At 33.8% G+C, this 142,323-nt stretch overlaps 15 protein-coding genes, 3 long non-coding RNA genes, 7 other non-coding genes and 1 pseudogene across 28 annotated transcripts; 15 read left to right on the top strand and 11 right to left on the bottom strand.

The window, feature by feature from the left end:
- The first annotated feature begins 4,909 nt into the window (after positions 1–4,909).
- Positions 4,910–7,820, top strand: LOC18608648 (uncharacterized). Its single transcript, XM_018115719.2, is given in 4 exon segments — positions 4,910–5,880; positions 6,743–6,820; positions 7,006–7,575; positions 7,578–7,820. Coding segments are annotated over 4 exon segments (1,539 nt in total). The 5' UTR covers positions 4,910–5,085; the 3' UTR covers positions 7,674–7,820.
- A 917-nt stretch (positions 7,821–8,737) lies between these two features.
- On the bottom strand, positions 8,738–13,334 carry ULT2 (Developmental regulator, ULTRAPETALA). The gene is made up of 3 exons (XM_007043445.3): positions 12,676–13,334; positions 10,924–11,248; positions 8,738–9,124 (listed from the first exon to the last, which is right to left on the bottom strand). Exons 1-3 carry the CDS (start codon positions 12,884–12,886, stop codon positions 8,950–8,952), a joined length of 711 nt encoding a protein of 236 aa, XP_007043507.1. The 5' UTR covers positions 12,887–13,334; the 3' UTR covers positions 8,738–8,949.
- Positions 13,335–17,743: 4,409 nt separating this feature from the next.
- LOC108660802 (uncharacterized) lies at positions 17,744–18,406 on the top strand. The gene is made up of 2 exons (XR_001926494.2): positions 17,744–18,031; positions 18,123–18,406. It is a non-coding gene; the product is annotated as an uncharacterized LOC108660802 (long non-coding RNA).
- Positions 18,407–34,947: 16,541 nt separating this feature from the next.
- LOC18608645 (beta-glucuronosyltransferase GlcAT14A-like) lies at positions 34,948–39,989 on the top strand. The gene is made up of 4 exons (XM_007043442.3): positions 34,948–36,599; positions 37,394–37,469; positions 37,566–37,681; positions 39,284–39,989. Exons 1-4 carry the CDS (start codon positions 35,948–35,950, stop codon positions 39,790–39,792), a joined length of 1,353 nt encoding a protein of 450 aa, XP_007043504.1. The 5' UTR covers positions 34,948–35,947; the 3' UTR covers positions 39,793–39,989.
- Positions 39,990–40,051: 62 nt separating this feature from the next.
- Positions 40,052–42,014, bottom strand: LOC18608644 (formiminotransferase cyclodeaminase-like protein). The gene is made up of 3 exons (XM_018115947.2): positions 41,838–42,014; positions 40,839–41,247; positions 40,052–40,668 (listed from the first exon to the last, which is right to left on the bottom strand). Exons 1-3 carry the CDS (start codon positions 41,886–41,888, stop codon positions 40,151–40,153), a joined length of 978 nt encoding a protein of 325 aa, XP_017971436.2. The 5' UTR covers positions 41,889–42,014; the 3' UTR covers positions 40,052–40,150.
- Positions 42,015–44,288: 2,274 nt separating this feature from the next.
- On the bottom strand, positions 44,289–46,309 carry LOC18608642 (formiminotransferase cyclodeaminase-like protein). The gene is made up of 3 exons (XM_018116546.2): positions 45,916–46,309; positions 44,722–45,256; positions 44,289–44,577 (listed from the first exon to the last, which is right to left on the bottom strand). The coding sequence occupies exons 1-2, from the start codon at positions 46,307–46,309 to the stop codon at positions 44,748–44,750; spliced, it is 903 nt and encodes a 300-aa protein (XP_017972035.2). The 3' UTR covers positions 44,289–44,577; positions 44,722–44,747.
- Positions 46,310–46,878: 569 nt separating this feature from the next.
- LOC148764024 (uncharacterized) lies at positions 46,879–47,372 on the bottom strand. Its single transcript, XM_088803232.1, has one exon. It carries the CDS (start codon positions 47,290–47,292, stop codon positions 46,879–46,881), a length of 414 nt encoding a protein of 137 aa, XP_088659358.1. The 5' UTR covers positions 47,293–47,372.
- An 8,805-nt stretch (positions 47,373–56,177) lies between these two features.
- Positions 56,178–61,732, top strand: LOC18608641 (uncharacterized). The gene is made up of 2 exons (XM_007043437.3): positions 56,178–56,372; positions 59,950–61,732. Exons 1-2 carry the CDS (start codon positions 56,181–56,183, stop codon positions 61,513–61,515), a joined length of 1,758 nt encoding a protein of 585 aa, XP_007043499.3. The 5' UTR covers positions 56,178–56,180; the 3' UTR covers positions 61,516–61,732.
- Positions 61,733–62,390: 658 nt separating this feature from the next.
- LOC18608639 (syntaxin-124 pseudogene) lies at positions 62,391–66,493 on the bottom strand (annotated as a pseudogene).
- LOC18608640 (uncharacterized) lies at positions 62,713–64,515 on the bottom strand. The gene is made up of 4 exons (XM_018114601.2): positions 64,301–64,515; positions 64,036–64,106; positions 63,581–63,667; positions 62,713–63,022 (listed from the first exon to the last, which is right to left on the bottom strand). The coding sequence occupies exons 1-4, from the start codon at positions 64,410–64,412 to the stop codon at positions 62,999–63,001; spliced, it is 294 nt and encodes a 97-aa protein (XP_017970090.2). The 5' UTR covers positions 64,413–64,515; the 3' UTR covers positions 62,713–62,998.
- A 1,106-nt stretch (positions 66,494–67,599) lies between the features above and the next one.
- On the bottom strand, positions 67,600–70,724 carry QWRF3 (QWRF motif protein (DUF566)). Its single transcript, XM_007043433.3, has 6 exons — positions 69,480–70,724; positions 68,618–68,737; positions 68,393–68,509; positions 68,219–68,308; positions 68,038–68,145; positions 67,600–67,698 (listed from the first exon to the last, which is right to left on the bottom strand). Exons 1-6 carry the CDS (start codon positions 70,722–70,724, stop codon positions 67,600–67,602), a joined length of 1,779 nt encoding a protein of 592 aa, XP_007043495.3.
- A 505-nt stretch (positions 70,725–71,229) lies between these two features.
- Positions 71,230–71,301, bottom strand: TRNAD-GUC (transfer RNA aspartic acid (anticodon GUC)). Its single transcript has one exon. It is a non-coding gene; the product is annotated as a tRNA-Asp (tRNA).
- Positions 71,302–72,261: 960 nt separating this feature from the next.
- On the bottom strand, positions 72,262–76,900 carry GAUT10 (galacturonosyltransferase 10). Its single transcript, XM_007043432.3, has 2 exons — positions 76,344–76,900; positions 72,262–74,004 (listed from the first exon to the last, which is right to left on the bottom strand). Exons 1-2 carry the CDS (start codon positions 76,491–76,493, stop codon positions 72,553–72,555), a joined length of 1,602 nt encoding a protein of 533 aa, XP_007043494.2. The 5' UTR covers positions 76,494–76,900; the 3' UTR covers positions 72,262–72,552.
- A 7,131-nt stretch (positions 76,901–84,031) lies between these two features.
- Positions 84,032–87,357, bottom strand: TIC20-IV (translocon at the inner envelope membrane of chloroplasts 20-IV). The gene is given in 3 exon segments (XM_088803860.1): positions 84,032–84,924; positions 86,122–86,262; positions 87,177–87,357. Coding segments are annotated over 3 exon segments (903 nt in total). The 5' UTR covers positions 87,280–87,357; the 3' UTR covers positions 84,032–84,265.
- A 600-nt stretch (positions 87,358–87,957) lies between these two features.
- EMB1923 (embryo defective 1923) lies at positions 87,958–90,095 on the top strand. Its single transcript, XM_007043430.3, has 2 exons — positions 87,958–88,442; positions 89,263–90,095. Exons 1-2 carry the CDS (start codon positions 88,082–88,084, stop codon positions 89,958–89,960), a joined length of 1,059 nt encoding a protein of 352 aa, XP_007043492.3. The 5' UTR covers positions 87,958–88,081; the 3' UTR covers positions 89,961–90,095.
- Positions 90,096–90,442: 347 nt separating this feature from the next.
- Positions 90,443–92,178, top strand: LOC18608634 (uncharacterized). Its single transcript, XR_016024789.1, has 2 exons — positions 90,443–90,676; positions 91,445–92,178. It is a non-coding gene; the product is annotated as an uncharacterized LOC18608634 (long non-coding RNA).
- LOC148764023 (small nucleolar RNA snoR134) lies at positions 90,775–90,921 on the top strand. Its single transcript, XR_016024948.1, has one exon. It is a non-coding gene; the product is annotated as a small nucleolar RNA snoR134 (small nucleolar RNA).
- Positions 91,135–91,229, top strand: LOC148764022 (small nucleolar RNA U36a). Its single transcript, XR_016024979.1, has one exon. It is a non-coding gene; the product is annotated as a small nucleolar RNA U36a (small nucleolar RNA).
- Positions 91,301–91,392, top strand: LOC148764021 (small nucleolar RNA Z223). Its single transcript, XR_016024981.1, has one exon. It is a non-coding gene; the product is annotated as a small nucleolar RNA Z223 (small nucleolar RNA).
- Positions 91,444–91,558, top strand: LOC148764020 (small nucleolar RNA Z278). The gene has a single exon (XR_016024935.1). It is a non-coding gene; the product is annotated as a small nucleolar RNA Z278 (small nucleolar RNA).
- Positions 91,609–91,726, top strand: LOC148764019 (small nucleolar RNA Z278). Its single transcript, XR_016024934.1, has one exon. It is a non-coding gene; the product is annotated as a small nucleolar RNA Z278 (small nucleolar RNA).
- Positions 91,814–91,921, top strand: LOC148764018 (small nucleolar RNA snoR97). The gene has a single exon (XR_016024977.1). It is a non-coding gene; the product is annotated as a small nucleolar RNA snoR97 (small nucleolar RNA).
- Positions 92,179–97,025: 4,847 nt separating the features above from the next.
- Positions 97,026–97,350, top strand: LOC148764017 (uncharacterized). The gene is made up of 2 exons (XR_016024836.1): positions 97,026–97,131; positions 97,238–97,350. It is a non-coding gene; the product is annotated as an uncharacterized LOC148764017 (long non-coding RNA).
- Positions 97,351–108,570: 11,220 nt separating this feature from the next.
- Positions 108,571–115,573, top strand: LOC18608632 (external alternative NAD(P)H-ubiquinone oxidoreductase B1, mitochondrial-like). The gene is made up of 10 exons (XM_007043425.3): positions 108,571–108,805; positions 109,939–110,215; positions 110,660–110,866; positions 111,071–111,321; positions 111,637–111,856; positions 112,071–112,175; positions 113,943–114,206; positions 114,313–114,434; positions 115,134–115,253; positions 115,358–115,573. The coding sequence occupies exons 1-10, from the start codon at positions 108,717–108,719 to the stop codon at positions 115,443–115,445; spliced, it is 1,743 nt and encodes a 580-aa protein (XP_007043487.3). The 5' UTR covers positions 108,571–108,716; the 3' UTR covers positions 115,446–115,573.
- Positions 115,574–126,000: 10,427 nt separating this feature from the next.
- Positions 126,001–129,332, top strand: LOC18608629 (external alternative NAD(P)H-ubiquinone oxidoreductase B4, mitochondrial-like). Of its 3 annotated transcripts, none has more exons than XM_018115162.2 (10): positions 126,001–126,089; positions 126,498–126,777; positions 126,891–127,097; positions 127,279–127,529; positions 127,718–127,937; positions 128,052–128,156; positions 128,419–128,670; positions 128,757–128,878; positions 129,056–129,175; positions 129,245–129,332. In XM_018115162.2, the coding sequence occupies exons 1-10, from the start codon at positions 126,001–126,003 to the stop codon at positions 129,330–129,332; spliced, it is 1,734 nt and encodes a 577-aa protein (XP_017970651.2). The 3 variants fall into 3 exon arrangements, with proteins under 3 accessions (XP_017970651.2, XP_017970650.2, XP_088659953.1); XM_018115161.2 differs by having other exon boundaries at positions 128,757–128,883; positions 128,965–129,175; XM_088803827.1 differs by having other exon boundaries at positions 126,001–126,098.
- Positions 129,333–130,708: 1,376 nt separating this feature from the next.
- On the bottom strand, positions 130,709–133,165 carry LOC18608628 (Tetratricopeptide repeat (TPR)-like superfamily protein). Of its 2 annotated transcripts, none has more exons than XM_007043419.3 (3): positions 132,825–133,165; positions 131,398–132,577; positions 130,709–131,143 (listed from the first exon to the last, which is right to left on the bottom strand). In XM_007043419.3, the coding sequence occupies exons 1-2, from the start codon at positions 132,933–132,935 to the stop codon at positions 131,525–131,527; spliced, it is 1,164 nt and encodes a 387-aa protein (XP_007043481.3). In that variant the 5' UTR covers positions 132,936–133,165; the 3' UTR covers positions 130,709–131,143; positions 131,398–131,524. The 2 variants fall into 2 exon arrangements, with proteins under 2 accessions (XP_007043481.3, XP_088659347.1); XM_088803221.1 differs by having other exon boundaries at positions 131,398–132,478.
- Between the last annotated feature and the right edge of the window lie 9,158 nt (positions 133,166–142,323).

Genomic DNA, 142,323 nt, shown 5'->3' with positions numbered 1-142,323 from the left:
ATGTCATAATTAATTCATCATAAATAGTTAAAGCTGCACGAGAGAATGTTGAATCATCTTCACACAAGAGAGGGAAGTGTTGGTTCGAGAGCATTTGGATTTTGGGTGCTAACGCTATGGATTACTTGCCCTGTCTACATGCAAAGCACTTATATTGATAGGTCCGCTCTTCATGTGGAACCAGCGGCTATTCTTTTGTTCATGATCTTGGCTACACTTCGCGCTGTTGGAAAGTGACTCTTTGCAAGTTGTATGGACCCAAGTTTGATTGATTTTGGTGCTCTTATTTCCATGTTTTCTCATTGTTGGAAGGAATCAAGGGCTGTGGGCAATGGTTTAGCTCATAACTTAATTCATGTGGGGTACGGCTACCATAGTGTAGGTGAAAATTCAAGTTTATCAGACCTCCCTCTTTACCAGGGGAAAAAAGAAAAGAAACAGAGAAAACAGCTAATCTTGATCGATCTTATCTTATGTGATTTTTTATTTAGTATGCCCATCCCATTTGACCCACGAGAAAGTCAGCTTCTGTTTTTCTAATTGGGTGTTGCAACTTAGGTAAGGAAAAAAGTCAACTCCACAATTTTTTAAATGCAAAGTTGCGGAGGGCAGCAGCTGACTAGGGGCATACTTCTGACTTCCAAAGGCAACGCAGGTGAAGAGTGTAAACATATTGTTGTTCAATGAGAGGAGTTGACTGCAACAAACTGCGGCAATTACTGTTTATCTGTTCACAAACTCTTTGACTTTTCAAAGGCATGTGCTCTCTCTTCTCTTCCTTTCCCCGTGAATAATTAAATATCCGCGTCCGCCCGTGCGCGTTCTTTCCTCCATGCATGCTACCACACTTTTTAATTACTACGCATTCATTCTGGTCGGCGAACGTCAACTGAGTCACATCCCCCAAATGAACCCTTTTAAAGGGGGAAATGAGTTGGCGCACAAAGATGTTAGCTTTTTGTTGGTGATGGCGAGAAAGCTTGGTAAGATTTGAGTTGTGGGATTGTTGCCTTGTAGTTTGCCTGCTCCCGATGTATTCAGGCGAGAGAGATCGTTGTATGGACAACTTAAAAAAAAGGTCATGCATTTATAATTAATGTGTTTTTTTAATTTAATAAAAATAATATTTTAATTATCCTTAATCAATACTTATAAATATCGCCTTTAACCAGATCCTTTATTATTATTTCAAAAAGGAAACATTCAAAAATTCATTATTATTTATTATCTCTACAGCTTGTGAATGTAAGTGTGTTCGCCCGACTCGAATCTATAAACTCTGAGGTTTGAGCTCGACTGAACTTGAAAATAATATTATATTTTTTTATTTTTATTTATTTTTACTTTTAAAATAGTAATATATAAAAAATAAGATTAAATTTTTGATTTGAGATCAAAATCTTTGAATTTTTATCAATTTAGAGTTAAATTTTTAATTGTAATAATCAAGGGTAAAATATTTTCGATTTTTTACTATTAAAGGTTAAAGTGAAAAGTGTTTGAAGTGTGTTAGATACACGTATGATGTGAACATTCACTTGTTGTATAAAATACGGAAAGATAGTTTTGTAAAAAAAATATTTTCTATCAAATTAAAACGGTTTAAATTATGACGTGATGCGTAACGACTTCTACCTCTTGCAAATCAGGCTTCCACCTCTAACGCTTCTTTCTTATTTCTAACTCTTTTGCTCGTCTTCTACGCTTTTTAGGGGTCTTTTTCTCCTTCTTCTTCTTGTGGGACGCATTCGATGAACTTTTCAGTTAGTATCTCGATCAGTCGTTATCCAAATTTCCTTTACTATTTCTCTTTGTAATTTATCTCAGGTATGCATTTGATATATTTTCCCCCTCTGAATCCGCTTTCTTGATCACTTCTTAGGCTAAAGTTTTTGCCGCTTTTCTACAATTTTCTACGCTTCCTTTGATTTTCAGTGTGTTTCCATAATCTGATCTGTGCTTGAAGTTGGTTGCTTCATGATGGAATTTGTTATTCTTTAATCATTTTTTCCTTTAAAAGAAGTTGGTATATTTTGATGGGAAGGATGTGGGATTTGAAAAGAAAATGAAAAAGTTAGATTTTTAATTTTTTTAAAAAAAAAACAACATTTTTTCCATAAAATGTGGCAGCAACATTTTCTAACACACCATGTCAACAGCTCACATGATTTTTTGTTGTGTGTGATACACGTTTCATTTACCCGTCAACTTAACCTTTAATTATAAAGAATGAAAAACGTTTAGTTCTTTATTGTTATAAATGAAACGTTTGATTTTTAATTGAAAAAAATGCTCAAACATTTAATCATAATTTAAACATTAAATTAAAAAATAATTATTTTAATGATCAATATAAAATAGATGGAAGATGGAGCTCCAATTCGAGCTTAGATTTTCAATGTATCAAGTTACCTTGACTATGAACATCTCTAATTGTAAATAGCTAGATAGTAGAATTTTCAAAAATGCCCTGGAATGAATGTTAAGAAGTAAGACGAAATGTTCTTGTGATTGGACTTAAGAGTGGAATGGAAGTAAGAGGCAAAGCTCAGGTAAGTTGCATGTTGCCGTGGCAAGTTTTTATTATTATTATTATTAATTAATATTATTAAATTGAAATCATATTGAAATTAGATTTAAGTAACACATTTTTGGTTGACTTATAAGTGGATATTATTAAATAAAAAGTTCACGTAGATTCACCCAAATTTTAGTTAAGAAATGTATGCAATATCAAGACTAACTCAATTATACAAATAAAAATCATAGATGTTTAGTTTAAATATTAATTTTATTATTCTCATGACATTAATCATAAATGATAGGTTCACATCATTTAAATTCTGAATTATAAGTTAATTAATATACTTATTAAAATATTTATTCAACCGAACTTTGTTAATACAATTCACACTTTACACTTAATTGTTAATTAAAAAAAATTAAAGAAGTGAAAAACTACACATAAAGTAATCAATTCAATAATGATGGTAAAAGTGTTAAGTTTAACTGAATTAATAAATTTATCGTTGAAATTAATGATCATTTCTTGTTACTAATAATTGTAATTAGGAAAACTATATTCGTTAACGAATTAGGTGAAAAGGCTAAATTAATAAAGAGGTTAGAAATAATGACTGTTTGTTATCCAAATTTATTCAATTAATTAGTTTATTTTTTATTCTTTCCCTCTTTTCTAATGTAATTACATAAAAATCTGAAATTAAATAGATAAAACAATGGGTTAGGAAATATCCCAATTGTTATTGGGTTTGATCCAAATCTGTTAGGCGGAAAGCTTGTTAGTGGTTGGGCTAAGGCGGAGTCGACCCACCTCTTCTTTTCTATTTAGTTTTTTCTCTTCCCATCTACCAAAACCATGTAAATTTGATGATCTTATAAAAACTACACCTAACCCGAATCATAAATTTTTATGTGTTTTGTTCACTTTTGCTTTCCTCTTAGTGCACTAGCATATGAGTTGATTTAGTATTGTTCTCAAGTGAGATGTTTTCACCCAATAATTTGGTCTTCAAAATTTGAGCAAGACCACTCAACGACATTAGGTAGTTTATATGTTGGGTGGTGGAAAAACGATTCATCAAGGTGAGAAAGACGGAAGGGAAAGAAAGGGAAGGATGGAAGGGGGAGAGAGAGAGAAATAGGGGCGGGCTGTTAATGATGATTGTGCACTGCATGTGTTTGTGATGTTTGGTAGGAGGAAATCGCAATTCCATTCCTTTCTAAGTCTTGAGTGCTCCCTTCCATTTTTATTTGTATTTGGTTCACGGAACGATCATTTCATGAAATTATCATTTTTAGAGAGATCCGAATGACTATTATTGACCCCCTCGGTAATAGTTTTTCTATGAATCAAGGAATAAGCTGAAAAATTTTAGAAAATACCCTTGATAATTTTGTGAAATTGCTATCCCAAATATGTTAAAACCTAACCCTAACTTATAAAAGCCTCCATTTTCCTCGTTTTCATTCCCATCCCACCTCATCGGCCTCTCTCTTGCCCTCTCTAAAATATTAATAAAATAAAAGAATTATATTAGAGTTTAAATTATAAGTTATAAATAGTTTAGTATGAAAATAGAGAATAAAATAAATAATCATATTAAAATTTTAATATTTCACAAAGTGAAAATAGAGAAAAATAAAATAAAATTAAATAATCATATTCAAATTTTAATAAAATTTTTATTCACTTATCAAAAAAATTAAATATTTTAAATTAAAATTTATAAATTATAATAAAAGATGTTTTTATCTTTGTATTACTCTAAAATTATTTTCACCAATCAAATATTAAAAATAATATAGAAAGACAATTTAATTCTCTTATCTTATTTTATTCCAGAAAAATAATTTTTTTCATTTTCCTTCCATTTTATTGTATAAATCAAACCATCCATGAGTGTCTCATCATTTGTTTACCGTGGGTGTTTGCATTTTAAGTAAGTGAATTAACTGGCTTTGCTTGATTGTTTCAAATTTGGAATGCTTTTGCAACAAATTTAAACCAATTTACTTATGTTCTTTGAGGATTGTTGCATCCTTTTACCATTATCAACAACGGAAATTTTAATTTTGCTTTTCAAAATAATAAAAAAAAAGGACAAAAAATGGTTCTGGGATTGAAGTTGAGAAGCTCATTGAATGGAACCCAAACATTCTGGCTTTTCATTTAGTTGTGAGTTTTTCACTTTTTTCTATGAACAGAAAATATGGACATTAAAGTCAGGGAAATGAGAAATTTTGATGGTTCGTGAACCAAATAAAGAGTACTTTTCAATTTTAAATAAATAATATAGCAGTTTTATGGAATGATTGGTAATACAAGAATTGAAATTGCACAGCAATACACAGGGACTTATAGGTACTTTACTCCTAAGAATCCTCATATTTTCTACTTGTACCTCAAAACCCTAATCATACTCGACCGCTTGCTGCCTTAGGGTTTATGAGAACCCTCACCCAAGCAACGCCCCGTTTTTCATACAGCTATGACATTTTACTTCTTTCTCTCTTCCACTCCTCCTCCATTCTCCACAACCTTACATAATTTTACCTCTGGAGATGGTAGGCTTTGTCCCCGAACCTTCCACTGAAGAGGGCCCAAATCAAGTTTCAAAACTCAAAATCTACAAAGACCCTATTGACTTTCTTGACCCCAAAATCCACGATTTATCCTTTGCCGATTCCTTTCTTGATTTTGACTCTATAAAAGAGTGGTTTGAAGATAACCCAAATTTAGATAGGACTGGTTCAGAAGAGATTAACTTTGGGGATATTGAGAAGAGGATGGAGATTGTTAAAGAAGACAACTTTGGGAAATCCCATGTTAGTGGGTCTGGGCCTAATGTTGATGGGTTAAAGCCAATTGTTTGTGGGTCTGAGCTGGTTGGAGGTGAGTCTGGTTGTACAGTGAAGGTGGAAGAAGAGGAGTCAAAACCAGAAGGGAAGTTGAGTTCTTCTATTGAGGAAGAGATGGGGAAGGTTAGTTTGGTTGGTAAATTAGAGAGTGGGAGTAGTAGTAGTTCACAGGAGTCTGAGAGTGAAAGTTCATCGTCGTCATCATCTTCTAGTAGCAGCAGTAATGATGATGATGAGGAGGAGAAGAATAAAGAAAATTTGGAGGTGGAGATCAAAAGAGAGGTGGATGGGGTAGGTGAGCTTGAAGAAGGTGAGATAGGAGGTATTGATCGAGAAATGGCTGTTGGTGGAACTGATAATCTTGATGATGATGAAGAGGAGGAGGAGGAAACAGAGGAAATCCTCAGTGGGTTTGGTATTGAATTTGATGAGGTAGATGATGAGGATGCTGATGCTGGTGCTATGAGAGGACCTATCAGGTCAAAGAATGAACTTGAGGTAACAAATTGTGGCTTTGATGATATTTTTTTCAGAAGTACTTTTTGTTTTTCTACCATATTCTTTAATGTTTCAGGAAAGCAAATTTCTAGGTTTTGCATCTCAGTAACATGTTAATCTAGGTTTTGCTGGCGGCATTTCTTCCCTGTTTGTTCTGTTTTATGTTTTTTTTTTTTTGAAAGGCTGTTCTGTTTTATGTTTGTTAGCTGCAAATCATGCATTTGTCTTCGTTGTCTTTTGGAGTAATCTATAATGAGATATAAATTATTCTGTAGTCTCATTTTCTTTTCAGATCATTTCCTTTTATATTTTCCTGATTGATCTTTTTGTGGTTCAAAGATCTTGTGGCATGCTTTGGCTGAAAGTAATTGTTTTTTTGCACTGCTAAGGAAGCAGATTAAGTTCAACATACAAAACCATGTCATATCACTTCAAATTTATCGAGTTTAGCAATTAGCAACTCTTTGCACTCATTCATTTTCATGTGGTAATTTTACATTTGGCCTTGTTTAACACTGGGGCCTTATGTTGATAACTTTGGTTGTAATCTTTAACTCATTAAAACTGAACGAAATAGTTTTCCTGTGGTATCACCATGGAATGTATTCTGTTTGATTAGGAAGGTAATGAAGTATGGCATTCTGATCCTTGCATGACAGAGATCAGGTATTTCAACATCATACTCTAGTCCTTGCTTGTTGACTATTCAGAAGTCTAGATGAGACATCTCTTGCATGCTTTCTGTAGTCCTGTAAAACGCGACTAAAATTTTTATCACTGGAGTTAAATTTCCTGTGTGGTTTAATGCTGGAGTTATTGTTGTTGTATATTAATTCTGAATAAACTCTGTTAAATTTGGCAGGTTCTCCCTCCAGTTCCACCACTGGAGGTCACACTGCAACCCCATCACAAGATGCTGCCTGTTGGAGTTGTTTTGTCGGTAAGCTCATAGAAAGCTCAAGTCAGAACCTCTATTGCAAAATACAAAGGCCATGCCTTAAAGTTTTGCTCAAATTTCGTTAAACACTCATAAATCCCTGTTTTCGGAGCTCTGGTCTAGATTGACTTACAGTTGCAAATAATACTAGTTAGGTCAGTCTAATGATGTTACTTACACTATTGCAGATTATTGGTACCAAAGTTATTGTTGAAGGAAGAGAGCAGCACAACCCTCTGAATGAAGGTTCTATTCTTTGGATAACCATAAACAGGTCACCACTGGGGTTGGTGGATGAAATCTTTGGACCTGTAATAAACCCCTTCTATGTTGTACGATATAATTTGGAAAGTGAAGTCCCTGCTGGGATCCATGAAGGCACTTTGATCTCTTTTGTCCCAGAATTTGCTAATCATGTTCTCAATGACAAGAATCTTCACAAGAAAGGGTATGATGCATCTGGTGAGAATGATGAAGAGTTGTCAGATGATACTGAGTTTTCAGATGATGAAAGAGAGGCTGAGTACAAGAGGATGCAGAAAATGACAAAGAGAGGCATGAATGACCGGAGAGTGGGAAACCGGAAATGCAATAAAAAGAAAGTTAAAAGTAGGGATGGAGCTTGGAAAAATGGTAGAAATTCAGCCCAGCAGACACCAACACTTGTGGGTCAGCTTCCACCTAATCAGAGCCAACATAAATTTTCCTCAATTTCAGCATCTTTGGATAATCATAATTGTTCATCCTCTGTCATAGAAAAACAAAATTTTGTTGGTGGATCTGGCTTTGTTTCACCATTTTCAGTCATGTCACAGTCTTGTGGTTTTATTACACCTTCAAATGGAGTTTGGACTAATGGGATGCTGGGCCATCAGCCACAAAATGCTATTTTTCCCAACAGGTTTCCTGCAGAAGGTATGCCTTTACTCTCACAGAATTATCAACAGCAGCCTAATCCTTTGCCAACCTCAGGAATGCCTATGCCACCCATGATGCCATATCAGCAGCAGCAGTTTGATCCTAGTATGAGTACACTTCCAAATGTGGTCTTACCTGGTGGCCAGGCAAATTTATTTGCTGGACCAGCCTGTGCACCTTGGTTGGGGATTGCAGGTCAACATGGCTTTAGCCAAATCACATTTGGGGTTGGCATGCAGGGCCAGCAACTCCTAAGTGCAGTACAAGGTATGTTGGCAAAAGGACCAACGGCAGATGGGGACCGTAATTTACAACAATTTGTCGCAGGGAGCTTTGAAACATCCCAGGATTTTAACATGGGTGCATCATCTAGTCGTGGGAAAAAACCATATCATAGAGGTCGTGGTCGTTTTACTGGCGGAAGAGATCGTTAATGAGATTGAGTGGGAGACGCTGGCCTTAGAGATTTGCTTGAATTTTGGTGTATTTGTTGTTGAATGTTTGCTATTTAAGTTGAGGCAATATAGGCGATGTAAGTTAGCAACGAGCATTGCATGTTTGTGATGATTAATGATCAGGCTCTTTCAAGTTTCAACGTAAGGCGGAAAATGCTGTTACCCCAAAAGAGAAAACATTGGACCTTGGGCTTGGAAGTTACTGCGTCTACGTATCACGTGCAATCACCAGGGCACCCGGGGGAATGGGATCTGAGGCCAAATTGCCAGGCTTTAAAGTTTTAAGATGCATCATCCATCATCGCAGTCGATAAGACAGAAAATCAAACTGCCAGGCGCTCCTTAACTAAGCATCTGTCATTTCGACAAAATAGGCGGATGCAATACTCTACCTTTCTGTTTTCTTTTTCTTTTCCAACAAACAAAAGAAAGAAAAAATCTCTGAAATGTCGGCTTACGGTCCAGAGTTTATATTGAATCTGTGTCGAGTTACTATATTTTAATACTGTGATGAAAGAAACGCAGTAGCAGAACATAAAAATGGGAATACTGACCAAACATCATTTTGGTGATCAAATTTTAATTAATTTTAAGTTTTTAAACCAGTCAAATGAGCACCATGAATGCTGAACTCAGGGACTGGCGGTAATTTAAGTCTAACATGAAAGTGAATTGTCTCCCAAGGCTTCTTCCGTCGGGGATGGGCTCAACTAAAGCAACAAATAAAGAAACCCACCCCACAAGCACTGCACTGAAGACTCAAGCTTTCGCGTTCCTAGTGAAGTCAATGCAAGTTTGGCAACTGCAATCAGAGAACCGACAGATTTCACACCCAAAGCACACACAGGAGGTACAACCCTTGCATGTTGGAGACCGGGTGCAGCCCCTGTATACCCTGCGACTTGCTCGCTCTTCATCATCATCACATGTTATTCTGAAATAGAGAAAACAATATAATTATGAGCTAAAGAGTATGTTGCCAACTTGCCATACATAGAGCAGATTATGAAGATATTCTACATTTGCAAGCAAGCAAAGCGTGCATATCATCACTTATAACTACTTAAAAGAATCATTTAGACTTAAATTTCTGTGCTAAACGTTTAACACATTCATATCAAATCCTGATTTAACAACATCAAGAAAGTCCTCTCTCAGCATTTGCTTTCATACCATATAACTAACAATAGCATTTCTAGCCATTCACTTTCATACCATAACTATTAAAAGCAATTCTACAAATCTGCACATCATGGAATTAAAATGAACAACTGTATACACTGTCAGAACTCTGTACCCCTCCCCACTCAAATCCAAAAAAGAAAAGATGAACACAGCTCAAAACAGAGCTGGAACATTTCAACTTCATCAGCCAATTCATAGCAAAGACTGCTTATTCTGGTAGATTATAATTTTCATTAACTTGCCAACTAAAAGCATTTTTGGCACAAAAAGTTCAGAGTAAGCAAAGCACCAACAATCAAACAGACAGGAAAGCAAGAACGGTAGGACTTAACAGCATGCAAGGAAAACATAGCTAATTCTTATAGACCAATTGCTTCTACTCACACAGGTGAGTAAAACATCTTTTGGAGCCAAAAGTTTAGGCAAGATACCCAAGTGAGAAACCTGGCAGCTTTTTTAAGATACTAGTACCACTGAAGAAAGTCTTAAATATCAGGAAAAGTTTGGAACTGCTCAAACATCGGACATCTAGAACCCTTCTTTGAGCAAGACCTATCTATCTCACAATCCAACTATTATGAACTTCGAAAAATAACCTGTCACCTTTTCACATGATGGAGTAATGCCCCAAATAGTCAAGTGTTTGACCATAATCTGAAGGGCAGTCAATCAAGTCCAATTCATTTCTTGTAAACTCCTTATCTGGTGGTTCTAATACAAGCGTATAGACATAAATTAACGGTTTCCAATAGATGAAACAGTAAGATATGATACATCTCATTATGGCATCCAGCTTTACACAAAGCCAGGGGATTAAATGAAGCATAGTTGTCAAATTACCTAGAAGATGAATAATCAGGAAACACTGCAGTTTGGCCAAGACTATATTTCATGTGCAGTACCAGGTTCTTCACCAAAAATTACTCGTTATGTTTCTCAGCATTCAGTCAACAGATTTTAAGTGAATATCAACTGGGTATTGGTACTTACTACATTGCAAAGAATATTGATAAGTTTCAGAAGCTGTAATCATACAGATATTTATGCACTGTTAAAGATGCTATCCATTTCAACTAAATGCTATTAAGCAGAAGAAAGAAACAACTCCATATGAACGGGCCAAAATGATACAGATACACAAGAAATAGGTTCAGTGAATAGAAGTTCAAAAGTTAATATGAAAAGAATGAATTTGATCATTAGTTTCCTCTAGCCTCTAGCCATATATGGAGCTATAGCCCATGAAAAGGTTTCATGATAAAGAAGTAACCGGAACAACAGATCATGGAGGATTATTTTCAAATTTAAAAAGTTATATTTCAATATATATCAGAGTTGGAGATCAAGAAGTGCTTTTCTACCTCATGCATTATCTGCAAATTACATTTTAATTTTTAAGAAATGGATTTTTAAGGGGAAAAAAAAGAATTAAGTCCGAAAGCATGTTCTACAATGACTAATACCTTAATATGTAATAGGCAACGGTCTTGGACATGACAAACCCAAAATTTAACCAATAAGAACATAATCAATATTGGGGAGACAAACCTGTCATATTGAAGATCAGAACATTTCCAGTTCACATCTGCTAACGCATCATGGTGAATCCGACATTCCTCTTTCGTCCGCAATCGAAATCTTCGCTCCTTGTTACACCTGCTACAGCGAACAAACTCATCACGATGACAAACTCGTCCACTATGGGATCTATGAGCACCATTGGCATTTTTGGATGCTTGGTTGTAGTATTTCAGCAATGCTGTCTTTGATAATGAAACCTTCTCCCCATTAACTATCACCCAAACATTATTTTTCCATTTTCTAGCTGTCTCTCTTCCGGAATGCTTCTCAAATGCAGCAGGAGTCAACTTGTCTAGTCATTGAAATTACCATCACACGATTAGAAAATTAGAAAACGGAATAAGAAAGAAAGCTTTGACATTTGTTAGGAAAATAAAGAGGAACCAGGTCGATCGGAACAAGGGAAAATGAGATTATTCTGTGCACCTGACACTGAAAGGCTCCAGTAAACAGTAAAGGCAGATTTAAGAGTACAGACAGCTTAAGTCAGTTTAAGTTATATTTAGTTGTAAGACCCTGACTATATAGACCCGCCACCAAAATGGGGCGTTCTTTTCACAAGCCCCAAAATGACCAACGGCATAAAGAAAATATTCACCTGACTTTCGGCTCAAAGTTGGGGTGGATTCACAAGATGATGGTTTACCTTCAAGGTTTGAAGTGTATGACCATTTTTTCTTTTCATTTGACATGGGTATTCTTTCTTATGAACAAAACACAGCCTCCTTACAGGCATAAGATTCCTTCACATGCAAACATATTGGTATGCAATGCAATGCAATCTACTCCCAACTAAACATCCTTTGGATGAGAAATATATGTAACATTTAATCAATGATCAAACAGCAAAAGTTAACAAATGTTAAAGCTTTCTGCCAAACTTGATTTCCTCAATATCACTATTTCAATGATAAATAAAATTTGACGCAGTATTTCCACTTCGTAGGTATGTGCTAAAGTATTAAAATAATAGAATACCAGCTCGTAGATGTACTGTTTAAGCCATATTCGTACTACTTTCTCATAGTAGCATTGTACACAAAAACACATGCACACGAAAAGAAGACGTTCATCTCCTGGAAACATAGCTGTCCTCATAACACCAAGCATCAATATGCTCAAAAGCATCCCTCACCAGCCAAACTTTACAATGACATGCCATCAGAACAGAAAGAACTAGAAACATAAGCAGAACCCACAAGGCTAAAATGTTTCTTCAAAAAGAATTACTCTGTCCAGCGACAAGAAACAGAACTGAAGCTTTGAAAACCCAGATTCTGAAAAGACTCAATCGAAGACCTTAGAATCACAACCATAAAAGATAATGCAGGTGTTATTCTGAAGATACAAACTAAGAGATAAGATCTTTAACCAACAAAGAGACTCATGGAGCGTCCCAAAAAATAAATGAACATCACCTTGTTGTGCTACAACCAAAGAAAGCCAAGTCACTGAGACAAAACAACATACACATAAACTGTGTGAAAAGAAAACCAAAACGAAGGCATCACAAGCTTCCCCATCATCCACTTCTCACACCATCCAAAACTAGATTAAATAAGAGAAAGCGACACCCATCAACGTCAAATGCACCATAACTTGAATAAAGCACGCATTAAACATGCACAAAAATCAAAACCCCAACAGCATCAAAAGAAAAAGAAAAGGATGGAGAAAAAAAGAACCAAAGGATGAAAAAAGGACTAAAAAGAGAGAGACCTTCATTGCAACCAGGGGTGCATTCACAGGTGATTTCAAGGTCACCATTACAGAAAACCCTAAGTTTACCAACAGCATCACCATATCTATGGCTGGTACACCCACATGTCACTTCTATAAAATCTCCTCCTTCCTTCAATCCGCTTACCTCTCTCAACTCCTCTTCGCTAAACATCATCGGCCCACTTTCTCTCTCTACCCCGTTCTCCATTTCTCTCTCTAACAAACACCCCAGACGCCCACACACTCTCTCTCCGCCTTATTAGGTTTCCTCTAAAAAGAGAACCCAGAAACCCCCAGGAAGAGAAAAATCGAATCAAGGAGAGAAAAGGAGCATATGGGTAATGTTGAAAAGAGATGGTTGTTGCCTGAGGAGATTTTATAAGAGGTCTAGACCAAAGAGAGGGCTGAAAAAGCACGCATCTTTATGGGGGTTACTCCCGGAGATCTGGTGGAGAAAACGTTGTGAGAGAAGAGAGAGAAAGAGAGAGAGAGGGGTTGGTGTTGGCGTTGGCGTTGTGTGTTTTTGGGGATGTTAATGAGCTGGCGAAGAGAAACAAATGTCGTGGGGTGAGGGGGAGTGAGAGGGGTTAAAAGCTTAGGTGCTACTTGCATGACATGACATGAGAGAGAGACTCCTTGGCTTTGGGGTCAGGGCCTTTTGGTTTATGGGAAAATCCCTCTCATGGGAAGGAGACGAGGTTTATTGAAATTAGTGATGGGGACTTAATATTTATTTGCTTTTCTTTCTCTTTTTTTTCTCCAATGCAATGCTCTCTACCCATTTGGCTATTTAGGTGGTTCGATGCACTATTTTTCATTCAGAGAACTTTTACAATGTCACTGTGCTCGCAGTGAATTTCAGCATTGTGTCATACTAACTTACCATCCAGTCTAGCAGTATACTAGCAAAAGGGTCAAACACATCTGTATCCAGAACCCTAGGTGCAACGGGAGTGGCAAACTCAGCTTAGGTCCTGCTTCTAAACAGGAAGTCTAGGGTGTTTGATTCCTTTTTCTCTTTGCTACCTCTATCCCGTCCTTTATGTGCTTAGATTCATGAGTAAATAAATATGTAAAGCATGTGGTAGGCAAGGCAAAGCAATATTAATTGGTAGGGGTCATAAGGAGATTGAACTTTATTCTTTAAAAGAAAGATGTATATATATACTACCATTAAATCAAATACCCCAATGCATAGTAAATAAAATTATTGTATACAAATTTGACTTAATGATGATGATGATAATAAGATGGATAATTTGATTTCAAACACAAATGCGTGCATCTCACTAATAAAGTTGTGTTCAAAACCTCTCTTCTCAAAGAAAAATGAGATTAAGTATAGTCTTAATTCTTTGTTATTATCATTTCTCTACTTGTACCTGCATGGTAAAATGAAAGGATACCAACAAGTATAACGTGATGAAGAAAATGAAAGACTACCGTTAGAAAAATGAGACAAACTGGGAGAGATTTTTAGCAGGATTAATCATAACAACACTGGCGAGCTGCGCAGAGTAAATTGTTATTGGGATGGTGTACTGCTGATGAAAGCATGGTGGGGTGGTATGTGAAGCGGGTAGTTGTGTTGTTTTCAAAGCCTCAGGATCCAGTAATTAAGGGATACAAGAAGGTTGTTGAACTCATTTATATGAAGCTTTACAACAATTATTAAAATTATCTCTTTATTAATATTATAGTTCTGACACCTATGAGGACTACAGGTAGTATAAAAAAAGACACCAAAATCTACACCCTACCGCAAGCTTTGGATCATTCCCTCAAATTTTATTCAGGTTGTTGATCATAAAGTTGAGGGCTTGAGGTGTTATTATTAGAGATATAGCTAAACTAACGAACAATGTAATAAAGCAGGTAATGCATCATCTTGCTCTACCTTTTGAGCTTTACCACATAATTTTCTATCTATTTTTGTAACTTTGTTGGCATAGTTTGGATCGCAGAAAGCTTAAAAGTAAGACCGGTTAATACACCGATTCTATTAATTCTATAAGAGCACTCAAAGTTGTTTACTAGATATATGTGGAGGATATTATTTAAAACCTTTGAGGCTACATTTAAATTAAAAGCTGTTGCTTTATGTTAAAGTAGGGCTATTAATGATAGTTGTTATTAGGACAGACAACAATTATTTTGGTTTGGTCTGACAACAGACAATAATCTAATGATCATTACACTGTACTTGATTAAAATTAATTTTGTTCCACAGTTAATTAATCTCTTGGCTTAAAGGCTCATATTTTGATTTTCACTGTAGTATGTGGTTGGACATTCCAAATGACAACCTTGGAGCCACCATGAAAGAACTATTTCCTATGAGAATTTAACAAAAGCTGTCCAACATTCAGTCATGGATATCATTCCATGTCTCCGAGAGAAAAAAATCAATAAAAAAAACAAAGAAAAGGAAAGCAAAGCAAAGGGGCATAATTTTCTCTTTTCCTTTTGCGCGTATGTCGCTTTTACTATCAAAGCATCCATATTTTTGTGCTTTGTCTCCGAGGATAGATTTGAACATTCTTGAACATTCTCAAATGGATAAGTTATGTACTGTCCATATTCAGTACTACCCTGGCCTATAGGTAGAAAAATATTTCAAGCTCAAATTGGTTAATAATATTGCTCCTGACATGAATCTTAATTTAAAATAATTACAATGTTTAGCATGTGCCATTACCTTAAAGATACTGAGGTTCAAACCAGCTACTAGCTCTGCAGTCAGCGATTAGAGTGGGAACCTCCTTTTTGGTCTCTAGGTATAAACTTCTTTCTGATTGTTTATTCGCCCAAGGTTTGCCAAGTCGGCACGTCGACATTCTTCACTGTATTATCAAATATCAACTGGATGATCATTACGATGTCTAGCGCGCATGAAAGTTATCCTCATGCTATATCTTCACGTTGCAGTTGCGGTGCTCAAGGTTTGCTTCCTAAAAGAACATTCTCGTTTGTAACTTGTCAACAAGCATGAACATTTGCATGTGGCTTAAATTATTGCCAGCAGTGAAGATAATCTTCATTGCTGAAGCTCAAGTCCTGATGAGAGCAGAAGTAGATTCATTAAAATTCAATGGAGAATCGTATCTTATGCTTGAGTTTTGCGAATCTGGACGCTAGCTCTACAGTGATAAGATATAGTAAATTCATTAATATCCCATTTGGCTATGAATGCAGCGATGGCCCGAAAAGCAATCCATCAGATTATCTCTGCTTGTTGTGCTTTTCTGAGTCAAAACAAAATTTAAGGGCATTATTGATTGGTCAGCTAGGATTTTGGGCCAACTGTGTATGCAGTCATCATACTACATTTTGCACAGAATTTTGGTAAGAAATTGTGCACTTGACGGAATGACAGCATGTCAACTGTTTGCTGTCACCTTAATTCGTGTTTTGGCTCCCACTTTATCCATTAATACCTTGAATTATGCCTTGGATTGATTCGGTTAGACTAAGAGGAATCCAAGTTGGTACATATTCTGCATTTAGCATTATATATATATATATATATATATATATATCTCCCTCTAGGTGGCATATCAGTTGGGATTTGCTTCAGCTTTAGTACTGATTTTGATTCCATATTTCTGCTTGAAATATCCAATAAGATTTTCTGTTCGTAGAAGTTATGTGTTCCTTTGCATAATTTGCGGCACTTGAAAATCCCCACATTTCTTGTGGCTCTGCAGTTGCCTAAGGTAAGTGTAGGGGCAGATATTCTAATATATGCTGGCTAACTTGTTGCTTTTCTTCTATTACTTGATTTCATGTCGAAAAAGTTAGGTTGATTACAAATAACTAAACAGAAAATGTAAAATTGTCAAATATGACTGATGAAAACAACGGATTAAGTCTAAACGGTCTGCGTCCATTGAACCGATGCTGCATAATGGGACTTGTAAACAAATCCTTGGTATTAGCATGGACAATGCAGCCGTCCTGATAAGATTGATATGCCATCATAATTTGAACGAAAAGTAGAAGACATGACTCAATTGTCCTACCTTCTAGCGTACATGATGAACTAGAGTCGCGATTTCATTCATGATTTGCTACCATGTACAGATCAAAGTGGCCTAATATTCTCACAAAGGAGGAGGTTCCTCTGCACTAGTGAAAAGGTTTTTGCCCAGTCAACCACTAATTACTCCAACAAGTGCAACGCACAATTATTGGTGCGTCTAAAACAATGCTGATCATCAAACATTTAAATTAGGTTCATATCACTTTACAAATTTAATGCATCCTGTTACTGATTTCAATGATTGCTACCTTTTTTTTATTGTTTTTTTTAGAGCAACCAAGGCACAGGAAATCGGCGCCACTGGGAAAACATATATATTTTTCAAAGCTTTAGCAAAATTTGGCAATGACTTTTGGCACATGGAGAGATGCCGCGGGTGCCTGGTGGTCGACCCAGCTACAGCAATTGCTTGCAGACGTTGAAGGAGCTAGCTAGCTTTGGCTTGACGTTGGAATCTGACTGTGGAGGACCACTTGAATTTTATCTTCCATAGTTGGCCTACCATTTTGAAATAATACCCACACTGATTTAGCTCTCTAGTGCCATATTCTTTGACATTTCATTGGTACTTTGGCGAATGTTTGGTGGCCACACCAATTTAAGCTTTGTCTTACAGTGAGCTTCCGCTTTCATGGAATCCAACGAGAAGTTTGAAGGCGCCTGCCTGAAGCAGCACAAATCACAGGGTCAGGAGTCCCGATGATGCCAACCTGCTGATGAGTTGCTAAAGAACTAGATTAATATTGTTAAAAGACCTCAACTTGTGTCTGAACCACTAATACACCATGGAATGCACCCTCCTCCCCTTCCTAATCATTTCGGGAGGAGAAGCCTAATAGTCCAAAACCCAAAATTTTCCCAGATCTTCTTGGTCACCAATGTGATAAGTTAGGACGCTTTGAATAATTTGATGATTGGTACATTTTATTGTCGTCACCCATTTGGTCTATGGGCAGCCCAAAAACAAGATAAATAAAATCTCCACCCAAAAGACGACAGCTAGAGCCTTGAGGGTGAGTTGGCAAAAGTCGGAATTCTGGTGGGTTTTCTTTGTTTTCTCTCATCCTTTAATTGTTTTGGTTGGTGGAACTGGAAGGGGGATCAAAAAAACAAAAAAGTTAAGAACCAGAACCAGATGAAATCAATCAAGTTATCAAGGGATGGATCAGTTGGATACCAAAAAGATTATGACCAGTTTTAGTGTTCTGTGCGCAAAATGGTGGGCACTTTTGTACCGTGCTGAGGGACAGGCTGCAAAAGCTCTGATAACTCTGCAAAAGTCGAAAGATTTTATGCGAATCTGAACGTAAGGTACAGTATCCTCAGCTTTTTGGTAATGTTTGAAGCATCGCCATGCTTTTATCTTCAGATTTGCTATGATGCTAATTCGTTGTACTACCAGGACCCTGGTGCAGCAATGGGGGGCCAAAAAAGATCAATCTGCCCATCCATCCCAAAGGGAAAAAAAAAAAAAAAGAAAGAAATTTTTTGTTTTTTTTACCACCGAATAAGTAAACCAAATATCTGATGTAATCGAAATATCTTTGTGGGGATGGCACTCGGAGCGAGATTTTTTCTTTGTTATTATATGAGCATTATAAAAGATAAAATTACTATGACAAATTATGTTCATAATACATACATATATATATATATATAGCTGTAAAGATAAAATTATTATGTTGATGTCCAAGTTTTCTTAGAAATCTTTTGCTTGTTTTGTAATTTTTTTACAATCTGAAAAGCAGAAATCGAAAGAGAAGAAACCTCCATTGTCATGGTTTTGTTAGTGTATATCGTTGACGATCGTATAACCTTAAACCACCAATAGTTGCTTTGCCCAAAGACCATATATCTCACCTAACGAATAGGATATATGCATGGTGTGGTGACAAGTCTGTACAAATGCCATCTCTCCATCTTATCTTATTATGATATTTTTGACCTTGTTTCTATGAAGAAAAGAGAAAGCAAAGACAGAGTAGTAGCTATTACTAGCACTACTTGTCATTGATCCTTGATGGGGCCAAAAACGTTCATCAACAACACGGGAAGTGGCTGAGGATTGGACTCTCCTATCATGTTTCCCCAATAAGATTCACACTCCAATAAAATTCACTTAATTTCCAATGAATTTTTTAATACTTAGATTCCATTTTAAATATGCTCATTATCCACTGAAAATATTTGATAATAACTTTTAAGATGATAACACTCATCCTTTGATAAGCTCTAATTTTAATTTGTCCATGATAATTTAATTATTATTAATGTAAATTTTGTTGATAATAATTCTTATTATTTTCTAAGATTAATTTATTATAACTATTTCTAAGCAATTCTTAAGTAGATAACTAAACGAAACCATATTATTTCAACAAAAATTTCAATGATAATAATTCATATTCCATCGGTATTTATCATTTTGATTTTTTTTTATCATGTTCTTACATTTGCCTTTTCGTTAATTACATAAAAATTAAAAAATTACTCTGAGTGGAGAATATAATTCTACATTCCGTTGATAAAAAATAGTAACATTACACATTGTATTTTACATCATAAGGCATAAAAGGTGCTTAAAATGGCTTAAAATGCCTTAGTAAATTGAGTCTGAATGCATGATAACACTTTTTACAGCTTCATCCATGTGTACAGATGAGTAAGTTTAAGGCAGAATTAATTTTTTGCACTTTTAAGGGCATATGATATTAGATTATTTTGTTGAGTTTTCTAAGCCATTGCTACACCAAAACCCCTAACTCCTACATAAATTAAATTGATTTTTTTTTAAAAAAAAAAAAAAAAACACTGCTAACAAATGGATAGAGATCATTTTGCCAAATTGGGAGATATATATGTGAACTATGAGGACTAGACAATCAGCAGTAGCAATAAGATACACATGAAGATGCATATAGCAGTTAAAATTTTAACATATTGCTCTTGCTTTTAACCAGTATTCAGTATTCACTTTTTTTATCCTTCTTAATTTCAAGCATCATTTTGCCTAAACTGGTTTTGGAGACCAAAACAAATGGAAGAGAAATGCTTCTTCTTTTTTCATATAAAAAAATTTCAAAGTCTCTTTCTTTAGAATCCACCTTTTGCAGATTGCAGGGGTTTCCACACATAGTTTTATCTACAGTAGTGCAACTGATGTTAATCTAAACTTAATCTGCAGTCAAACCTCAGATACTATCATCAAAATTCGTACATATAAACAGATTAGCCACTTGGTCCGGGAAACAAAAGACCTTTGCATACATCAGATCACTTTGAAGTATGAAAGAGGGTCATGATGTAGTAAGCACCGATAAGCTTTTGTCATATTCCTTCCAAATTAGAGCTAACATGCATGACAAAAGCAAACTCCTACACATCTCATAATTTCAATATATACGCTTTAAAGTAAATCTGCAAACAGGTCATCTATGAAAGATTTCTCAAAGAACACTAAATAAAATTTCAGATTCAAGAGAGCTAAATGAAGAACAAAACAGAACCATATTTGGAGAGAAAAATTGATTATTATATTTCAGAGAATTGTTCATACATACAACGGTTACAAAAGAAAGTTATATGCCCATCATCAAAATCACCTCCAAAGATTTAAGCATAAGGAAAACGAAAGCAACAAAGTTTGACAGCAAAGCACAAAAAACGAGACATGGTTTTCTGTGCAATAACGGCTACAAAATATAAGAGAAAGAAGGCCATTGGCCTATACGGCTATACAGACAAAGGAGTAAAAACAGTGCTCAAGTTGAGCGTTTGAAGGAAGGAAATAAACACTTAAACAAACGACACTACAAGTTGTCGTATGCTTCTATGACTAAAACGACAGCCAATACTCCGTTTAAACAATTCCGACGAACTAAGCATCAAACCATATAAAACTCCCGTTTCACAAACTCATGACAATGAAGATCTATCTAGCATCGTTTTTGTACAGCTTCTTTAACCTTCAAACTTTCTGTTTTTACCCGCCATTCATCAGTAGCTAAATTTCCAGGTTAAAGGTCATTGTTTCAATACTCCCCCATGACCTGTAATTTGGCTAACACCAAGACAAGTCTTGAGAGTTTCAAATCTTTCTCTTGATAAGCCTTTTGTGAGTATATCAGCTAGTTGAACCTCTATGTTACAGTACCTGAGTTCGATTTCTTGCTCATTTACAGTCTTTCTAAGAGCATGATATTTCACCTTAACATGCTTAGTTTGCCCATGATGAACTGGATTTTTGGCTATCGCAATAGCTAATTGGTTGTCAACAAAAATCATAGTACCCTTTTCTTGTTTGAAACCAAGATCAGCTACTACCTTTCTTAGCCACTTCACCTGATTTGCTGTTGCTGTTGTTGTAATATAAGCTTTTATAATAGACTGAGCCACAACACTTTGCTTTTTTGAATTCCATGAAAACACGGCACTATTGAATGAAAAACAAAAACTAGTTGTACGTTTTGAATCATCAAGTAACCCAGCCTAGTCATTGTCACTATATCCAACTAGTTCTCCACCGTCATGCTTTATATACTTCAAACCAAAAGTCAGTAGTACCTTTGACATACTTGAGGATTCTCTTAGCTGCTGTAAGATGTAGCATAGGGTGCTTACATAAACCTGGACTGTAGACATGTTGCATACATCAAATTAAGTCTTGTAGCTGTTAGATATGTTTCATTCTTTTGTAAGTGAGACCATTTGCTTTAGTAGAACCATCTTCACTGCTAAATCTGTCTCTTGATGCCAGTGGAGTACTCACTGCCTTGCAAGAGAACATATTAAATTTCTTTAATATATCCTTTGCATACTTAGTTTGATGCAAACAAACTCCTTCAACGGTTTGAAGAACTTCTATTCCCAAAAAACAAGTGATCAATCCCAAGTCTGTCATCTCAAACACATTCATCATCTGACTTTTGAATTCTTGCAACACATTATCATCGGGACCAATTATCAATAAATCATCGACATACAAAGCAACAATTAATGCATCAACATCACTAGACAACTTCACATATAAAGTCTATTCATTCACACTTTTTTGAAAACCCTGACTTGTGAAATAAGGATATACTTTGTCATACTTGGCCCTAGATGCCTGCTTAAGACCATACAATGCCTTTACCAATTTGTTGACCTTGTTCTTTGACCCTAGTTTTTTATACCTTCAAATTGTTCAACAAAAATGTTTTCTATCAAATAAGCATTCAAAAAAGCTGACTTTACGTCTAAATGGTATATCTTCCATCCTTCTCTTGCAAATAAAGTTGCTAACATTCTAATAGTATTGTGTCTTGTAATAGCAGCAAAAATCTTCTAGGTAGTCAACTCCATAAACTTGTGCATAACCTTTAACCATCAATCTGGCTTTATACTTGTTTATAGAACCATGAGGGTTTAACTTAGTTCTAAATATTCATTTGACTCCCATTACATTGTGATCTGAAGGTCTATCCATAAGCAACCAAGTATCATTCTTCTTGATCATGGATATTTTTGCATCCATGGCCCTTTTCCAATTCTCATCAACTATTACTTTCACATAATTTGTAAGATTAGTAATAATTAAGTTGCGTCGATTATATATGTCCACCAAGGTCTTGGTCCCTCTCATAGCTTTACTCTTATCTTCAATATAAGAAGAATTATCACTTTCAAGTTGCAACTGATCATTATTAGTGCCAGGTATAGTATGTAGACTCTCAACTAACTTCCTTTCCCAATTTTACCATTGATTCTCATCAAATTTCACATCTCTACTAATAATAACTTTGTTTGATTCTAGGTCATATAATCTATAACCTTTTGATTGTTCACTATATCTAATATGTAAAGCAATAAGAGCTTTTGAATCAAATTTAGTTCTTTTTCCTTCTAGAATTCAAGCATAGCACACACAACCAAAAACTTTGAAATAGGAGATAGAAGGTTTATGATCATACCACATTTCAAATAGAGTTTTGAGTGTCAGTGCATTTGTAAATATTCTATTTTGGATGTAATTTGCAGTATTGACTGTTTTAGCATAGAATTTCTTAGGTAAATTACTCTAAAACAGCAAACATTTAGCCATATCACCAATTGTTCTATTCTTTCTTTCAACTTTACCATTCTGTTGAGGGCTATAGGTAATAGTTAGCTGATGATGTATCCTAAATATTGCCCAAGAAATTCTTAAATTCACTAGCAGTGTATTCTGATCCATTATTAGTCGTTAGGGTCTTAATGTTTAAGTTGGTAAAGTTCTCAACCTGTGCCTTGTACTTAGAAAAACTTCTCCATGCCTCTGACTTGTGCTTCAAAAAATAAATCCAGTAATAATGTGAGAAATCATCAATGAACAGGATGTAATACCTATTACCACTCAATGAAGGAGTCATCGTAAGACCACTTATGTTAGTATGAATTAATTCTAACTTCTATGTAGCCTCCCACTTGCATTCTTTTGGAAAAGGTTTCCTGGTTTGTTTGCCATATTAGCAAGCCTTGCACAACTTCTCAAGTTTCGTAATACCAAGAAGACTAATTACCATCTCATTTTAAGACATTGTTGACAGCGAGGTGTAATTCACATGTCTAACCCTTTTATGCTAGAGTTATGAGGCATCACAATCACTGTAGAGAGCCCGATGTTTAGTTTCCAACAGATTCATTGGATAACACTTGTTTCTCATTTTAACTATTAGCAACTCAATAATATGCAAAAAAAAAAAAAAATCTGTTAGCAACTCAACACCAGTAGGGTCAAATATAGTGCATTATTTATTCTTAAACAACAAGGCATAACCATTATCATCCAATTGCCCTACACCAAACAGATTCTGAATTACTTTAGGCACATAATGCACTTCATGAATAAACTTAATACTAGATGCCATTTCAACTCTTACAATGTCTATTCCAAGTACTTTCATGTAAAGACCATTTCCAATTTTCACACGAGCCTTAAATTTTTTATCAAGCTCAATGAAAAGATTTGTATTACTTGTCAAGTGGTTTGAGTGGCCACCATCAATAGGTCAGGTGCTCTTATCTACTAAACCATCATCTAATTTAGCCATAAACAATGCCTTTTCTAACTCATTAACCTCTTTAGCTACAGTAGCTTTACCCTCAACTTCTTACTTCTAAGCTGTACTGTAACACCCCGTACCCTCAATATAGAAGCCAATACGACGTTATCGATAAGACGAAGGTCAATTGAAGCTAAATTAAGTGTGAAAGAGTGAAGACAGGTAAAAGAAATATTTTGAAATAAAATATTCCATACACGAGAAAATAATAATAAAATAAAAATATTTTATCAGTGATGAGATAACGGAGTTAAAAGGTGATTGGAAAGTGAACCGGGGCAAAGTGAGACACTTTATTAATAAAATAATATTAAAATATTAATATTTTATTTGTTATTGAAATTAGTCATGAATGAGGATTATATGGCTAATCTAGTTGGGGGAGAAGAAGTAAGGAAGAATTTTGAAGGAAAAACAACGTTAGTGGAGCCCGCGTGCCTGCATTGAATAAAGCAAGAAATAGTAAGTATATATTTAAATATTATAGAGACGTGTTGGTGAAGTATAAATTTGATATTTTATTTGTACAAGTGTAAAAGAAGAAAAATAGAAGAAAAATGAAATTAAAAGAATGATGGGAGGAATTAATTAAAAAGGATGAGAACTTTGGAGGGTTAAATGGCAGTTTTACCATTTAACTTGGTCAAAACTTTCAAAGGAAGCTTTGACTCTTCTTTCTTTTCTCCATGGCCAACCATCATTCCCCATAAAAAGACATCATTTTCTTCTTCTTCTTCTCCGTCCATACGCCACCTTTCTCTTTACCATAAAAATAAATTTTTTTCTTTCTTCTTTTTCTTCCTTTATTTTCATTTCCTTTTTTTTTTCTTACTTCTTAATTCTCCTACCTCCTTATTCACCAAACCCACACTTTTCAACCTCATTCTTCATGACAACCGAACCCTAGGAGAAAGAAAAGAAAATCTTTTTTTCTTTTCTTCATTTTCCATTTATACTCCACCTTCATCAACACTTAAGCTTTTATCTTCAAATCTTCATTTTTAAAGTTAATAGGTATACATTTTCAACTCTTGAATTTTAGAATTTATGGGCTTATATTTTCAGACTTTATTTTCTAATTTTCTTTAAATTTTCTTTTCCTTGAAATTATTAGGTTTTGTTGATCTTTATATCCCAAGCTCACCAAGGTAAAGCAACTTTAAATTTGAATAGTTAGTTTAATAGGTTTGTGAATTAGACTAGAATTCTAGGTTAAATGTTAGGTTAGAATGTAGTTTATCTAGTGTATGTTTATTAGAGTTATTGAGTTCAAATTTATGATGTATTTGAAGCTATTATTGTTTATTGGTAAATATAGGTTTTAATAGTACTTCAAGACTAAACTTGGATTAAGGTCTTATTGGTGCTAGTTTTGTAAGATGGCATTACCAAGGTGAGTGAACTTGCATTAAAAATGTTTTGAACAAATGCATATGTGTTTGAATGAAATACTCGAATATTCTTGGTTGACTCTTTTAAAAATGCATGGAAACAAGCCTTTCACAAATAATATCTCTATGTTGTTAAACATATAATGTGATGAATCACGTGCTGAAATGTTATGTTGAATTGCCAATTGAATTGTGGTGTGTGATGCATTGGAAATCTTGAGATGTTTTAAACTAGTGGCATAATGATTAATATTGTTTCCCTTGAATGTTGGATTGTGCAACCATGTATATGATCAATAAATAATAAACTATATGGAATGTATTATTATGCAAAGATTCTTGTTACATGTTGTTATGTGTGTTATGCCTTGAAAGGTAAAATTGAATGATAACTATAACTGTGTGAGTGCGGTGTGGGAGTGCACATGACAGTAATGGTGGTGTACGGTATGGGAGCTCGGGATGATGATATTTACCATGTACGGTGGGGGAGTGCACATGTTGATATTAGCTATGTGAGGTGGGAGTGCATATGATGATATTTGCTATGTGCAGTGTGGGAGTGCACATGAGGGTTTAACTATGTGCGGTGTGGGAGTGCACATAAGTTGAGTTGAGGTCGGTGGTTGTATGCGCTGAACCATGTTGACTAGTTTGGGAATGACCTTGATGTATTTGATGTGTGTTTGAAAATATCTATATATATATATATATATATATATATATATGTATACATAATATATATATATATATACATGAATTCTTATACGCATGTGTACATGCCCTATAGAGTAAAGATGTTTGGGAAATGAAATGTGATTGCATTGAATATTGAAAGTTGAAATTTCTAAATGTTTCCAAAATGAGTTAAAAGACAACATAGCATCAGGTTTGGTTTTCAAAGAATAAATTGCATTGTTTTTACATAAGTGCATCTTGTTTCCTAAAACCTTCCATATTGTTGCTTGTTCCCTTCCTATGTTCACTCATTGGGTTTATACTTATTCTTTTCAACTTCATGTTTTAAGTTTTCAGATTCGGAGGTAATTGGACCCTAGGTCTAAGTGCTCCCGCATACCCATCTTTCGGTAGGTTTACCATAACACTCAATAATAGTACGTATGCTCAGAGTCACTTCGCTGGTAGTAAAAGGTCTGTTGTATGTATATATGGTTGTTTAAATGTAAAATGTGAGATTTGTTGTAAACCCTGTATGTTGGTTTGATTAATAATGTTGTCTAGGGTTGACAAATAATAACTCTATTTTGAGAATGGTATATGCTTAGTTGCCATAATTTATTCTCGAAGGAATTATTATCAAAAATTATGAATTATGAACCGTAGAGGAAAATGGGGGACAAATGGACTAATAAACAAGGTTTTATAGAAAGGCTTGCTAGGGCCTAATGGGCTATGCCTATTAGGCCCATGCGTCGGTCATGGCCTGGGATTGGGCTGTGACATTTACATATTTTCTCCACGTGTCCAAGTTGATTACAGGCTCGACACTTCACATTTGATTTGTACCAACAATATTTTGAGGTATGGTTAGTTTTCTTACAATGTGTGCAAAGAGGAAATTTGTCTTGGTTCGTTCTTTGTTTCACTGCACCCGATTTGGTACCTTTGCTATCGTTTTTCTTTGAATCCTCAGCCTTGACCCTTAAGCCCTTGGTTTTAGCAGCCAAGGTATTTTTAACAGGATCTTCATGTTTAAAAGTTTTCCTCTGCTCAAAGGTTAGCAAGGTAGAAACCAACTTTCATAAAGATTTTTGTCAAATCTTTAAAATCCTCCAGAAAAAAGCCTTTTGACTCAAACTCATTGGGAATACTAACCAAAATCTTGTTGACAATTCTTTGATTTATAGCCTTTTGTCCCAACATTTTGAGTTGATTGACTAGTTTCAACAATTTGTCTATATACTCATAAATATTCTCTTTTACTTTCATCTTCATAAGTTCAAATTGTCTAGCGAAATTCATTACCTGTATAACTTTGGTTTGATCATTTCCTTGGTAATCTTCTTTCAAACTGTCCCAGACAAGCTAAGGATCCTCCATATTCATGATATTCCCAAATATGGTGTTTGACACAACTAATTGTAGGCAAATCAAGGCTTTATAACGCTTTGCAACCTTCTTTGAATGTTGTTTGATATGAGCTATAGTCAGGTTAGCATGCTTTTGAACAGGTAGTTCACCAGTCTCTATGACCTCCCACAAATCAAAAACCTTAAAGTATGAACGCATTTTCATTGCCCAGATAGGGTAGTTTACTATAATACCTCAACCCAAATTATAAGTACATTAGTATATTTATAAAATAGTAAATTTGACAAATAAGTCCCTTATTCAAATTACTTATAAAATATTGGGTTTATATTGGAATAGTTTTGTGATAGGGATCTTTTTGTAAATATAGTAATTTTGTTAGTGTCATTTTAAATTATCACATGTTTAAAGAAAAACCGTTTACATTATCACGTTTAAGAGAGGATGTTAAAAGCAATTTCATATTATCATGTTTAAGAAGAAGTTTAAGTCAGTTTTAAAATGAAAAGCAATAAGGCACGTTTAAAAAAAAAACAATCAAAATAAGAAAGCCATTTTGGAGTAACTAATCCTAAAAAAGAAGAATAAGGCTGAAAAAGAAAGAATTTATCCAAGAAAGCAGTGATTAAGGTACGATTAGGCTTTAACTTATAAAAATTGTATTTTTGCATTGTTCGAAATAAAAATCCCGAAGATAATTTATGTTTCTTTAACTTCCTTTCAAATCCGATATTGTTTCGGTGACTTTTTGGTGGCATGATGGGTACCAATGGAAAGGTCTTGAAAAGACTTTTCAAATGGATTTTGTAGTATCATATTTAGTTTTGTGGTTAGAGAGATATGAATTTTTGAAGTTGGTTGCGAAATTCATTTTTAACAGTTATGACAACCTAACTTTAAGTCATTGAAACTCCACTTAAAGTTTTTCTCAAGCTTACATCTGGTAAGACCTTAGCTCTAAATGATGTTTTACATGTTCCCAATATAAGGGCAAACCTGGCTTTTGTGCCTTTAATGGGTAAGGTTATGGTGAAAGTGTCATTCGAATTTGATAAGATCGTAATGACAAAAAATAATGTGTTTATGGGTAAGGGATATTGCAATCAGGTACTTTTTGTACTTAACATTGTAAATGTTTCAAATGAAAATGTTAGTTTCTGCTTGCATGATTGACTCTATTGATTTATAGTATGGTAGATTAGGACATGTTAGCGTTCCGTATATTAAGAAAATGCAATCACTAGGTTTAATATTTAGTATTAAAAATGGATGTTTTAGTAAATGTGAAATATGTGCTGAAATAAAATCAACTAAGAAAACTTGTATTTTAGTAAATAAAGAATACAAATTATCAAGTTTAATTCATACCGACTTAGGAGATTTGAAATAAACTATGACTAGAGGTGGTAAATAATATTATATTACATTTATTGACAACTATTCTAGATTTACTAAAGTTTATTTACATAGGCATAAATATGAAGCTTTTGACATGTTTCTTAAGTATAAAGCTAAGGTAGAAAATCAATTGAATAAAAAAATAAAATGAATTAGATCAGATAAAGAGGGTGGATATGTACCGATTAATGATATTTGTGAAAATGAATGAAAAATTCATAAAAAAAACTCCTCCATATTCCCTTAAATCAAATGGTGTAGTTGAAAAGAAAAGTAGAACATTAAAAGAAATAATGAGCTCTATACTCGCTAGTTCTCATGCATATGAAAATTTGTGAGGTGAAGCTTTATTATCTACATGTCATATTTAAAATAGAATACCTTATAAGAAAATTGGTAAGACACCTTATGAATTATGGAAAGACTATTCTCCTAATTTAAAATATTTGAAAGTGTGGGGGTATTTTGCGAAGGTAATGTTCCTAATTTTAAGAAGAGTAAAATTAGCTCTAAAATATCTGATTGCATGTTTGTTTGTTATATTGAACATAATACTACATATATATTTCTTGTATTAAAAGTGATGTTCTTGATAATAATACTATTTTTGAAACAAAAAGTGTTGAATTTTTTAGAATATTTTTCCATTGAGAACTGATACAATTTCTTATGCACCTTTTAATAAAAATAATTTTAAAGTACCAAATGATGATTTGAGAAAGAGCAAAAGACTAAGGAAAGAAATTTCTTTTAGTAATGATTTTTACATTTATCTTGTAGATAATGATATTTTAACTTATGCTGAGGTAATTTCTTCTAAAGAAAGTACATTTTAGAAAGAAGTTATAAAAAATGAGATTCATTTGATTTTACAAATCAAACTTGTGAATTAGTTGATTTACTACATGGAGCTTAACTAATTGGTTGCAAATGAATTTTTAAAATAAAATTTAATCCTAATGGTTCTATTGATAAATACAAAGCTAGATTAGTTGTAATGTGTTTTACTTAAAAACAAAATATTGACTATTTTGATACTTTAGCTCCAATATCAAGAATTTCATCTATTCATAATTTGTTTGCCTTAAATTCGATTTACAAACTTCTTGTTCATCAAATGGATGCTAAAGTCACTTTTCTAAATGGTGATTTAGTAGAAGAAATTTATATGAGACAACCCGAGGAATGTATTCTTCTTTGTCAAGAAAACAAAGTTTGTAAATTGATTAAATCTTTGTATGGCTTGAAACAAGCACCAAAACGAGAGCATGAGAAATTTGAACATGGTCTTGTTAGTAATAGATTTTCTATTGTTGGAGTTGTTAAATGTGTATACACAAAAATTGTTGATAATAAATGTGTGATTATTAGCTTATATTTAGTTTTCTACTTGCATTGATGTGGTCAATAAAACAAAAATGTTTTTTGGCTTATAAATTTGCTATGAAAGATCTGGGAGAAGCTAATATTATTTTCGGTCATAAAATTATGAGATTTGATCATGGTTTAATGCTAACACAAAAGTATTATAGTGAGAAGCTACTTAAAAAGTTTAGACATTTTAATGTCATACTTGTGAGTACTCCTTATAATGATAATATCCAAATAAAGAAAAATAAAGGTAATAGTGTGTCTTAATATGAGAATGCTCAGATTATTGGGAGTCCGATGCATTTGATGAACTATACTTGACCCGATATAGCTTATACTATATGTAGACTGAACAGATATATACAAAGTCCCAATCAAGATCATTGGATTGCCTTGAGCAAAATAATAAAATATTTGAGAGGTACCATAAACTATAATATTTTATATAATGGATTTTCTCGTTGTATTAGAAGAATACAGTGATGCTAACTGGATCTCAGATTTAAATAAGAAAAAATCCACAAGTGGATTTGCATTCACCTTTGGTGGGGGTACTATAACTTGAAAATCAGCCAAACAAATAATAATTGCTAAATCTACAATGGAGATAGAATTTGTAGCTTTAGAGTTGACTAGTAATGAGGCTGAATGGTTAAGAAACGTTTTAGTTGATATTCTGTTGGGAATGAAATTAACACCTTCTGTGTCTATGCAATGTGATTGCTAAGAAATAATAACCATTGTAAAGAATCAAACTTTTAATGGTAAGCATAGACACATTCTTTTGAGATATGACGTAGTAAAGCAGTTGCTTAAAGGTGAAATTATGCCCATTAATTATTTAAAATCAGAGTTGAATTTGGATGATCCTTTAACTAACCACTAGGAAGAAATTGATTAATGATACATTTAGGGGAATGAGACTTAAGCCAATTAAAAAAATCAACAAATAATGGTAGCCCAACCTATGTGATTGAATATCTCATGAATTAGGTTCATATGGGTAATAACAAGTTATTTGTTGATAAATTGATGCACTATTAAAAATCATTGACATTCCTATGGTGTGTAAATAGTGCAAGATTGCAATGAATGAGAGGTTGAGTTAAATTATTAATGAGTTTTATATCCCTTATGGATAGTGTATTAAACTGCAATATACATTTGATGAAATCACTTATAAAAGTGTGGAGCATGATCGCTCTTATGAGAATTATGGCAAGTTCAGTAAAACACTTATGAATAACTAGACACGCACATGACTTATTCACAGAAAATCGTGTTAAACAGCAGAAATTGTGAAAGTGTAATGTGATTGATGGAAATCATATCTCACATAGAATTTTTTGGTTCATAAAAGTTACAAACTTCACAAAAATTCTGTAATTTATGTTTCATTCTATTTAGGGCTAGTTCATAATTTAAAAAGCACAAATCACAATGCATTATACTCAAATGAAATTTGATCCAGTAAAAATCTTCTTATGAGACCTTATGAAATATGTGGGGATTGTTGGAGAAATAATATATTTTGTAAGGTCTCAACGTCACACATTATCAAGGTACAAGAGAGGTGAGTGCCTTATATATGAAAACCCACAATGAGCTTGTTGCAAGGAAAAAAAATTGAACCCGTGCACACACGAGATCAGGCTAAGCCTTAAGAAAATGCAAATTCTCCCTTCTCTACGTAGGAGTATACACATGGGTTAGGTAAAGTATAATTTTGTACTTTGGTATATAATTTTATTTTTCTTTAGCCTTTAGTAGTTGAAACAGTCTTAATAACTGAGTTTGTTAACTTTATCTGACTTAGTGCATGTTTGGCTAAGCAGAATTTTTGAGAAGCTCTTAAAACAAAAGTAATTTTTTTAAAAAAAATAATTTTTTTAAAAGATAGGATTAAAGAAAAGTTCCAAAAAGAAGCTTTTTCTTCTCTTTTCAAAAAATATGTCAGCTTTTCAGAAAATACATGTCCCTCTCCTCTCCCTCTCTTTACAAATCATCATTCTCCAACGCAAAATCAGGATCTCCCTCTCATCTACCTCTTTCTACAAAGACTACTAAAATAAGAAAAAAAAAAAAACAAAAGGCCCAACAATAGAATAACAAAATATAGGTTTTTTTTTGTTTTTACAAAGATTAAGAGAAAAGAAAATTCAAAATTCAAAATTACATTTAAGTACTATTTAAAGATTTTTTCTCTTCTTCACAAAAAAATCTAATACTACAAAGATTACTAAAAAAAGAAAAAAAAACCAGTAACAGAATAACAAAATTTGAGATTTTTCTGTTCTTGTAAAAATTAAGAGAAAAGAAAGCCTAAAATTTAAAATTACATTTAGGTACTATTTAAAGATTTTTTCTCTTATTCACAAAAAAATCTAATGCTATTACTGCTATATAAGTTCGAGAGTTGTTTTGTTTTTTTATAAATTTTTTATTTTAATATATGAAATTGTATATAAACTTAAAGTAGATTTGTTCCGCTTTGGTTTTTTAGATGATTGAAAATGGGATGAATGCTCTTTATGGTAATTTGAATCAAAATTAAAACTTATATAATTTATCATGTCAAACAGCTTTAACTTAATTTTAAAAGCTATTATTTTTCATAAGAATTTTATAATAGCTTTAAGCTAAAAAAAATTAAGCCATAATTTTTCTTGATTTTCCCTGATTTTTCACTAATTTTATGATGATGTTTTGTAACGTTAACTTTCTGCTCGAACTTATAAATACAACCTCTCTACCTCAATTACAATACACTAACAATTTTTTTATTTTTTTAAAACTTTCTCTGCATATTTTTTCTATTTTCTTTGCTTTCTTGTTGGGTTTTTTTTTTTCTCTAAAAAAGTCTTTTTGTTATTACTATTATCCAAAGAATAGTATCTTTGAGTATAATCGCTACAATTCTTTTTCATCGAATTTCATATTTCGAAAAGAAAAGATGAAAATTATTCTTAAAACCACTAAAATCATGCCTTAGATTTTTTTTATTTTTACTTTATTAATTTTTTATTTATTTCTCATATTTTTCTATACAATCTAACCCCAAAATGCACAACTGAACAGCACAAAACGCTAGGAAAACGAGGACCAAATTATAACACTTGAAAGTTTGAATGCCTCAGAACGTGAGGGATTCGAGAGAGATGGGAAGAGAGAGGAGAGAATGCGAGGCAGTTGAGAGAAGGAGGGGCTCGGGCTGGAAAGAGAAAGAAAGAGGAAAGAGAACCGTCGGTAGCTCCCGAATAACAAAGGGAAGGTTGTGTTTTCTTGAGAGAGGGTAATTTGACTGTGGAAAAGTTACTGCAAAAAATAATAGTTCCATTACATCATTGTTCGTCGTCAATATTCCATTGGCAGTGACGTTAAAATCCATAACATTTATTTGAGATAATAATACTACTGGGGATTTATTTGTGACAAATTTTCCATCGGAATTGTCTAATGCAAATTCAGACACAGACTGTCAAAAAACGAAGCCAGGAGAGGGAGGGTGTGACTGTGGGCCACCACGTGGTTGCTCAAAGTGCTACCAACAATGACGCCATGGTCTCCTCTTAAAGGCAAAACTTGGGAACGCTCCCTCATTTTCATCAGCTCATCACGTCATTCACTTTTTGTTTTTTCACCTATGAAAAAGTTGAACGTGATTTAAAAAGAGAGTCAAACCCTATTCCTCTTCGCTTCCAACTTCTTACCCAATCAAAAAACCATTCAACCCACATTTGTTCAATTGATTTTGCTAACTATTAAATGCTAATATAATGAAAAGAACAAGAAGGAAAAAGGGATAAATAATACTAACTAGTATGCATAAACGAGTACAAATCATCTGCATGCTCAAAACTGAATAAAGAAAAAGACTTTTTCTTTTTCTTTTTTTATAATAGTAGTAGGTATATATATATGACAAATTCTTTAAAAATTATCGGAATTATATATGAATCAAACTTTTACTGTAATAAGCATTGTTCATACAAGTTTCAATGGTTTAGTTTTCCCGGTGGGCGTAACTGATTTGTAGGGCCGTCACCATCACCATCTAAAGTTTTCAACCAAACTATACATACGACCATAAAAGCTTTTCAAGGTAATTGTTTAATAAACGTTAGGTCTTGAGAGGCACGTTGTCCCTACCCTACACACTTTGCTTACCGTTGGTTTCTGTTGAATTTTATTAATGGTGAAAATTAACTCAGAAAACAAGCAGTAATTCCCAAGATGGTCAGATTGGTCGGAACTTTTTTGCTACTACATTCAATCAATTACTATTATTCAACCGTAGCTGATTGATTGCATATAATAAAAACGGAATATTGCTACCATCTCCATAATCAATTATCTAACATGTCTGAATATTCCTTACTATCTCCACGGCTTACATGGAGATTCTAGAGACTTTCCACAGTAAATGTATTGATGTACGTGAAAAATAATACTAGGAATCAAGAAAAATAAATTCTTCTTCAAGGCGGAATTTTCGCTTGTTTGGGTGTATAATGGATGTAATTATATTTGTTTTATTCTTTTCCCTATTACATAAATAGAAAAGAAAAAATCCAGCGTCGGCTCTGCCTTCCTTCAAATCTGATGGTCCACAAACCCCCTGCACAACCTGATTTGTATTATGATGTGATCACATCGCCACGTGTGCAGAATCTGAAGGTTGGTGTAGCTGTGAAGGCAAGCTTTTCTCCGTGGGGCTCACATCAATTTAATGCCCCAACGCCGCGCAACAGAGACAACACTGTTCAGAGTTCAAAACCGCCTCGAAAAATTTTAAGCGAAATTTGCCCGCACTTGACGGTGTTTTGTGTAAGAAGATCTTCTTAGGTTGTTTATAATCCCCACTCGCAAAGGGCAGCGTTCTGTGGTGATTAGGTCGAGAGTTGTTGAGAAGTGCAATTCACGCTTATTAAAAGAGCGTACAACAGTGGTAACCACACGGATTACTTTACGTGAATAATCTTCACTCCAGCAAATAACTAAAGCATTAAATCCATGTTTTTGCCATCAATGAAAGCAAAGCAGCAAATCAAAGCTGAAATCTCGATCAACTCTCTGTCTCTCTCTCTCTCTGTCTCTCTCTCTCTCTGTATCCCTAGTTTCTCTGTTTCATTCTCAATCTCAAAGCTCAGAAGCTGTTGAAGTAAAAGCTTCAACCTTTTTTCTTCTTCTGTCTCATAATTATTCTCTATTGAGTAAGCACTTATATTTCCGTATCACTTTCTTCATATCCTTTTCTGGGTCATTTTTGTTTCAAAGTAAGCTGCTCTACCTCTCCCTTTTGAACTCTCGTGTATTTGAAGTATCTGAAAACTTAGACTCTAAGTATATTTTCTTTTCTGTTTCTTAATTCTCGATTTTCTGGGATTGATTCGTAATTAGATCTGGGGGCAGTTTAGGAGCAAAAAGCTGCTTTCTATTTACTGCATGCTAATTCTAACTGTTACACTTTTTTCTTGAATTCTTGTTGTGTCGGTTACTGCTTCATGCTGTATTAGCCTGTAAATATCTTTCCCCATTTGCATTTGGTGTGTTATTTTTGAGTTGATTAACCAACGTTGAGCTTCTACCTCAAACTTTTCTTGAATATCCTTCTCTTTAAACCCATCCTCTGATTATTTATATCTTCATATGGAATTTGGGTTTTTTTTTTTTTGTATTGATACTTCTCTACTTCATATCAATGAAATGATCTTTTTGCTTGAGACCCATGTTTTCTTCTGAAGAAAACTAGGCCTCAGATTAAATGTTTTTCTTACACTTAAGAAGGCGGTTTTGGTTCTCTTTCCGGACCTCCCTGCTTCTTTTTGGTCCTATTTCTTAGTAACGTTGGTGGGTTTGTGCTTGATTCTTCACGTATCTTGGGTTCGTGACCTAACCTGGAGGCCTGAAGATTTTGGGTTTTATTACCCAAAATGAGAAAGCTCTACAGGAAACTGGTGTTGATGAGAAACCCATTGACAAGTGTGAGGAAAAATGTCAATTCTCATTCGGGAAGGGTGTTTAGTGATAGAAAATGGATTATTCCATTTCTTGCAAGCTTACTTGTATCGATTACTTTGTTTTTATCTGCCATTTTTGGGTTGTTCAATGCTCCTTATGGTGGAGACCAGTTGCCATTTGACATTATTTCCTTTGCAAGAGCGGAGGACTCAAGTGGGTATTTTGTAGAATCAGATTTAAAGAAATCGTTTAACACAAGTGGCTATTCAAATGTGGAAGCACCTAGACTAGCATATCTTATTTCAGGGACAAAGGGAGATAGTCATAGGATGATGAGGACCTTGCAGGCAGTGTACCATCCGAGAAATCAGTATGTTTTGCATTTGGATCTTGAGGCTCCTCCCCGTGAAAGGTTGGAATTGACAAATATGGTGAAGGGTGATCCAACTTTTCGTGAAGTGGAGAATGTGCGCGTAATGGCACAATCTAACTTGGTAACATACAAAGGTCCTACAATGATTGCTTGCACCCTTCAAGCAATTGCAATACTGTTGAAGGAGAGCCTGGAGTGGGATTGGTTTCTAAACCTTAGTGCCTCAGATTATCCCCTTGTGACTCAAGATGGTTAGTGCTTAAGACTTTTTCTCTTTATCTATTCATTGTCAAGGCTGTTGCTCTTGTTGTTATCTTGTCTGTTTGTCATTATGAGGGCTTTTTCCATAGGTTTAATGTATTTAGGAACATTACTATGCATATAGCATGACATTTAGCTCTAAATTGGTCTGAAAACTTTTCTTGCTACCACCTTTTTTTTTTTCTCACAATGTACGTGAATTCTTTACAGCAATTATAATATAAATAAACTTGGTTATGCACATATATGGCCTTTTAAGCTACTTTCCTGATTCTATGGGAAGTTTTAAGTTAAGGTCTAGACTTTGAAATAGAATTTTAAAGAGTATGGAAATTTTTAACTTAAGTTCTACTGAAAATTATTTTATGAGGGGGCTCAATCAATTGTCTAATGAGTTTTAGATTTCACTTGACCCTAGAGACTTTTCGAATGAGCTGACTTATACAATGGAGCTTCTGCAGTTCTGCTTAATCAACATAATTGTGTGAGATTTTTTTATGCATCTTTGACTGTGTTTTTAGACATTAGGTTGCCCCTTTTGTGAATTTCTGCTACCTGGCCTTTGCATAGGCCTATTTGAGAGACATCTGAGTGCTTGAATGATTTCCACGTACTATAATGTTAGTTTCATTTATGGGTTTCAATGTCTGAAAGAGTTCCGTCAATATGTCTCTTTTTATCATTATGACATGCATTTGTTATTGAGTTTTGGAGTGTTTTCAGAAACTTAGAGTTCTGTTGTTTGTTTGCTGAAGAATATCTGATATGTGTTCTGATTGTGCAGATTTGCTACATGTTTTCTCCAATTTGTCAAGAAATCTCAATTTCATTGAACATATGCAGATTACTGGTTGGAAGCTGTAAGATTAATGCCTAGTATATTCACTACTCTCGAATATTCCTCTTCTTATTCCCTAATGTCATCAGTTTAAATGCGTAGTTCTGTGCTTTTGCAGGAACCAGAGAGCAAAACCAATCATTGTTGATCCAGGTCTTTACTTGTCCAAAAAGTCTGACATTGCTTGGACCACACAACGCCGATCACTGCCCACATCTTTCAAGTTGTATACAGGTTGGTTATCATTTCTACTTTATTGTTTATTTTGAGCACACCATACCCAAGACTTTCTCTAATCTTAGGTAGATTGTTTGCCATCCACCTTTTGTTATATTAAAGGTCATAATTCATTTATGTTAATTGTGTTATCTGAAATCCCAAATAGTAGTTTTTGTCTTAAGCCTGATCTGGTATCAGCTGAAGTTAATGTTCCAAAAAAGGATCTTGTATACTAGTTCCATCTTTCGAGCTTAAGACTTAAGTTGCATTTGCTTTGCTAGTAGTAAATGCTGGAATGGAAGGCTCTTGCTGAGTGTTGTGGGTTGGCCCAACCCACGTGTTATTGCTTGGAGTAAGAAACTTCTTTTTGCATTTTAGAATCAAGTCTTCTATGTTAGAATTCCTTCCCTATCCTAATTTTGTTGTAGGGAACTGAAAAGCTTCAATTAGCTGTTGATTTTGAAAGTAAAAACTATTAATCAAAGCAATATTTTTGCCTGGGGCCAGAGCCTACAATTAGGCTTAGGTACTTATAGTTGCAAACTTGAGGGTGTACTCCATCATTCTTCTTATGTGTCACTTTCTGATTTCTATTGCCAGAGACTATAGGAAAGGTTGAAAGATCATCTAAAACGTGCTATTGCTTGAAGTTTGGCTAAGCCAACCTACTTGAGCCTTAACCTAACTCCTAACACTCAATGATTGCTTGCTGCTTTGACATCAGCTTGAACAAGCTGCATGGGAAATTTCCAAGCAGCTAGCTCTCTCACTGCAGCCTCAAATCCTATTTAACTAAACGCTTGATGTTCCACATGGACCAGTGAGAGAAAGGAGAGTAGATCTTAGTTGGGTGAGACCAGCGATGGAGGACACTTTTTTTGTCATATGCTCTTTTATAGTGACTGCTTATAAGTGCCATAGCTAACTCATCGCAAACAAACTTGGTGAAGAACTGCAGTCCTTCCAGTTTCTGTTCAGCAGTGCTAGAGGTCAAGATGTCATCGTTATTTATCCTAAATGTTTTATACAGTTAATTGAACTGGCATTTAATTATTTTGAACTATAGGTATTATTTAGCTGTAACTTAATCCACTGCATCTCTAAAAGAAATTGATGAAACTTCCTTCTCTCGCTGGGAAAAACAAATAGGAGAATCTCTCTTACCAGTTTGCTCCCCTGGGTCTTGACTTCTTTCAGTTTCAGCCTATTGAGAAAGTTTAAATACCATAAAGAAATCATTCACTTTGAATCCTGCCCATAAATTGGTTAAGATAGTACATCTGAAAGCATCTACGGACTACTCAGATCTTCAAGAATCATTATGTACTTTTCTATCGCCCACAATTCTTCTCTAGGGTTGAAAGCTGATCTGAATAACCAAATCTTGTGAACGGTTCCCATGAGCTTCCTAGTAAAGTCTCTTGGGGATTTTAAATGCAGAGTTTGGATTGTTTTATTTTTCTGATTTTGCTGGCCTCCTTGTATGAGGTTTTTTTGTCTTTTCAATATGCATATTAACAAGATACAATTGTGTTTTATATTCATTTAAATCCGGAACTAGATGACTCAATGTATGAAAAAAATTTTAAATGCTTGTTTTGCCTTTGTTGTGTCCAGGTTCTGCGTGGGTAGCACTTACTAGAACTTTTGTTGAGTATTGTATATGGGGATGGGATAATCTCCCACGAACCATCCTTATGTACTATACAAATTTCGTTTCCTCTCCAGAAGGGTACTTCCACACTGTTATTTGCAACACTGACGAATTTCGTAGCACTGCAATAAGCCATGATCTCCACTACATTGCTTGGGACAGTCCTCCAAAGCAGCATCCAATCTCGTTGTCAATGAAAGACTTTGACAAAATGGTGAAAAGCAAGGCGCCCTTTGCTCGGAAATTCCATAAGAATGATCCAGTGTTGGACAAAATTGATAAAGAGCTTTTGGGCCGTACTGGGCGTTTTGCACCTGGAGCATGGTGTGTAGGGAGTTCAGAGGGTGGAGCTGACCCATGTTATGTGCGTGGTGATGATTCTGTGTTTAGGCCAGGCCCTGGTGCTGAGAGGCTGCAGGAACTCCTAAAGACGCTACTATCTGAAGATTTTCGGAAGAAGCAGTGTTCATGATAGTGGTAAAGAGTCGGATAACCCCAAGTGTATAAATGGCTGGATTCATACTTCATAGTTGTCATAAGGGTGGCGGAATTTTTTTTTTCTTCACATACAAAAATGAACATTCAAGCTTATAACACTGTCAACTCTCCAACATATGTCCAAAATTTTGAATCTAATTTGTGTAAATAAATAGACTGCTACAACGCCAATGGACAGAATATCCTCAAGCATGCAGCTTTTGGGGTTGTAGGCTTAAACACGGTGCAAGAACTCGGTTGAGAATCGCTTAAATTAAATACAAGTTGTACGAGGTTAAAAGATTTATGCAATACAACATTTATTTGAAGGGTCAATTGCACCCTTGGTGTGATTAAGCTCTGTCAGCGGAAATTAAGTTTAGATACTTTTCAAGAATCATTTCAGGTGAAGAATCAGTGAAATAGCCCTTTTCCACATCCAACCCTTGTTGGGCTGCCAGCGTCTCAACACTGGACTGGACCCTGTCCGCTCCAATCCGGTTTGGCTCCAGAAGCATGCAAGCTATCTCAGTTGAGTCCTCACCATGTACAAGGCCCAGTGTTTGCACCGTCGGGAGCCCGCCGCCTCGGGCGCTCACCATCCTAGCAATACGGCGGGCGGCGGAGACATCTGTAGACATGATAGGCACGTTGTACAGTCCCACCCATGGGCAGGCACCGATCATGGTGATGCCCCTAGATCGAGATACCCGGGTTGGGCCTTCATCGGGCTTTTTGGAGAGATTTTCAGGCATAGTCCATCCAGCCCATTGGTTGCCCATGAAATTGGGCCTGTAGTAACCAAGCTCCCGCCTGATGGTGTCCAGGGCCTTGCCTGTTGGATGTGCTGCGCCGTAGAGAAAAACTGGCACTGCAACAACATCAAAATAAAATGACAACTTCAGAATAGAAAAGCTTTTCTATCCAAGCAGTGATAAAAATTAAATGTCTTGAAATTTGAATTTCATTATAAATGGATCCTTTTCCAACTAGGAATTTTAGATGAAATAACCACAATTTAAATAGCAGAATTGGACCAACCTTGCAATATGTTGCCAATGTCTGCTGCGACAGCCTTAGCAAGCCAAGCTGCTTCATCCAAGGATGACCGAGCCAAGGGATGCAAAACAATGTCATCAACCACGCCGAGCCGAGGGTGTGCACCAGAATGCAGCTCAAGGTTTATGGCTTCATAAACAGCCTCAACCATGGTCAGGACAGTTCGTTGCAAGGGGCTATAAATAGCAGTACCAGTGCTGTCATGAACAACATATGAAACAAGAGTGTAGCGGCTCCTGTTGTACGCTCGATCCTCAAATTTGTTCACAACGACAGTTTCTGGGTCTAGCCTTGCAGCTCTTTCTATGGCATCAAGGGCTGCACGGTTGCGTGATTCAGAGAAAAAGATCTTGCAGCACAGCAGCATGGATTGATTTGCAGCCTTTTTGTTCTGGTGAAAAAAAAGGGAGGGAACTTATATCAAAACCTTGGATTGTGTATTTTTAAAACAGACGGCAAGCTTTGTGAGTTTGACTTAGATCAGGTCCAGCTAAGTGGATGCGAAGTTTGTTTTCTAGAAATGTTTATTATACGTTGCAATAGTATCTCCTACCAGTTACAAATTATACATGAAACCGTAAAATTAGAGTGAATGCATAAGATTCATGGGTCTTCTCCAAGAATGTTTAACCCCGTTTTAGGAAGAAAAATGCTGTCCTGAGTAGCAAAATTCAGTATGCAATTGAAAATTCCATAGCTAGAACCAATTAATAGTCAAGGCTCACAATTGAATTGGATGCGCTGGAAACTAGGAGGAAGGGAGGGATGGATTGGAAGAAGAATTAGTAAATCACCAATCATCTGTTTCTCGTTTCCAAAGGGGAAACAGTAAATGACCCTGTTGTCTCATGAACAACAAAGAATACATGCCCTTTAATTAAACCACCTACCTCTGGTCTCCTCCCTGCATTTCCCAAAGAAAAAGGGAAAGAGATGTAGTGATATGTGGTCAATGTGGAGTTAGAAACAGCAGGGCCTTACCTTGCAACTTGAGCTAACATCCATTCCATCCCTCTGCTCTTGGTTTCTCATCTTCAACCCCAAAATTTCCCAATCAAACACCTTAGCACCTAGCAAATACTACAAGAGCCAAAGGGGGTTTGCCTCTTCTCTCGCCGGTTGAAACCTTCTCCTCAGGACTCAGGAGACAAATCCATATATGATGTACATGACTTCATTGATTAATAATTTGTTTTGAAAAAATGCTCGCATCGCTGCTTATGACTCAGCATGTGGGCATTTCGACAGCAGCATACAAAGATCCTGTCCCATAACAAGTCTGACACAAAATCCTCATCCATAAATAAAAACCAAAACGTTTTTGTCCTGCCAAATTTATTATTATAATCCTAATAATTTTATTTATATATATTTAAAGAGATGTAGTGTTTATAAATGTGAATTTTATATAAATATTTTAATAGTTTTGATACAAGACACAAATTATTTAAAAGAAAGAAATGAATCGCAATCGTTGCTCCAAATGCCACATATGAAAACCAGAAGTTAAATAAAAATAAGTAGACTTTGTGGGTATACTTGTCAAAATGAGCCTGATTCATTAAATTGGTTTATTTTTTATAAAATATTAGATGGATTGAATTTAAAAATTTAAGTTTATATTAAAATCGGATTTAAATGGATCAATCCACTAAATTAGAGAGCTGGGGTGGGCTGGGACGGGTCAGTCTTATGAGTCATAAAACTAATAATTTTAATTAATTTAATAATTTTATATATTTAATTATATAAAATTAATAATTTAATTATCAATAATATTATTTATTTTATATATTTCAATGTATTTAATGTTTACTTATTAAATTAATAATTTTAATTTATAAATTAAATTATAAAATAATTTTATTAATAAAAAATTTATTAAGTAAAATTTAAAAAATAAATTTTTTTTTTAAAAAGAAACTAACTCAATCCAACTCATGGACTAATAAGAGTGAATTGAGTTGAAGTTTTGATAGTTCATATAAAAAATGGATTGACATGACCTAATTTATATTTTCTTAATTTATAAAGATTTGGGCCGGGTCTAATCAGCCCATATTGACAACTCTACCCGTGGGTCACATGAGAGAACAAAACCCAAACTAGAAGCATCCAAAAGCGTGGCTTTCAGCGTAGGTTTTCGGGTCAGAAAATGGTATCCCAGGAGGTCAGAAACGGCTCCACTTGACCCCCGACCGAAATAAAATAAAGTGTCTACAGGCTGACAGGAGAGCACATAGACGTGCATAGAGTTCGGCGAGTCTTTTAATCAAAAGACCTGTGACTCTGGCCAATGTACTTCACACATTAAAGATATTTTTTATTATTACTATTGATCATGATTCTTGAGTACGTACGCCTTTGTATTGGCATCTACTCACTATTTGAGTTGCTTGGGGCTTAGAACTGATCATTTTAGTGGCAACAAGTCTGACACGAGGTTGTTTGGGTTGCAAATGTTGCTTCCTCTCCAACCTGAAATCATCTTCAACCAAATAACAACTCAATTAAATGGAATAAGTTGAATTGGGAAAGGACAGGAATGGTTAGACTTTCATAAAGGATGAACAGCTCTTCCGTTAAATATCTGATATTACTATTGCAGGTCAAGATAGAGATCGTGTAGTTTTAAGTCTTCTTTTCTGACGTTGAATGCAACATCTCACTTCACTAACCGACCAACCGACGAAAAATATGTATACAGAACAGATAATTCAGCAATACTATTAGTGTTAAGTTTGTTGACTGTACAGCGCCTGTCATCTTGTTCTGCAAGCAAGATTTAGTAATATTCGAAGTAAACTTCAGAGAAGAATGTCTATCCATTTACTGCATATTTACGTTGATCAGATGCATTAATTTTTGTATGATGTTTTCATAACACATTAAAACAAAATAATCAAGATTAATGAAATGATAATTACTTTAATGATGGGTCCTTTAGAAACCCAGTTAGCCACGGGTGGTTCTTTACTCAAATCATTGCGTCTTGGATAGTCACAATATCCTGCTAAATGTTGTACTATAATATTACATGCAAAGCTCATATCCTCCCTTTCCCCTCTCCACTCTTCACAACTAAACTATAAATTCGAAAAAGAAGAAAAAGCATTGTAAGTGCTAGGGATCTATTGTCTTTTTAATACATCGGAAAATTTAAACAATTTTTTTGTCTGCACAGCTTGGGTAGTTGGCTTGTAATGTAAAGGCGTTAGACAATCTTTGCTTCTGTTCCGCCTATCGAGGCTTCAACTTGACAACAAACCCAACATAATCCCCTTCATTTTGCACTTAAAGCTTTTAAGTGTTAAATATGGTTAGCATATTATTTCTAATCCACCTGTGAAATCAATATCTTGTTTAAGGTTCAATCATGCGGAACGCACTCGCCCATGAATACTGCAAGCATAAATCTGACTGTAGCACCTCTTCCATCACTAATAATTTTGATTGCAAGAATGTAGCAAAGTTTCCAAACAATTCTCCCCTTCATACAGGAACAAGCATTGCTCTCTTTGCAAAAAAAAAGATAGATAAAATTTAAAAGTGATATGGTTGTAACATTACTCTGACATGGTGAAGTTCCTCAGTATGTCTGAATATTTAATAGCACCAACAAAATTAATTAACTTCTGACTTAAACTTCAGACACTAGTCATCTAAAATAATACTTGCATTCTGCTGTCTTCCCTTTTTATAACAATTGCAATTTCATAACCTGAACAGAAGAGAAACCAATTGTCAAAAAACCGGCGGTCTTCCAAATCTAAGTGATGAATGTTATTGTTCATAGGATCACAACAAATTTATGAGGCAACAGAATTGCAGGAGAACATGAGATACATGATTAGAACAAAAATACCTCCAAGACCATATTTCATCCATTAGTTAGGAAGAACTCAACTTAATGTAACTTTCAATTATCTTGTCCTGTGAAAGATCAGTGAAATACCCCTTCCCTACACTCAACCTCTCTTCCTTTGCAAGCCTCTCAACTTCAAGCTGAACTTTATCTCCTCCAACTTTACTTGGTTCCAACAAATTACAGGCCACCTCAGTCACACGATCATCATGTGCAAGTCCCATGGCTTGCACTGAAGGAAGTCCACCTCCTCTCTCACTTACTTGTTTAGCAATTCTACGAACGGCAGCGATATCAGTTGAGAGCACAGGGACATTGTAGTTAGCAACCCAATGGCTTGCCCCAATAACAATAACACCTTTTGCTGGAGACACTTGAGCTGGACCTGCATCAGGCTTCAGGGGCAAGGACTCTGATCTTGTCCCTCCAGACCATTGAATACCGCCAGAGTTAGGCTTGAAATAACCCAGTTCTCTTCTGATTGAATCAAGCAATCTTCCCCCTTCATTGGCAGCTCCATAAAGAAATATAGGTACTGCAGTTACCATTTAAGGTCATCAGCAATACAAAGGGTAAAATTTTTTAGGAGCAGACAAATAAATAATATTAGCTTAAATAATTATTACCACCAAAGAAAAAATCACAATCCCATGTAATTTGAAAAGATAACGCACACATAGGAAGTCTCAGGAAAATGCAGTTTCTTTATACACAAAACTTTGATTCTAATAGACCATTTTTAAACGGGCAAGGCGACAAAGATGATATAATGATACTAAATCAGTAAAGAAAATCTAGAATCTATATTGATTGCATGTTATAGCTCCGGTGTGGAAAGAGGAACTCTCTACAGTTGGTACCGTGCAGACCATGCCTCTGGCCTACTCCAGAGGGAGAGAGATTGTGCAATTGTTCATTGCAGTCATTTAAAAAGGCCAAAAAAACTATAATAAAATAACATAAAAATGCCAACTTTAAATCTGTGTTTGCTCTGCCTGACTGTAATCTTACAGAATAGTTTATTAAAAACAAAGGGAATCCTTCCAGGTTCCGGGATAGTCATAAACTCACTATTCACATCAATATGGCAAGCCAACAAAATTTTTTGCGTAATCATTTCTTAAGAGTTCCAGTTACTACTTTAACACTAGTAATGGCAACATCTACATGACATTTGGTTCAAAAGGCAGAGACCTTGAAGTTTAGAGCCTATATCTGCTGCCAAGGACTTTGCAATTGCAGCTGCCTGGTCCAAGGTAGTATGTCCCAAGGGGTGAAAACATATATGATCAACAACTCCAAGTCGAGGATGAGTCCCAGAATGCAACTCAAAGTCGATGGTTTCCAAAGCAGCCTTAACAATGGCAAACACTGCACCTTTCAGAGGAAATGAATCTTGCGATGGTTCTGAAGTCAATCTGGAGACAACCGTATAACCAACTCTATTGTAAGTCACATCTACGAACTTGTTCACAATAGCAGCCTCAGGGAATAGCTTCGCAGCAGCTCGTTCTATCAACTCCAAAGCTGCTCTGTTTCGGCTTTCAGAAATGTACACCTTCCCACAAGCCAGCATCTTGTTCAACATATGTTTTCTGCTCCTCTTTCAGCTTGTAAGAGCTGCCATAAAAAAGGAGGGTTATACTGATAGAGATAATGAAATGAGATAAAGGAATATCTGCAGCCATAGTTTATGGGGAGTGGGGACCACAAAGGCTGCAAACAATCAACTACAGTCAGTATGCTTACAGCTGAAACCAAACGGGAAAAATATGTAGGACAAACTGAAAAAAAAAAAAAAGTGGATGCAAACGTAAAGGAGAACAGATCAAGCTTGAAACTTTTAGCACTACTTAAAATGTGGGACAAGGCCAACTCAATGATTTATGAAAAACTGGCCGCAATCAAAGGCACAGAAGAAGTCAGGATCAAGTGCTTGATATGGATACTAATCATACAGCTGCTTAACGACATTATCGGTGTATATTTGCCAAGGTTAATTACACCTATTCCCTTATACGGAAAAAAATACGGCTACTTAGATAATTGGCTTTCAGATTCAACAAAAAATTTGTTACACAATCCTTGTACAAAAAGCTAAAAAACCCAAAGAACATTTGATACGTGGCATTTACAATACCTAAAAAATAGGTCAAATCAAAATTCGATGTCTTTGGGTTTTGGGTACCCATCATATTCCAATTTAACACCCAAAGCTGCACGGATAACCCTAAACTTAAGCCTCAAAGCTTCCATTATTTCTTGGACGCTTTCATTCTCCGGATCTACAACTGGGTATTTTTCGATCAATTCCTCCATTTGCTTTATACCCTTTTGGACCCGAGTGGAAAACCGAGTCGGGTCAATTTGGATGGCGGAGCTCCACACGTCGACGCAGCCCTTGTAGAAACCGAGCTCTTCGCCTGTTTCGAAGCCCGTTTCAAGACCCACTTGCCTTGCCTCTTCTTTACCGGTTGCTATGCCGTGTTTGTAGCCTTCTTCGTAACCTTCTTGATAATGGGTCTCTTCTAGATTTAGCGATGAATCGAAAATATCTTCGGCTGAGTCCATAGAAGAGGAATCTTTCGCTCGTAAGAACGCCAAATTTGGGTGTTCCAAGTTTGTCTCTTTATTTTCTTCTTTTGTGCGTGAGAGAATTAGGAAGTTCAATGGGGTGGAAGCCTTGCCTTGGCCCAATGGGCGGTAGCTACTTTTTGGGCTGACTTGGACTTGTACTCTTAGGAGGTTTGTTGTGCTTTGGACGGATTTTTCTACTCAGGAAAATTTAATTAAGAAAAAGCCATCTTTTTTTGTGCTGGTAAAATTAGAAATTTTGTTATGAAATAAATCTAAAAAAATAACTATAAGAAAAATATAAGAAAAAATATTTTAAAAAAAGTATTTAGAGGGAGTAAGAAGATTTTATTCAAGTATATATTTACAAATGAAGTGAAGCAGTCTATTTATAGGCTAACAATTTTTTGAATCATAATCTTAATCTAATTATATTTAAAAGTTCAAATTATATTACATTTCTTGTATCTTGCCTTTTAGGCTGTTTGACTTGGTCTGTACTTTTTGGGTCATAATATAATAGACATTCACATATTTATTTATAACACTCCCCCTTGAATATCTATTGTAATAAGAATATGTTTTATTAAAACCTTACGACTTATGAAAAAAAAATTCGAGTGAAGGAAAAAAAATATAATTCTTCTCAAGAATACGATTTTGAAATACTGTCTCATTAAAAATCTTATCAAGAAAAACCCAGTGGAAAAAATCTTAATGAAAGAAAAGAGTACAATGCGTATTTTACTCTCTTGATGACTGCATTATAGAGATCTTTAAAATGATACATTCCAATCTTTTATACCAACGTTTCAAATGTTATAGTAAGAAGGGTTTTGGTGAACAAATTTGCTAGATTGTCACTTGACTAAATTTGTTGAACACTAATTTCACCATTTTCTTGGATATCATGAGTGAAGAAGAATTTTGACGAACCATGTATTTTGTTCGATCGCTTTTAATATATCTTTCCTTTTATACTATGCAAACAGTATTATTGATAATTATATTTTATAGAATTATTTTGTTCCAATTTTGTTATTTAATATTAATTAAGTTCTTAATTTTTAATTATAATTTATTTATTTTTAGTTATTTTTATAATTAATTTATTTTTAAGTGAGTTATTTTAATTTTATGTTATTCTTTTTAATTTAGTTATTATTTATTAGTTTTTATATTTTTTAGGAATTAAAAGAAATTAGGCTTAATTTTGGAAAGTAAGATGTTGAAAGATCTGAAAGTTTGCTTACATATGCTTCAGTGTTTTAGTCATAACTCGAGTTACAAAACTTCAAATGATGTTATTCTTAGACCATTGGAAAGCTAAGAGACAGAGCTACAATTTTTATGAGATCACTTTACCCAGTTCTACCTCGAAGATAAAGAAAATCGTGTTGAAAAATAGCTAGACGTATTGTACCAGGAATGGAAAATTGTAAAGATTGATAATTGATTTTTAGGCCTCTCATTACACTTTTAAGCCCAATTAAACCCTAGATCAGCTTAAGGAACTTTAAGTTAAGCTTATTAGTATAAATAGGATATGTTTAACAACATTAGGGAGACAACTTTTGGGAGATTCAAGAAGTTAGGAGTTGAGGTTGAAACTTGGAGATCAATGCGGTAAATATTGTTTTGTTTTCTTCCTTAGCTTTTATTTTTCTTGTTACTCTCAATAGTTAAATTTATTATAATGTTATTTGTTTTTGCAATTATGAGTAGCTAATTTTCTTTTTGTAGGATTGTAATTAAACTCATATGTAATCTAAATTTTTAATTTCTTTATTGCTTATTTTTAATGGGATTTGAATTATTTATTCTAATTTGTTCTTAATGCTTTTTAATTGCCTAATCACCAGTTAAATTGATTTAGGAACCTAAACAAACTTGGGAAAGGGAGTTTAGTATAGACTAAAATTGGGATAATATATGATCATATTAATTGATTTGCATATAGGATAGGGATATACCTATAAGCCATATGTAGCCAAATTAGAGTTTGAGTTTAATGAGTCTGTTTTAATTTCAATTCACATAGGGATATAGTGGTTTAGTTAAAATAAATATTTTTATAATATGAGTCGAGAGACCTTTATAAATAATTTAGGACTCCAGGTTAGCAATTCAACCCATTGAAATAAGTTAAGGAAGAGAGGTAAGATTTAGATGAAATGTGAGGGATATTGTAATCATAGGCTTGTTTGATTTGATATTTTCTTAAGTTATTATTATTTTGATTTTTCTTGTTGGTTTAAATTTTAGTTAATTAGTTTTAGTTAATCAATTAATTTTGAGTGTTTGGATAAGATTAAATTGTTCTAATTTTAGTACTTAGTAAAATTTTAGATCAATTCTCTATGGGATCGATACTCTGCTTGCTTATATACTATCTATTTGATATGTATACTTACGTGGTAGAATTTTAACTGACAATTATCCTCATATAACGTTATTGAAATTTCTTTCTTGGTTGACATGCCACACGTTTCTCGAATATATTAAGTTACAAATATTAACCAAACACATTTACGACTTGCTCATCAGTTGCTAAAATTTTTGCATGGTTAGAAAAAGTAACAACTATAGTTTGCTTTATAAGCCATACCTCCATATGTGAACAAATAACCTGTTTGGGATCGAGTTTTGTGTGGATCAGATAAATATCCTATATCTACATAACTAATTAAATTTTATTTTGATGCATTTGAATAATATAAGCCCATATCCATTATTCTTCGGAGATATTGAAATATATGTTTAATTTCATTCCAATATCTTCGAGTTGGAGAAGACCTATATCTTACTAATAAATTCACAACAATTGATATATCAAGTCATGTATTTCTAGCAAGATACATTAGTACTCCAATTTCAATAAGATATGATACTTCATGACCAAAAAGTTTTTCATTATCCTTATGAGGTCGAAAAGGGTCTTTTTTTCGCATTTAATGACTTTACAATCATTGATGAACTCAATGGATATGCTTTCTCCATATAAAATTGTTTTAGCATTTTTGTAATATAATTTGATTGATGGACAAAAATTCTATTTGCCAAGTGTTCAATCTAAAGACCCAAACAAAATTTTATTTTTTTGAAGGTCTTTCATCTCAAATTCTCTCTTTACGTAATCCACGGATTTTAATAACTCTTTAGAAGTTCCAATAATGTTCAAGTCATCAACATAAACAATAATTATAATAAATTCATATCTAAACCCTTTTATAAAATACATGAGCATATAGGATTATTTCTATAGCCTTCTTTCAACAAATATTCACTTAGGCGATTATACTACATGTGTTTGGATTGCTTTAATCAATATAAATATTTATTTAATTTAATCAAGTAAATTTCTCGAGAATTCAAATTTTTGTGCTTTAGGCAATTTAAATCCTTCAGGGTTTTTCATATAGATATCGATATCAAATAAGCCATATAAATAGGCTCTAGATACATTCATTAGATGCATTTCAATCTTCTCATATATTGCCAGACTAGTTAAAATAGAATTGTAATTATATCCACCACAAAAAAAATATCTCTTCATATTTAATACTAAATCTTTGGGTAAAATATTGTGTGACAAGCCGTGCTCTATATCTCATAATCTCATCTTTCTTATTTCGTTTCCGCACAAATACCCATTTATATCTTACTGGTTTAACGTCATTTGGTGTACGGATTACAGGTCCAAAAACTTCACGTTTTGTAATTGAATTCAATTCCACTTTGATTGCATCTTTCCACATTCGACAATCATTTCTATGTCTACATTCTTCAATAGATGTAGGTTCAAGATCCTTGTTTTGCTTTCATAATATCGAGCTTTATATTATATACAAAATATCGTCGACATTTGTTTACTAGTTCCATCTTTTTCCATCATGACATAATCTATTAAGATCTCTTTATTTTCACTGATTTCAGGTACTTGAATTTCTTCTGAAATGTTTATCAATTATGTCAAGGGTCTCTTATAGAGTTTCTACTTTTTCTTTCTGACCATCTTAAATATTTGCTCTTTTTTTCAAGGATTTTATCTTTGTAACTGATTGGTCTCAACGCTTCTGGCGTGCATTGTCCTACAAGGACATTAAAGTTAACAGGAGCATTTGTAGCTGGTATATAAGATTTAGTTATTCTTTTAAGTCAGTAAATACGTCTAGCAACTGATTTACTATATTTTGCAAAAAAATTATCTTTTAAACTTGAAGTTCATATTGATTTGTGCGAGGATCAAAACTAGATAATGATAATTCATTCTAAGGAATTTTCTTTTGCAGCTGCTTATTATTCTCCCCCTAATGTTGGAAAAATTGTTTCATCAATATGACAATTGACAAACTTTGTCATGAATAAATCTCCTATTGATAATTCTAAATATTTAATTATAAATAGAGATTCGTATCCAACATATATTCATAACCTCCTTTGAGAACCCATCTTTATGCATTGTGGTGGAGCAATTGAAATATATACAGCACATCTAAAAATTTTTATATTAGAAATATTTGGTTACTGACCATAAACCAATTGTATAAGAAGATTTATAATAACTCATTTGGCTTGATGCATACAAATGCTGCTGCATCCAAAATGGCATGCCTTTAAGTAGATATTAGGAGTTTAAATTTCATAAGAAGCTTGCAATCAATTGAAAATGTTTAATAAATAATTCTGTTAGACCATTTTGTTTATAAACATAAGCAACATGGTATTCAATAGTTATTCCAACTAATATGCAATATTAAAGGCTTGAGATGTAAATCCACTAGCATTGTCAAGACAAATAACCTTGATTATATAACTAGGAAAATGTGCTTGCAAATGAATGTTTGCAAATGTCAAATTGCAAGTTGATAATAAGCACACATGTGACCATCTAGTCGATGCATAGATTAAAACCGTAAAATATCTAAATGATTCACGTGGTGGATGTATGAATCCACATATAACCTTGAATATTATTCAAAAATGTAGGAAATTCTATCCCAACTTTAGCTGGTGATAGCTTTATAAATTATTTACCTTCAAAGCAAGCAGTACATAAAATTCATTAGATTGAAAAATCTTTTGATTTTTTAATGAATGATAAATTTTCAATCATTTTTTTGCATCATTATTGATCCGAGATGGTCCAACTTGTCATGCCAAACATTAAAATCATAAGTAAACTTCTGGTTTACTATGAGTTTTAATTATTCTAATATTTGTATAGTTTAATTCTGATAACAGAACGAGTAATTTTTTTTTAACACACTTTCTACTTGAGATAGTAGATGTAATATAGAGGTATTAAGTGTCTCTTTCATTTGTTGTCTCAATATAATATCTATTCAAACAAATATCTTCACAACATAATAAACTTCTTTGAGACTTAATAGAAAATAATATATCCTCTATTACTTTATTCCTCAGGGTAATAAAATATTAGCTCTTATGGAGCCTTTAATTAATCTTAAACTATCAGATATTGAATTAACATTGACTTTTTTTTTGTTGTCAAGTAGAAAAAATATTTCTTGTTTTTAAATATAGTGTGTATTAGAGCAATGTCTGCTAAACATATATTTATATCATATATCTTAGATCCATCAATATGAGTATCCATAGATATATACAATAAGAAAATTACAAGTTAACATAAAAGAATATTAAATATAAAATTAAAACACATAATAAGAATATATCATTTAAACATATTAAAGCATTTTCATAATATAGTTATACTAAATATACTAATTACTATTAAGTTCATTTTCAGATATTTCGATTACCAATCGAATGATCAATTCCTTTTATAGGACATGAATATTTCTGTTATCAATCATATAATCAATTCCTCATTCAAGATGGACAAATATCTTGATGTGCTATATCAACTTGGCCATGATTAAAATTATCACAAGATGTTTTAATTTTCAGTGATGCTTGAAAAAATTTAAGACGTATAATAGGTACGTGACTAATGATCTTTTATGCTACATTAATAACAATATATTTTCTATATTCCTTTTATTCTTTTCATTATTTATCAACTTTTGGTGAGTTACAAGTATTCATCCACTTCTTGATGGGTTATCCTCTTCTGGTGGGTTAGTGGGTTAAGGTATCAATCTATTTTTGGTGCTTTGAAAGTATTCATCTATTTGTGATAGGTTACAACTATATATCCACTTTTTGTGGGTGATCCACATATGATGGGTTATCCACTTTTGGTGGATTATCCATTTTTTTTTAAGTGAGTTAAGGCATCCATCTACTTTTGATGGTAAAATTATTTATCTACTTTTAGTGATAAAATTATTCTTAAATTCAGATAATAAAATTATCCATCCACTTCTGGTGGTAAAATAATAATTAAAATAGTAATAGTGTAAATTGTTATAGCCATCATAATTAAATGATATTGCATTCACTTCAAGGAATGGATGGATTCATGATTATGACCATAATTATTAAATGATGTCGCATTCACTTCAGGGAATGGACGAATTTATAATTTTTTTATTAGTAGCTCATTTGTCGCATTTACTTCAGGGAATGAACATTCATAATTTTTATTAATAGCTCGTTTGTTACATTCACTTCAGGAAATGGACATTCATGGTTTTTTATTAATAGCTATATAATAGTAAATTCACTTTCCAATCAAAAGGACAAAATATATACTACATAATAGTAAAATTCATATTAAGATTGATTTTTAGAGAATGGAAATACTAAAAAGATATCAAGTCACTTACCTGATTTTTTAAAATCAGAAATCAAAACCCAATCATTGAAATCCTTTTGAAGTTTGAAGATAATGAAAACATAATAATTCTAAAACTTGAGAGATCAGAGAATTGTTCTGATAACGTGTTATGAAATAAATCTAAAAGAACAACTGTAAGATAAATATAAGAGAACGTATTTAGAGGGAGTAAGAAGATTTTATTCAAGTATATATTTACAAATGAAGTGAAAGGGTCTATTTATAGGCTAACAATCTCTTGAATCATAGTCCTAATCTAACTCTATCTAAGAGTTCAAATCATGTTACATCTCTTGTATCTTGCCTTTTAAGCTGTTTGACTTGGTTTGCATTTATTGGGTCATAATATAATGGACATTCACATATTTATTCATAACAAATTTTAGTTTAATTCAAGCATAAAAAACGTACTAAGAGAGAAATTATTGTGAAAAAAATAGATAACATTTAAAGAATTGCTAAAAATCTTACCACATCAATAGAATAAAAAAATAGAAAAAAAATTAAGGATGAGATCTTTTGATAACTTACATCAAAGGCATAGTGACAGAGAAAAATTTATTAAAAAAATTAAAGAAATTATAAGAACAATTTTAAACTCGTGACTATCCCACTTATACTCAAATCACTCTCTTTGGATATAAATGCTCATCAAACTCTCTCAAACTTAAGGATAGTAAAGACTTACAATACAACTTTTATAAATTAATACTCGATAAATTAATAACTTTGATTAAATAATATTTTTTACTGGTTTTGATTTGAGACCAACATGATAAATTAATAATTCGCTAAATTTATAAGATAATACATTTTAAAAAAACACATAGGTCCCACTTGATATATAAATTAATAATCTCCTTATATATTAAAATTATATATATACATAAATCAATCAGGAGGACTTTGTAAAATATAATTATAATATTACTTGTTTCTTCTTGAAATTGATGTTTCCTTGGACCTCATCTCTAACTTTTCTTAACGTATTAAGAAGTTTTGGTATAGTGTTCTTGTATTGTAAGAGAAAATTATGTAATGTAATTGTTACTTTGAGTGCATCTTTGTGCGAAATAAACTTAAGTACAAAATTATCGTCTTCAACTTTATTTTTTTTTGTCATTTCCCATGACGTTTTAAATAATTTACTCATCACGAATAATAATAATTCGTAATTCAGTATTTAGCTAATATTCATATAATCACAATATACAATATACGTATTAAGTTCAATATTTAAAAAAAAATACATAATATTTTGATAAATTAATTTTTTATTAATTAATGTATAAATTAATAAATTATTAATTTATTGATTAAATAATATTTCAATTAATTGAGAAACTTTCATAATCTCAAAAATATTAATTTATAGAAATCTTATTGTATTTTAACAAAATATATTATCTAACTAAAATTAAATTATCCTAGTCAAACTCTAATTAGAATTCAAGACTATCATAAAAAAATGAGTGACTGTTTTATGATTTATTTGAAGAATGATTCCACAAAGACAACATCAAAAGTTAAAGATGGTAGGATTGCAGATACCTAAGTAGAATTAGAGGGTTAATTAAGGAAACAATTATTTGGTTCAACAACTTATGTGCAGCTTGTGTGTCACAACGAAAAAGCTTTGCATTGGTTTGAGTGGTTTTTTCAGTCGTCAACTGAAAAGCAAGGGCTATATTGGCAATGCACAACCCCTTTTTGCGTTTTCTGCAAGACTATATATGTGGCTTGGTGTGACGAGCTGGTAGGAGAGTAACCCTCAAAACCTGGCAATTTGCTTGCAGCTTCAACCACAATGGAGGGTATTGTGGTAAAAGAAAGAGGGGAACATTGAAACTTGAAAACAATGCTAAGTCTCCAGAATCAGCGCCTGGAAACAGCTCCCATGCTTCTCCAACCGACCTTGTTAACTCCGCTCCAGTGAGAGAGAGAGAGAGAGAGAGAGAAATAGAGTAGTTGCATGGTTTTTTTTACATGACAAGCAACAACCAACGCCAGCTCTCCTTTTAAACATCTTAGTCCACAAAAAAGAGAGTGGCTCGATTCTTTCTTCTTTTTTCTTTTCCTGCCGACAGGTAGAGGGGAGAGAGAAAAAGGAAAGATGGCGATGGGAGGAGTATCTCATAAAGGAAACGGAAACAGCAACAGGGGAAGACCATATGGGTTGATGCTACTTGTGGCATTTGGGGCTGCATTGCTTGGTGTTATGGTGCTGCACAAGCTCAGGGAGAGACGCATCTTCAACCTCCTTGTCGAAGACAAGAACCGTCAGCTCATTTCTCTTCAGCTCCTGTTGCAGGTTTTACTTTCTTTCTCTCTCCATCATGCATGCATGTTACTTTTCACGTGTCACTCTCTTTCAATGACAAATCAGAAGCATCATGCATTCTCTCTTTTATTTTTAATTTGACGATCCAAGACGGTAACGTAGGTTTCTCTCTCTTGTTTATTTTTAAAGGGGTAACATCGATCTGATTTTAAACTGAAAACATAAACTTCCTTTCTGCAATTCATGGAGGAATTTACAATGTTTAGTGAAACACCATATCTCGTGCATTGTGCAATCGTGAAGGCAATTTGTAGTCAACAATGCATGGGAAATAATCAGCGCGAATTGTTGAGACTAGTAAAACTATATATTAGGTCCATGCCTTATTGAATAAATAAAATTCTTAAGATATTGGGAACGAGGAGTCGCATGGGCTCTTGCAAATACTCTTCAAGATGCATCGTTCATCGCCAACGTTGCGTATTTATAGAGCAAACTCCTCCAACTTTAATGATGGGTTGACATTCTCACAAATTTTAGTGAGATGCAAGTCTTGCCATGTGATCGCCACTAGAATTTGCTTTTCAGCTTTCATCTTCTGGCCTAAAGGCTATACGGCAACTAGCTACTACTTGGCTGAGCTTAAAAATTAAAGCCCCTATCTAAATTAAATGTGTCTGATAGCCTGGTTTTCTTTGTTTGCCTTAAGTCTACAACAGAGTACAAATGCAGAACATGTAATTTTTGGGAATGAAAGACAATAAATCTTGCCCTAGCTAGTAATTAATAATTTTGTGTGTTGATGATATAAAATTTCACATTTTTCACGTATAGTTTCCTCCAACTTCATTACTGTTAAATCCATGGAGTAGCATAATTCCAAAGTTATGCTACATACGTCCTTCCTTGCCTTTAATTTTCCTGGACAGTTTGTTTCCATATGTTTTTGGTTTTACGCATATACTAAGCATGTAGATGTGCACATACATGCAATGATGCAAACACAAAGCTGAATATATACTGTGTACGTTGTATATTAATATGCCAACGTTATAATATATTTATATGTCACCGTCAACGTCATATGACATAAAAATGACATATAATATTTTGATTAATAATAAAATATTAATCATAAAAACTTATTTGATTTAAAATAAAAGTATAAGGATTTGATTAAATTAATAAAAAAAATTATATAAATTTTCTTGAATAGTTTGGAGGTTTTTTTAAGTATTATGACAATATATATTTATAAGTAATTTTAACTATAACATAACATTTAAGTTAATTACAAAATTGTCTTTGACTTAATTGAACCTTTTCAATTAAATCTTTTGAAGACTAAATTTCTTTACAATTTAATTCAATTTAACTATAGCATTTTACATTCTATTTTATTATATTTAATGTGTGTGACTCATTAGGTTTTTAACATGTTAGTAAGTAAAATTTCAAAAAAAAAAAAAACATGTTAGCAAGTAAATATAAATTATAATTTAAAATGAATTATTAAGATCAAATGAATCAAATTATTTCGCATTTATCATCAATTTTCAAATTGATAAGTTTATATTTATAAATCAATGTTGACATTTAGCAATTTGTCATGATTACTTAAATATTAAGAAGAGTCAAAGAAGTTTGACTTAACCCTTCAGTGCTCGAACTATCAATGTAAGTCGGAAAACTCATTTTTCAAAGACGTTTGTCGTGTCTACTCTTCATGTGTCCTTATCATTTTAGTTCTTGAAATTTGTTCTTTAACTCTTAACTGAAATTTGAAAAAAAAATCATTTTTCAAATCTTCATTCTATCTTAGTTAAGGATTTTTTTGAGTAAGACATGTCAAGAAATAATGAGACATTTCACTTAATATCACTTAAGATGATGTATCATTATTGACCATTCATTTATGTTTCATGTGTTCCATGTTATTTTCAATATCTATTATATTGTAAATTTTTGGTTAGGACTACTTAAGTTAGTATTAAAGTATAGCAATCTCCAAATAAAATAACCTAATTATCTCAAGTCTAAGATTCATTTAATTACACAACTAACACATGAGAATATTTTTATAGGCATTTGAATGAACTACCAAATGAAATTTTTATGGTGGGTCATATTCAAAGAACTTGTTCTTATAGTAAGCATCCACATGTTAACTTCATATTTCAATCTATGAAATCAATTGTTTACTTCACAAGTAAAAAATATCATATGTGCTAGTTTTTTTATTTTTATCAATCTTCGGTCTTAATAAAGGATCGATTAAGAACAATTTAGAAATGATGTTTTGATGCAATAACAATTTTATATTTCGACTCTTTGTAATTCTTTTTGCACGACATATTCATTCCATGGACACAAGTAAGAAACATCACATATGCTAGTTTTTTGGTTTTTATCAATCTTCAGTCTTGATAGAGTATCAATTAAGAACAATTTAGAAATGACGTTTTGATGCAATAACAATTTTATAATTCTTTTTGGGTACATGCTTAATCTTTATCTCACTACACTTGATCATGTCTCTAATTATGTGATAACGTCTCAAATGAGAAGAACCAAAACTAGCTAGGTCTGTGAAGAAGTATCTTGCCCTTTCGTAGCACTTGCCCATTTTTTTTCGCTTTTCAAACATACTTACACTTGTTAGAATGCAAAATTGCAGAAGCAAGAAGTCGGAAAAAGTGATCTTGTTCCAAGCTTGAACTAGGAACAAGAATTGCAGGCAACTACATCTCTCTCATTGTCTTCCAAAAACTGAATTCAAGAGACAACTTTCTAGATTTTATTCTATGTCTTGTTTTATATACATTTCTCCGCGTCATGAACACAACAAGACTCATCAAACTCCATTGGAGAAGACTAGTATCCTTAAATTGTTGTATATATGCGTGTCTATGTGCAATCAAGATTTAGAGTAGATTTTAGACAAGACACTTCCAGGAAGCTATCTTAAGGATGCAGACGGCCTCTTGGAAACAGTATCTCCACGATAGAAATGCTTAAAAGAATAGACACTCAAAGGCTGCACTTCTGAAATTCTATTGAACTCACTTGAAGTTAATCTGGAAAAATATTGGCAAGATGAAGAATGAGAGAGTTTTTGGGTCATTTGATCGTTAGATATTGTTGTTAATGCTTTTATAAACTATTTATACAATTTTTTTTCGTGTTTAGTTCTATTGTGATAGTCGACTAACTTGTTTTTTCCAGAAATTAGTTGCTCACTTAATTGATTAACTGATCTACTAAGTTGTTCTAGAGAAAATATAAACTTGAGACCACACCTTTAGTGATTAACAAAAGAGATTAGTCGAGTAACTTGTGGGGAAGTTCCAACACTTAGGCTCTATATTACTTTAATAACTAATATAAAAACTTAATAAATTAATTAATCATTTATGCATTTTCTTCACTCTTCTCTTCCTTTTTACAACAAACACGTGTACATGTTCATATAATTATTATTTTTAGGAAATATATATACCTAACATACCAGACATAGTGGAAAACATTTAGGTGTTAAATAGAACAGATGTTTTCATCACTATTAAGGTTCTAAATATTAACACTGCTGCATTCTTTTCGATCACAGAAGGAAAGAGAATACATGAAAGAAATGAAAAGGAATGCTGAAGAGACGAAAGCAAAGATGTACTTCCTTAGAAACCAAAAAATGGAGCTTGACCGTAGGCTCTTGGAGATGCAATCTGCAATTGAATCCCTTAAAGATGAACAAAAGACCATGGAGTCTGCACTGGAGGAGAAACAATACGAGATTATACTGCTACAAGAGAAACACGTCGATTCAGGGAATGAAAATCCTCAGGTCTTAGCTCTAACAGCAACTTTGAAGCAAAAGGAGGCAGAAATCGAGGTCTTGAAACAACGTCTTAAATCCCCAGTTAGAGTTTGGTCCGTGAGTGCTGATGACAAATCAAATCTGCCAGTAAATATAACAGTTACAGGAAGTATGGAAGAAAAGGAAAAGACAGAGTTCAGCCAAGAGGAGGGTGGGCGAGTACATGAATCTACTGCATATAAGGATGGTGACAATTCCACAAAAGATCAGGACAGAAGTGAGATTAAATCCAATTTTTCTCAAGAGGAACAGAACAGAGAAGAGGTTGAAGATGGAAGCAAGAAAAAGGGTGAGACTACTCTTAGAATGGACATGGCTGGTGGAGGACAACTGCAGAAACCGGTAAGTTTGGGAGAAAATGCCAGAAATGAGGGAGCCGCTGGAGAAATGAGAAATGAGTATTCTCAATATACAGGTACTTCTAGAATGAATGGGGAAATGAATCATGCAAATGCCACTGCAACAATCAATGACATGGATGAACAAGGACAGAAAATTACCAACACCGGGCAGCTTGGAGAACTTAAAAATCCCCGCCCAGAAGGTGAGAGTCAAAAACTCCAAGGAACTTACGAAGGTGGGAGGAAACTCGGAATAGATGACAATTCTAGAGTTTCAGGATTGTCAGGGAGATTTGACCATTTAAGCAGAGCAAAGGGGAAAAGATGGAGAAGTCTTGCTAGGAATAGGTTCCTGAAGAAGAATGTACTTTCTGAGCTAGATGGAGTGGCAAGCATGAGAAGTAGAAGATTTTCAAAAGCATATAAAGATGAAGCAAGAAGCAGTGAAGGGGGAGTAGTTTCTGACGAGGGGAAAGCGGAAAGAGAAGCAGGTATGAGGAAGGAAATGGATTTGACAAAAGTAAATTTTCTGAAGCACCAGAACTCTGAAGACACTGAGGATGTGAAACAAAGAAAAGTGAGCGCTGAGACAAATCATCAGGTGGAGGGAGAGAACGCAATGTCAAGAAACCCTGATAAATTTCTGGCCAGAGACGTACCAGAGAAAACAGGTGTCAATGCTGAAGCCAGTAATTATACAAATCATGTCAAGCAGCTGAAAGTTGAAGAAGCTGCCAGTCACATCAAACAGAATATGAAGAGCAGGGAGGTGATGGAACTGGAGAAGAAACCCGAACTTAATCCCGTTGCCAAAGATGAAATGGAAGAGGATACGGAGGTTGCAGATAAACAAGAACCAGAGACAGAAGCAGCTAATGGTGACCTTTCCAGCGACTTTATGTCCGATTCGGAAGACAAAGAAGGGTACAAGGAGGCAACGGATGAGTCCGAGTTTTAATTAACAGAACTTTTGTTCTGTCCTTGTTGTAGAGCTTTCAAATACCTGTCTTGCTCTTAGATCAGTAATTAATTTGTCTTTGATTTTAGCAGTAACTATGTTTAGATTTAAATGGAGAAGAAAAAGGTTGATCCTCCCAAATAGGTGATAATCACTATAGTCTATCATGGTCAAACATGTGGTTTTAATTTTGGATATCCTACATTCCTACTAAGAGAGATCGGAGATGCAAAGCAAATACCTGGAAGTAGTGGACAAAGTAAAACTCTTTTGTAGAGATTTGTTATGAATCCCAATTACTAACTAGATTTCATGAAAAGAGAAATAGCGCCATGGTTGCCTAAAATTTCTTGGAATGACGCGGAATATATTGTCAGTTATAGGGAAAGATGAAACTTAAGCTGACTGTAATAATAGAGGATCATGCGAAGGTTTAAACCAAGCTGAAGCGAGGAGGTTTATGATCGTTTTTATGCATAGCGGAATACCTACTTGCACCTTACCTCCAAAAAGGCATCTCAATTCTCAAGTAAAGAATATTAACCTTCGCTTTCCGACTTAAAGTAATAGAATAGAACATTTAAAACTACGGGGTATTATCGCTTACAATGCCGTGAACATCTATACAGCTTATCCTTTGGTATGGTTTTCTTTCTTTTCTTAGTGACCTTTGTATGAGTTTTGAAATGGATGATTAAGCAGTCTTCGTGTCCCCTAACTTGGTTTCTCATTCATACAAGCAGTCATCCCTCTTAATGGTCCCAACTTCCAACCCAGGACTTCAAAAACAATCATCCCCCATCTCTTTCCACCCGGTATATATGCATCTGCATTCCACATCGTAATCTTTTTTTCTAGCATTCTAGTTCAATAAATCTAAAGAAACACCAGTTGCTGGACCAACACTAACGGTCTAGTACGCTAAACTCCCTGAAAATTTTGCTTTGTGAATCCCTCCAATTTCTGGCTTGGGACTGGAAGCAAAAACAATAACCCATATAAAAACCTGAAATCCAAGCATTACATAAAATTCCTGCTATTGATATAAGATCAAATCTATCACATGTTACTAATCTTCAGTTCACAACTATTGATCAAAATAAACAAGGATATTAAACTTAAAAACTAAAGATGGCTCATTATTTTTATATTTTCCATCAGAATTAATTGATTATCATAAGGTCAATCAGGATAACATGCACAAAAGCATAGTTCACTAACTTGTCAAATCCATCAATAGAGTTTGGATCTTAAAAATGGTTACATCCCATTAAAGAAAGGACAAGCCAATAAAATAGGCTGTTTGTTCACTGATTAAGAACTGACCTCCAAGTTTAGTCACTCATCATTCTCTGAGAGAAAAAGAAATGATGAACAAGAAAACAGAATAATTTGCCAACATAAACACATCCAAGAACATGAACGTTCCAGCCAAACACATTATTATTGGGAATATTCTGAACAAATAAAAGCTCCAACCTCATCATTGTACTGCTTCCGCCAAGTTCTGCAACAAAACAGATACTAAACTGAGGGGAGAAGCCAGAATACATATACAACAAAAACATAACATCTGCTTGCATGCGTAGAAATTTCAGCCTGCTTTTACAAATTGCTATGCACACACATTCCACTAACAACTCATTATATGCTTGATAACATAGGTTCATCCACAAGCCCATCAAGAAATGGAATATCAATGGAGAACATTAACTGCATTTGAACCCGAAACATGCACACAATCTCATATATGCTAATCAAAGTGATTGAGTGAACCAAGAATTAATGTGATAGAATGACCATAACCTATTTAAACTTGCAAAATTTTATCATGAAATAATTTTAGGCAGTTTAAAATTGTAAATATGAAAGAACATAGTAATCTGAGGTTGAAATATCTCCATATGAATTGCTTATGTCTGACTCAGTATAGAAATCACAACACACATCAACCTTAGCCAATATTTGCGATAGACATTCCAGACAGCCATTCCATAATGGAGATCACATCATGAATCACAGAACTCTCCCTATATGATGATAAGAAAAGTTCATTAGAAATTACCTCTTCCTTCTTGCCTTTGCCTCCAGTGAAGAACTTGTATCCACTAAAGATAAGCAGACCCCAACCAGATAAAGAGACAATCACAAACTGCAAAAACATAAAAATAAGTCGAGACAGTTTCCACATTTATGTCTTCTCTACTTTCCGCTCCATATGTTTTCTCACCAATATGCATTATACTGATTCAAAAACAGCGCCTATAAACTTGCAAACTATAACGATTAAAAACATCAGATTATATGCTGTGATGTAATTACTGCTCAAATTCAACAAAATTTTAACTTGAAATGAATGAAATGCCACATTCCGCAAGGAGAGGGCTTAAATTAGCTATATTAAATCTAACCCAATTTCCCAATCTTCAAAGTAAAAGAACAGGAAAAGAAAAACCTAGAACTAAGGTAAGAAAATGAAGGGCAAAACTGAAATAGAAAGCACGAAAGAAACAAACTGACATGCTCTTCTTTCCATTTAGATGGGCTCATTGGGTCTTGCCAAAAATTAACCTTTGGAGGTCCGTGGTGATCTGCAAAAAAAACCAGAACAGTTCAAGAAATGTTCTGTAAAAATATGATCTTAACTTCCTAGATCATTTAGTTACAAATATGATGTAAGGTTAAATGAGATTAACATTGAAGTTATTGGCAGAAAAATTTCACATTTATTGAAGATAAATATAAATTTAAAATAAAAATATGAAAATAGGTAGATGGAGAATACCTGCGGCGCCGGCCAGACCACGGCGAGGAATGAGGGAAGCGGCTTGAGAAGGAGCCGGTGTTCGAGCTAGAGTCGCTGCTCTACGAGCTGCAATCGCTGCCAAAGTAGCCATCTGGGTCGTTGCTTTTTTCCCTTGTCTGTGTCTAGGGTTAGAGAGGGAGGGAGCGAAAGGGAATCGATGATGGTTTGCAAATTACAATGGAACCGGGAGTGGAAGGCTAAGAGGAAATCGGCTGTTGTTTGGAGAAATGGAATACCAAACGACACCGTTTGGATCGTATTCCCGGTTGAGACTGGTGAAACACCAAAAACGGTGCGTTAACATTTTTTTTTGTTTATGTTTCCAATTACTTGGAGATTTTTAGTATTTGTTTTGGCCAATAAATTGAGGGTTTTAATTTACTGTCGTATAAAATGCATAAAATGTAGTGAGATGCAAAAGTAAAAAATTATTTTATTCTAGAACTGGAAATTAAAATTTTGAATTTTTTTAACAAATGAAATGTATTTTATTTTTATTTGTAATTGTTGCATTCTATTGAATGTTGTTTTGGAACTTAATTCAAATTACATATACTTCTAATTCTGTTTTTCTTACGTATTTAATTCAATTGGTAGGATAAAAAAAACATTATAAAGATTTCACTCATTAACCCTTTTTCTGTTTGAAAGGAAAATAATATTTATGAATATAAAATATTTTATAAACCAAAAGAGAAAATTAAAATTGATTATTGGAAAAATGTCTTACACCCAAGAAGAGTTTAAGACATTTTACATTTGCCTTCTCCTCTCTCTAGCATAGTTGTATCAAACGGAGCCTAAAGCAGTTCTGGCTTCCTGGTAAAGGTTCAATCTGGATTTGCCTATGCATATACAGCAACATGACAATTACTCAAATCACAAGAGCGAGGGAAATAAACAATTAACTAAGTACTCAAAACGTAAAGAAGCGAGACATTTAAGTTTCTAATTAATCATGATCCGACGGTAAAAAAAAAAAAACCCACGATTCCTGAAAGGAAGAAGAAACCACATGACTAAAATGACTAATCTTAATTCTGTCTGTGTCCATGTTATGAAACTATGCAGAATATATTTTCACCCATGGCAATAAGATAACTTGAAAAACACTGGATGTTAAAGAAGAAAATCAAGGAAAGAAACTGCACATAAAACAACTGCAGCCAAATAATTGGAAAAGTGCGCTCCTGCCTTTCGCTTCTTCAAGAAACACTGAATCCAATTCGGGACAAGCATTTCGTAACTCTATGTGTTCTTAATTATGTCTGATGATAAAACCGGAAATAAGATAACAACAACGAGAAAGACGCCAAGAACAATAGCAAAGCAGCCCCATTTCCTTGAGTTTTTCTGATATTCCTTAGCTACCTCAATCTGCTCAGTTCCTCGCATAACAAAGGAACTGGCATGAGCCACATGGCTCTCGATGTTATTCAGTTGCAGCCCTTGTGCCTCCACCAGGACAGCCATGTCCAGAAACAGTTGGTGAAGCTCAACCAAGTTCTTTTCAATTTCCTTTATAGCGTCGTGCCTCTCTTGTATCTCTGAAATTGTATCCAGAATCTGTCCTCGGCCTTGATCTTGAATCGCCTCCTGAAAGAACGTTTCACTTTGCCCGCTTGCTATCAGGTTTTCGATCATTTCTTCATCTGCTTTCTGTCCTGTTACTGTAAAATATCTTCTCTCAACTGTTCCTTTATATTCTGCTGTCATTTTTGCTCTCAACCCCTGAAAATCATCCATCATATCCTTTAGTGTGTTGCCTAAGCCACTAACTACAGATGTCCTGGTTCGATAAGCAGATGATCCTGGACCGCACCCTGGAAGTTTCTGATGAGCGGCATTTGATCTTTCAAGTGCTTCAAGTTTCCCCTTAATGACTTTGACCCGTTTCAAGACCTGCTCAACATCAGAGTCCATTCGAGCTCGAAGATCTTTCATGGCTTTAGCATTCTGAGCAGTTTTGGTCTCTTCATTTGATTCTTGCAACCTCTTGTAGAGCTGCTTAACCACTCTCATATCATCCTTGACATTGTCTACATCTTCAAAGAACTTGTCAAGGTTCACTGTCTCTTTCCAAGCCTCCCCAGCAGCCTCTAAGTTATCCGAGTAGGCTTGTTGCTTGAGGTCCGAGTATTTTTTGAATGAACTAGAAAAGAGATCATTCATTTCTGCAGCCTTGATGGAGTCAATGTCCTTCTCTATAGTCTCAAACAGGTCTTTACTTCTTCAGAGGGGCTTTTGTTTCGATAATGTTTCCTCCTCCTTCTTCTGCTCCTGCTGTAGCCAGGTTCTAACGCGTTATGGGCTTCTTCCCCATGAAATTTGGAGGAAAGGGCGACTAGAGCAGGGCCTCATCTAGGAAATTAAGCACACTAAGGTTCATGTTTAGTAGATAGGACTTATTTGAGGACTGGATTTAGTTAGAGGCTTGCATGTAGATTATCTAATTGTCAGTTTGTTACCAACCAAATCTGCAAACCAACATGGACTGGAGAGGCCAAAAAAGAAAAAAAGTTTAACATGGAGAGTATCGTTAATATAGGAGATAACATGCCAAATGGCAACTTGTCCTTGCTGGAATACATTTCAGATTACATTCTTACTTTGTCTTGCGTTCTTCCTGATGATAATCAATGTGTCCACATTAATTAACAGGCTAGCAACAATATAAATGAAAATTTTATTCCAATTCTAAGATCATATTTGACCATGAGAGTGCTCAAATTGTGTGGCATTGGCCGTATGTTTGGTGTATTCATTCTTTGTTGGCAATGCCAAAGTTGTGGCCTCCAACACCGAACATGTTTCGACCAAAAAGTAATAAAAAATAAAAGGATAAAAGAAACATGTAGGGCAATTTCCCAAAAAGTTTATCTAGTCATTCCTTTTCTTCCCAGCTCAACAGAAGCGTGCGTACAATATCTTTGTCATGATAACTTCATTGGTAGAAAGCAAAACAGCCTCCCCCTTGAACAATTATTAGTGAGTGAAAAACATATACGTGCATCATTATCAGGAGAGTAGTATCCCCTGAAGGAACATGAAATCATAGTAAAATATTGGAGTTTTCTTCCATCATTTTAGGCGCATGTGATCAGATTTACATGACATCTGCAAGTAAATCAGGCCTCAGATTTTAAACAACCAGATATTGCAACATTTCATCCGGCCGGTGATGTTGTTGCCATAGTGGAAAACAATCACCAGAAACTTCTTTTTAGTACTCGTAATGTTTTTTTTTTCCTTTTTCTACTTTTAGATGAATGAAGAAGTCATTGAAGGATTTCTTGTTGCACTTGTTGCTGCTGCTGCATCTGCCTTTGCCGTGAATTTAGTTGAATAACATAGCACATTAAGCTCTTCTCTTGAGTCTGCCAGATTAGAAATCACATGAAAACCAAATTCGATTTCTAAACAACATACAGTCAACAACAAGATATATAGTTATCTGCGCAAAGGTTATGCAATCTTCACATATATGTGTGACCATTTACATTAGACTTCTAATTTAAACATCTACACTCAGTGGTAGCAGCAAATGTTGTGAGATTTAACATTTAAACAAATATAAGTCTTTTTAGGTTTAATGCTTGAAAGAGATGCCATGCAAATTGGGGGCTTAAACATAATTAGATTGATGTTGCGATATCATTCTATATCCAATTCATGTATCAATGTAGAACTACATGTTATTAACTAGTCAATTTTACCTCTAAGATAGATATCATCCTGAAAAGTTCGAGGCACTCCTCTATTAGTAGCTTTTCTTGTGCAACCACCTCTGCTAATTCCGAAAGCAATGACACGGTCTTCTCAGTCTGAGATAACATCTCAAGGTAAGGGCCGTTTTAAACATTACAGAGAATACTAACATATTTGAAATTTTCATACCGCTGGTGAGAAAGCAGATAGCATTGACTTGATCGAAACAGTGAGATCTGATGCATGTCGAAGTGCCATTGAAGCTGATTGTGCGTCAACCTACATACCTAGTTTTTGTCACTCAACATGTTTTTGTATAACTAATCAACAACTAAAAACAACCGCTGAAAGTTCTTTGTCTACCTTTGCTCCTTCTATAAGGGGCACTTTGCTGACAACAGAATGCAAACATTCTTTAGTCATGGAAATAGATGCTAGATGTTGCCTTTCCACATCCGCCCAAGATTCCAATGCCTTCATCTACAAATAGTGGTATGATCACCAGATCAGATAGCATAGTTTTTCCAACGGCATAATTATGTAAACATTTTAGTAAGGATGATTAAAGATGGTCTAGCCGGCACTAACTTGAGATTGAAGTATAAAGTCCATCTTGATCTCAAGCTTTTCCTTCTGAAGCTTTAGTTTCTTTTGTAGCACTGAATGTTGCACTTTCACAAGACTATTCCACCCAGATAACAGATAGTTCTGTACAATCATTAAAGGTTAGTTATTACCTTGCAACCTTTGAAATGTCAGAAATTTAAAAGTCATCTCTCTGATCTAATTCTAACTTTCGAATTATTCAAAGAAGCAAAAAATTGTGGATAAAATGGAGTACTTAGCCACCACAAGAACATTTTAGAATGCCCACAGATTTATTGGATCCATGTCCCAAACTTCATTTTGTGGTACCTCATTGTCTGAACATGGCCAAGCCAATCTGAATAGCCCCTCATCAAACTTAAGCTTGATAGATAAATAAAGGTTCTTACCAATAGACATTTCTTCAAACAGAACATAATTAAAAGGTCATATGAACAACATTCAACATCAATACTTTGATATATTCTCTTCTTTGGGAGGAATCCTTATCTCTAGTTCTCAATAACCAACTTTTCTAAATCCTTTTCAATATTGATTCATGTTAACAAGTCAGAGACTCAGGGTGCTTGAGAAATTGAAGCATCTGATTTTGAATCCCCTTTCACGTAGGCAGGACATGATGTACCAAATTCCAGTAGATTTTTGGTTGCCTTTGGAGTCAAACATATATATAATGGCATGCCAACTGTTACTTAAGTTATTAGTATTTGACTATACATCTTTATCCGGTGTTGTCCTATAAGTATTCTACTCCTAGTAATTACTAAAATCTAATTAACCTTTCCATTATACCGAATTTGATACTTTTTCTTTCTTCATATGAGTAACAACACAGTGTACGTACCTCAACTTGATTACTAGTGTTCTTATTCACAGCATCAGCTCTAGCATTTGCATAACGCCACTGCATCAAACGGTTATGGATCAATCTCAGTTGATGAACACTTTCCACATCACCCGAACCCACTTGCAAAGCGGAAGACTTCTTACTCTTGAACAAATCCATTAATCCCAAATTCAACAATTTCTCCACACCCCTGTTTCTGGAAGGACTAGTAGGCGGTTTCAAACTCGAAAATGACATTGGCTTGACAACCTTGTTTTCAACTGACATTGGTGGAGATCCTGACCGTCCTGGTGATAACGCCCACTGTGACGTAGCAGTACCATGTCCTGTGAGTGAATTAGCCCTTCTTATGGCGTTTTTAATGGTAAACTTTTTGTTCACCTTTGGAGAACTATCAGCTGACACCGGATTAAGAATATTTGAATCCGAAGTAGTGCCTCTTGGTCTATTCCTTGTCGGTACCTCTTGCAAATACTTGGAAGAAACATCTATACCACATTTTCTAGAACTCAGAGAAGAATTAGGTTTTGTTATGGCTGGAGAATTATTATTTGAGGCTGAACATTGGTCACTAAACTCAGATTCAGAATCAAGAACAAAATTATCATTCGTCCAAAAATCTGATTTCTTTTGAGATGATGATGATGATCTTTTGTAAAGAACATTCTCATCGACAGAAAATCTTCCAGGCAAAATATTTGGGGAAGAAGATGATGATGTTGACGACGACGATGGTTTTTTGGGAAACCCAAGCTTAGCCGTGTACCTCATGGATCCCCCAAGACCAAGAGAAGGTCTGTGATTTTCTTTAGCACTTTGTTTCTCATTCTCAACAAACCTACTGAATTCCGTATGACTTCTTTGCCTACTAAGTGAAAAGGATCCGTTATTCGTTCTTTGCTCATGGCTTTTTTGCTCGAGAAAATCGTTAAGCCTCTCGTTTCCAAGATGATCGGCCAGAGTATCGAGTTTTCCATTTGATGTTGAAGAGGTAGAAGGGGTGGATGAAGGCCATAGGCCTCGAAGTAAGCCGCTGGGCTCTTCAAGGCTGCGATGTTTTCTCGTGTCAATGGAGGTGGATTTGCGTCGGCGAGGGGACAAGGCTTTGTTTGGAGACCCGAGTCCAGAATCATGAGGCGGTGTTGAGGTTGGAGAAAGGAAGCGAGAGCAAACCTCACGGGACTTGGATCTTCTCGGCTTCAGAGAATGCTGTGCCACCGCTCGTTCATCGTCACTTTTCATGGTTTCGGAAAAGAGAGAGATCAATCGGAGAGAAATTAGGGAAGATTTGACAAGTGCAGTGTTTGCATGCGTCAGGGAAATGGATGAGAAGAAAAACAAACATTTGAAAGTGGCGGCAAAATAGAAAAAGATTAGAGAGAGTTTGGCCGGCGAGGGACATGGGAATATGGGATTTAATTATTCAAAGGTCTTACGAACTGAAATTATTGATATGCCCTTTGCATTGGGCATTACCAGACAAGTTCCAAGAGTGAGGAGTGGCAGTGTTGTGGTTCTACAAGGACTCTCTTCTGTTCTGTTCTTTTTTTTTTTTGTGGTGCCGGCATTCTGGACCTTGTGCCATGTGGCTAAATAACTCAAAAACGTACGGGCAGATAAACCGAGGAGAGTTGAGGCAAATATCCAATTATTAATTTTTGGAGGGACGGAGCATGGAGGTACAGAGCTGCTTGTCTGCTTCACTCAGCAGTGATTCGGTGTTTCAGAGACAAATAAAAAGAGGGTTCGCCGTTGCCGGGGATCGAACCCGGGTCACCCGCGTGACAGGCGGGAATACTAACCACTATACTACAACGACTTGCTTGCTTGCTGATGTAGAACAAATTTTTTATTTGACAAAAATTAACGAATAGAATCTTCCCCTGGTCCTTGCCCTCTTCTGTTGTTATTCCTCATTCGGTAAGACGAAACGATGGTAAAGTTAAAACTTGTCGTCATCTGATGTAGAACAGATTGAGCTGCGAAAAGACTGATGTCCCAGTCCCACAATCCTTTTTAATATGTCGGCTGTTTAAGGAGGTCTGAGATTTTATGATGCATTTAACGTTATTCACTTCATTATTCCAAACTCTTATTCTCCCCCATAACAATGAGAAGGAACTTGGAAATTTAAGACACCATCAACGTGGGAATCATTGCTTGCTTGATTTGATTTTTTTTTTTAATTTATTTACCTTTTAAAAATAAAAATAAAGTTAACTATAAATTTTAAAAAAATTAAAAAAAAATTCCAAAAAAAACTCTTATGAGAAGTTTTTCCTTCTCTTTTTTTTTTAAATACAAAAAAATTTTTATTTTTGTTTCAAAAATATTCTCATTTGTTAAAATTAATTACAATATTACTATCTCAAAAAGTGAAATGTTCTCTATCATAATTTTAACCAAAATTATAACTTATAAAAAAAATTTATAAAAAAAATTTATCAAATAATTTTAATTTAATTTTAAAAGCTATTATTTTTTATAAAAATTTTATAATGACTTTTAAGTTAGAAAAAAATCAGACCAAATAAGCTCTAAATACAAACTATCTGAATAAGATAGGAAACACAAATGCACCAAAGTAAGTGATGCATGTTCAGCTATCTTGAAGAATACTGTGAATTTACATAACATTAATTGATCTAACCAAATGATATCCAAAGGAAAAGCATAAGATAAGCCAGATGCATATTTAATCATAACATCATAACAATAAAACGAACATTATTCATTGGATCAGAGATTCCATACTTAGAAAGCAAACATAAGCATATGATTAAACTTGGAAAGAAGGTCGATTGGATTGTAGATTACCATGGTATAAGTTTACAGCTTGACCTAAATGATATAGATCAAAATTGTTTTGTTAATAAGGATCTTTAAATAATTGATGTTGAATGAACAATCTATACTACAACAAGCTAGTTGAAATGAATTAAATACCATGTTACAACCACCAGCCATGCTTGACCTCTTTAAAATTGTACAAGCATACTTGACCTCAAAATTTGAAGCTTCTAAGGCAGTGAACTTGTCGTGGAAGACTACAGATTCCCATGGCAATTTATCAATGAAAATTGCATTGTTGCAATAGAGGGTGAGAATAGTCAACATACTTCTCCCAAAGGGGCTTGTATTTCTCTATCCCTATCTTCAACCATGGCTTTGAATTCCCATTGAAGTGCAGAACAGCCCCTTTCTCTATCAACAGAGAATCAACATTGGTATAGCCCAGCCCCAGCACATGCCATGAGGGATCCAGTGCCTCTGTCAATCCATAGAATGTTAACAGTCCAGGTGGGAGTGTCCCAAGTTTCCACAATGTCCGGTCCACATTCCTTTCTTGCCAATAGTGATAGATTCCAGTCACATTCCTCTTCCTCCACTCAACCAAATCAAAAACATTCATCCCGAATGCCCAACCACATGCATCAGGATCAAAATGTGCTCTTATAAGAGGGTGAGAGTAGTTCAGGTACTTATGATATCTGTGAAATGTCTCCATGCATGTCTCAACTGCTCCATTAACATTGCCATTCAAATCAATGGAAAATAGGCCAGACAAATCCTTCTGAACCACAATGTCATCATCAAGAAACACCACTTTCTTCAGTGCTGGAAAAACTTCAGGAATATAAAACCTCAAATGATTAAGCATTGAGAGGTACTTAGGATTTCGGAATTTGATTGGAGTCCGACCATCATCATTATGGCCAGAAAAATAATAACTCTGAGTCTCAGAATCTTGGAGCTGCTTAAGAACTGGAACATAAGAGGCATTCAGCCACTTGAAATCCTCATACTTCTGAACCTCAACAGTCACTCCCTGAAAACTGTTCATAGTAAACCAGGCCTTCATTGCAGCATAGTTTATTTCATCAGTTACAAGATGAAAGACAACCTTATCTGGATTTTTGGAATTTAAAGCTGTTGAATTAACCACCACGGAACTTGCAAGGATGTTATCAGAGAAGACACAGAAATGATACATACTGTTATCTTTAAGTTTAGCTTCCAAGTGTTTTCTTTCCCTGAGTTTCCTTTGTAAATTTGGGTTTCCAAACCATTCTGTAGTCATCCGAACACCAAGACAGTATAGACTTTTGGGGACTTCTTCAGCAGCTATTTGTCCATACTTCGAACTTTTCTCACTTACTGAACTCATCTGTTCTTCAAGAGCTTGGATTTTGGCTTTCAATCTCATAATCATTGTTGCACTGTCATAGTGGAGTTGCTGGGCTTGGTAGAGCAAAAGTGCCATATCACGAATTGCAGTCTCTGATTCTGGAACTGTCAAAGGGGTTCGCCTAGTTGCAGCATTTGACAGAAGGGCCTGTGAATTACGGATCTGGGCACTTAATTCCCAAGCAAATTGAAGATTGTTGCTTTCTTTTGCTATCACAACAAAAGCCTTTGCAAGAGAAATTTGGTCGCTAAGTTGCCTAGTGACAGAGTTGGGGCTTAACATTTCATCAGTGATGTTCAGGCCTTCCATAATTCTGTCATGTCGATAAGGTCTCTGCAGACAAAAACACAAACACATATTTGTCAACTTCACAATTGAATGGAGGGGCACAAAAGAGTATTTCTATTTCAATTTAGTAATATGACTAGAGGTATCCTAAAAATATTATCTAGTCATATGATTTGGGTCATGCCAAATTTCAATAATGCAAGACAATGTACTCCAGCTACTCTGTGGCTTAAAAAAGCCAAAGGGTTTCACTTTTGTTTCTTAATTTTTTCCGGTAAGTTTAAGTGTTAACACAGTGTGGGCAGGAAAGCAGACAGATGCCATAACACGAGAAGACTTTATACTACTAAACAAACAACAAAAAGAAAAAGAGAGAGAGAACAAAAAAAAAAAAGAAAAAACCAACACCAAATGATGTTGCTGCTATCTTCTACAAAATCGAGGAATTACCAAATGCAATGTGAAACTGAGGTCCCTTGACACATCATATTCATAACAGTAGACAAAGTCTAAGAGCACCTTTGAAACTAGGTTACTGTGTTTGAATTAATAATCCATGAGATCTTACACCATCCAACCTTTAAAGGTATGTACTATGTTAATGGGCTTTCCCACATGCCAGTACAACCTTTCTACCAGATTTTGTCCAGGCAACAGTTATTCTATGATTTAAAGCAGGATTTATCAGCTGCAATTCAGTTTAATGCAAGCAGAGAAAGTAAACATAGTCCATATAGATCCAGCACATAGAAGGAACTTTGCAAAGCAAAAGCTAATAAATAAAAATTGTAGCTTCATTTCGCAACTTGGCATATCCAGCATTAGACTATCTCATCTGGATTGGCCTAGCCCCATAAACATTGCCACTGCATATTAACCTAGCACTCATAATTTTTACAGGATCAAATACATCTTTAAATTGTTGCTTTACATCAACATAAATTCTAGATCTTCTGCATCTATAAAGAACCATGCTTTTTTCCCCAGTGATAGTTATCCACTGCTAGTCTCATGATAATGTACTCTTTACTTCTATATCCTGATAACCTATAGCACAAAGCAAATGGTAGCATGACAGAAGCACACCACTTATGATAAGTATTCCTATTGGTTATCCATTTTTTCTCTTTCTCTTATTACGGATCAATTCATTTCCCTTAAAGTTATGATGCATGGTTCTTAAACACCTCTTTCTCCTCTTTCTATCCTACAACTTCAAAAGATGCCCAAAACTACTAATGCATACAGCGCCAAAGAGTAATCCTCATCACTAGAGAAGTATGATCCTAATATGCTCACTCAGCTGTTAAGAATAAAAACAACATACCAAACTATTTTTCCTCAATTGCATATAATTTACATGCATAACCCTTCTAAACCACATATTTGGTGTATACAAAAACAAACCATATGTCACTGCAGAGATGAGGTGATTAAACCTCCAAGCTAGCCCTAAGAACAAATAAGATATATCATCATTATATAACCCCCTTCATTTAAAACACTCACATGTTGTTCAAGGCATGTTTCCAAGACAAGAGAAGCATATACTACCACATCATAAAACCAAACCAGCAATCACTTGTCATTTTTTAAGTCTGGAATTACCATTCTACTTCCTTAGAGGCTAAATTACTCAGTCCTTACAGAGCTACCAAAGTTGCACTAACCTTTCTTCACTTTAGATTTCTACTTCCCAAATGTCTTAAATATGTTTAGCATGCGAAATGACATGCCAAAACTACTATATCTAACAAGGGAAAGTGATCTAGAGAACTAGTCCTGGACCAAAACAAAGAGTCAATCTAAATGATCTGCATTGTTTTAGTACGCATAGATGATAATTGACACAACAAACTAACTTGCATTTTTTGTTTTTTTGCCAAGACTAACTTTAGCATACTCAAAAACCATATTAGCTAGCTCAAAAAGATTATTAAAACAAAAACGTTTTTAGCTAAATAGATCCATCCAGAGTAATGCGTCAAACAAGGAACCAATCCCACAAAACTCTTGCTGGCAAAAATGACCCAACAAAACAGTTAGAATTCTGTAGTACATAAATCTCAGAAAGTAGAAATGTCCGAGATCCTATGAGAAACTGCAGCAACAGATCAATCAAAATACAAACACCAACTGCCATCTTACTTCCCATTCACATTATAGGCAGAAGTGAAAGCAAACTAATCGTTCCAATGAAAGGGTAAATTTATTTTCCTAAATTCACCTCAATCAAATAATTTAACCACTACCCAAAATAGAATTTTGTTCAAATAGGTCCAAAAATTACGAAACCGAAGCAGGGGTTCTCAATCTTAATAAGAAATTCATTACGGGGAAAAGAAGAAAGAAAGAAAGAAGAAAAAAGGAGAGCAGATCTTTACCCTAGATATAGTGGGTCTTGATTCAATCTGATTCTCCTTGCTCAAAATCACGATGAACACCAAGACCACAATCCCGCACAATGTCCACCACACCACATTGGAAAGCCTCCTCCTCACTGGCCTCCTAAAATCTACTCCTCTCCGCCTCATCTTTCACAGCTCTACAGCTCCCGTCTGGTTCCGGGGACAATGACTCCCCCCCTAGAAACCACTTCAATTTCCAGAAAAATTGTGATCTTCCTTGAAGTAGTTGTCTAAGATCTAATTAAGATAAGGAAACTGGATTCATTAAAAAGAAAATTTTTTTGGGTTATAAAAAAGAAATTAAAATCCGGAAATGAAAGAGAAAGAGGAGTTTGTTTTTATGTGGATTTAAGTAAAGGGAATGGGAAGTGTTGCGCAGTGAAGCAGAGGGGATTGTATTTAACAGTTGGTTTTAAGGTTGGGCTTTTTGTGTTACTTGTGTAATAAAGTGAACGTCAATGTAGTTGGTCGTTTTCCAAACGGTGGCTCTGATCTGACCATGTCAGCGCTGGCGGCCTCTGAATTCTGATTGATGCAAATACAGTTATAGAGCCCCCGGTACTTCAGATTTCTTTTTTTAGTAATTTTCTTCTTTCTTTGCCTTGGTTTTTCTTTTTGGTGATTTTTTCTAGGATCATTTTTTTTTATATGTAACCAAATTAGAACATACTTATTTTAAATTTCATTGATGATAGTCATAGCAGTTTTAAAAAAAAAATGTAAATAGTTGACATTCGATTAACTTGGGGAATGAAAATTGGATTGTTTGGATTTTAATCCAAATCTTACAATATATTAAAATATTTAGTTCATTAATTGGTTAAAAATTAATGTTCGAATTCTCTTTTTCTAGATAATAAAAAAAAAAAACTCAAATCTTGCATGCCACCCCCCTTTTTGTCATTGGATCAAGAATTGCACAGCCGGGAGATTTTAGTCTTATTCATGTCTGCCGATGCAAATGATTAAATTTTTTTATTTTTATATGCATAAAAGTTAGAAAATATTACTTTACCATCTCTAAATAAAGTCAAAGAGTTGATTTTGAGTAGTAATAAGGAGTTAAGTCTAGATTTTGAAATTATTTTTTTCTTTTTTTATTCTTAACTCAAATTTTGAAATTATTTTTCTTTTAACTTTGCCACCCCTAAATAAATTCAAAGAGTTAATTTTGAGTAGTGGTAAGACGCTAAGTTCAAATTTTGAAATTATTTTTTTTTCTTTTTTTACTTAACTCAAAATTTGAAATTATTTTTATATTCTTTTTCTTTTCTTTTTTTTTCCTTAGCTCAACTAGCCCAAGTTTTGGACTTTTTTTTTCTCTTTTTTTCTAGATTGTTTAATTACATGTGAAATATGCATTGGAGCATTTTTGAACTTGATATTAGGCAAGATTTATGTTTGCAAAGTGTTTCAACTCTCTCAAAGCTATATCAGTTAATGACAAAGACAAAAAAATCAATTATATATCATTTCCTAGATCGATTGATTCAACTTATCTTAATTCTTTCAGTTTCTATAACAACTACAAAATGTGCATTTTCAGTTAAGAAAATTGTAAAGACGAGATTACGTAATAAGATGGAAGATGATTTTCTTACCAGTTCACTTATCATTTACATTGAGAAAAAGATTGTCAGAATCATTGACACGATTTCATCATAGATGAATTTGAAAGCATGAAATAACATCGAGCACAGCTTAGGATGTCTAACGTGAAAGCCTAATGTTAATTTTTATTTATGCTTTATGTCTATTTATATTGTTAAATTTAAAAATTTATATTTAAATTATTAATAAAATTTTATATTATAATTTAATTTTATTTAAAACATAATTAATTTTTTACTTCAAATCGAATCATTAATTTGATTATAACATTATATAATTATTCATCATCCCTCATATAAAATCTTGAATTTGTCACTATATCTTTAACTGTTTATAGCAAAACTGACCATCCCGTTATACAGATCCAATCCAACTTGTTTACTCTTCCAAGGGAAAAACAATAAGGGCTAGGCTGACTTTGATAATATTGACAATGGATCAAGGTGTTGGTTTTCCAATAAAGGCATATGGTTATTTATTTGATAATTGTTAGTTAAAATTCTATTATGCAAGTATACATATCGAATAAATAGTATATAAGCAAGCAGAGCATCGATCTTACAGAGAATTGATTTAAAATTTTCCTAAGTACTAGAATTAGAATAATTTAATCTTATCCAAACAATCAAATTCAAATAACTAAGTAATTAACTGAATCTAATTAACCAAAATTTATACTAAAAAGAAAAATCAAAGTAACAAGATAATTGGGTAAAAATCGAATCAATTAAGTCTAGGATATCTCTCACACTTTATCTAAATCTCACATCTCTTCCTTAACTTATTTCAATGGGTTAAATTGCTAATCTAAAGTTCTCAATTATTTATAAAGGTATCCCGACTCATCTTATAAAAATATCTATTTTAACAAAAACACTATATTCCTATATGAATTGAAATTAAAACAGACTCATTAAGTTTAAACTCTAATTTGGTTACATAAAGCTTATAGGTATATCTCTATCCTATACGTAAATCAATTAATATGATTATATACTATCCCAATTTTAGTTTACACTAAACTCCATTTTTCAAGTTTGTTTAGGTTCATAAATCAATTTAATTGGTGATCAAACAATTAAAAGCATTAAGAACAAATTGGAATAAACAATTCAAATCCCATTAAAGATAAGCAAAAAAGAGATTAAAAGTTTAGATTACATATAAGTTCAATTGCAATCCTAAAAAAACAAATTTAGCTAATAATATGTAATAAAAACTTCATCCAAAGAAAATTAGTCATTAATCCAAGTCAAAGAAAATAAAAAAAAACACAAAAGTAAAGAGAGAAAACTAGTAGTTAGAGCTTTGTGATCTTAATTTTCTCACCAAATCTCTTGTTTTCTTACTTTGTTCTTGGCTCCAAATCTCCAAAATAGTTACTTGTTGCCTCCCTCTTAAAACCTTTAAAAAATGTCCCTTAAATAAGCTCTAAGTAACCTAATTTTCAAAATCCCATCAAATTTTTATTTTTGAAAAATCAACCAGTGCCACGACTTTGATTTCTTGGCGCTACGGCGTTGGTTTTTTTGCTATAGTAGCACTGCAACGCTACTTCTGCAGCGCAACGACGCTGAGCTTTCTGGAAAATTGTATGATGAGCCTTCATTTCACCAGCGTTACAGCCTTATTCTCCTAGTGTTACAGTGGTCTATCAATTTCGAACATGATTTTCACCCTAATATGCTTCGAACTAGGTAAAGTGGTAAACATAAAAGTTTTAACCCTATCTCTTAAATTTCCAATGGCTCAAGAATCATATTAATTGAACTTTTGGATTGAAAGATCTGTTCCAAATATTGTATCGTGTTCAATCTATGTGTACTGCAACAGTGCTCCGACTTAGACAAATATTTTGACTATGATGTGATCAGAACTGGGCAAATTGGTAAACATAAACGTTGTAACCCTTCTTCTTAGAATTCTAGTGGTTCAAGAATCACCCCATTTGGAGTTTTGTAGAGAGAGATATGGTCAAAATACCAAAACATATACGAATGAAACCATCACCATACTTGCACTAATTTTCGTTAAATGAGCATTTTTTTTATCAAATTTCCTACAAAAGTGATGCAACGAGTTAGCGTGGAAATAAAAGGTAGCACTTGACTATGCCTTTAAGGTTAATAACAAAGTTTCAAATATTGAAACTTTAAACTCAAGTTTGAGAGAAGAACTTAGTAATATTATTCGATGATTCAAAAACTAAGTCTAAGGGTCTTATTTATAATATTATAGGCTCAAGTTCTAACAAAACTGTACCTCTGGTTGTTTAGTACAACTATAATAATTAATAAGAGATTTAAATAAAATAAATGTTTTATTCGTAATTAGAACATGACTATCCTAAAATCTTAATACAAGTAAATTAAATAAAAAAAGAAATTCTATTATACCTATAATTCCTATGTAAGACTCCTAACTAAATAAAGAAAATATTAAAATTATGAATATGCCCATTTATGACTTTTGGGCTTTTGTTTTGGTTTCTAACACTCAGCCTGCTTTTAGATATTGTTTGCTATATGTTCTACATCAGTCTCCTCTTCTTGAGAAAAATTCGACCTCGAGTTAATTTGTATATCTGGATACAAGGGTTCATCTGATGAATGAAATGGGTAAATATCCGCCACATTAAATGTTTTAGAAATTCCCATTGTGTTTGGTAGATCCATAACATATGCATTGTCATTGATCTTCTTCAAAATCTGGTATGGTTCGTACTTCTTAAACTGTAACTTACTATAAGTCCCTACTAGAAACCTTTCTTTTCGTAGAAACACCATTATCTGATCTCCCACTTCAAAAATCTGTTTTCTGTGGTGTAGATCTGCAACTTTCCTGTTCTTGGCATTAGCTTGCTCTAATTTCTGTTTCACCTTTGCTTGAACATCTTGCAACTGATTAGCCATCTGCAGCTACATTAAATCCAGAAACTTTAGGCAACTCAACCAAGTCAAAAGCATGGTGTGGTGACTTTGGGTACACAATAGCACCAGGAATCAAGTCAATATGGTGCTGAATATCTCTTATGGGTGGTAAACCATCAGGTAAATCTTCTAGCATCATTTCATTGAATTCTGCTAGTAACGGTTTAACTACTTCTAAATGTTCTATTATTTTTTGATCCTCTTCAATTGACAACACCTGTTTCACAATTAGAGCATGCACCTTTTTGACTCCTTGAAAGCAGTCTCTATCTCATTCTCTGAATAAGTAAGGGTACAAAAATTACGCCCCTCCACTTTAGAAGCTTTGGTTTTGGCACTTCCTTTCATTAGTAATAAAATAAACTTTATGCCATCTTTTTCCAATTTATAGGTTTTTTCTCTTCATCATGCTGCGCTGCAACATCAAATTGCCAAGGTCTACCAAATAATAGGTGACAAGCATCCATATCCACAATATCAAAATATACCTTATCCTTGTATTTACTAATGGAAAAAGGCACCTTACACCATTCTATTACATGAAAATTCTTTGTCATCTTAATCTAGCCAATAGTGTATGGATTAGGGTGTTTCTCTGCTTTAAATCTCAAACTTTCCACAACATCCTTACCAATAATATTTTCGCAACCACCACTATCAATAATCACATCAAATAAACGGTTAGTGATGGTGCACCTAGTTCAAAATAATTGATATCGTTGAATATTATCCTCTTGTTTGGGAGACAACATCATTCTTCTCACCACATAGTTCTGGCCATCATCATCATCCTCATACTAGTCATTATCCCCATCTAGACCACAACAAATTTCATCATCTTTTTCTTCTCGTTCCACCACATGGACTGTTTTCCTAAGAAGACAGTCACTAGATCTATGACTAGGTTTATTGCATTTGAAACACTTCCCTGGATTTGGTTTAGCATAGGGATTTGCAGCTTTAAGCCCTTCTTTCGCTTTTAATACTTTCTACTTTCTAGCTGCCTTCTTTTCCTTGAACTAGTCGTTGCGTGCAAAACTATCATGAACTAATTTATTCTTGTCGTTGGATGCTTTATAATTATCCCCGCTGTAACTTTTGCGAGAATAATCAAGTCTGTTCTTTTCCTGCAACATCAATTCAGCCTTTAAGGCAATATTTCGTGCTTTAGATAAATTTTGTAATACTTGTACCCCTATCTTGTCTCTGATAACTAGCTTCAACCCTTTTAGATACTTGGCAACCCGTTGCCCTTCAGTCTCCTTCAGGCCATTCCACTCTGCAGGAATAATCAAGTCTGTTCTTTTCCTGCAACATCAATTCAGCTTTTAAGGCAATATTTCGTGCTTTAGATAAATTTTGTAATACATGTACCCCTATCTTGTCTCTAATAACTAGCTTCAACCCTTTTAGATACTTGGTAACCTATTGCCCTTCAGTCTCCCTCAGGTCATTCCGCTCTGCTAATCTTATAAATTCTATAGTATATTCACGTACAATTTTGTGACCTTGATGGCACCTCTGATATCACTGGAATAAAATCTACTCATAATCAGGATGAAGAAAATCTTTCTGTAACAACTGCTTCATCTTATACCAAGTTCTAATTGGTGTTTTCCCTTCACGATTCCTTCTAGATGCAACCTTTCCCAACAAGCAAAAGCCTCACCTTTCAATCTACAAGCGACAAGTCTTACCTTTTTTCTTTATGGAATTTCCATATATTCAAAAAATCTTTTTATTTTCACCATCCAATCCAAAAAATCTTCAATATTCATACTCCCATTAAAGCAAAAATATCTACCTTTAATCTGAAATCGCAAGTATCTCTGTCACCATAATCATTCCTTCCATATCTAGCATATCTTTCTGCTACATAATCATCTTCCTCTTCAGAATCTTCCATGTAGACCTGTTGTCTATGCCTGTTTGTAGGAACAGGTATGCCAACAGGTTGTTTGAGAGCTATATATTCTCCGGTACATGGCTTCTCGTCATTCCAATTTCTATTGGCATCTACACCTAGAGCATCAAGTCGATCTGCAATTTCTTCAAAGCGTCGTTCCAAATGTTGAAATTTGAGATCCATTCGTTGCTCCAAAGCCCTCAACGCCACCCCTTGATCTGCATATCACAAGGTCTCAGTTCTCTGATCTTCTCAATGAGAGCCGCAGCCTACCATAATTGAGTCATTTGCCATTAGATTGGATGAGTTTTTTCCACTCTGATACCAACTAACGTAATAAGTTAGTGTGAAAATAAAGGCTAGCACTTGACTATGCCTTTAAGGTTAATAACCAAGTTTCAAATATTGAAACTTTAAACTTGAGTTTAAGAGAACTTAGTAATATTATTCGATGATTCAAAAACTAAGTCTAAGGATCCTATTTATAGTATTATAAGCCCAAGTCCTAACAAAACTCTACCTCTAGTTGTCTAGTACAACTAGAATAGTTAACAAGAAATTTAAACAAAATAAATGTTTTATTCTTAATTAGAACATGACTATCCTAACTAAATAAGGAAAATATTAAAATTATGAATATGCCTATTTTTTACTTTTGGGCTTTTATTTTGGTTTCTAACACTCACCCTGCTTTAAGATATTGTTTGCTAGACGTTTTACGTAAAAAAGCAATAAGTGAAATTAACAATAACTAATCTTAAAGTAATTTAAAACAAAATAATATAAAATTTAACTAAAATAACTTAAATTAACTACTCAACATATAATCAAGTTTAAACTAAAAAAACACCTAAAATACTAAAATCTAAACCTAAAATCTCAAAAGTCTAGCTACTTAAGCTCTAAAAATATGTCAAAATAACTCTATATAATAGAATTATCAATAATTTGTAACAAGGGGAGAATAATAAAACAAGTCTAGCTAAGTTAAATTAGTTTAGGTGAGGAATACATAATTCATAATTAGTAGAAATACCAAAAAGACATGGGTTCCAATTGCAATCATATCCATGGTCATGTAAACATCCATTCTTTCAAACAAACTAAGGCCCATCATTCAATAATACTTGGCAATCGGGAAGAGCTGTTGCACGACATCATTTTCTCACTGGGGACTAGGGACCCTATTACCTATTAGCCATATATGCAACCTAAGATCTTTCGGTCAACTCTTCCATGTTGACATTCTAATCAATTTTATTAATGATATGCTTTATTCCATTTGCATTCATAGTCCATAAGTTTTCCAACAAGAAAATTGAAAGAATAATGTATATATGTTTTTAATCCCCTTTAACTCTTGAACTCTTCAAATAGCCTCATCATGGTTACCAATTGCTGTCTTTGAGGACTTCTGCTAGTTGAAATCTTCAAAGATAATCGCATGCCTCCTAGAACGGCCTTAGAAAACTTCTTATATTAAACAGTGTGTAAATATATGTAGCATCACTAACAACAGGGATGTGAGCATACTTGCCACCAAGAGCACTTCTAACACATACTAACAAGGTGAAGATGTAGAAGAATCCAATGCCAACCCTGAAATGCATCCCAAACTTGTCATTGTAGTGTATGAGTGGAAAAAAATTGCTTGTATACCATATTAACTGCAAGGCAGCCTCCAATAACATGCCCATCATCAAATGGAACTTGAAAAAGTGAGGCCAATCTTTATTCTTCACAATTCTAATATAACCAATGTAGCAATGTATCATTGAGAACCATGGAGGTAATCTCTTGATAGCTATTGGGACAAAATAAACCAAACTTTCAAAAATCTCATAATGTTTTGCCAAAGGTTGAACAAAATATCCCGTGTCAGAAATCTACAAAGCTATTAAATAAAGGACACATGCCAAAGTCCTCCACCACCATTTTGGCTTCTCGATTATCACAAGTTAGTTAAATTTGAATATATCATCCTTGTATGCCCTTGGTAAAGAACGTGATCTTCGTTGTCTAGCTAAGAAGTGGTTTATATGCCGCAAGTCACCTTCATCTTCACCTAAAAATTGTGATGATAAGGCGATAAGGTGGTTATACTGTGTTCCTACCAAAGGATCATAAATTATTAAAATAAAGTTAAACAAAAAAAGAACACTAGAACTCGAGCATCATTGTTTGTAGCACAAAGCCAACGCTGCTACTAGCGAAGAGTGTATCTTGACCAGAGGTGACTCAATAAGTTCAAAGACCTAAAGCGAAATATTCAAATGAGGCTTGTTTTATTAAAATTAAATAAAAATCAACAATTAAAATTTCTAATTCAAATAAATCAACTATCACATAAAATAAAAATAATATAACAATCTAATATAAACTCTAAATTAAAGTAAAAAAAATGTAAAGATTAGAACAATAGTAATTAATTATTGAATGCTTATTGCAAACCTCAAATAAGGCTCACGACTTTATGAAGATAATAAAAGAACAGACTTTCTGTGTATTCTTTGGAGAAAAATTGAAGTTAAAAGAAAAAAGAGCAAATGAGAAAAGAAGAATTCAAAAGTATATATTATACATTGAAAAAAAATTAGTTTTATATATAGGAAAAAAATAACTATTGAAAATCATTAAATGAGTTGATTGAAAATAAGAGAAATAAATGAGAAAAAAATAGCTGTTAAAAATGATTAAATATATATGACCGTTAGTTGAATGAAAATAAGTAAATATAGTTGAGAATTAATAGCATTTTAAAAATAAAGAAATGATAAAAAATTGAGATTTATTAGGCTCATAATTAAAAAAGTGAGAGAACAAATACTTTTATTAATTATTTTTTATTTTTAATATAATTAATTATATTATAATTATTATAAAATTATAAATCCTCCCTAAATTTGGGGCCTTCCCAAATTGAGGGCCTAAAGCCCTTGTTTGGGTGGCTTCACCCAAGGGCTGGCTTTGATCCTGACAAATATGTCAAGATGTTTTCTGAAATGAACCTCTATCATTCCTGTTTTTCGATCATGCAGCATTTAGCAGATACAGAGAACCCAATTTCTTTTTTTTTTTTTTTCACAAAAAAAGGGAAGAAGATTAGAACCATGGATTAGAGAGTAATATCATTTATTATCGACGAAATATGTTATACATCAGCAACAAATTAGTATCTAAACTAGCTTCTAGTTTCCTTTTTTCCCTTTACTGAAGCAGAAAAAACTGCATCAGTGATGAATTCAGTAATCGGAACTTCATTAAATGTGGAAAAATCAAACAACAAGCTTGATGCAAAGTAATGTACCTGTAGAAGACAAGAAACCCCGTGCACAAATGTTGCTTGACAATAAAAGATTGGCCTGCGAACTTGACTTGCATGCGACATTTAAGGGCTTGTAGCCTAGTTGGATACTGCTGAATCGCTTTAGAATCAAATCCTTAAGACCTGATCATATATATATATGTCACCAGGGCAACACATAATTCAGCTTAAAAAATAGGATACAAATATGTTCGAATTGTCTAACTAATTAAATAACCAAAACTTTCCAACAATTCTAGCAATTGGTCCCCATAAATTACAACAATAGACGGATTATCAACAGCCAAAAGCAGGTAAAAGAATATATCCCATCAAAGTTTCATATTTAACTGTGAAAAAAATCAGTCAAATATCTCAATCAGAAAATTGAGTTTTCTTTTTCACCTTTACAAGCTACTCAAAAGGGGAAATAAATCCTACATTACAAAGGTGAATAACTGTTTGCACCCAGTTAGGCAAAGAAAAATGACAATAAGAAATTGTAGATATTGTTGCACCCTGATCAAGTGTGAATGGTCCAGATTAGATTTAAGCTATATAATCATAATCTTTAAAATAAAAAAGCCCAAAGAATTTCAGCAAATTCAGTTAAATTCGTGACGAGAGTGATGTGCATTTTTGCAGGAAAACCATTCAGCAAATGTAACTTGTTTATTTACTTTGTCGAACAGTTCTGAGCCATTGCTTATTAATGTTGCAAAAAAATAAAAAGCATTTTAAATCTTCAAAAAGACCCGGCAACATAGAGAAGAAAAACGAAACCACGAGTGACCAAATTTTCCTTTTGTCTACTGTGTGTGTGGAGGAAGAAAAATTGCAAAACAGACATTGACATAGCGAGCTAGGAAAACACAAAAATAAACAGATTAAAATAAATGCCCAAAAACCCTAAGAAGGCTAAACCACGATATATATGATCTTTTCCAATTACTACTAAACCACCGCGAAACTTTCCATCAACTGGGAAATGAGAAGCCACAGCCTTGTGGATAAAAAAACAACCACAATAAATAAATTTGAATAAAAAAGAGTCTACCGAAGAGCGGCAGAGGCTGAGAAGAGGGTGGGGGCCAGAAGTGGTGAAGGAGCGGCGAGCTTGGGGCAGCCCGGAGCAGAGACCGTAGCTATTGGCGGAGCCATCTGGGGGGAAGGGTCTGTCGATAGAGCGACTCAGCAAAGCAGAAAAGGAATGTTGCTTTGCATGCACGAAACATGTGGTATTTATAGTTACGGCCATTCCCTGCGTGTTTCGGGGCCTGTCGTTGATGTTTTCCTCTGGGATGTTCGCGAACCTGTTGTGTGGCTGTATTATTTCTCAATGACGGGCTCCGTTGGACCAAAGGGGGTTGCAGGAGAGCCCAAAATATTTAAATTCTATGTTGATTTATAAGTTTGTTTTACATAATTAGTTTGTTTCTTTTCCATACACATACATCATATGTGTCATAATTGATTAGGTGTTTGAATTGAGGAAATAAAATCAATAAAAAATCGACATAACTATTATTAGTTTCTAATTTAGTATATATTCATATTATACTAAAATTATTTTATTTTCTTTTAATTTCCCTAAGGCTTCTATCAATTTTTCTCTAGCTCTCAGCTCAGTGTAGCCATCTGTCATCTGTTCTCCCTTTCACCAGTCTCCATCCTTGATCTGGTCCCTTCTCTTCGTCTAGTCACAGCTTGTAAACTTTTTTATCCAAAAAATAACCTAATTAGGAGAGCATGACCCAAGAGGAAAGTTTTTCGGTGGACTCTAAGTTCATGGGCCTAAAAGCAATACTGAAGAAAGGCAAGCTAAACGCAACCCAAGTTACTCAACCCCATTTGTATTTTGTGAAAAGAATAATAAAAACTCTGCAAAACCTCAATTCCTTAATCCTGAAAATCCCTGGTAATGGCGAAACCTTTCTAAAGACGAACCGGCCTATAATTTCCAATGACAATCCCCACAATTGCATCCAATTTCTCACTCAAGCCTTCTCTCTTTCCTCTCAAAGCTACTTCAATTTCTCGTCTCTCAATCCCGTCCCGTCACCAATCCCTTCGCTCATTTCCCTCAAGAATCCCGGCCTTCACACCCAAGCCGGCCCTCAATTTTCTTCTTCTCTCCGACAAAAGATTGGGGTTTTCTCGCAATGCAAAATCCGAGTTTTACGTTAGTGCAAGGAATGGAGGAGAAGATGGCGGTGTTGACGAAGCTGAGAGATTGGCAAGAGGAGAGAGTACAATGCCCGAGAGGTTCAGATACTTGACCAAAGAAGCTCCTGATCCTCCCGTTAGGTGGCCTTTCTTTGTTGGTGAGCTTCTCATCTGCCTACTGAGCTTAATATTGGACGTTTCAGAATTTGTATCTCTTTTAACAATGCAATTAATGAAAATCCCGTGAAAACTATTATTGGAAAATATAACCATCTGTATATCAGAATTGGATTCCCGTTACATCATCATTTTCACATAGAAGATAACAGTGTTTGTGTATATTCATCATCTTATTACTCCATTCTTAAGAGTAATTCATGGTGTTTCTCATCCGCCTATTATTTCCGTTAAAATTTCTGCTACGAAATGAAACTTAACATTTTGCGTCTTGAATAGAAAAAAAGACAAATATCTTCCTAGAATGGTCAAGTAAAATTTGAAGCACATTTTTCAATCGACAGAAGGCTTTAAAGCCATGCATATCTTTACATGTGTAGGGAGCAAAATATTGGCGGAAATCTGTTGGCCATGATAATATTGGGAATGAAATGATTGTAATCTGTCCTAATAAGCTTTTGGATGAGTTTAGGATGTCGTTAAAGGCTATAGTTACTTCTTTGCATTGACCTTTGCTTCGTTTGTTGAAGAAACAAAAACATGTTGCAAAGAAAAGTAATGGGGAACTGGCTGACAATTGATACTTTCATCTAGAGATGGGATGGAAATTTCTTACTCATCAAATCGAACCTTTAGAAGGGAAGAAGGTTGAACATTTTATTTTGGGGCCGGGGTTGGTTCAAATAAGGTACTAAGAGTAATCATATTATGTTTAGTTCAGGCTAGTCTAAATCATAGGATTGTAACCAAAAGTTTAGAATAATGCTAACTAATTTTCTTTCTCTTTTGATTAATGTGCAGCACTAGCATTCCTTCTGTATGCATGGAGGGCAGTTTTGTTTGAGCTATCTAAATGGAGACAGGCTGCATTTGGTATAGTTCGATTTGTGAGATACCTCCTGAAACTTGCAGTCGCCTTTATCTTCCATTTCATTGGAGATCCAACCACTTCCTTAATCAGATGTATAGAGACTGTGATCTACAATATTAGAGCTTTCTACTCTGGGATTGTAGCTTATGCTCCTGTTCATGAGCTGACTTTGATCATTGTGCTTGCATCAGCAGTTCTTTCCATTGCTGAGGCTACTGTTCCAAACTCCATAAGCTGTCAACCATATATGCTTACAATATCTGGTCTAATTGGTTATGCAGCTGTGATTGGCTACATTTCCGAGCCACTCTACTGGACTCTTCTATTGGGGATATATGGTTTCTCACGCTTGATTAAAAAGCGTGATGATGTTACATCAGCACTGCCAGTTGCAGCTGTAATGGCTGCCATTGGGGAGCCTTGGGTTAGGATCCTGGTGATAACTTCTTATCTAGCTCTAGCTATCTTTCACCATTCAAAGAAGCTTTCCGAAGTTGAGGAGCCAATTGAAGGTGTAGCCGCAGAGAGACGGCTCCCAATGCCATTATTAGGTGCAGCCTTGGCCATCGGTGTCCATCTTGCTGCTAAGTGGGCTGGTAACCGGCATTTGACATGGATGATAGTATGAGGTCGAAGAATCTGTTTCACACATTGTTTGTAAAGACAAAGTGATCTTATGTCAGTTTTATAACGGATGATTTTACATTCTGGTACTTTGTTGTCATGGTTTTGGCCTTTTGAGTTGAGTAGCCTATTTCCGCTCCGTTTTCGTTTTTGCTCTGTCTTTGTTATGATAATAGTACTATACATATTCGGAATGGCATCATTCCTCTAATTTGATTATGTTCATGTCATCCTGAGGAACTGGTAATGACTAGAATATCTTGAGAAACCATGATGCAGTATTAATGATTGAAGTAGGAAATGATCTCACAACCAAAAAGGTCTGTAGATGACGTATAGGGAGAAATTCCCAACAAAATAAATAAATAAATATGGGAAGAAAAAAAAACAAGTAAAAGGAAGAAAATGAAACTATAATACTAAACAAATCAGCATTAGCAAGCCCAATGCCGGATGGCTCAACAAGCATACATTTTCACGGAGCTTTGAAGACAGAAGAGAAGGACTTCTTGGTGGGCTGAAGGGCCCAATATAAGAAGTTTTAGGTCTTACAGTTTAGATCGCAACAGAACAAAACCATATTCTAACGTGACCCAGCCCGTGCTGAACTAGGGTTTTGAACATATCAACCCTAGCCTAGGGTTTGGAAGGAGCTCTATATAAACGATTCAAGGTCGCCTCTCTTCTTCATCGTCTCATCTTTGAGCTTCCGGCCTCGAGGTATGTTAACGTCAATACTCAGCCTCCTCTTTGAGATTTGTTGAGTCATTGTTATTTGTTATGATAAGCATTGAAGAAAAATATTGTGAAAGTTATGTCTGCACGTACTCTCCCGGGCTTCTCTGAGTCTCTACCTTTGAAGAAAAAAGCCCCAAAAGTCGTGCTAAAGCCATGCCGTTTTACGTGTTGCAGTATAGCCTTTACTTTTCCACCGGCTCTTCTGTGTCAAATCAGCGGCTATATCTCCAATTTATGTATTACTGCTAATCATATTTACAGTAATAGTTTTTGCCTCACTACACCTTTAGCTTATTTTCAAGATTTAATGATTCATTGGAAACTAGGCTAGTCATAGAGGCAAATATTGGATCTGGCGGTGTTACACGTGGGGGCATGTCTTTCTATGATTTCGCCTCTAAAAACATCCGCTATACTTTCGGTCGTGTCTATTTATTCGTTGGCGATGATTACATTTAGTTTTATCCGCGCTTCTGAGAGCAATCGATGAAGCATATATAAGCAATAAAATGGTTGAATTTCTTGATATGAGCCAACCTCTGTTTCTTATTTTATGAGAAAAAAATTTTTTCCTTTATTTTTTTTTTTTTCAAAATCTACTTACGTACTTGGCCATGAGGATTTATATACAGCTTTTAATGCCAGTTCTGCTTCAGAAAATTCTTGATTGAGAAGCTGTTTTACATTCTGAGCCTCTCTGATTTACCAACCAATTTTATTAAAATGCTTTATTTTCTTACTACTGTTCAGTCTATGATGATTTATCCGTTCGTTTGAGGTGTAGATTTCCTCAAGACCCTGCTTACAGGGAGAACCTACTTGGGGTGCTGCATCATTCATGAAATTACTGGATTTTGCTGAGACCTTTTTTTTTTAAGATTGTTTTAGAATTATAATATATGTTTTTTTTGGGTGCCAATGATGATCAAATCCAGTTTGGATGAGGTGCAGTGGAGCCAAGTCCCTGTTTTACAGGGAGAACCTACTTGGTAGAAGCTGCAATTCACTGATGTTAATGGATTCTACAGAGGCCGTATTTTAGTTATGAAATGATTATTAACTAGTTAATGTGTTTGTATTGTTTTGATTGAGTTAAACTATACTCTAAATCATTTACATTTTTTGTTGTTGGTTTAGAGTCTGAAAAACTCAAATAGTGTTGTGTTGTCATCAGCTTCTTCTCTTGCATTTTTAACGAGATTGGAGTTAAATAACAGCACTAAATTTTTTTTCCTTTTGCAGGTGTTGCGTGGTTTCTTCTGCTTCTTCAGAGATTGTTGTACCTGAAATTGTATATTGTAGTCTACAGGAAAAAAAGTAATTGTATTTAACGTTTGAAAGAATAGAGCAATGAAATTCAAGTGTCGTTTATTTGATGGAATTGTGCCTGCTTACTTTGTCTGCTACTGTAATAATCGGAACTCCCTGGCAACCTTCCTTTCCGGTGATTGTGATATGTGCGATGTGTAACTTTTAGAGGCCAATGTAGGTTGCATAAAATTAAACATAACAACATGGGAACGCAACTTTGATAGATTTAAATATATCATTCAATCATATCTTAATCTGGATAGAGAGAGGGCAAACCATGAAGGAGCAAGTTTTGATCAATTTAAAAAATTAAGATTAAAATTTGTGGCAAAGAGCCTTGATTAGTTGGTGATCCTATTACCATTTCTTTGCCTCAATACGGTAATAGCAGAGAAAGCACCCTGGATCCTCTTTTTCTGGGCAATCCCGATCCACACGGACCACACCTACAGGCTTCATAGAAATTGAAATACGTAGGAGCCGCACCATATAATCTTTTTTGCCTGCTCAAGATAACATTAAAGTCACCCCTAACCATCCATGATCCTTTTATCTCTGATAATATAATCCTCATTGGCTGGTGCAGCCGTTCGAATTCCCTTTCTCTCTATTATAAAAAAAAACCGTGTACACTTAGCATAAATAAAGGAAGCATAAAAAGGACTTGATAGCCAAGGAAATGACAACCGAACATGCAAACATTGAATGTGATCAAGGATGATTTCACAGGTAACCTCATAATTTCAGAAGAGCCAAATTTTATTTGAGCAGTTACCAACAGATCCATCAAAACCCAATCTCCTTCTAAAATATTCAATTTTAGTAGCATCTAACATTGATGCCAACACTGCTAAAATTTTTAAATTATGCATCAATTTAAATTTTTTTAGTCGCCTTTGGAACACTTTACCAGTAATTCCTCTAACATTCCAGATTAAAGAATTAGTCATGGATAAGTAGGAGCAGGCGATAAAATCAAAATCATCCGTTCTATCTTTTACCTCAATATCTTCATCATTGGAAGAGTTGTTTGTAACTGGAACATAAGAGACCTCACTGTCTGATTTGCGTCTTCGATGGGTAGAAGGGTGGATTTCCAAGTCTGCACTACCAGAACCTGCATGGGATGGAAAAGAAATATTTTCCCTATTAACAGCACGCTCACCTGGTTTTTTATGCACTATAGGATTGTTTTCATCACTACTTTTCAAAGCTTCACCAGAAATCCTCTTTGCTGCATTAACATCACCAGAAACCCTTAAAGCCTTAAATACAACCTTCAGTGATTTTTGCATGGGTTCATCATTTTCTACTTGGACAACAGACTTAGTCGGCCACAAGGGCTGCTTTTCTTTTCTTTTTTTTTTTTTTTCTCTATTTCCTTACTGTAAGATTTTGAGCATTATCCATAGCCCACTGGATGTAATCATGATTCCTTATATTTTGAACATTATAAGATGATTTTTCAACAGCTTTAGATTCAATAAAACCCCTTGCTTCAATGGAAAAATGTTGAGAGCCTTTTGCCCTTTTGCCTTGCATCAGAGCCACGATATCTCTCTATTTGTCTATCATTTCAACACTATCATCTCCAAAAACATCTCCTGTACATTGGACCTTAACTTCTACATCCCCCTTCGATTTTTCCTAGCCCCGGGGTTGAGAATAAAAATTCTGGGATTTTTCTGGTACAGTGTTCACCGTGTTTCCCATGCTCTGTTCTACATTTTTATTTTTCCTTTCCACACCTCCTACTGCTATCACATTAAACTGATTAGAAACTGCCACTAGAGGATTCTTGGAACCATTTGCAGAACCTATTTTCATCCCCATCGAATTTTTTACCCCACTTTTACTTGATTTTCCTACCCCCTGCCACTACATGCTCTGTTTTGGAGGATCCAATCACAATGCTTCCTTTCTTTTTTCTCCATCGCCGATCAATACCTTTTCTGTTTCTTCTTGATCTTTAAAATTTATTCCTTCATTCTTTTCTCAAATGGGGACCATAGTCTGCTCATTTGGTTGTTTACCAATACTTGTAGGTTTCAGCTCATGATTCTTAGATTTTTCTTGCCTGTTCCCAAGCACCAAATAGTTTGAAACGCCATCACCAACTTGGTAGCAATGAGTGCAATATTCTGGCATCTTAGAAAACTCAACCTTCTGAAAGTATCCCCTGTGATTTCTTGTTGGGAAATTGCGGAATTGTCTCTAAAGAATTACCTAAGATATAACCCAATCAATAGAATAAAGAAAGAAAGAAATCAAGCACATCCATAAGAACACAAGAATTTACGTGGTTCGGTCTTTTGATGACCTACGTCTACGGGCACAACAACAGAGAAAAATTCACTAAGAGAAAAATCAAGAGATTACAAGAACAGTCTCAAACTCATAACCCTTATCCCACGTACACCTAAATCAGTCTCTCTAAATCTAGGTGGTGATTATTCTTTAACCCATAGGGTCCTTTTATAGTATCAAATACAATAACCTTATCCTAATATAATTAAGAATCTTATCCTAATAGAATTAGGAATTGTTATTCTAATCTAACTAGATTTAAAGACTATTTTATAAGGTATACTAATTTAATTAGAATTAAACAATCCTAATTAAATCACAATTCAAGACTATCCTAACAAATCTCCACCTTAGGCTTGAATTCACCAAGCTCCACCTTACGAACCAATCTCTGTCGACACCGCCACTGCCCCAATGGGCCTCAAGCACTACGAACACCGATCAAGTCCAAGCAATGCTTGAACTTTATCCCAGAAACTGACTTAGTTAGCATATCTGCCGGATTTTCATCTGTAGCTATTTTCTTTACTACAATCTCACCTTTAGAAATAATCTCTCGAACGAAGTTACACTTGACTTGGATGTGTTTGGTTCTCTCATGAAACATCTGATTTTTAGTCAAATGTATAGCACTTTGACTATCACAAAACACAACTGTTTGTGTTTGTTCAAAACCAAGATCACTAACCAAGCCTTTAAGCCACAAAGCCTCCTTCACTGCCTCGGTCACAGCCATATATTCAGCTTCAGTTGTAGACAAAGCAACGGTTGATTGAAGAACTACTTTCCAACTGATTGCAGATCCTGAGAGAGTGAACACATATCCCGTTTGAGATCTTCTACTATCTAGATCACCAGCAAAATCTGAATCGGAGAAGCCAACCACATTACAACTAGTGTTTACACCTCCTTCATATACTAAGCCAATATCTATAGTGCCTTTTAAATATCGAAAGATCCACTTCACAGCTTGCCAATGTCCTTTTCCTGGTTTATCCATGAATCTACTAACCATACTAACAGCATGTGAAATATCAAGCCTAGTACATACCATAGCATACATAATGCTACCCACTGCATTAGCATAAGGAACACGAGTCATGTACTCCTTCTCATCCTCCGTTTGTGGTGATAAACCAGTTGAAAGTTTTAGGTGTAGTCCCAATGGAGTAGTCACAGACTTAGCATCTTGCATTCCAAAACGTTCTAGTACCTTTTGAATGTATTTCTTTTGTGACAAACATAATCTCGACGCTCGTCTATCTTTGACAATTTCCATACCCAATATTTTCTTTGCATCACCTAAGTCTTTCATCTCAAACTCACCACTAAGCTGCTCCTTTAAAACATCAATGTCTGACATACTTTTGGCGGCAATAAGCATGTCATCCACATACAACAACAAATAGATAAACGAATCACCTGGAAGCCTTTTATAGTAGACACAACCATCATGTACACTTTTAGTGTACCCTTGTGCCTCCATGAACATATCAAACCTTTTATACCATTGCCTAGGAGATTGTTTTAAGCCATATAATGACTTTTTAAGTAAACATACACAATCTTCCATACTTGGAACAACGAATCCCTCAGGTTGTTGCATGTAGATCCGCTCTTCAAGCTCACCATGTAAAAACGCTGTTTTGACATCAAGTTGCTCCAACTCAAAGTTAAAATATGCCACTATAGCAAGCAACACGCGGATTGAACTATGCCTCACGACAGGAGAGAATACTTCATTATAGTCAATTCCCTCTCTTTGTGCATACCCTTTTGCCACAAGTCGTGCTTTAAATCTAGCATTTTCAACCCCTAGGATCCCTTCCTTTTTCTTGAAGACCCATTTGCATCCCACAACTTTTTGGCCTTTAGGTGGTTTCACAAGCTCCCATGTTTGATTTCGGTGTAAAGACTCAATCTCCTCATTCATAGCAGTTAGCCATTGAGAAGACTCGATACAGGTAATTGCCTCACGATAAGAGTAAGGCTCATTAGTCTCTACTTCTTCCGCCACAGATAAAACATAAGAATCAAAATCACACTCCACACAAGTAACAAAATCATCAAACTTCTGAGGAGCTTTTGAAATCCTTCTAGATCTGTCTGTAGCAATGCTTCGTTGTTGTATATGAGATACTGATTCTTGTTCCTCTTGTGATTCATTTTGGATTTCACTATCATCTTGCACTGTCTTAGGAGCATTGATTTCAAGCTCCACCTGCTTGTCCACTTCTTGGTCTGATGAGATTGCAATTCTAGACTTTATCCCATGAAGTAATGCAGACTCGTCAAAGGTAACATCCCGACTTAACATAAACTTTGGGGATTTCGGATCAGTACACCACAGTCGATAACCTTTTACCCCAGATGCATAGCCTAGGAATATGCACTTCTTTGCCCTCGACTCAAGCTTACCATCATTTACATGAGCATAAGCAGGACAACCAAATACTCTCAATATAGAGTAATCAGCGGGTTTACCTAACCAAACTTCCTCGAGAGTCTTTAATTCAATTGCAGTTGATGGAGACCGATTTACCAAGTAGCAAACCATGTTGATAGCTTCTGTCCAGAATACTTTAGATAAACCAGCATTAGAAAGCATGCATCTTGCTCTTTCAACAAGTGTTCTATTCATCCGTTCTGCAATACCGTTTTGTTGTGGTGTTTTGATGACAGTGCGATGTCTAATGATTCCCTCATTCTTGCAGAATAGATCAAACTCACCTTTGCAAAATTCCAAATCGTTATCTGTTCGAAAGCGCTTGATCCTTTTCCCTGTCTGCTTCTCGATCAATGCCTTCCATTGCAAAAAGGTGGTAAACACTTCACTTTTAGCCTTCAGAAAATACGTCCATACTTTTCTTGAAAAATCATCAATAAATGTTAACATGTATAATGATCCACTTTTTGATGCCACAGGAGAAGGACCCCATAAATCTGAGTGGATGTAGTCTACTGTACTCTTGGTTCGATGTGTAGCAATGCTAAATTTCACTCGGTGTTGTTTGCCATAGATGCAATGTTCACAGAAATCTATCTTCCCAGTCTTTTGACCACATAGTAAACCACGCTTACTCAATTCTGTCATTCTTTTCTCACTCATATGACCTCATCTCATATGCCATAAACGTGTAACATCATCATCAGGATCATGGGATGAGACTACAGAAGCAGTTCCAATAATCGTACTTCCCACTAGACGATAAAGGCCACCAGATAACTTACCTTTCATGATAGTTAAGACTCCTTTAGATACCTTCAAGACACCATCTTGGCCACTATATTTGCAACCCTTCTTATCTAACAAACTCAAGGATATCAAATTCTTTTTCATGTTAGGTACATGTTTCACCTCAAGTGCCCTTACTATACCATCAAACATCTTGATTCGAATTGTGCCAATCCCAACAACTGAGAGAGAGAAATCATCTCCTAATTGTACAGTGCCCATATCAACAGATTGATAAGTTGTAAACCAATCACGCCTAGGATATATGTGGAAGCAACAGGCCGAATCTAAAATCCATGTATCCTTCAGGTTACCATTAGTAACTGCAAGAACACTATCAGCTTCCTCAAAAGTATCAAAATCATCTTCAACTACGTTTGCAGTATTTTCAGACTTATTGATCTTTTCATCACCCTTGAATTTAGTACAGTCTTGACGAAAGTGACCTTTTTTACCACAGTTCCAACAAGTCTTTCCTCTTTATCTAGATTTGGATCTAGATTTACCTTTTCTGTCTATGCCTTTCTCTTTACCTCTACCTCTATTTACAACCAAACCTTCTGCTTGATTTTCATTCCGAATACCACCAACTTTCTTCTTTAATTCCTTGGAATTTAAAGATGCCCTTACATCCTCGAAAGTGAGAGTGTCTCGGCCGTATAGCATAGTATCCACGAAGTTTTCATACGATGGAGGCAAAGAACATAAAAGAATTAGGGCTAAGTCTTCATCCTCAATTTTAACATCAATATTCTTTAAATCAAGAATAACTCTATTAAATTCATCAATGTGGGTATTAACGGACGTACCTTCACTCATCTTGAGAGTATACAATCGTTGCTTCATATAAAGCCGATTCGTCAAAGACTTGGTCATATAAATACTTTCGAGTTTAAACCACACTGCAGCAGCAGATTCTTCATCCGTGACTTCTCTTAGCACCTCATCAGACAAAGCAAGGAGAATAGCACTATGTGCTTTTTCCATAAGGTCATCTTTCTCACCATCAGATAAATTCGAGGGAAGATGTTCTTTTCCCTTCAGTGCCTTCAACAGTCCTTGTTGCACTAGCAATGCGCACATCTTAACACGCCACAGGCTGAAATCGTTTCTTCCATTAAACTTTTCAATCTCATACTTGGTCGACGAAGTTGCCATAGCGAGATTCAGATTGACCCAAGACCTTGAAGCTCTGATACTAGTTTGTTGGGAAATTACGGAATTGTCTCTAAAGAATTGCCCAAGATCTAACCCAATCAATAGAATAAAGAAAGAAAGAAATCAAGCACACCCACAAGAACACAAGAATTTACGTGGTTCGGTCTTTTGATGACCTACGTCCACGGGCACAACAACAGAGAAAAATTCACTAAGAGAAAAATCAAGAGATTACAAGAACAGTCTCAAACTCATAACCCTTATCCCACGTACACCTAAATCACTCTCTCTAAATCTAGGTGGTGATTATTCTTTAACCCATAGGGTCCTTTTATAGTATCAAATACAATAACCTTATCCTAATATAATTAAGAATCTTATCCTAATAGAATTAGGAATTGTTATTCTAATCTAACTAGATTTAAAGACTATTTTATAAGGTATACTAATTTAATTAGAATTAAACAATCCTAATTAAATCACAATTCAAGACTATCCTAACATTTCTCTTGTTTTTTGGTTGCTAATAACGATCCAAACATTGTTGATCGGAGGTTGCAGACAATCATACGCCACGCACACCCAAGCCACACTTGGTCTTGTGCCATTGGCTATGGCTTCATCAAAGAATTGAGGATTCCCGTTCGTTTTAGCAATTATCATTAATGTCGATTTCTCATAAAAGGTGAGCCTTCTAGTTTGAGAAGGAGATCCAAACAGGGATGATTGAAGATTCTCATTCGAGTTGGAAATCTAAAGTCCATTTGAATGTGTGCATCTTCTGGTTAGCAATGAACCATACCTGCCTTGACCAAATTCTGTTAAAATCCTGTTCATTGTAAAGATTGATGAGGACATGCTTATAATCGAACCATTGGATATTATAGGGACCTGAGAGACTAATGTCAGTGAAGGCGTGCCAGATATCATTCAATCGTAGCATCTTGGTGAACTTTCCTACCACCGAATGCTTGAAAGGTTCCAATAAAACTTCAATCTCATATTCAAAAAGGAGTGTTGCAGGCTTGTCTTTGTAACACACTAGACTTCGTGAGGGAGAGATTAGGGGTGCCTTTTCTATTGTGGCGATAGAGAAAAAGGATTTTTTGAGTGCATAGGGAGAAACAGTGAATTGCGACTGGGCTTACATGGCTTGCTGCAACCCATGTGCAAATGGCGACTGTGTTATATGACTGCTGTAGGGGTTTGGGAGGTTGACGGTAGCCTTGGGAAGAGAGTAACAGTCGCCAGAGACTGGTTTGGTGGGTCCAACGGCCGACTATTGGCCAAGCCGTGGGCCATTGAAAGTGGTGGAAAATCACCTTGGTTGAGAGAGTTTTGCATTTTTTTAACTTTAACTTTAATTATTTATTAAATTAATTAAAATAATAAAAATTATATTATACATTATAATATTTTTAGATATATTTTAAAATTAAAAGTAAAAATGATTTATTAAAGTAATAATATTCTCAAGTCAAACCCAAACTAACAAAATCATATCCAAGCTCAACGAATAACCTAACATATGGATATCTCTACGTAATGTAATCAATGGTTCAATTAGAAATATTGAAAACATTGAATTGACTTAGTAAAAATATTGATTTGTTCGAATTTTACAAGAATTTCGAACAAATTGAAAATCATAATATTTCAACCGGTTTAGTCGATTTTCTCGTTATCGAACTATTTTCAATATATAAATGAAATAAGGATAAACATTCATATTAATTTCAAGTTTTTAAAGAATTAACATCTCTTTCTAAGGTTGAGCAACAGGCGGTTCCAACCAATTAAGGCCAATGATTTTTGGTTGTAAACAGGTCGATTGAATGACTTTGGTTAAGGATTCGATTGAGGGCATTGGCTTTTGTAGTTTCTTGGCTCGGTTGTCGGTGGAGAATCATTTCCCCTAACATTGACCGAATAACCAACCAACAATTTTTTTTGTTCTTTTAAGTATTGGATAATGTTGTAATATAATTGGGATTGATCTTGTTGAAGGTTTCTATTAACTAACCTTCATTGTTTTGTTCAAATTTGTTAAAGATAGTCAACGGTTGTGACTGACATTATTTTGTTAAATAACCTTTATCTTGTTGAAGATAGTCAAGGGCTATGACTGACATTGGTTGAGCTTGAATAGGTTCTTTTTTTGTTCAAATTTGTAAAGGGTGTTTTTTTGTTAATGTAAGGTATGATAAAGATGAGTCTACCAGTTAGTAGACTGTTTGTAAACATGTAAGTTAAAACTCTACTACACAAGTATACGTATTGAATAAGATAATACATAAGCAAGCAAATTATAGATCTTACAAAGAATTGATCTAAAATTTTACTAAGTACTAAAATTAGAACAATTTAATTTTATTCAAATAATTAAAATATGAATTCTAATTAAACTAAAAACTACTCAACTAAAACTAATTTAATTAAAAATTAAAGCAACAAGATAATTGGGTAAAAATCAAATCAAACAAGTCTAGGATTACAATATCCCTCACACTTCACCTAAACATTACCTCTCTTCCTTAACTTATTCCAATGGATTGAATTGCTAACTAGAGTACTCAATTATTTATAAGGGTATCTCGACTCATCTTATAAAAATATCTATTTTAATCAAAACACTATATCCCTATGTGAATTGAAATTAAAACAGACTTATTAAGTTCAGGCTCTAATCTAGCTACATAAGGCCTATAGGTATATCCCTATTCTATATGTAAATTAATTAATATGATCATATGTTATCCCAATTTTAGTTTACACTAAACTCCATTTCCCAAGTTTATTTAAGTTGCTAAATCAATTTAATTGATGATCAAGCAATTAAAAGTATTAAGAACAAATTGGAATAAACAATTCAAATCACATTAAAGATAAGCAAGAAAAGATTAGGGTTAATCAAATAAAAAATTATTGTATATATAATAAACATTAAAATGCTTTAATCAAATAAAAAATTGTTTACCCTAAAGGCTAAAATAGAAGAACTAAAGGATAATTGAATAATTGAAGATTTAGGATTTAAGATTTAGGGTTTTGAGTGAGGAATTGAGAAATGGGAATGGGTGAAAACTAGAAAAAAGAGGATTTGGTTAAGTATTTGATTTGGGGGATTTAGTTCAAGATTTTGATTGAGGGATTAGATTGGAAAGGATTTTATTTGGCTATTGAAGAAATAAAGTGCTCTACAACAGAATTGAAGAAATGAAAGGAGTTGTCGACTCCTTGGAATTTTGGGCATTTGGTGATTGTGGAGCTCAAGGACTAGGGTTGGGAAGAAGAATCTAAGAAGGGAAGAAGGGACTGGATTAGGAAGAAGTGAAAGGAAATGGAACTTTTTTTAAGAGGGTTAAATAGTTATTATTGAAAATAATATATAGTATTTTAAAAATATATTATTTAAGTATGATTGTTCAATCGATTTGATTAGAAAACTTAGATTGAAAAATCGATCGAGTAGATTGAATTAATCGACTCTTAATAACTAAATTGGTCATTGATCGAATTCAATTCAATTGGATTGATTTATTCAATTTCGTGTTTCATTTTGCTCATTCCTACCTTTAAGTCTAACCATGAACTCAAAAACACTAAAAAACCATATACGCAATGCCTCCATAATTAAAAAAAAAAAAAAGTCATGGAAGTGCCATAACTTTCACCAAGGAGGTTTAAGATTGAATTAAGATGAAAGACGGTGCAAACTCTAATTTCTTGCTTCTACACCTTCCCTAATATATGTAACTTGTTAAAATCTAAATGACAAGATTAAAGACTAGGTTGAATTGATGAGTTTTGTTAGCCAAGGAAAAAAGAAAGTGTTCACATAAGGGTCTCTAGTAATTTTCTTCTAAATATTTAAGTTAGTAATATTTAAGGAGAAGGAAGTGAAGATATTTAAGGAGAAAGAAAAGAAGGAAAGAGTGAGAAAATAGAGTGTGAGGATGGTGTTAGGGGCGTAAAGGATGGTCATGTGTCACGGCTTTAGAACTTTAGCTAAGATCTGTGCAATGCTTAGGGCTTGGAGATAGAAAGTCTAAATAAGCCTAACTCATAATATTGCGATATAATGTGGAAGCAATATGAAGAAAATTGCTATAATGCGGAAGCAATATAAACAAAACTTGAAGAAAAGATTTTGAAAAAAAATAATTATATTATTTCCAAGAGAAATAGATAGGCTAAATGCTCAAATTGGGGCTAAACGTTTTGACCTTTTTTTCCAATTAAGGGCCAAATATTTCAATTATAATAATCATGGGCTAATGTTTTCGATTCCTTACAATTAAAGGTTAAGTTAATAGGTGGAAGGAATGTGTATCACACACAATAGAAAATCGCATGAGCTGATGACAGGGCAACTCAAAAATATTTTCTAAATATTGTTATACGGCATGTTGGGAAGTGTTATTGTTACTTTTTGTGAAAAAATATTGTTAATGTCATGTTGAAAACTGTAGTGTTACATGTCATGTTTTAAAATTTAGTTGCTACATGTTATGCTAGAAATAATTATTACACGTTATGTTGAAAATGTAGTTGTTTCGTGTTATGTTGAAAATTTAGTTGTTACATCTCATGTTGAAAAATATGGTTCTTACACGTCATGTTGAAAATTTAATTATTACATGTCATGTTAAAAAAATGTAGTTGTTACATGTCATATCGAAAAATTTAGTTGTTATATGCCATATTGAAAAATGTAGTTATTACATGCTATGTTGAAGATTTAGTTATTACATGCCATATTGAAAAATTTAGTTGTTACACGTCACATCATAATTTGAACTGTTTTGACTTGACAAAAAAGACTTTATGATAAAACTACCCTTTCGTATCTTACACGACAAGATGTTTCATCCCTTTTTAATTTTTGAATTGATCCAACGCTAGGGGTATTACACGACGTCTTTTACTAAGAACAGAGCATGCGCGTGTCCTACAAACGTTAGACACCTTAACCTTTAAATGTAAAAAACCAAAAACACTTGGCCCTTAATTGTTAAAATTAAAATGTTTGGCCTTAAATTGATAAAAACCCAAAGATTTTGACCCCAAATTGAGCATTTAGTCAAAACAAATACCTAAAATTTTAAGCAAATAACTTAAATTGCTTGAATGCTCGAATCCTTTTGATTACTTGAGCAATTGACTCGATGCCTTATAATTGATGCCTAAAGGTCTTATTTATTATAGGCTTTTCTTATCCTAAAGCAACTCTACTTCTAATAGTATAGTACAATTGGAGTAGGTAATAAGAGATTAAAGTAAATAAATATTCGATGAAGAGCCTAAAGTCCTAGTGCAAATAAAATAAATAATTACACAAGAAATCCTAACCCTACACAAATCCCTTCATACAGTACTCTAACCAACTTCAAGCCTTTCAAGCAAACTTCCAGTGTCGTTGGACCGACAATCCTGCAAGATTGGATGGTTTGCTGTGTCTGTGACCCATTGGTTGTCGATGGGCCCCTAATTGATGTTGACTTAGGGTCAATTTCTGGCCTCAATAGGTGTGTGGCACTTGTTTGTGTTGCTGTCTTGACTGGCCTTGCGAGCTGTGCATGTCACTATTTTATGGACCGTGACACATGGCCTTTACTTTTACCAAAATTGCTTTTTTCTATACAAGAATTTTTCTCATTTTTATTAGCTTTTATTTGCTCCCTTAATAATTTTAAATTATCATTTGACTCATTAAATTTGATGAGTTAAATATATCTATATGATTACTAGACTTTCTTGAAGGAATGACTTTACAACTTGCAAGACTCCTAGCAATTCCAATAGTATACAACTCATAATTCCAAGTGAGTCAAAGTTCATTAAAAAACATTATAAAAATTGTTAAAGTTTATACATCTATTACACATGCTTCAATATCTTCAATGGAAATGGCAAAAATGGCTTGCTCTGATTATCTTTGTAGTCGATTTTCAACTCTTTGTAACCTATATCAACTAATAATCTTTAAAAGTGATGAAAAAAGTGTAATAAATGATGATTATAATCAATGCCATTTATTTTTTACTTGGTTATTCATGCTATTACTTTTTTGAGTAGTAAACATACTTGCACAAAAAGTTTATCATTCATAAAGCAAAGTCCATTTCTGTTTCAACTCAAATTGTCTCTGCAACTAACTATTGTTCTCCAAATTGTATTTCGTAAGCATATGATCTCATGCATTTAAAAAATCTTCCTCTTCGTCATGATCATAAATACAATTACTAAAATCTTTAGTAAAACTACTAAATCTCTGAAATGTATTACAAAGGTGCTTCGTTGCATTTTAATACATATGTCACACACACAAATGATGATATATTTCAAGCCATTGTGAAGCAAGCGCTTTCCCTATTATAGCATCTTGATATGTAAGAATCGTCATTTCCTTTTTTGTTGACAATATTGCTTTAACAAATGAATCAAACAACCATATAAAAGTATCACATATTTCATCATACAATCATATTGCACCGAAGATAACACTTTGTTTATAATGATTAACACCAAACAAATAATGCAAAAGGTCTATCCTCTTTAATTTTTTTTATATGTTATATCAAAATACACCACATCCTTAAAAGATTCATAATTTAATTTCATCTTGTCATCTATCTAGAAAATATTTGTTATGAGGCCATTAGGATCAACTTATATAACATAAGAAAAATTAAGATCATCATGTTGCATATTTTGTAAATACTCTAAGATATCATAAGTATTTCCAACTTTCGTTATTTCCGTTCTCTTAGTATGTAAGTAATTATTGTAATCTTTAAGATAAAAACCAAGATTCTCAAGTCTATTAACTTTTTTTTGTCAAAAACCCAACATTATCTTTTGATGCTATTCCTAAGCAATAAGTGATTTCATTTAGCAGCTTGAGTGAGATTAATTGTCTTTTAAGATATTAGACACATACACTTACGAAAGAAGTCAATCCATGTGTATGCTTAACAAAAAAATTTGGAACAAGTAATTTACCATTATATTATGAAACTTTTATTACAGTTAAGCATTCAAATCTTATTGTTTCCGAACTATGACATTTGATATCATCATCTCTTTTATCCTTTCTTTTGAATTCCTTGACAAGAACAACAAAAGACCCTATCTACTTAATTACCATACTTATCTTTATGTCCTTTAGATTTTTGAATACTAAATCCTACTTCTTTGACATATTTGTTGTAAACATCATAAATATCTTACTCCGTTTCAAATTCTGTTTCAACTTTTGGAATACTTTCTTCTAAAATATTTGCATAAATGAAATCATAATATTAGCATTAGAACCAGTCAGGTTTGAACATTTATCTTGTTTTAGACTCTGCTCCTCGTTGGTTCAATTGACAAAGGAATATCAATTTATGTAAATTTCAATTTTCAACACAATAAATTTTATTTAGTACACTTGTAGTTTCTTTATCCATACTTAAAAAATAAAAAATAAAGAAACTTAATCATCTTTAAAATTAGCGGAAGAATCAACCCTCCATCTTGTTATCATCAAGTTCAAATTCGATGATTATAGTAATCATAAATATCTTTTATAAAAATATCAAACATGCTTTAAAAAGATTAAAAAAAAACAGTCAAAAGGACATGATGTCCCAATCAAATTGGAGAGAAGAAGGCCTAGTTATCCCCACATAGAAAATTTGGGTGCTTTTGTTTGATGGCATTGCCATGACGTTTTTTCCAACATCTACTATTCCATTTTAAATGCTTGCAAAACAAAATTTTGAAATATTTTAGAGCAAATAAATTATTTGATTGATATATTTCATTTTATATGCTTAAAAATTAATTAATGAAAAATACACTAAAATGTATATAAAGTTAAAGAAAAAATAAAAATATATAAAAAGATCAAATTCAAAGCTATGGATTAAACAATGGTCAAAATACTTTAGTAGTCCCTGTTTTTATACATTTTTTTCAATTTAGTCTCTCTATTCAAAATCACAACAATTTCATCTTTTAATTTTGAAAATTACTCCAATTTAGTCCCTTCTCCTAATGGTATCTAATTTGATCGTTAAAGGTGATGACGTTAACGTTGACGTGGCAGCATATGTGTGGTTGACATGCTAACATGGCATTGTCACATCACCCAAATCGACTTAAAATGTCAATGCCAAGTGGCATTGGCATGCTGACGTGTCAGAGGGATTAAATTGAAGAAAAAACATGATACAAGGATTATATTGAATAAATATTTAGTGTATGGGGACAAAATTGAACCCAGAAATATAATTTTTTTTGGAAATATAAAGAATATATATATATATATATATATTTAGCTCACTTTTCAGATTATTAAGTGTCTTTTCTTGTTAGTACCATTTTCAATAATACATATATTGAATTAATATAAAAGAAAAATACCAATGGAGCCATATATTAGCTTCATACTAATTGCTTTCAAAGGCACTTTGATAGTTATAATATATACTTGATTAAATAATACATTTGAAATGGAGACATATATTAGCTTTATGCTAATTGCTTTCAAAGGTACTTTGATAGTTATAATATATACTTGATTAAACAATACATTTGAAATGGAACCATATATTAGCTTTATGCTAAATGCTTTTAAAAGTACTTTGATAGTTATAATATATACTTAATTAAATAATATATTTGAAATGGAGTTGTATAACTATCAAAGTACCTTTGAAAGCAATTAGCATAAAGCTAATATATGGCTCCATTTGTAATTTTCTTTTATATTAGCTCAATTATGTATTATTGAAATAATACTAACAAGAAAAGACATTTAATATTTTGAAAAGAGAGCTAAATATTATATATATATATTCCTTATATTTCAATTTTTTTTTTGTATTTTTGGCTTCAATTTAGTCTCCGTGCACTAAATATTTATTCAATTTAGTCCCTGGACCAAACTTTTTCTTTGAGTTCCTCTTACATGTTAGCATGTTGGTGCCACGTGGCATTGACATTTTTAGACGATTTGGATGATGTGGCAATGCCATGTCAGCATGTCGATCACACATATGTTATCACGTCAACGTTGGTATCATCACTTTTAACAGTCAAATTGGATACCATTAAGAGGAGGAACTAAATTATAATAATTTTTAAAATCAAGAGACTAAATTGTTATAGTTTTAAATAAACAGACTAAATTAACAAAAAATACATGAATATAAGAACTGTTGAGGTATTTTAATCATTAAATTATATATATATGTATATTTAATCAAGGCCATATTTATAAAAAAAAAAAAGTTAAACCTTCATCCATTCGTCTAGACAATATATATAAAATTGAAGCAAATGAAAAAAAAAATGACAAGAAAAGAAAAGGAAGGCTTCAAGAGATTGAAAGCAAAGCTCAATCAATGAAAGTAAAAAGGAAAAGCTGAAAATGCAAATTGGAAGAGTCCAAGAGTTAGTTAAAGGGGTTAGAAGTAGGGTAAGTTTGTCGGCTCTTTATACTAGCATGCTTGCTTACTGCTGCTCATTCGATTTTCTTCTTTTTATTTTTTATTTTTGAAAGAAATGCAAAACCTGATAAAGATATGGATTAGATGTACAACACCATTATTACAATAACAAGACATCGAATTGTTTATGCTTTAGATTTTAACAATCACAGCATCAATCTATAAAAGCGTTGATTCTCGTGGAGTATTTTTCTTTTTTATCTTTAAGTAGAAAAAGGTTGGTGAAACAAATATGTTGGTGCTGGAGGTAACATCACCAAAGTAATTGGATCTGAGCATCATATACAAGTATGTCTTTCCAGCGAGCCACGTGTGAAGTCAACCTAAGTGTAGAAAGCTTATGAGCAAGGAGCAATAGACCTGCGACTCGTATGCTCTTTTAATGCCAAGTAAACAATTTTTTGTTTTTTCACTGCCCTGTTCTCCTGTTCTTGTAGCTTTGACAAGAAGGAGATAAAATATCTCCTGATTCTCTGAAAGATTACTCGAAGTTCTCCGCCTTTCTTTCAAAATGACAATTCTCTCCTTCTTCAGCAGAGCTTCTAGGTCTTTCAATGGCTACCCTGCTTGCTCGAAGCTTCTGGTTCTCTGCACTCTCAGGTTCCTTCCTTGTGCACTGTTGAAGGAAATACCCTTTTCCTGTTTTCATTATTTTCTTGTTTATTTTGTGTTCTTTGGACTTATGTATGATTGCTGACATTGTACGGGAACTGTGAAAAGTGAAATTTCGGATTTTTATTTTTAGTTTTTGTTATTTGAAGATTGAAGACATTGAAGTCAAAACTTAAACAGTAACTTGTCCAGCTCTTACTGCTTAAGTATAGATCAGGGTTTTATCTCGTGGGAGCAAAACAGAGCAAATCTGATATTATTATAGTTTAGGTTTTCAGTTTATTAAAATTTTAGATTTTAAGCTTTGTTTGTTGCTTGCAGAGGCTTTAACTTATCGTAGCAGAGGTGCTTTCCATCCTTCATTTCCTCCCCCCCCTTTTTAGGGGTTTTTTTATTTTTATAAATAATTGTTTGCTTGTTAAGTGGAAACGTGATCATAAAATGTTTCCTTTCTCTTTATAGTTTGCTGTTCATAATGCAAAATGTAAGTTGCTATAAATACGCATTGGTTTGATAACTACTTTTTTTCATCACTAAATGAAATAAAAATCATGTTCTACCACGTGAAAAAGGGTGATTATGCTTTCCACCGGTATTGGTATCTATAGTTAAATATAAAGAGAGCTGATTTAATTCTCTGATGCTTTTGTTTGTCGAACTGTGAACGCTAAGCAAACAAATTATCCCTTTTCGAAAAAGACAAACTTTCTTGTTTTTTTTTTTGCTTGAAAACGTGCTTCCATACTTGGACACCTTGTTGCATTTAAAGGATGCAGGGTTAAAGTTAATCAAATAATCCGCAAAATTTTGTGGTATTATCAAAAGTAAGGAATAATTCCATACTCCTTACTAGAGAGGCAAAATTGCCTCCTTGGTAATGATTAAATTTCTTTATTCTGCATATCTCAGTCACATGTTGCTGCTATTTCAAAGAAAGAAGTATAAAGATTTGGCCTTCAGACAAAAAAAAAAAAAAATGGAATCCTTAGAGATTTTAAAGTCATTGCTTTGCTTTGCTTTTCTTCTTGTTCTACTACTTTAATTTTAGATAAAGCCCATTGATTTACAAAGTACACTAATTAAAATTTATGGTTTGCGTTCTTTCTTTTGACCTAGGGCAGTAGTGGGGGTCTTGTGGCCTACTCAGAATCACAAACAGATGTTAGCAACACCAGTGTTGAAATCAATGCAAAAGACTGCAAGAAAAGGAGAGTGGTGGTTCTGGGAACAGGATGGGCTGGTATTAGTTTCCTTAAAGATGTTGATGTTTCTGCATATGATGTTCAGGTTATTTCACCCAGAAATTATTTTGCATTCACCCCATTATTGCCTAGTGTCACCTGTGGAACAGTTGAAGCACGGAGCATTGTGGAGCCTGTCCGGAACATTATAAAGAAGGTAGCTGAAAGAAACTAGAGCTACACAAAATCTTTTTCCTCTTATCTTCAATTTTATTTTCTTTGTTCTTTTTTCTCTTTTTGTTTTCCTTGTTTTGAAAGGGCAGGAATGTTTGAACTAGTTTGGGATTGAAAGTACTGAGTTGGGGTATATCTGCTTTTTTGTTTTTCATTTCCTTAAATTGCAAACTTTTTGCACTTTTTAACTTCCATAGTCTATTTACTGTTGAAGAAGGGCATATAGTTTCATTTTGTGATAAAGTGTTCTAGTTATTATCATACTATCAATACTTTTCCACATTGCACATTGCAAACACTATTTAGTTGCTTGGCATTGGTGAGACCACATTGTAATTGCTCTGAGGGGTTTTTTTTGGCATGTTAGTTACTTAATATCATAACAATTGTAAGAGAAATTTAAAAGCAAATTTATTGTTTCTGACAGAGAAATGGAGAAATACAATTTTGTGAAGCAGAATGTATCAAGATTGATGCTGCAAACAAGAAAATTCTGTGTCGTTCTACTTTTGACAACAACTTGGTTGGAAATGAAGAATTCTCTTTGGAATATGACTATCTGGTTATAGCAGTGGGAGCACAAGTAAATACTTTTAACACCCCTGGGGTTGTGGAGAACTGTCATTTTCTTAAGGTAAAGAAATTTTTAATTCTACATATCATACATGTGGTAGTAAAAGTAGATGTTTGTTAACATTCCAGAACTCTTCCTTCTGTAAAGAAATTCTTTCTGGGCTCCCTCTTGAAACTTTTGAATGTCATTAGAGATCGATTATCAGTTGTTAATGAGGTACTGAAATTTCTTTTAACTTGGGGAGAACTGTGAAATTGCATGCAGGAAGTAGAGGATGCACAGAAGATACGCAGGAGCGTTATTGATTGTTTTGAAAAGGCTGTCCTTCCTGGACTAAGTGAAGAAGAGCAAAGGATAAACCTTCATTTTGTAATTGTTGGAGGGGGTCCTACTGGTGTGGAGTTTGCAGCAGAGTTGCATGACTATGTTCAGGAGGATTTGGTCAACTTATATCCTACAGTTAAAGATCTAGTGAAAATAACGGTGATTCAATCAGGGGACCATATTTTGAACATGTAAGAGAGGTTGCAATTTTTCATCTTATTGCTTTTTATGCTCTTTGGGTTTCAGTGACTGCACTCTACTTATTCCATTACTTATTTCATTTATCTTTCACTTATTCATTCTCTGTGATTGCAGCATGAAATATAATACATGAAGCTGAATGTACTAATTACTCAGTCATATTTTATACCCAAACATGTTAGGGTTACCAGTGTCTTTTTTATTCCTAGTGAGTTACTTGCAATGTTGCCTATAAATTGCAATGCAGTGTACAGAAAAAAAGTCACAAATAAGAACTTAGCAGATTTTAACCTCTATCTCTGTAGGTTTGATGAACGAATAAGTTCTTTTGCTGAGCAGAAATTTAGCAGAGATGGTATTGAAGTTCAAACTGGGTGTCGGGTTATTAGTGTTTCTGATAAGGAAATCACTATGAAGCTCAAATCAAAAGAAGAGATTTGTTCTATACCCCATGGATTGGTTGTTTGGTCTACTGGTGTTGAGACTCGCCCTGTTGTGAAAGACTTCATGGGGCAAATTGGGCAGGTTAGTGTTTCAAAAATTCTCTGTGATTGTAACGACTTTGAACATGAAGTTTAACTGTCTATGATGATTTTATCTGCAATCCTAGAACCAAAGTTCTAGGGGTTACATGTTATTCTCAGACAAACATAACTCCTATATTCTTACCTTCAGTTGGTATGTTTGAAATGGGTGGTTATCTTGTACTAGTTCACTTATATAAGATTTGACATTTCAGGGTAGCAGACGTGTTCTAGCAACTGATGAATGGTTGCGAGTAAAAGGATGTGCAGATGTGTATGCCCTTGGTGATTGTGCTACTATAAATCAGCGAAAAGTCATGGTACATTACTTTGACCATTTGACTTTATTTTCTGATTTGTAAAGTAATCAGATTTAGCTACTTGTTGTTTGGGATCAGCTGCATCTTGTGTTCTACTTTACAGAAGCATCTCTAAATAATATGAAATTTACTGCGGTTCAAACTGCCACACTCTTTATGCAAGTAATGTCACTAGGAATTCATGCATCCTTTATCCTCATTCTTCAACTGATGGAGTATTAAATACCTTCATATTATCTGACAGTGAAAAAATTATAACTTTGTACTAGAGGAAAATGAGCATGTATTGATATACTTGATGTGACACTGATATGTGGTATATGTTTACTTTGGAACAATGAGCTGAAGACTGGAGTACCTTTCAAGTAATGCAAATAAGCCTTTGAGTTTATCAGTTCAGATCATATCAAATATTATATTAGATGATGTTGTTACTAGGCTAAACATCAGCTTGTTTGTGATCTTTGCTGCTACTGATCGTGTAAAGTGAATGATAGACACAAGGCTACTATTCAAGAGTAAAGAAATGCTGAAAATATGACGGTCCTGCTAAGTACTTTCAGAGAAATTCTTCTTAGCAAACGTAATCAAGGGCAGTTTTATACCTTCTCTTTTTCTTGCTTCCCATTTTCCTCTCTATATGTTAGTCCTATATGCCAGTGATTAGGCAATTAGAAGCATTAAGAATTGAATAAAATAAACAACTTAAATCCATCAAATATAAGCAAAAGAGAGATAAATAAATCAGACTACGTATTGAGTTTAATCATAATCTCAGATAAATAGCTTAGTTCCCTATCAAGTCACACATCATCATTAAATAAAGTTTAAACATTTAGATCAAACTAAGAAAATAAAATAATAATAAAAAGATCATAAATTCCAAGAATTATAATCTCGATCTTCCAAATCTTATTGAATTCCTCAAACTCTTCTCAGCTTCAATGACTTTATGGCTTGATTCTCAACTATCAATTTGGTGTTTCATTTTTTTTAAAAGTCCTCCTAAAGGTTCATTTTATAGGGCTTTGAAGCTAGGTTAAGTTGGATAAAGAAAGAATTCAATTCGAATCAGAATTTTCTCATTAGACTACGTGGGCCACGGCTTACCTCTACCAGAGTTGCGATCTCGACCATTTAATTAGCAAAAATCATAATTGCTCTAGAACCGTTGCAATACTTTAACTTTGACACAATTTTGGATAATCTTTTAGGCCGAACTGGGCAAAGTGGTAAGCATGAAAGTTGTATCTTTCTCTTAGCTTTCCAATGGTCTAAGAATCATCTCATTTGAAATTTTATAAAGAGAGTTATAGTCAAAATACCGAGACATGTGTAATGGAAATCTGCACCTTAAAATTGCTTTCCTTCTTCTATTAAAATTCTTTCTTCATTAAACACCTACAGAAGTACGAATAAATCAATAACAATCTCTCTTAATCATATTAGCACCAAATTAAACATAAAATTAACTAAAATTAGATTGACTCACCTAAATTAACTAATTTAAAATAATTTAAATAAAACTTACTAATTTCTATGCATTATAGTAAGAACTAAGTTAAATTACTATAAAAATTAAGCCCAAATAACTCTATATCATAGTGTTATCACACCTTTAAACTTAATTTTTGTTAGTCCTCGAGAAAAACATAGAAAAGAAACTAATTTACGAAAAGGGGCTTAAAATTCCTTTTATTCCATATTATATGTGTGTGTATACTTTCCAGTAATAGTAGTTTGTAATTCGCCATTATGTTCCTTCAGGAAGATATAGCTGCCATATTTAAGGCTGCAGACAAAGATAACTCTGGTGCCTTAACTGTTAAAGAATTTCAAGATGTTGTAGATGACATCCTTGAAAGGTATCCTCAAGTGGAACACTATCTGAAGAGCAAGCACCTGAGTGATGTAACAGATCTGTTGAAAGATCCTGAGGGGAATGCTAGAGATGAAGTGGACATTGGAGGGTTTAAGTTAGCCCTTTCTCATGTGGATTCACAAATGAAGAATCTGCCAGCAACTGCCCAGGTATTTGTCTTTGACATACAAGTTGGACGAGGCTTTTACTTGAGTTTATGGTTTCCATTGTCAATGGTAGTATAGCGACTACACATTCTCATTGTTTTATATTCAGGTTGCAGCACAACAAGGTGCATATCTCTCTAAATGCTTCAACCACAGGCAGCAGTGTGAAGATAATCCTGAAGGCCCAAGGCGTTTCAAAGGGTCTGGTCGTCATCAATTCCATCCATTTCGGTATGTGAACTTAGTTGTATTCTGTACAAGTATTTGGATAAAGTGCATTATAGCATTATATGAGTGCATTCGTATTATCTTGGACAAATTAAAAATTTGTTGACAAAGTACAAAAGAACCATCAGCTGTTATTGGGCTTGTTCTTTGCACACATTAACATTAGTTGGGTACTGGGGTATAATGGCGTTGATCAGTGTATTTTTCCTGCAGCTAAACATGGGGTGATATCTGGTGTATTCTGGTTATTCTTTTCTATCAGTCTTGTCTGTTTCTGTCTCATAATGTTTCTCAAGAACTTCTGACTGGATTGTTATGCATTTTATATACAGATGGCAGCACAATAAGCTGTTTCTGATTCAAAGTTAGGCACAGTGTGATAGCTAGGCTTTCATGTTTAATTTGAAGGTGATGGATTTGGAGTTAAATAATTAGACACCAGCTGATAACTCTGGCAAAAGCCACTTACCTTGTAAGTGCTTTGCCTTAATGAAATGAGTTTGGAAATTTTTTTCTTGAAATTAATCTTCATCCAGCCACATGACAGGTCGCTGGGTGAATTTTATGGTCAGCGTATGAGGGCTGAGCCCTGACTGAATGAATAAGTATGCCTAATGGCACATTGTAGCATGTAGAGTCAAGTTAACTGTGGGCCATTACTTCTCTTTTGCTTTCTAATTTGATTTTCTTTGCACCTACAAGATACAAACATCTTGGGCAATTTGCTCCTTTAGGAGGGGAGCAAACAGCTGCTGAGCTGCCTGGAGACTGGGTTTCCATTGGTCATAGCACACAATGGCTCTGGTATTCTGTATATGCAAGGTGATCCCGCACCTCCTGGTGTTTCACAGTTGCTTGCCTGCTCAGCAAGTTTTTATACGTCATATCGAAGAATATAATTTGACTCAATTTTCTCACGCATGCAGCAAACAAGTGAGCTGGCGTACTAGGGTGTTGGTGGTATCTGATTGGACTCGGAGATTCATTTTTGGAAGAGACTCAAGCCGCATTTGAGGCAGCAACACCAGAACATTGTAAATAAGTTTGGGGACTCTAATTCTTCGGTCGTATGGTGTTTGCAATTGCATCTGTTGTATATTTCAATATTGTTATTATTATGAAAAGTTGCTTCATTAAACAAACTCAAGTTAGATAACGGTCAAATCCCGATTGAAGCTGAATTAGTGAAGAAAAGATGAACTAAAGCTTTTCTGGAAAATAAAGAGAGAAACTCAAAACTAGAGAAAACCAGAGCAAGAACTAGAGAAAATTTTAGAGCAGAAAATAATTTTTGATCCAAAAAACATGGATTCATTTTTCAAACTTGTATTTATGCTTATAACAATAGCAACATTTTCTAGATTTTAGTTTCTGGAGATTAAACCGGATCCAGGAAGAAGCTGCACAAGAAACAAGAAGTGGCGTAACGGTAAATTGGAAAAGAAACAGATACGGTTGTTGGCCTTACAACAAATACTGAGAAGAGACAATAAAAATGGCACCTAAATGGTGCGTACAAGATCAACTAATAAGAAACAACCTGAAACGACAAGAGCAATACCGTTTTGAATGCACTCGATTTAAAACCAAGAATAAATTATACGAGAACTTGACATTTTATATCACTAGCCTATTTACTCAAGAGATGACACCGTTTTGGCTCCAACGATCTTCCTTCAACCTTCGTTCACCCAACTTGATTTTCATTTTGAGAATTATCTTTCAACACAACCCCATAATTCTTAATCGGGAGAACTCCAAGACATTATCGCAAATACTCAAACCTCTCCTTTCCCAAGCTTTTAGTGAAGATATCAGCAAGTTGATCAAGGGTTGAACAATGCAGCAACTCAATCTCACCTTCTTTCACAACATCCTTTAAAGCATGATACTTTACACGAATATGCTTAGTCCTTCCATGTTGAATAGGGTTTTTTGTAATTGCAACTGTTGACAAATTTGTCAACATTGATCAAGGTTCCCTTGTCTTGCTTGAATCCTAGCTCAACCAGTAACTTCCTCAGCCATGGAGCATGGTTAGCAGCAGCTGCACAAGTAATGTACTCAACCTCAACTGTTGATTGAGCAACCACTTGCTGTTTTTTTGAATTCCAGGCAAACACTGCACTGCCAAATGAAAAACAAAATCCTTTTATGCTTTTAGAATCATCCAAAGAAACAGCCCAATCACTGTCTGAAAACTCTACCAGTTGACTACTCTTTTGCTTCTTATAGATCAATCCATAATCTAAAGTTCTTTTCACATACCTCAAAATTCTCTTAGCTGCTGCAAAGTGTATCTCTAAAGGATCTTGCTTGAATCTTGACAACAGACAAGTTGCAAATATTATATCAGGTCTTATAGCAGCTAAATATAATAATGAGCCAATTATACTTCTGTATATCTGCCCATTAGCCTTGTCAGCACCATCATTTTTGCTAAACTTTGCACCTGTACACAGTGGAGTGCTTACAGCCTCGCACCTACTCATATTGAACCTGTTAAGCAAATCTTTAGCATATTTTCCCTAATGCAGAACTACCTTACCAACAAATTGTATAACTTCCATTCCAAGAAAATAAGTCATATCTCCCAAGTCTGTCATTTCAAACACCTTCTTCATTTGATTTTTAAACTCAGTCAGGTGTTGACCTTCAGGTCTAATAATTAACAGATCAACTACATAAAGTGCTACAATGAGTACCATAGTACCATTTTCACTCTTTACATACAGTGTTGACTCATTTATTCTCCTCTGGAATCGTTGATTCTTGAAATGATCATCAATTCTTGTATACTAAGCCCTTAGAGCCTACTTCAAGCCATAAAGAGCCTTTATAAGCATGCATACCTTCTTCTCAAACCCCTACTGCACATAACTTTGAGGTTGCTCAATGTAAATATCTTCAGTAAGAAATGCCATTTAGAAACGCTGATTTGACATCAAGATGATAAATTCTTCATCCCTCATTTGATGACAAAGTAGTAAGCATTCTTATTATGTCATGTCTGGCCACTAGAGTAAAGGTCTCCATATACTTAACCCCATAAACTTGAGCAAAGCCTTTAACCACCAGTTGAGCCTTGTACTTGTTTACAGAACCATCAAGATTCAGTTTGGTTTTGTAAATCCATTTAACTCCAATGATGTTTTTGTCAACAGGTCTGTCTACTAGAATCCATGTCCCATTCTTCCTGATCATCTGTATTTCAACATCCATGGTTGATTTCCAGTGTTCTTCTGAGTGTGCTTCCCTAAAGCTTGAAGGTTCAACTAAAGCAACATTACTTCTACTATAAATGTCTTCTAAACTCCTTGTACCTCTCACAGCTTTGTTTTCATCCTCTAAATTAGATTCATTATCTGAGTCATGTTGCAAAATCAAATCATCAGTTGTAGTGACAAAGTCAATCTTTTCTGAAGTTGCATTTGGTCGATTCCAGCTTTGACCCTCATCAAACATCACATCTTTGCTCACAAATACTTTCATCAACTTAGTATCATATAGCCAATAACCTTTGGATACCTCATTATACCCAACCAGCATTGTTATAACAGATTTAAGATCAAACTTGGTCCTCTTAGCATAATATATATAACCAAAGGTTTTCAGGTAAGAAACACTTGGTTTATGATCAAACCACTTTTTATATGAAGTTTTGCTATCCAGAACTCTGGTATACACTCTATTCAGAATGTAAATTACTGTATTCACAGCTTCTACCCAAAATGCCCTTGGCATATTCATCTAAAACAGTAAGCATCTTCCCATCTCAACTAGAGTTCTGTTCATTCTCTCAGCTTTACCATTTTGTTGAGGGCTATATGGAATAGTTAGCTCATGCTGAACTCTCAAAGATTCAAGATATTGCTCAAACTCAGTTGATGTGTACTACTTGCCATTATCAGTTCTCAAAGTCTTGACACTCTGACCTAAAAAATTCTCAAATGTAGCCTTAAACTTCTTGAAATGACTCAATGCCTTAGATTTCTGCTTTAAGAAGTATATCCAGCAATACTTTGTAAAATCATCTATAAATATTATGTAAAACCTGCTACCACTAAGTTAAGGGGTTTTCATTGGAACACTTAAATCAATGTGAACTAATTCAAGTTTTCTGGTAGCCTACCATTTCCTCTGTTTAAGAAAAGGTTACCTTGTCTGCTCTCCAAACTGACAAGCTTGACATAGCTTATCTGGTTTAGTGATTCTAGGTAAGCTATCCACTAGATTCTTTGAAGGCATAAGTGACAAAGAATTGTAGTTTACATGACCAAATCTCCTGTGCCACATTTCTAACATATCCAGTTCATTGTATAGGGCCAAATGAGCAGTATTAGCTAAATTGAAAGGATAACTATTGTTTCTCATAGTAATAGTACACAACTCATCTCCATTGGGGTCAATTACAGTACATGCTTCATCTCTAAATAATAAAGTATAACGTTCTTTTGCCAACTATCCCACACTAAACAAATTGTGATTAGCACTGAACATATAATGCACACTACTTATACACTTGCTTCCTGAAGTAGTATCAACATTGACAATACCTACCCCAAGTATATCCAGATAATTCTCATTTCCAATCTTCACCTTTGACTTAAAGCTTGTGTCAAAAGTGGTAAAAAGAGACTTATTACTAGTCAAATGATGTGAGCAAGCACTGTCCAACAACCAAATATTGGTTTTGCTTGAATCTTCCCCACTAGTTGCCATAAAAAAGACCTCTTCAGTATCATCATCTACTTGTTCAACTACAACAGCTTTTTCATTCACTTTAGAACGATTCTTACATACTTTTTCAACATGTCCTTATTGACTACAAGCCCTACATTTAACATTTGGTCTATACCAACAATACTTCTCAGTATGATATTTTTTTTTACAAAGTTGACATAGTGGAAACTCCTTTGTTTTTAATCTCTTTGCCTATTCTCTCCAGGATTCTTTCCTTTGTTTTTCTTATCAGTTGAACTACCCTTTGCACTTCTACCACTCTCATTCAAGGTTTTAGTCTTAGCTACTAAGGCAAAATCAAATGCACTTCTTTGTCTAAAAGCTCTCCTCTGTTCAAGACCCTCTAATGCATTAACTAATTTTTTAGTGTTAACTGAGTAAGATCTCTGGACTCTTTTAATGATGACACCTTAAATTCATATTTTTTAGGCAGACTAACTAACATTTTACTCACTAATCTTTCCTCAGTAATTTCCCTCTCTAGTAACCTCAATTGGTTCACTAGTCCCATCATTTTTCCAAAAAAGTCTCTAATGTTTTCATTATCCTCCATTCTAAGCATTTCAAACTTTTGAGTTACATTGAATGCTGAAATCTGCCTAGTTCTTTCACTTCTAAAAACATTCATCCTTTAAATAATCCCAAACCTGTTTAGAAGTCTTTAAATGCATAACCCAAGCAAAAATTTGAGTATGGTTTATTGTTATTTTCCACAACCCGAGCAAAAATTTCATTACATAAAGCTGAGTGTAGGTAATATAGAGCTTTATACCTCTTTGTTTTGTCTTCCTTAAATTGCCTGATCTGAGCAAGTGTCGGATTAGATCTCCTTTGAACTGGTTCATCGTCAGTTTCCACAACTTCCCAAAAAGTGAAAGCTTTGAGTATGGTTCATTGTCAGTTTCCACAACTTCCTAAAGAGTGAAAGCTTTGAGATATGACTCCATCTTCACACTCTAGAAAGAATAATTCTCTCTGGTGAACTTTGGTGGAGTAGATGAATTGAAACCGGAAGTCATGGTAAATGATTAAACTTGGACCTCTAAGATCATTTACAGCTTTAATACCATTTGAAGGAAAGATGAACTAAAGCTTTTTTGAAAAATAAAGAAAGAAATTCAAAACTGGAGAAAACCAGAGAAAGAACTAGAGAAAATTTTAGAGCCAAAAATAATTTTTGATCCGATAACACGAATCCATTTTTCAAATTTGTATTTATACTTCTAATAATAACAACATTTCCTAGATTTTAGTCTCTAGAGATTAAATCGGATCTAGGAAAGAGCTGTATAAGAAACAAGAAGCAGCTTAACAATAAATTTGAAAAAAAAATAGACATGGTTGTTGGCCTTACAACAGACACTGAGAAAAGACAATCAAAATGGCACCTAAATGGTGCACACAAGACCAACTAATAAGAAATAAACTGAAACGACAAGAGCAATACTGTTTTGAATACACCAGACTTAAAACCAAGAACAAACGACACAAGAACCTGACATTTTATATCACTAGCCTATTTAATCCAGAGACGACATCGTTTTTGCTCCAACGGTCTTCCTTCAACCTTCAAGAGTAATGCCTTCCGCCAGTTCTTCACCCAACTTGATTTTCAAATTGAGAATAACCTTTCAACAATTAGACCATTGTCTAACTTGATTCACCATGCAACCCACTCTACCAATGTTATAGAGGCTTTGCCAAAATATGGACAACTTGATTCATGGACTTCACCTACTCTTTTCTTAACGATGCATTATATATATATATATCTCAAAGCTTGAGCCAACTTGTTGTGAATCATGATCTTCGTAGCATTTCTTTGCTTCAAGTGAAGTTCCTTCAACAATCTTCTCAACCATATAGCATGGCATGTGCAAAAGGTGATTGCAACATACTTTGTCTCGTAAATGAGTTGCTTATTTGAATTTCATGAAACAAAATCACTATCATAAATTCCCATCAACCTGAAGTTGTTAGAGGATGAATTAAAAATCTCATGACCAAGAGTTCTTTTGATGTAATAAAGTACCCTTTCATTGCCATCATTTGTAATTTGTTAGGATTCTCCTTAATTGAATCAACTTTCTCTTTGTCTCTAATGGTTTTGTTGCCATCATTTGTAATTCGTTAGGATTCTCCATGATTGAATCAGCCTTCTCTTTGTCTCCAACGGTTTTGCTCCAAATTCTATGTGGTGTTAATGGACTTACAATTGAACGTGTTGAACTTCTCAAGCATCTCTTTTGCAAATCCTTCTTGTGAGATGAAAACACCTTTTCCATTTGATTTACCTGGACTCCCAAATATTAGGACATAGTCCCATGTCATTCATCTCAAACTCTTTGAATCACAGTTTTTTTAAAATCTTAAACATCTTTAATTGATTTTTTGTAAAAATAAGATCATCCATATAGATACCGAAAAAACAAGAACGGAAGCAGAAACCCCGGTTCTTATTATGAAATATAATTAAAAAAATAACTATAAGAGAAAGTATTTAGATAAAGTAAAAAGATCTTATTCAAGAATGTATTTACAAATAAAGTAAGGGGACTATTTGTTTCAATTTAAATCTTAATTTTAATCCAAGTTAATCTATATCCAAATCTAGATATAAATAATCAAATAAAAGAGTTTAAATCATATCATGCTTTTTGTGTCTAGCCTGTTGCTTTGTTTGATTTGGTCTGAGCTTCTAGAATCATAACATAATGGATATTCACACATATATTTATAACACTCCTCCTTAAATGTCCATTGTATTAAGAATATACTTCGTTAAAACTATACTAGGAAAAAAATTCTAGTGAAGGAAAAGATTACATAATTTTTTTCAAGAATCCGCCTTTGAAATACTACCTCATTAAAAACCTTACTAAGAAAAACCTAGTAGGAAAAACCTATGAAAGAAAAGAGTACAACGCATATTTTATTCCCCCTAATGACTGCATTATTTAATATATTTAAAATGACGCATTCTAATCTTTTGTACCAATTTTTCAAATGTTGTAGTAGGAAAGGATTTGATGAATAAATCTGCTAAATTGTCACTTGAACGAATTTCTTAAGCATTAATATCACCTTTTTCTTGAAGATCATGAGTGAAGAAGAATTTTGATGAAATGTGTTTTGTTCTATAGCTTTTCATATATCATTCCTTTAATTGTGCTATGCAAGTGGTATTATCATCATATAACTTTGTTGAAATTTCTTTCTTGGTTGGCAATCCACACGTTTCTCGAATATATTGAGTTATAGATCTTAATTAGACATATTCACGACTTGCCTCATGAATTATTAAAATTTCTACATGGTTAGAAAAAGTAACAAATATAGTTTGTTTATAGAAGCGCCATGAAATAGTAATACCTCCATATGCGAATAAGTAACTTGTTTGGGATCGACCTTTGTGTGGATCAGATAAATAACCTACATTGGCATAACCAATTAAATTTGATTTGAACACATTTGAGTAATATATGCCCTTATCCATTGTTCCTAAAAAATATCGAACTATATGTTTAATTCCATTCCATGTCATTGAGTTGGAGAAGCACTATATCTTGTTAATAAATTTATAACAAATGATATATCATGTCGTGTATTGCTAGTAAGATATATTAGTTCTCCGATTGCATTTAAAAATAATAATTATGGATCAAGAAGTTTTCATCATTCTCACGAGGTCGAAAAAAGTCATTTTCACTTCTAGTGACCTTACAACTATTGCTTTGTCCATGTAGAATCATTTTAGCACTTTTGCTATATAATTTGATTAATAGACAAAAATTTCATTTGTCAAGTGTTTAATTTGAAGACTCAAATAAAACGTTATTTTTCTAAGGTTTTTCATTTCAAATTCTTTCTTTAAGTAATCCACGATTTTTGATAACTTTTCAAGAGTTCAAATAATGTTTAAGTTATCAACATAAACAACAATTATTATAAATTTAGATTCGTAATTTTTTTTTTATAAAAACACATGGGCATAAAGGATCATTTTTATAGCCTTCTTTCAATAAATATTCACTAAGGCGATTATACCACATGCGTTCGGATTGCTTTAATCCATATACATATTTATTTAATTTGCTTAAATAAATTTTTTAAAATTGTGTGCTTCAGGCAATCCTTCAGGGATTTTCATATATATATATATATCAAATGAGCTACATAAATAAGTTGTAGCTACATTCATTAGATATATTTTAATATTCTCATGTATTGCCAGACTAATTAAATATAGATTGTAGTTGTATCCACTAAAAGAAAATATGTCTCTTCATAATTAATACCAAGACTTTAAGTAAAACCTTGTCGATAAGCTGTGCTTTATATTTCATAATCTCATTTTTCTCATTTCATTTCGCATAAATACCCATTTATATCTCATTAGTTTTACAACATTTGGTGTATAAACTACAAGTCTCAAAAACTTAACGTTTGATAAGTGAATTCAATTCTAATTTGATTATGTATTTTCATATTGGCCAATCATTTCTATGTCTAAATTTTTCAACAGATGTAAGTTCAAGATCCTTCTTTTATTTCATAATATTGAGTGCTACATTATATACAAAAACATCGTCAACGTCTATTTCATCCCAATTCCATCTTTTCTCGATTATGACATAATTTATTGAAAGCTCTTTATTTTCAACGATTTCAAGTACCTGAATTTCTTTTAAAATTATATCAATTATGTTAGAGATCTCTTCTAAAATTTTTGTTTCCTCTTTCTAATCATCTTGTATATTTGCTTCTCTCTTTTTCAAGGATTTTATCTTTACAACCGATTGGTTTCCCACGCTTTTGGCATGCCTTGTCTTACAAGGACATTAATTATTATAGGAGTTTTTGCAGCTAGTATATGAGATTTAGTTATTCTCTTTAAATTAGTAGATACGTCTGACAACTGATTTGCTATATTTTGTAAATGAACCATCTTTCTAATTTCAAGTTCACGTTGATTTGTGTGATGATCAAGACTAGATAATGAAAATGCATTCTAAGAAATTTCTTTTTCCAACTGCTTATTTTCTCCCCATACTGTTGAAAAAACTGTTTTATTAAAATGATAATCGACAAACCTTACCGTGAATAAATATCCAGTTAATGGTTTTAGATATTTAATTATAGATGGAGATTCATATCCAATATATATTCCTAACCTCCTATGAAAATCCATTTTTGTGCATTATGGTGGAGCAATCGGGACATATACCACACATCTAAAAATTCTTAGATGAAAAATATATGATTCTTGACCATAAAACAATTATGTAGGGAGAATTTATGATAACTCATTTTATATTATTTTATTTAACATAATGCCAGTTATTTATCTAAATTTGACTTTACATATGAAATTTTTTCATTTTTTTTATAGAAGGAGAATTCAAACTTAATTTTTGTAAAAAAGATAAATTAATTTACATATTTTAGAATCGAATAATCAAGTATGAAAATATTTATATATTTTTTAAAATCATAAATATTTTACACTTCAATATTTAGCTTATTAATAAGCATATCAATAATCTACTTAAAGATTTGTAATTTTAAAATATTTTTTTAATTTAGTCCCTTAATATCTCAATTTTGTTCAATTTAATCCCTATGATGTAGTCGAATTTTTTTTTTTGAAAATTTTTTTAATCTGTCATGTGACATTAACATGTCAACATGTCAGTGCCACGTCAGCACTGTTATGTCACTGTATAGTGCCTAGTAGCATTGTCACCTCATCACTCAATGCCATGTGACATGCCACATCATCATCTCAAATGCCACATCATCAAAATATGCCACATTAGTGATGATGTCATTGCTAACATTATCTTTTAACAATAAAATTGGATGACGTTAGAGAAATGGACTAAATTAATGTAATTTTCAAAATCAAGAGATTAAATTACTTCGATTTTGAATACAGAGACTAAATTGAATAAAATTGAAGAGTACAAAAACTGAACAAGTCTTTTGACTATTAAAAGTTTTACAAATTTAATAACTTTTCCCCTTTTTATCATAGCAAAAATGAAATCAATAGGAACCCGATTAAGTTACAAGGTCAAAAAGTCATAACTTAATGTACAAAAGGAAGAATCAATTTAAACCTCATTGATAAAGGTCACTCCCCTGGCCCTTAGAGTCATCCACAACTAAAGGCTATAAAAATCTTTCACGGTAACCACATTCGACATATTATAAAAATATTGACTCAATTAAGACGAATTAAAGCTTAATAAACCAAACTAAGGAAAAGAAAAAGAGTAAAACTTTAGTTAGATGAAATTCCTATGAGTTGTTAAGATTCTTTGAAAAATACCACAAATTTGTTACAACACTTGAAATAGGTTTTCCATATAAGTTATAAATAATGAAAATTTCTTTAAATCCCAAGATTATAGGCCATAGTTTATGGCTTAAGAAGGAAAAAAAAAAACGTCAAGATAAATCATGACCGTCCAAGCTCGATCAGAGGGCCTGCCTATAAATTCGTTCATAAGTGGTTAAGCCATTACAGATGTGTCAAAACTCCTAATGAGAAGGAGATCTTTGTCTCTGAGCAAAAGACACGTGTTTTATTCTCTTGGTTTTAAAAAGTCTATGGGAAAAAAATTCGCTTAAAATTATTTACGTGGCAGTTATTCCTCAACCCTCGCTACTGTTTAAATTTTTCCCTACGTAAGGCAGAAGAAACTGATACACTTTCCATTTTCATGAACAGATTCTCCAAATTTCTCCCTATATAAATCTTCACTCTCTTGCTTCTTTGAAAAGAAAGAGAAAGGTAGGGTTGCTTTGCAGTAACAACAGAATGCGAGGCTACACGTTCTACGCGAAGGTCTCGAGGGTTTTTCAGACATACCCTTCATTGTCTAAGCTTCTTGTTGTCTCTACCGTCGGGTATATCAAGTGATTTTGCATTTAGCATTCTTCTTTTGTGTTTTTTGTTGCTTTCCAGTTGTTTTGAGTTGTTGCATGGTTATGCTTTGGTGAATTTCTCTTTAATAGTAATATACTGAGATTCCGATGTTATAAACAAGACACACAGCCTCCCTTCAAAGTTGATAAAGGAAGCTGTTAATGTTCTGCTTTGCCTTAGTATACGTTAATGTTCTGCTTTGCTATTCGTTTCCAGTAATATTGCATTCTTGTTTGTTCTTTTATAATTATTCTTTATGACAAATGCTTGAAATTTTCTTTCTTTTGTAGTATATATTATTTTTGTGTATTCACAAGAAATTATTACTATACATATGATGAATGTATATTCTTTACTACGTATTGGTTTTGACTTGTATTCGACCGCAGTGGTGGTAGTCTACTGGCCTTCAGTGATGACAGGCCATTCCAAAGAGTGTCGAATGATGGTGGTCAGAAACCTGAATGTAACAAGAAGAAGAAGGTGGTGGTGCTCGGCACTGGTTGGGCTGCCACCAGTTTTTTGAAAAATTTGAAAAGCGATTCCTATGAAGTTCAAGTCGTGTCACCCCGCAATTATTTTGCATTTACTCCTTTGTTACCGAGTGTGACTAGCGGAACAGTAGAAGCACGCAGCGTTGTTGAGCCTATTCGCAACATTGTCAAGAAGGTATACATAAAAATTATATTGAGATAGAATTGGTTTCTGTTTTTCCCACTACAGTATTGTTAGCGTACTGAATGGCTCATGGTAATTGCTTTTCTTTTTATATCTCATGGCAGAGAGGTTACCAAATTGACTTCAAGGAAGCTGAATGTCTTAAGATCGACGCAAGCAAGAAGATACTTCATTGCAAGTCTGCTCAAGCCACCAATTTAGGAGGCAAAGAAGAATTCACCGTGGATTATGACATCTTAATCATAGCTGTGGGAGCTCAAGTAAATACATTTAATACCCCAGGTGTTTCAGAATATGCACACTTTCTCAAGGTAGTACAATATATGTAAATGTTTTTATTTACAAAATTTCTCTGCTTGATGAAGGTTAAGCCCTTGCTTTTTTTTTTTAATATACGGATCGAGAAAATATTTGTCAGAATTCTGGTTTACAGCTTAATTGGAAGCTGTTCTAAAACTATCCTAACAAAGATTGAATTCTTTTGTCATGTAGGAAGTGGAAGATGCTCAGAAGCTCCGCAACACAGTGATTGATTGTTTTGAAAGGGCAAGTCTTCCTAGTGTGAGTGATGAAGAGAGGAAGAGGATCTTGCATTTTGTTGTCGTTGGTGGTGGTCCAGTTGGTGTTGAGTTTGCTGCAGAGCTTCATGACATTGTAGTTCAGGATATATCTAAATTATATCCTTCAGTCAGTAACCTTGCAAAAATTACACTTCTTGAAGCAGGCGATCATATCTTAAACATGTAAGATATCTAGAGAGCTTTTCCAAAAAGCATCTTGTTTTTTCTAATAATTATAATCATTGTAATTTTTAGTTTTTGTTCTTTCCAATTACTCCTGTTTTCTACTTTATGAATTCAAGTATTAACAGTTAGCCTTCTGGAACTTGGCTCTGGTGAGTCATAACATCTCCTCTCATTTCAATTCCCAGGTATGACAAGAGGATTACTCAATTTGCCGAAACAAAGTTCCAAAGAGACGGTATCGATTTGAAGACAGGGTCAATGGTCACAAAAGTGTCGGAAAAGGATGTTTCCAGTAAAGATAGAGCAACTGGCCAATGTAGTACTCTCCCATATGGATTGGTTGTCTGGTCAACTGGTATTGCACCTCGTCCTGTCATATTGGACTTCATGAAGCAAATTGGACAGGTTTAAATAGTACAAAACTTTTATTTTCTTTGAACTGATCTTAACCATTGATCAGGCCATTTCTTCTTCTTCTTTTGAAGATGGTTTTAATGTTTTTTAATGTTGTGACCACAGGGTAGCAGGCGTGTTTTAGCAACAGATGAATGGCTGAGAGTCGAAGGATGTGATAATGTATATGCTCTGGGTGATTGTGCTACCATCAATCAACGCAAAGTCATGGTAAATTTATGTCTGCATGACTAGTTTGCCACTTTTTAGTTTGTTTTGCTTGCTCGATATCTTGTGTTTCAATTTCATTGTTAACTTAGCATGTAGACTTGGTCTCGCTTCAGGCCTTTAACCTCAACTTGAGCATGAATTTTAGTAGTATAATTATTTAACGATGAAAACCTTTTGTTGATGGGATGCATTATTCGTGCGTTATTATAGAGAGATCTGCTATTAAGTTCTATTATGTTGCTTGTTGTTGACAATTTACTAGGAGGATATATCGGCCATTTTTGGCCAGGCAAAAACGAATGATGCTGGTCATTTGAATAAACAAGAATTCAGAGAAGTTATAGGTGACATCACAGAGAGGTACCCTCAAGTGGAGCTTTATTTGAAGAAGAGCAAAGTGAAAAACATGGTTGCTTTACTCGACAAATATGAAGGAGAAATTGACATTGAAAAATTTGAGAAAGCTCTCTCAGAAGTGGATACTCAGATGAAAAATCTTCCTGCAACAGCTCAGGTAAGTTGGACGTTCATTTTCATTTTTCCGGAGAATTTGGTTCCATCATACAGTTTTAAACGTTAAGGTTTTTGAATACAATCTAGGTCGCTGCTCAACAAGGTGAGTACCTCGCGAAATGTTTCAATCGTATGGAGAAGTGCGAAATGTATCCTGAAGGTCCTCGCAGGTTTCGAACATCAGGCCAACACCGTTTTCATCCCTTCAGGTACAGCCTGAAATTATCTTGTTGATAGGCATTGAACATCTAAAAACCTTTCAAGCTTCAACTTCCGGCTACTTGTGCCCCTCCAGTTTGGAAGTTGAAGTGCAAAGCTTTAGGGGTCAAAAACCAGAAATTGCTGAAACGAAAAAATATGATTAAACTTATGTTGACCAATTTCAGGTATAAACATTTTGGGCAATTTGCTCCACTAGGAGGAGAACAAACTGCAGCTCAACTGCCGGGAGACTGGGTTTCGATTGGTCATAGCACCCAGTGGCTTTGGTATTCAGTCTATGCAAGGTAAATCTCATTTCAGCTTTGGTTGTTATTAGCTCATTATCAAATCCTGATGGTTGTTTCTACTCGCAGCAAGCTAGTCAGCTGGCGCACTAGGATGCTGGTGGTGTCTGACTGGTTTAGACGGTACATATTTGGAAGGGACACCAGTCGAATCTGAGACATGTTTCCATCTTTAGTTTTTCCTATATATTTAGGTCTTGATTCCTCTAAATTTAATTTGCTATCATTTTTAATTTTGTTCGTTATATATATATATATATATATTGGTATCAAATAGTGGATGTTAGTCTCGTAACAGTTTAAGAGAATCCATTCAATCCATAGTTCTTGTTCTGTTCCGGATATGGGATGTCTCATGGCTCTTTTATTGTGATAACACCTTTTCTGTTTCACTTGCAAGCATTCCATGAGATATAATATTTGTTAAGAGTAAAATACCATCACCCTTTTAAATTTTAATCAAAATTTCATACAGGTCTATAAGAATAAAAAATAGACAATTCATCTAAAAAATTATCTTTCGTTAGACATAAATTTAACTTTTAAGATTTCATTGATGTTTTCGTTAATTTACATGTGATAATATTTTTTGAACAATTTTACTTGTTATTAATTTCAAAAATTACACAATATATAAATTATAATTTTTTACTTTAAAATTTTTTTTCTATTGAAAAAATCTTTTCTCTATTTTTTTTGTTTCAAACGGTCAACGAGCGACACTCCCATCATCAGTTGACCACCTCTCGGCCGGATCTGATCATGCATGGCCAGATCTAGCCAGATCTTTGGCCATGCTCTTCTGGGTTGGGAAGCAGGGGACCACTCGACAGTGCTCCCATAGCCAGGGGAGCACTTGACGTGCTTTCTAAGTCAGGGGAGCTGATCGAGTGATCCCATGGCTTAGGAAGCACGTGACGGTGCTTCCTTGGGGAGCCAGGGAGCACCAAATCGATGCTTTCCTGACTTAGGGAGCACTGATCTGGTGTTTCTTTGAGAAAATTTGATCACGATCTGGTGTTTCTTTTGAGAAAATTTGATCGAATTGGCATTTTACGATATGATTTGAGCGCGAAGTGACCAATCAATATTCGTTGGCAGACTTAAAAAAAAAGGAGCAGTTTAAACATTAACATCTTTTAATCGTTGGAATGAAATATTCATTTTAAAAATTAATAGACTCACTTATAATTATAATTAAAATTTAAAAGCGTCTAAGTATTTTACTCTATTTCTTACAAAAAAGAATTACTGCTTTAGAGAGTGACGGATCTCACCAGCCCTTTGTTTTCCTCCTGGTATTCTAGTATCGTCGTCCCACGTATTTTGCCCCTTTTATTCTGTTGCCGGACTACTCCACGTTGGAGTACATGGGCATTTACCAAAAACAGTGATACACAATCTCTGAAAAACTAGGCACTCATACCACCATGTCAGAAAAATTGTGAATGTTACGTGATGCGTTTGTGTCCTCTTTAGACGACTCCACCTTTGTTTCTTGAATGTGATATACTCCAAAATAAAAGCATTAAGTCACAAACCTCACTAAATAGAAATAGGAAGGTTAGCACATTATTTAGGGTCATTACAGATACTATGTTTATACACCACATAAAATGAATAGATGAAGCTTGGTTAAATCTATTGGTCTCAAATGATACAAACAAATGATACACAACTTGTACAGTGAAATGCCAAAGTATGTTGCTTGAACTGTAATACAAAGGTAATGGATATTGTCACAAGCACACTACTCAGAAATCTCAAATCTATGAGGCTGACCATGCTTTTCCAATGTTGCCATGCATTTAATTCATGTTGGCAATCAGCAAACTGACAACTGATTTGTATTACAAGATATACAAATGCTATGCACAATAGGGTCCGTCTATTTGCACTACATAATTTCCATGGTTGAGGCTCGGCCTTTGACTTTGCTGGCCTCTATTTCTCATGTCAAGAGAATACCTAAAAGGAAAACAACATATCATTATCATAGTTGAAGATAAATCTTGCACACCAGTCATGTTATGGCAGTCACACCTGAAAGCATAAATCTTGCACAACAAACGCAATTTATCAATCATCTAACATAAATCACATGTTACATTACAAATTTACAGGGATGGCACCAACAACAATCTTATATGAACATGCTAAACATATACTGAAGCATTGTTAACAAAGGGGCAAAAAACCATTGGATAGCAGGACAGACATACCAGTATCAGTAGTAATGTGTGAGGGAACATCCATGACATATTCCTTCTCTTGCTTCGAGCCAAGCTCAAGTACTCCAGACAACACTAAAGAACTCTTACAGAGCTTAACCCTGGATCAAGTACATAACTACCTATGTTTTCGTTTAAAATTCTCTGTAGCAGCTATATCTGAAAGGGATGATGAATTCACCTCCTCCGAAAAAGACATTGCCAAATCCACCTTCCCCGCTTTCTTCAAAATGCAGATTAGAGATCGATATATGTAGACTGATGGATAGATCTGCCTCTGCTTCATCTCCCTGAAGAGTCTTAATGCTTCATTAATGTTCCCTGATCGGCCAAAAGTCTCAATCATTGCTCTATAAGTAAGCAAATCAGGCTCAACTCCAGTATCACTCATTTCTCTGAAAAACACTAAGCACATATCTAACCTCCCAAGCTTCCTCAAATTGTTCAATAACGTATTGTAAGTAATGATATCTGGAACCAAGCCAGCTTCCTTCATAGAGGCAAACTCATGGACCATTTCATCCACCCGACCAGCACGACCTAAGATATCCAAAATAGTATTATATGTTATCACATCAGGCTTGCATCCAAAACTCTTAATCTGATTAAATACCAAAAGAGCCTTTTCTATCTGCCAACATTCAGCAAAGGCAAGGATGATTCGGTTTATAACTGTTGTGCTACTCGGGAAAGCTAATTCCGATACTTGTTTGACAAATCTAATCAATGCTGTACAGTCATTAGACTTCACAAAAGACCTTGCAAGGTTAAGATAACAAGTTGAGCTCAAGGGTCCATGAAACACCAATAAGTCTTTGAATATCTGAAACGAAAGGTCAATCTCATTTCTTTCAGCGGCTGCAGCCAAGAGGGTATTATATGCATTGGGGATGAAGATATTTTTATCTCGCAAGGATTGCAGTAATCTGATAGCCATTGAAAGATTTCCAGCTTTGCACAGCTTGTGAACATAAGCATTACAGGTTTCCCCACTTGACTTTGGCGTGTTTTCACATGTAGCCAGAATTTGATTCAAGACTTCATCTGTTACTTCCTCTTCATCTGGGGCAGCCTGAGTTGCAAGCAATTTATAATTTCCGACGATTTTACTTACAGTGGGGTAAAGAAGGCAAATGCAAGGGAATCCAACTGGTATGGACGTAATATAGTTCTGGGATTAGAAGCATGGCCATCAATTACATGCTAAACATATAAACAATATAAGAAATTAATCAATCCAAACCACATATTTAACTCAATCCACGGGTTAAAAAAATAACAAAGAAATTTGTAGGAATGCAGCTTCTGTTTAACAAACAAAAAAAAAAAATCCAATTCCTGCCTTATGTAAATTTCTACTCAAAAGTAGACGCTATTACTTGTTGATGATAAAAAGAAATGGATGCGTTTTGACTTACATCGTGAGGATAATGCCCACGGTTACCCCAACCTGGAATCAAACTGGAATAGGAATTGAAAGTGCCTTTGCATCGAAGGAGAAGCTTGAAGCACCTTGTTGTAGCGATCATTGATATATTAAAATTTCAAAAGGAATCCATAAACAAATTTATTACTTTATTTTTCCTAAGGAATGGAGTTTCAGCAATCTTGAGGCGTTATTGAGGTTTAATGTTAGGGTTTAACGCTGGGCAAAAGGTCGCGGCGTTTGGTGCTGGGCGACAACGCCCAAAGGAAATTCATTTTTTAGTAGGAGAATTTGGTTTTCTCGGTTTTTCCCTTTTTTTTTTTTTTTCTTCTTTCTTTCCCTTTCCCTTTGTCTTTTATTATTATTTTTAATTTCCTTACATTTTCATTCCTTTTCTTCGTGAGAGTGGGGAGGACATTCTTTTTACTCCTAGTCCTGGAGAGCAGTTGGTTCAAGAAAAGTAAACAATAATTTTTGTAATATGAATGGTAAAATTATATTAAGCATAGTGTTAAAAAAATTTATAAATTATTTTAAAAATTTTAAATAATTTTTTTATTGTATTTAATTAAGTTTTTATATTTTATTTTAATCAAATAAATTCTTATGATTAATGATTGATTAATTTTCATTAGTTAAAATATCACTTGTTATTTTATATCTACATGGCACTGATATGACATTGATGTTGAGGGTAAAAAATGTCATATGATTATGTTATCATATTAAATTAGCATGTCGCATTATCTTTAATATAATATATGAATATATCATAGTATCATCAATTATAATATATTAACATATCACTCCAACGTCATACGACATATAATAATAAATAATATTTTATTAAGTTAATAATTAGTTATCAAGACTTATTTAACTTAAAATAAAAATATATAACTTATTTAATTTAAACTAAAAGTAAAAGGATTTGATTGAATATAATAAAAATATAAAGATTTTTTTAACTTTTTCTAAATAGTTTATGATCTTTTTCAGATATTATGTTATTATATTATAATATTCAATTACAAAAAAAGTTAAATTATGTAATTAGTCTTTGTATTCTATAGAAAAGGTAAATTTAGTTTCTGTATAATAATTTATATAAATTGAGTTTTTGTACTTTATCACTTTACTAATTTCAATCCCTAATTCTAATATAGTTAAATTTTACTGTTAAATATATTGATATAGCATTTTGATCAAGCTAAAATGGCATTAATTGAGGTGATGTGGCATTGATTATGTGCTAATATAACAATTGTTGGATTTATGCTGATGTGGCATTTATTGACATGGCAAAGTATTGAGTTTAACAAAAAAATAAAAGAATAAAAACACCCTAACCATAAATTGAATGAGATTAACATAAAAATTAAGAGAAAGAACAAAAAAAATTAACGATGGAAGAGATAGAATCAAAATAGGGAGAGTTATGTTTGGTTTTGAATATAGTATTGAAAATGGGGAAAATAATATGTTTTTGTTATGAACATTTTTGTAAATATTCATTTATTCTATCTATATCTAGATTTAATGTAAATTAGATTGGATTAAGATTTAATTAATCTAATCTCTAAGGGCATGCTTGGTTGAGGGAAATGGAATAGCTATTCCTCCCTCATTCTCATTCTTGAGATAAAACTGCATTTGGTTCAATGAAATGGCTATTCTTCATAATAACCATTCTAAAAGAAACCTGAATAGCCATTACCAAAGCCCCCCTTGGTAATAGCTATTCCAAATTGTTGGAAATAAGAAAAAAAGTTGATTAAACAAATATACCCTTTTACAATTTAAAAAATTACCTTATAAAAAATACTAAACCTATTTTTTTCTCTCTCTTTCTCACTCCTCTCTCTAAAGCACAAAAGACACAAAATTTTTTACTTCATTTTCAAAAAAAAAGAAATAAAAATATTTAAATATTATTTAATATATTAATATTATTTCACTATAATAAATATTATAAAGCATATTACTTAATATTATTATTTGAATATAATAAATGTACAAAGAATATTATTTAGTATTATTTAAATTTAATGAAGAATATATTTTATCTTTTAATATTAAATATTATTTAATTATAATAAAAGGTTTAATTATCTTCTAATACAAAATATTATTAAATTATAATAAAAAAATGTTTGTATTTTGGTGAAAATATTATTTAATTATAGTAAAAGTTATTTTCATTTTATTGCTCAGAATATTTTTATCTTTTAACAAAATAAATTCTTTAATTTTAATAAATAGTATTTATTTCTCATCATAGTTTTTTTTTGTTTTTTAATTAAAAAATCTTTAAATTTTAATAAAGGGTATTTTTATCATTTACCCATTATTCTTTAACTATTCTTAAAATTATTCCTGCTAACCAAATAATGAAATAAGTAATAATAGCAATTTCTATCATATTCTATTCCCATGAACCAATCTACATAATAGCTATTCTTCCTCCATTCTATTCCCTTGGAATGATTATTCTATTCCTATTCTATTCTTTCCAGTGAACCAAGCATGCCATAAGTGTTATCTTCATCTTGTAAATTCTATCAAGATAAGGGAGTTATTTGCCTATAAATAGGCCCCTTCAATTCATTTGTAAACACACTTCAATAAGATCTCTTTTCTCCCCTCTAAATACTTTCTTTCTTTTCTTGTTCTTTCAGTTATCTTTATTTGTTCTTTTAAGTTATTTTTATAACACGTTATCACCACGATTCTCTCTCATACTTAAGCTTCATAAAGTCAAAGTTCAATTTTTCTTCAGGTGATTTTTGTCTATTATCACTTCAGTATTTTGCCCAAATTTTACAAATTTATAATAAGTCAATTTTCAATTTTATATTAACTGTTTTTCATCAGTCAATTTATTATTTTGCTAGCCAATTATGATATATTGTGTAATACTAACACTTATGTTTTTCTTTTAAGCTATCATAATGTCAAATCTTACAAAGCTTGAATTTGTGGCTCTTGATATTACTGGCAAGAACTATCTATCTTGGATTCTAGATGCTGAAATCCATTTAGATGCTATGGGTCTTGGAGACACAATCAAAGAAGAAAATAAAGCATTCAATCAGGATAAGGCAAAAGCAATGATTTTCCTTCGCCACCATCTTCATGAAGGATTAAAAATTGAGTATCTCACAATAAAAGATCCAGTCGATCTTTGGAAAAGTCTAAAGGAGAGATATGACCACCAGAAAACAGTAATTCTGCCAAAAGCTCGTTATGATTAGATGCATCTGCGATTGCAAGATTTTAAAACTGTAAATGAGTATAACTCAGCATTATACAGAATTAGTTCTAAATTAAAATTGTGTGGAGAAAAGGTGGCTGATGCTGATTTGTTAGAAAAAAACATTATTTACTTTCATGCCTCAAATGTGCTCCTACAGCAGCAATATAATGAAAAAGGCTTTAAGAAATACTCTAAATTGATTTCATGTCTCCTTGTGGCTGAGGAAAATAACGAGCTATTGATGAAAAATCATGAATCTCGACCAACTGGTTCTACTCCATTCCCTGAAGTGAATGCGACATTATTTAAAAATTTTGGTCGTGGTCGTGGTCGTAATCATGGACATGGAAAAGGTTGTCATAATTATCGCAGTCGTGGTGGTTACACAAATTATTATTCTGATAATAAGAATACCCACCAGAAATGGATGAATAGTGAAGTGATACATGAAAAAGACAAAAGTGGACAAAGTAAAAGGAATACAAAAAATATTTGTTATAGATGTGGCATGAAAGGCCATTGGTCAAGTACTTGTCGTACACCAAAGCATCTTGTTGAACTTTATCAAGCATCACTAAAGATAAAGAAAAAAATATCGAAACAAATTTTGTTGAAGATGATAGCCAAGTTGATATAACACACTTGGATGTTGCTGATTTTTTTGCCCACCCTGAAAGACGAATTGATCATTTGATTGGTGATGGAAATCCCAATAATGAAATTTCTTAAATTATTTGTTGATGTGTTTTAGTACAACTCTATTAGGAACTTGGTATGTTTAGTATAATTCAATTAATAAGTTAATGTGTTTTAATATGTTTATTAGGAAGATTTTTTTTGTATTTTAATAACAAATTTTATATTTAATGTTCTCTTATATGAGTTTCTTACTATATATATTTTATTTTTTTGAAAAAAATATGGATATTCATCTGGTTAGATTCAAGATCAATGATGAAAATATTTGTCTAATAGATAGTGCTACAATGCACACTATATTTAAAGATAAAAAATATTTTTCTCACTTGACAATGGAAGAAGCTAATGTCAATACAATATCTGGTAGTATAAGATTAATTGAAGGCTTTAGAAGAGCCAATATTTCACTACCTGGAGGAACAAAGTTCATAATAAAAGATGTATTATTTTCTATAAGGTCTCAAAGAAACTTATTGAGTTTTAAAGATATTCGTTTAAATGGATATCATATTGAGACAGCAAATGAAAGAGGCACTGAATATCTTCATATTACATCTATTATATTGGGTAAAAAATGTGTATTGGAAAAATTACCCGCTTTGTCGTCTGGAATGTACTACACAAAAATTAAAATGATTGAAACTTATGTAAATTAGAAGTTTACTGATAATTTTAATGTTTGGCATAACCGGTTAGGCCATCCCGCATCAATAATGATGCGAAAAATTATTGAAAATTCATGTGGTTATCCATTGAAAAATCAGAAGATTTTTTAATTTAATGAATTCTCATGTGTTGCATGCTCTCAAGGTAAATTAATTATAAGACCATCACCAGCAAAAGTTGGGATTGAATCCTCTATGTTTTTTGAACGTATTCAGGGTGATATATGTGGACCCATACATCCATCATGTGGACCATTCAGATATTTTATGGTTTTAATTGATGCATCAACAAGATGGTCACATGTGTGCTTATTATCAACTCGCAATTTGACATTTGCAAGATTACTTGCACAAATAATTCGTCTGCGAGCACATTTTTCTGATTATGCAATCAAGACAATTCGCCTTGACAATACTGGTGAATTTACGTCTCAAGCTTTTAATGAATATTGCATGTCTATTGGAATAAATGTTGAATAATCTGTTAGTCATGTTCATACACAAAATGGTCTAGCAGAATCGTTTATCAAACGTCTTAAACTGATTGCAAGGGCATTACTTATGAAATCCAAACTCCCAATTTCTGCTTGGGGACATGCAATTTTGCATGCAACAGCACTTGTACGCATCAGGCTAACAAGTTATCATAAATTCTCCCCTATACAATTAGTTTATGGTCAGGAACCAAATATTTCCCATCTAAGAATTTTTGGATGTGCGGTATATGTTTCAATTACTCCACCACAACATACAAAGATGGGTCTTCAAAGGAGGTTAGGAATATATGTTGGATAGGAATCTCCATCTATAATTAAATATCTAGAACCCTCAATAGGAGATTTATTCATTGCAAGGTTTGCTGATTGTCATTTTGATGAAACAATTTTTCCAATATTAGAGAGAGAAAATAAGCAGCTGGAAAAGAAAATATCTTGGAATACATTATCATTATCTAGTTTTGATCATCGCACAAACCAATGTGAACAAGAAGTTCAAAAGATAATTCATTTGCAAAATATAACAAATCAGTTACCAGACATATTTACTGACTTACAAAGAGTAACTAAATCTCATATACCAGCTGCAAATGCTCCAATCAGAATTGATATAGGACAATCTGTTGTTGCTAATGAGTCTAAGACACGCCAGAAGTGTGGAAGACCAATCGGTTCAAAAGATAAAATTCCTCGAAAAAGAAAAGGAGCAAATATTCAAAATGGTCAAGAAGAGGAAACAAAAACTCTAGAAAAGACCCCTGACATAATTTCAGAAGAAATTCAGGTACCTGAAATTAGTGAAAATGAAGAGATCTCAATAAATTATGTCATGACGGGAAAAAGATGGAACCGAAATGAAATAAACGCCGATGATATTTTTGCATATAATGTGGCGCTCAATATTATGAAAGAAAATGAGGATCTTGAACCTACAGATGTTGAAGAATGTAGATATAGAAATGATTGGCCAATGTGGAAAGAAGCAATCAAAATGGAATTAAATTCACTTGCAAAATGTGAAGTTTTTAGACCTGTAGTCCGTACATCAAATGGGGTAAAACCAGTGGGATATAAATGGGTATTTGTGTGGAAACAAAATGAGAAAGATGAGATTATGAGATATAAAGCACGGCTTGTCGCACAAGGTTTTACCCAAAAACCTGGTATTGATTATGAAGAGACACATTCTCTTGTGGTGGATGCAATTACATTTCGATATTTAATTAGTTTGGTAATACATGAAAAGCTTGAAATGCGTTTGATGGATGTAGTTACAGCCTATTTATATGGCTCACTTGAAAATGATATCTATATGAAAATCCCTAAAGGATTTAAGTAGCTTGAAGCACAAAATTTGAAATCCCGAGAGATTTATTCGATCAAATTAAATAAATCTTTATACTGATTAAAACAATCCGAACGCATATGGTATAATCGCCTTAGTGAATATTTGTAGAAAGAAGGCTATAAAAATGATCCAATATGCCCATGTGTTTTTATAAAAAGATTTAGATCTGAATTTGTATTAATTGTTGTTTATGTTGATGATCTAAACATTATTGGGACTCTTAAAGAGTTATCAAAAGCCGTGAATTATTTAAAGAAAGAATTTGATATGAAAGACCTTGGAAAAACATATTTTTGTTTGGGTCTTCAAATTGAACACTTGACAAATGAAATTTTTGTCCATCAATCTAATTATATAACAAAAGTGCTAAAACGATTTTATATGGACAAAGCACATTTATTGAGTTCACCAATGGTTGTAAGATCATTAGATGTGAAAAAACACCCTTTCCGACCTCATGAGGATAATGAAGAACTTCTTAGTCTTGAAGTACCATATCTTAGTGCAATTTGAGTATTAATGTATCTTGCTAGCAATACACGACTTGATATTTTATTTGCTGTGAATTTATTAGTAAGATATAGTTCTTCTCCAACTCGAAGGCATTGGAATGAAATTAAACATATACTTCGATATCTTCGAGGAACAATGGATATGAGCTTTTATTATTCAAATGCATTCAAATTAGATTTAATTGGTTATGCAGATGCATGATATTTATCATATCCACATAAAGCTCGATCCTAAACAGGTTACTTATTCACATATGGAGGTACAACTATTTCATGGCGTTCTGTAAAGCAAACTATAGTTGCTACTTCTTTTAACCATGCATAAATTTTAGCAATTCATGAGGCAAGTCGTGAATGTGTTTGGTTAATATCTGTAACTCAACATATTCAAGAAATGTGTGGTTTGTCAACCAAGAAAGAAATTCCAACAATATTATACGAAGATAATACTGCTTGCATAGCACAGTTAAAAGAAGGATACATTAAAGGCGATCGAACAAAACATATTTCGTCAAAATTCTTATTCACTCATGACCTTCAAGAAAAGGGTGATATTAGTGTTCAACAAATTCGTTCAAGTGACAATCTAGCATATTTGTTTACTAAAGCCCTTCCTACTGCAACATTCAAAAAGTTGGTACAAAGGATTGAGATGCGCCGTTTTAAAGATCTTAAATAATGCAGTTATCAAGGGAAGTAAAATACACACTGTACTCTTTTCCTTCATCAAGGTTTTTCCTACTGGGTTTTTCTTGATAAGATTTTTAATGAGGCAATATTTCATAAGCGTATTCTTGAAAAGAATTATGTACTCTCTTTCCTTCACTCGGATTTTTTTTTCATGAGGTTTTTTCCTTGTAAGGTTTTAACGAGGCATATTCTTAACACAATGGATATTCAATGGGGAGTGTTATGAATATTTTTGTGAATATCCATTTATTCTATCTATATCTAGATTTGATGTAAATTAGATTGGATTAGGATTTAATCCATCTAATTTCTAAGTGTTATCTTCATCTTATAAATTCTATCAAGATAAGGGAGTTATTTGCCTATAAATAGGCCCCCTCAGTTCATTTGTAAATACACTTCAATGAGATCTCTTTTCTCCCCTCTAAATACTTTCTTTCTTTTCTTGTTATTTCAATTATCTTTATTTGTTTTTTTAAGTTATTTTTATAACAGTTTTAAAGGTTAATGGGTTTTTTTTTTAAGATTCAATTTTTGGATCCGTATTTTTTCTTTGAAGATTCAACTAGTGTTGCAAATCAAACGTAATCAAGACAACTAGGTAAGCTTATTAGCCTGATCAATTAAATTTAAATGAGAGGGGGTAGATTTAGGCTTCATAAGACACCAATCCTCTTTGTCCATAAGGTGAGCTTGATTTTTACATGTTAGGAGATGAAGATGATTTTCTATTACGATGCCTTGGCGGTGAGATATTAAGAGATATAAAAAGAAAGGAACCATGACTCCTTGATCTAGAGGATGTAAACCTTGATTTGCCTTTATATGGAGGGCCTTGATCATCTATTTGAAAACCAAGATGAGATTTTAACCCCTCACTTATGACAGGTCGTTTGTCTCTAGGACTAAAACTTCGAATAAGACTGCGACTTTGACTATGAATTAGGTTTCGAGAAACAATTTTACTTTTACGTTGATCATTTATAAGCTTTCTGTACCATGTGTTTAATTCAATTTGAAATAAAATAGAAATTTTGAAAGAAAAAAAAATGATGTTTCAACATAGAATAATGATTGTAAGATTTCTCTCAATTTTTTTAATTTAGTAATTATCACGTTAGCAATTGTCACGCCAACATTTGTCATGTCAACATTTCTTTGTCACATTAACATAATCAATGCTACATCAACAGAAAGTGTCACATTAGCTTGGTCAAAATACCATGTTAACATATTTAACGATAAAATTTAATAATATTAGAGTTAAAGATTGAAATTAACAAAATGACAAAATATAAAAATTCAATTTACATAAATTATTATATATGAACTAAATCTATATTTTTTTTTTGTAAAGCATTGTATAATTTAACTTAAAAAATACTAAGCATATCCTAACTTTTTTCCTTAAATTCTTCTAAAAAGAATATGCATTAAATTCTTAGCTTATTCTATTAAAACCTTTCCAGTTGGAAAAATTATTCAAAAAAAAACTTTATACCTAAAAATAATAATAATCAAACATCTCCTTTATGTTGTGATATTGTTAGGCGTGGTTAACCTCAGGCAAATATCTAGAGAAGAAATATATCTTATACCTTTAGCATGCACAAGCTAATGGTAAAGATCTTTTACTCTCTTGCTATGTCATTCTTTTAACTTTCTTGGTTTAGAATATAAATAATTGATAGTTAATCTTGGGTGGTAAAGTCTGAAACAAACGGTTTCTAAAATTTGTGGACAATCATGGCAGGTTCAGATAAATTCAAGTGGGGACGAAAGAAGTGGCTTGACAGAGTGATGGAATTACAAGTGAAGTTGAGA

The sequence above is a fragment of the Theobroma cacao genome, chromosome 2, assembly GCF_053813885.1.
Source record: "Theobroma cacao isolate CCN51 chromosome 2, ASM5381388v1, whole genome shotgun sequence".
NCBI classification, from domain to species: Eukaryota; Viridiplantae; Streptophyta; class Magnoliopsida; order Malvales; family Malvaceae; genus Theobroma; species Theobroma cacao.
Note: the sequence above shows the minus strand (reverse complement) of the source record. Positions and strands in the feature narration are given on the sequence as shown.

Coding starts and splice junctions, on each gene's coding strand:
- ULT2 (XM_007043445.3), bottom strand. CDS start 12,886: ATGGAGAACGGGGTAGAGAGAGAAAGTGGGCCGATGATGTTTAGCGAA. Junction 11,249..12,675: donor CACCCCTGGTTGCAATGAAG/GTCTCTCTCTTT, acceptor TTCAATGACTAG/ACAAGTTGACTCCTGCTGCA. Junction 9,125..10,923: donor TCTGATCTTCAATATGACAG/GTTTGTCTCCCC, acceptor TCTCTATTTCAG/AATAACATGTGATGATGATG.
- LOC18608645 (XM_007043442.3), top strand. CDS start 35,948: ATGAGAAAGCTCTACAGGAAACTGGTGTTGATGAGAAACCCATTGACA. Junction 36,600..37,393: donor TCCCCTTGTGACTCAAGATG/GTTAGTGCTTAA, acceptor CTGATTGTGCAG/ATTTGCTACATGTTTTCTCC. Junction 37,682..39,283: donor ATCTTTCAAGTTGTATACAG/GTTGGTTATCAT, acceptor TGTTGTGTCCAG/GTTCTGCGTGGGTAGCACTT.
- LOC18608644 (XM_018115947.2), bottom strand. CDS start 41,888: ATGAGAAACCAAGAGCAGAGGGATGGAATGGATGTTAGCTCAAGTTGC. Junction 41,248..41,837: donor ATGTTAGCTCAAGTTGCAAG/GTAAGGCCCTGC, acceptor TTTTTTCACCAG/AACAAAAAGGCTGCAAATCA. Junction 40,669..40,838: donor CATTGGCAACATATTGCAAG/GTTGGTCCAATT, acceptor ATGTTGTTGCAG/TGCCAGTTTTTCTCTACGGC.
- LOC18608642 (XM_018116546.2), bottom strand. CDS start 46,309: ATGTTGAACAAGATGCTGGCTTGTGGGAAGGTGTACATTTCTGAAAGC. Junction 45,257..45,915: donor TATAGGCTCTAAACTTCAAG/GTCTCTGCCTTT, acceptor TGGTAACTGCAG/TACCTATATTTCTTTATGGA.
- LOC148764024 (XM_088803232.1), bottom strand. CDS start 47,292: ATGGACTCAGCCGAAGATATTTTCGATTCATCGCTAAATCTAGAAGAG.
- LOC18608641 (XM_007043437.3), top strand. CDS start 56,181: ATGGGAGGAGTATCTCATAAAGGAAACGGAAACAGCAACAGGGGAAGA. Junction 56,373..59,949: donor CTCTTCAGCTCCTGTTGCAG/GTTTTACTTTCT, acceptor TTTCGATCACAG/AAGGAAAGAGAATACATGAA.
- LOC18608640 (XM_018114601.2), bottom strand. CDS start 64,412: ATGGCTACTTTGGCAGCGATTGCAGCTCGTAGAGCAGCGACTCTAGCT. Junction 64,107..64,300: donor TGGTCTGGCCGGCGCCGCAG/GTATTCTCCATC, acceptor TTTTTTTTGCAG/ATCACCACGGACCTCCAAAG. Junction 63,023..63,580: donor GCAAAGGCAAGAAGGAAGAG/GTAATTTCTAAT, acceptor GTTTTGTTGCAG/AACTTGGCGGAAGCAGTACA.
- QWRF3 (XM_007043433.3), bottom strand. CDS start 70,724: ATGAAAAGTGACGATGAACGAGCGGTGGCACAGCATTCTCTGAAGCCG. Junction 68,510..68,617: donor ACTTTATACTTCAATCTCAA/GTTAGTGCCGGC, acceptor CACTATTTGTAG/ATGAAGGCATTGGAATCTTG. Junction 67,699..68,037: donor GGATGATATCTATCTTAGAG/GTAAAATTGACT, acceptor CTAATCTGGCAG/ACTCAAGAGAAGAGCTTAAT.
- GAUT10 (XM_007043432.3), bottom strand. CDS start 76,493: ATGAGGCGGAGAGGAGTAGATTTTAGGAGGCCAGTGAGGAGGAGGCTT. Junction 74,005..76,343: donor CAAGACCCACTATATCTAGG/GTAAAGATCTGC, acceptor TTTTGTCTGCAG/AGACCTTATCGACATGACAG.
- EMB1923 (XM_007043430.3), top strand. CDS start 88,082: ATGACAATCCCCACAATTGCATCCAATTTCTCACTCAAGCCTTCTCTC. Junction 88,443..89,262: donor TAGGTGGCCTTTCTTTGTTG/GTGAGCTTCTCA, acceptor ATTAATGTGCAG/CACTAGCATTCCTTCTGTAT.
- LOC18608632 (XM_007043425.3), top strand. CDS start 108,717: ATGACAATTCTCTCCTTCTTCAGCAGAGCTTCTAGGTCTTTCAATGGC. Junction 111,857..112,070: donor TCATGGGGCAAATTGGGCAG/GTTAGTGTTTCA, acceptor TTGACATTTCAG/GGTAGCAGACGTGTTCTAGC. Junction 114,207..114,312: donor ATCTGCCAGCAACTGCCCAG/GTATTTGTCTTT, acceptor TTTTATATTCAG/GTTGCAGCACAACAAGGTGC.
- LOC18608629 (XM_018115161.2), top strand. CDS start 126,001: ATGCGAGGCTACACGTTCTACGCGAAGGTCTCGAGGGTTTTTCAGACA. Junction 126,090..126,497: donor CTTGTTGTCTCTACCGTCGG/GTATATCAAGTG, acceptor ATTCGACCGCAG/TGGTGGTAGTCTACTGGCCT. Junction 128,671..128,756: donor ATCTTCCTGCAACAGCTCAG/GTAAGTTGGACG, acceptor AATACAATCTAG/GTCGCTGCTCAACAAGGTGA.
- LOC18608628 (XM_007043419.3), bottom strand. CDS start 132,935: ATGATCGCTACAACAAGGTGCTTCAAGCTTCTCCTTCGATGCAAAGGC. Junction 132,578..132,824: donor GTGGGCATTATCCTCACGAT/GTAAGTCAAAAC, acceptor TTCTAATCCCAG/AACTATATTACGTCCATACC.